This window comes from Moschus berezovskii, chromosome 4 (assembly GCF_049115385.1).
Source record: "Moschus berezovskii isolate FMDL1 chromosome 4, NW_MosBer_1.0, whole genome shotgun sequence".
NCBI classification, from domain to species: Eukaryota; Metazoa; Chordata; class Mammalia; order Artiodactyla; family Moschidae; genus Moschus; species Moschus berezovskii.
In genome coordinates, this window is record NC_142463.1 from 94,765,573 (window position 1) to 94,909,751 (window position 144,179).

The following is a 144,179-nucleotide window of genomic DNA, read 5'->3' on the forward strand; positions in this document are numbered from 1 at the left end:
ACCAGGTTCCTCTGTCTATGGGATTCTTCGGGCAAGCATACTGGAGTGGGTTTCAATGCCCTCCTCCAGGGGATCTTCCTGACCCAGGGATTGAACCTGCTACCTGTCCTCTGCCAATTGTTAACAGAGTGACCTTGGGCAAGTTACTTAACCCCTCTGTGCCTCAGTTTTCTCATCAATAATGTGGGAATACTAATCTTGCTTATATATTAGATAGATGTGAAGCTTATATATACTAACTCATGGAAAGTGTTTTAAACAGAGCCTGCACATGCTAAACAATAAACATTGTTAACTGTTGTATATTCTGTCCTGGGCTGTATATATATATACATTTTAATCTGGGGCTCTGATTAATATCAGGAGTCACTTTCATCATAAAGTCTGGAGAAACAGATGATATGTTAAAGGACAAAGTCAAGATTCAAAAAGATTTCGATAGGCTAAATGAAGTCTTGAAACTGTGAAGATAAAAATTTCAGAGGTAAATGTCTAGATCAGGTCTATGCTTCAAAGAATCATTAAAGTCCAGGATGAGGTAAAGTGACTTAGAAGCCAATTAGTGTATATACACACACACACACACACACACAGATTATACCATAAAATGCTGTGATTGTCCCATTTTTTAAGGAACAAAAGATACAAGAGGTAATGATTCCAGTGTCTTCTGTACTCCACAGACCACATCCAGAGGATTTTATTCCTATCTGAGAGCTCCCTGCCTGCCTGCAAGACATCTTCAAGCAGAAGCCATGTCCACTGGGGCTGCTTGAATGGGGAAGAGCTTCCCAGTTCCACTGGGTATGGGTCAGGTTCAGGAAACTGGGACTGTTTAGCCCAAAGAAAGGCCTGATAACTGTCTTAACATATTTCAGTGTCTGCCGTGGAAAAGAGAGATTTGATTTATCCTTTAAGGCTTCACAGGTCTGATGGTTTGAGTTACAGGGAAGCAGTTTGGGGTTAGTATGTGAGATAGAATTAATTATTAAGAGGTGGCAAGTGCCTGTCATTGGAAGACTCCCCCACCCCCACCCCCACATACATAGAGGAGAGACAGTTCCTCCCCGCCCCCCAACCTAGAGGGCCTGGTGATGGAGGAAATTCCTACACGAGGAGGAATATCTCGCTAGGTGGCCTCTAAGGTCCCTGCTGACTCTGAGAGTTGCCGTTCTGGAAATAGGGTCTGGTGGGTTGGGGAGAATTTTCTGTGAAGAAAAACATGAGTTTCTGTCTGGAGGGAAATGCATGGAGACATGGGGAAGCTTTTCTGTTGGTTCCTGGAAAGATGGCCATAAAAGAGGCCACTGCCTGCCTTTACATCCCAGCCTGCTCGCTGGGAGTCCATGTCTTTTCACATTGTGAAAAATGCCTTGGAGACAAAGCCATTTTTGGAAAAAATAAAAGAGAAGTGAGGCTAGTGTGTGTGCTGTAGAAAGGGATCGCTTGTTGGAGAGTTTGTTTTATTCTTCTGCTGTGGTTGTTTTCTGAATACCCTGCCAGCAGACCTACTGGAGACGGTGTCTATGTTCTCAATTGAAAGTTTCCTAGCGCTATAGGAGCAGATGTTTTGGAAATCTAAACAGGCTGTCTGAAGCTGCTTTTTAAAGTGAAGAACTGTTTTTAAGTAATGTGGCAATCCATTTGAATGGAATATTTTAAAACAGTCCATGTTTGTATAAAGAACAGTTTTAGCTCCATGTCTTGAACATAACATCTTCATGAAGATGATCAGAGCTTCTGCACCATTGAAATTTGGGGCCACAGAGAATTGATTCTACAACAAAGCAGGACTGGCTCACAGCAACCCTTTGTTTCCACCCTGGAGGATTTTTCTCCTGCTTTCTCTTGTTTCTGGGTTTAATTAGGTGTCTATGTTCCTGACCCTGAGTGATAATATAGTTAAACCAAAAATATGGGGCCTAGGTCTTCACCAAGCTTAAAGTTAAAATTGGGAAATAGTTTTAACCCACATGAAGTGGCTTGAGAATAACTGTAAAGCAGTTAACAGATGAGCAGGGATTTCCTTGGTGGTTCAGTGGTTAAGAATCTGCCTTGCAATGCAGGAGACACTGGTTTGATCCCTAGTTGGGGAACTAAAATCCCACATGCCACGGAGCAACTAAGCCTGTGTGCAAAAAATTAGTGCAGTATCGAAAGATCCTTCATGATGCAACCTGAGACCTGAGGCAGTCCGATAAATAAATAAATAAACAAAAACAGATAAGCAGTTCTGACCATGGCCAGGATAGAGGCAGGCCATGTTTCCCACTGCACATACCAGTGCAATGCAATTTTTTTTTTTTTTTTGTAAGACAACTAATATTATGGCAGCTTCTTAGAAAACACAGTTACAGAGAGAGGGGGTTCCAAGTCTGTTACATAAACCTCGAAATGCCATAGCTAACACAACTGCTCCACTTGGCCTCTGTCCTTCAGGAGGCAATTTAGAAGGGAATATCAAGGAGGAACTTGGTATGAACTTGCTGGCAGGAGATCGTGTGTATCTTCTACTTGGCTTTGAGCAGAGATGGAAAGTAAGGATAATTCAGACAAGTGCATTCAATAATCCCAATTCATGCTCTTCAGATGAGCTGATACATACTGTCATTCAAGATTCAATTTTTTGAGTCTCTATCATTTATAGACCTAACATCTGCTAAGTGTGAACTACCTGATTGCAAAAGGGATCTTATTCCTGTGGAGGAGACAGATTTTTGAACCAAAATTCTAATATGCTAGATGTATGGAATTAACCAAGGCATCCCGTTTTCCAAAGGACAAAAGGAATTCTCCAGGACTGCTTTGCTTGTCAGGTGTTCTAAATGGAATCTTAAAAATGTCTATTTTTTTCTGGTACATGGCGATTTTTTTTTTTAAGGACAAAAAGAGGGAGAAAAATGATAGGAAGTGACAGACACTGTTTAGAAAAAAAATCTCTTCTTTTTCCAGTAATAATTACCCATATGAAGGGACTATGTCATTATTTGCCCAATATCCTTAGGAACCTCGCTACTGACAATGCTTTCGACATAGTGAAAATTATGTAATGGTGTGTGTATTGGGGGGGAAATTGGACATTAAAACTCACCCCCTTAACTCTAAAGGCTTCCCTGCTATGTCCACTGCTTAAAAGACAGGGGTTACAGAAAGGAGGTTGGGGTTGCAGAAAGGAGTTTGGGTTTGCATGTATAATCATTACATTTTGTTATTAAAGATCGCAACATTGTGCTGCTTGCTGCTATTGTTCCTTCTCTGTCAGGACTTTTCCCCCATGACTTTCATTCTTCAGAAGGGGTTGGGACCATAGTCCCTGGTTTCAGGGTGGACCCACATCCTTCTCTCAGAGCCTGCTGATTGGTATTCCAGAGGACGCTGTCCCCCTAATGGCTGACTATGTACATCTCGTCCAGTCTTAAACAGGGAGCCCAAGTTACCTGGGTCCTTCCTCCCAAACTTTTTCCTTTAATAATTTATACTTGCTACCTAAATTTCTTTGCACCCAGCCATCTGCCTGCACAATGAAAATTGATTATCAAAGTGAAAAGAGGGCTTTGGGGTGAACAATCCTGATCTGAGACTCTTTGAGTCTTAGTGGCTCATTTGTAAAGTAGACTGAATGAACTTAATGGATGCAATTTAGAAATGGTTGTTGTTGTGTTGTGCTAATCTCTAAGTTGTGTCTGACTCTGCTGCGACCCCATGGATTATAGCCTGCCAGGTTGCTGTGTCCATGGGATTTCCCAGGCAAGCATACTGGAGTGGGTTGCCATTTTCTTCTCCAGGGGATCTTCCAGACTCGGGATCGAACCCATGTCTCTTGCACTGGCAGGCAGATTCTTGGCCACCTCCCCACCACAGAAGCCCTTAGAAATGGTAAAGGGCTATAAAAATATAAGATGCTGCTTATTAATGATCCCAGCAATTCTACCTCTTCTTTCTAGTCTCCAATGCCTACCATCAATATTTCTTAGAACCCTACTTGCCACCTCAGTTTTCCTGATTCATTAACATGCATTCCTTGCTCTTAGAAAGAAAATATATTTGCCACTGCAGCAATCTGATTACAATTGTCTGGTTTCACATTCCTTTAACCCTTTCAATAAACATTTATTAATTTTTGTGTGCCAGGCATTGTGCTGATGAGGTCTGTAAAGATCTATAAGAGGTAGTCCTTAGTCTCAAGGTAATACTATAGAGAATGAAAGATCTGGGTTTGACTCTTGGCTCTGATGTTTACTAACTGGGTGATCTTGGAGAAGACGCATAGTTTTTGAACCTCAGGTTTCTTGTCCAGTGTTGTAAGGAGTAAAGGCAATAACATGCCTGACTGATCCATTTTGTTGGTCTTCTGTAAATGTTGGATGTTGTTTTTATTATGCCAGCTCAGCCACCTCCTGAAATTCCTTCACTGTAAACAGCTAATGCAGGAAAGGAGCCAGTGGCTCCGTCTGTGGCAGACAGGAGGACTGTGTCTGAGAAAAAAGGTGAGCTACCCACTGGGGATGTCATGAAATAACTGAGAAGAATCTGGTGGGCAATACCAGTTCACTCTTGCATTGGGTCCTATTGTGGCTGGTCTGGCTGGGGAAGCACAAATACACTTCAGGGTATGGCCATTATCTGAATCTCCTGAGGATATCGGGCCGCCTGTCTCCCTTTCTTCCCTTGCCACCTCCACCTACATTTACAGTGTATTTCCCATCTTTACATTTTGTCCTTCTGTTTCTGCTGTGAAACAACCGATTCTGCCTGTATCACAGTATAACTTTTACTCTCTAAAATTCTGTTAATTCCTAGAAGACAGGGAATGTTTAACCAGTATTTATGCCTCCTGCAATATTACAGGAGTAAGTGCTCCAAAAGTCTGTCATATATACTTAAACGGAACTTCAGCGAGTCTCCATTGATTGTCTTCTCAAATTTAGTTCCAAACTCAGCTCACAGTAAATCCTCCATGAACATCATCCTTCACTATTCTCCAGGGCTGCTGTAGACAATTTCTCTTCCCTTCCTCTTTTTCTCTGTTCTTCTCATCTCTTCTGAAGATGCTGTTTTCCTCTCTTTACTGCATACTCACTTACTTCACTTTTAATGCTGTGTTCATGTCCTACTTGTGACACCAAATCTTTTCTTATTACCCACCTCACTTGGATTTTTCATTCATTCGTTCATTAATAGGTCATTTAGCACTTTGCTCATTTAGTCTTTATTGTAATACACGCTGTCTTATATTGTTGTCCAGTTGTTGCATGCGTTTGTGATATGATGGACATTAGTCCTGCTCAGCAGGATTTCTGGTTCTCTTCTCGTGGGTCCTACAGTAGGATGGCACTTCCCTAACTCTTGTTAGTCCCACCATGTGACTAGCTTTCGCCAATCCAGTCGAGCAGAAATGGCATGTGTCATTTACAGACAGAAGCTGGAGAGTCAGTGCATGAGTCTCTCTCTTGCTCTTCCTGCTGTTGTAGGGACCCTGACATTCCACGCAGCTGACCTTCTGTCAGCCTGGATCCCTGGGGATGATATGGAGCAGAGTCCCAACTCCATGCTTATGAAAGACATGTACCACACAGGAGAATGTAAGCATTGATTGTTTTAAGTTTCTGGAATTAGTGTAACTAGGTGAGCCTAGCTGACACAAGTGTCTTGTCTCCTGAGCTCAAGGCCTGGGTTTTCACTTGTTTCTACATGTCTCATGAGACCTTAAAGAGCACACATACCAGCCTCTTAGTGTTAACAGTGAACACGTTTTAATCCCATCACAACACCTTTCACTGGAAAGGGATAATTAATGTCTTGTAATCCATTCATTTGAATCTCTTCTATAACTTTTCTGCCTGGTGTCTAGTCTGTTTAAATAATTCCAGTGACAGTAGACTGACTCCATCCAAGGCCATTGAACTCTTGGGGAAAATTATGCCGGAAAGCTCAGCCTTATACGGACTGAAAATCGATCTCAGTGTAGTACCCTGTCCGGGTCTGAACCGCCGCTCAGGGTGTAAGGAAGGCGTGGGCCTGAGTCCTGCGCCTCCCTGTGTCGCTGCAGATCTTACCTGGGAGAATTCACAGCAGTGAGTTCTGGGTCCCAGACTGCATTTTCCTCCCTATTCAGGAACAGCCTCAAAAGCCCCCAGGTCACTTGCAGAACAGCTTTTAAACATATTCCATCACATGAAGGAAGATCTTTTCTTTGGCCGCCCTCAAGTTGCACAACACGTTGGCGGGGGTTGGAGGAAAATTAGGAGAGCTCTGTGATCATGAATTGTGAGGACAAGTAGTCACTTTGTGGGATTCCACTGATATTTCCCTCAGACATGATAAAGCAACCCCAACTGTTGGCCACAAAACCATTCAGAGACGTTCATCTCACCAACCCTGACCTCAGCTGCGTTGTGTCTGGCCACAGACCCTATGCTTTCTCTCGGGAAAGTTCCATGATTAAAGAGCCACGGAAGGGCCCACTTGCAAGGATGCCGCTGGAAGGATCTGAATAGAAACCTGGGGGATAGTGGTTTATTTCCCTGAGATGCGTATCCAGGCTCTGCAGCCATTGGTGGGCTCTGCAGAGGAGCGAGGGGTTACCCGTCCCCTCAGCCCCCAACAAGAGCACTCCTAGCCCTGGAGCTACCCCAGCTTCAGAGGGGTTTAGAAAGTTGAAAGCTCAGCAGAGGAAATAATATCACAAATGAAATGGTTTTGAACCATAACAAAATGAGTTTTCCTTGGAAACGGTTCTGTTTCTTTAAATAAAAAACAAAACCTCTCAGACTGCAGAAAAACACGACCCAGAGACTGAGGCAATTTGGAGAGCTTACGCATGCCTTCCCACCCGGCCCTGGGCCCTTTCTCTCCGTGTGTGGACATTTGTGAGAAGCAACTTATTTGACAACCAGACCATTCCCAGAAGAGCCTGTGAATTTCTAAGGCCAAGAGATTGAGTTTTCTTCAAGAGGATAGAAAGAACGGACTAGAAACATGTGATAAATGCACTCAGTTCCTCCCCCAAACAACTTTTCAGGCAGTCTGCTTTCCAGGCACTGGAGTTCTGAGGAGGAATAAAACTCAGTCCCTATCTTCCAGGTGGGGGAAATACCCATTCAATAAATAACTGTAAAATTTGAGATTGTATATTGTGCTGCCCATTCAATAAATATAAATTTGAGATTGCATATGACATACACATAAAAAATATAAACAACCTAATATGTATAAAACAGCTTTCTAAGGAATAATTAACATTTGTTGAGTGCTGCTGTATGTGAAGAATTCAGTATTTTTTCACTAAAATCCGATGGAGGTAGAGGTACCATCCCTATTCTCTCCTTATAGATGGAGGAATTGAGGCATATAGTGTCTAAGTAGCATGTGCAAGGTCACACAGCAAGTAAGAGGCGACATCATGGTCGGTACCAGATATGTTTCTGTCACCTGTGGATTTATCCTTAGAGTTATGTACACATGCTTTGTGTCATTTACGTTTCCCCACAGACTGGTAGGTGTGATAAACATCCTTGCTTCACTAAATGAAGACATGGAGAAAGAGAGATTAAGTAATGTCTTGTCTGTGGTTTCATCCCGTGCAATCACAGACATTCTTGTGAGTGGCACAGCCAGGGCTTGACCCTGGGTTTCTTTCTAGCTGTGAGCTCTGCAGGACAGTGTTATGCAGCTGGTTAAGACAGACCCAGAGCCAGCTGTAGAAAAGGCTTTCCATATCAATGAACACCCAGCATGGTGGATGGCACTTACTGTCTGTAGGGGTGTGTTGAATAAAATTTAACTTAAGCTCTACATCAACACTCTCATAAATGAAGAAACTGAGGCTCAGAGGGGTAAGTGATTTGGTTGAGTTTGCGTAGCTAGTAAATGCAGTGAACAAACCTGGAATATAAGAAGGTTTTTCCAAGAAGACAAGAGCCTGGTTTTGTAACCGAAGCATGGTAGCATATCATATCTATCAACACAGGCTAAGTTATATTGTGTGTGTGTTTCTATGTATCACCAAATCTCAGTGGCTAAAAGTTTTCATAAAACAAAGGTTTATTTCTTGTTTATCCTTCAACCCTGAAGGTTGATGGGTAATTCACTGAAGCAACTTAGCATGCACGCATGCAACTCTACCTGGCCACTCAGGATCTAGGCAGACAAGGGTTCTGTCCTCTTATGATTTCACCATCTTAACAGAAAGCTTTGGAGTTCACTGTGACATGGGAGGAGAGCACGGATAATTGCACACTGGTGCTTAAATGTTTTCACCAGAACATGAGCCCCATCACTTCCACTAACATCACATTGACTGAAGCAAGCTAGGTGACCTCTCTTAACTTTAAAAGGGGTGAGCTGAGAACTGGGGGGAGCAAAGAACTGGGAATTTTTGTGAGTATTAATGATGTCTTCTTCAGTGGCAAATGGTTAGGTGCTTAGGTTCTGGAGTAGGAGGGTTAGATCTTTGAACTCCATCTAAGACATTTACTGGCTATGTGATCTTGACTTAGCCTTCCTCAACTGTGGATATCTTTTCTGTTAAGTGGGGACAGTAAAAGTAATGTGGTAAGCACTTAGCCCAGGGTCTGGCACCATGTAAGCCCCCAGTAAATCTCAGCTACATCTCTGCGGTCACAACCGCTTGGGACGTATTAGAGTAATATTTGTTTTAAATAGTATGGGCTGAACCTGTTTGCAGGGCAGCAGTGGAGATGCAGGCATAGAGAACAGATTTGTGGACAGAGCAGGGAAGGAGAGGGTGGGGCAAACTGAGAGAATAGCATTGGAACATGTACTCACCATATGCAAAACAGATAGCTGGTGGGATTTTGATGTATGATGCGGGGAGCTCAACCCGGTACTCTGTGACAACCTAGAGGGGTGAGATGGGGTGGGAGGGGGTTTCAAGAGGGCGAGATATATGTGTACCTATGGTTGATGCATGCTGATGTATGGCAGAGACCAATGCAATATTGAAAGCAATTATCCTCCAATTAAAAACAAATTTATTTTAAAAATTAAAAATGAATTCTACAGAGAAAAAAATAGCATAGGCTGGGAGGGAGAGGAGGGAGGGTATGAGGACCACAGGACTGGACACAAATACGTGAGTGAGAAATCGACTGCTGTATTCCAGGCAAGAGGTGATTATGGTCTACAACAGGGCAGTGGTTGCCGGGAGAAAGAGGACAGATCTGAGAAAACCGGAAGCTAAAACGGGCAGAATGAACAGTGGCCCTGAGCTGTATCTTAAGGCTGCTTATATTCTTCCCATGGTCATGAGAAGGAGCAAGCATCATGGCCAAGGCCTAAATGGGGAGAGACTCATAAGAGATGGGAGCAATGATGGGAGCCTGAGGCCACGCCCTGTCTATTCCCACCTTTACCTGGGATAAAGGGGGAATGGGAGACGGAGAAACCCGGAGAGGGTTGGGGGTGGAGATGGTGCCTGAGGGAGTGTCAGACTTCAGCTTAGGCCAGCGGGGAAGAGTACAAAGGAAAGAGGTTTCTGAGGATGCAAAGGGATAAGAGAAAGGCACTGTGCTGGTAGGAACCCAGGATGAATAAGACAATGGCACTAATATTTGCCAGTGGATTGGCTTGGAGCCAGTGCCCTCTAGGAGAGGCTCTAGACTCCTCCTAGGAGAGCCAGAGCCTGCAGGCCTAAGGGCTGAGGGCTGGCAGTGCTGTGACCACAGGATCTTAGCTGATTTCTCCTAGTGCTCCCAGAGTCTTACACACACACACACACACACACACACACACAGAGTCCCTGGTTAGTGTTTGTTAAGTTGGAAGGGAGACCACCTTTACAGAAGAGAGAGGGCCTGAAGAGCCCTCTTCCCAGCCAGACCCGAGACTGTCCTGTCACTAAGGTTAGACAAGGACCTCAGGCAGTCAGTGTCACCAACACCTGAAGCTGGTGTACTTGCGAGTCTATTCTTGTGAAATCCTCTTCAGACATTAAGCACTGTTACTTTCGTCACTATCTTTCAGTAGGACAAGGAATGTCCCTGAGCTGAGGATTCTTTGCACAGCCTCCCTGACATGGAACTGATAGAGTTTCTGTGAATAAAACCTTGCATGTGAGCATGTGGAAGGCTCTGCCTGTCACTGCGCTCCAGGACACCTCTGCCCAGACCCTGCCCACAGGCATGGGTCAGGGGAGGAGAGAGCCAGCAAAAATGAGCATCAGTCAGCCTTGGAGGCAGTGCAGAGACAGCCCAGGCTTTCCACCCAGTGGTGGCCCGATTCCTGTCCACTGGCTCTGCAGATCACATGTGGCCAGTGGTTGCCAGTAGTCCTTTCTGAGTACTGAGTGCTGAGTACACCCTGCAGCACTCGTCTCTTGTGTTGAATGGATAAGGTAAACATAAGGTAAACCACATAACCGCATCTTACAAGATGCTCTGAGCTACCCATCTCCATGCATGGAGAAAGGCCTAGAGCTTTCTGTTTCATTCTTTTCTTGATCCCAACCTCCTACACTGTCTCTGTATTTTCTTGGGACCTGATCTCTTCTTGGATCTTCTCTTCAGGCCTAGGCTTGATGTCAGACTCTTTATCTTGACACTCAAGCATTCTTCTGTGGTCATTGTTTCATACTCATATCCTAGATCTCTGCTCATTTTTGACTCTGGCCGTGCCTTTTTATGATTTAGGCTGGCTCCTTGAACCTCCTCCTTATCTTGATCAGCCTGGCTGTTACCACCTACCTCAGTTCAGTTCAGTTCAGTTCAGTCGCTCAGTTGAGTCCGACTCTTTACGACCCCATGAATCACAGCACGCCAGGCCTTCCTGTCCATCACCAGCTCCCGGAGTTCACTCAAACTCATGTCCACAGAGTCGGTGATGCCATCCAGCCATCTCATTCTCTGTCATCCCCGTCTCCTCCCACCCACCTCTTTTCCAGTGAGTCAACTCGTCGCATGAGGTGGCCAAAGTATTGCAGTTTCAGCTTTAGCATCAGTCCTTCTAATGAACACCCAGAATTGATCTCCTTTAGAATGGACTGGTTGGATCTCCCTGCAGTCCAGGGACTCTCAAGAGTCTTCTCCAGCACCACAGTTCAAAAGCATCAATTCTTCGGCGATCAGCTTTCTTCACAGTCCAACTCTCACATCCATACATGATCACAGGAAAAACCATAGCCTTGACTAGACGGACCTTGGTTGGCAAAGTAATGTCTCTGCTTTTTAATATGCTATCTAGGTTGGTCATAACTTTCCTTCCAAGGAGTAAGCGTCTTTTAATTTCCTGGCTGCAATCACCATCTGCAGTGATTTTGGAGCCCCAAAAAATAAAGTCTGACACTGTTTCCACTGTTTCCCCATCTATTTCCCATGAAATGATGGGACCAGATGCCATGATCTTTGTTTTCTGAATGTTGAGCTTCAAGTCAACCTTTTCACTCTCCTCTTTCACTTTCATCAGGAGGCTTTTGAGTTCCTCTTCACTTTCTGCCATAAGGGTGGTGTCATCTGCATATATGAGGTTATTGATATTTGTCCCAGGAATCTTGATTCCAGCTTGTGCTTCTTCCAGCCCAGCGTTCCTCATGATGTACACTGCATATAAGTTAAATAAGCAGAGTGACAATATACAACCTTGACGTACTCCTTTTCCTATTTGGAACCAGTCTATTGTTCCATGTCCAGTTCTAACTGTTGCTTCCTGACCTGCATACAGGTTTCTCAAGAGGCAGGTCAAGTGGTCTGGTATTCCCATCTCTTTCAGAATGTTCCACAGTTTATTGTGATCCACACAGTCAAAAGCTTTGGCATAATCAATGAAGCAGAAATAGATGTTTTTCTGGAACTCTCTTGCTTTCTCCATGATCCAGCGGATGTTGGCAATTTGATCTCTGGTTCCTCTGCCCTTTCTAAAACCTGCTTGAACATCTGGAATTTCACAGTTCAAATATTGCTGAAGCCAGGCTTGGAGAATTTTGAGCATGACTTTACTAGCGTGTGAGATGAGTGCAATTGTGCGGTAGTTTGAGCATTCTTTGGCATTGCCTTTCTTTGGGATTGGAATGAAGACTGACCTCTTCCAGTCCTGTGGCCACTGCTGAGTTTTCCAAATTTGCTGGCATATTGAGTGCAGCACTTTCACAGCATCATCTTTCAGGATTTGAAATAGCTCAAGTGGAATTCCATCACCTCCACTAGCTTTGTTCGTAGTGATGCTCTCTAAGGCCCACTTGACTTCACATTCCAAGATGTCTGGCTCCAGGTGAGTGATCACACCATCGTGATTATCTTCATCATGAAGATCTTTTTTGTAGAGTTCTTCTGTGTATTCTTGCCACCTCTTCTTAATCTCTTCTGCTTCTGTTAGGTCCAAACCATTTCTGTCCTTTATCGAGCCCATCTTTGCATGAAATGTTCCCTTGATATCTCTAATTTTCTTGAAAAGATCTCTTGTTTTTCCTATTCTGTTGTTTCCCTCTATTTCTTTGCATTGATCGCTGAGGAAGGCTTTCTTATCTCTCCTTGCTATTCTTTGGAACTCTGCATTCAGATGCTTATATCTTTCCTTTTCTCCTTTGCTTTTCGCTTCTCTTCTTTTCACAGCTATTTGTAAGGCCTCCTCAGACAGCCATTTTGCTTTTTTGCATTACTCTTCCATGGGGATGGTCTTGGTCCCTGTCTCCTGTACAATGTCACGAACCTCTGTCCAGAGTTCATCAGGCACTCTATCTATCAGATCTAGTCCCTTAAATCTATTTCTTACTTCCACTGTATAATCATAAGGGATTTGATTGAGGTCATATCTGAATGGTCTAGTGGTTTTCCCTACTTTCTTCAATTTCAGTCTGAATTTGGCAATAAGGAGTTCATGATCTGAGCCACAGTCAGCTCCTGGTCTTGTTTTTGCTATCTGTATACAGTTTCTCCATCTTTGGCTGCAAAGAATATAATCAATCTGATTTCGGTGTTGACCATCTGGTGATGTCCATGTGTAGAGTCTTCTCTTGTGTTGTTGGAAGAGGGTGTTTGCTATGACCAGTGCGTTCTCTTGGTAAAACTCTATTAGCCTTTGCCCTGCTTCATTTCGTGCTCCAAGGCCAAATTTGCCTTGTGTTACTCCAGGTGTTTCTTGACTTCCTACTTTTGCATTCCAGTCCCCTATAATGAAAAGGACATCATTTTTGGGTGTTAGTTCTAAAAGGTCTTGTAGGTCTTCATAAAACTGGTCAACTTCGGCTTCTTCAGCGTTACTGGTTGGGGCATAGGCCTGGATTACTGTAATACTGAATGGTTTGCCTTGGAAATGAACAGAAATCATTCTGTCGTTTTTAAGATTGCATCCAAGTACTGCATTTCCAACTCTTTTGTTGACCATGATGGCTACTCCATTTCTTCTAAGGGATTCCTGCCCACAGTAGTAGATATAATGGTCATCTGAGTTAAATTCACCCATTCCAGTCCATTTTAGTTCACTGATTCCTAGAATGTCGACGTTCACTCTTGTCATCTCCTGTTTGACCACTTCCAATTTGCCTTGACTCTTGGACCTAACATTCCAGGTTCCTATGCAATATTGCTCTTTACAGCATCGGACTTTGCTTCTATCAGCAGTCACATCCACAACTGGGTATTTGTTTTGCTCTGGCTCCATCCCTTCATTCTTTCTGGAGTTATTTCTCCACTGATCTCCAGTAGCATACTGGGCACCTACAGACCTGGAGAATCCCTCATTCAGTATCCTATCATTTTGTGTTTGATACTGTTCATGGGGTTCTCAAGGCAAGTATACTGAAGCGGTTTGCCATTCTCTTCTCCAGTGGACCACATTCTGTCAGACCTCTCCACCATGACCCGTCCGTCTTGGGTGGCCCCATACGGCATGGCTTAGTTTCATTTAGTTAGGGCTGTGGTCCATATGATCAGATCAACTAGTTTTTTGTGATTATAATTTCTGTGTGTCTGCCCTCTAATGCCCCCTTCCAATACCTACCATCTTATTTGGGTTTCTCTTACCTTGGTTGTGGAATATCTCTTCACAGCTGCTCCATCAAAGTGCAGCCGCTGTACCTTACCTTGGAAAGGGGTATCTTCTCAAGGCCGCCCCTCCTGACCTTCAACGTGGAGTAGCTCCTCTCGGCCCTCCTGTGCCCGCATAGCCACAGCCTCTTGGTCGTGGGACAGCTCCTCTCGGCCACCACCCTGACCCTGGGCGTGGGGTAGCTCCTCTTGGCCATGCTTCTGCGCGTGGTCGGTTGCGCCGGCGTCTCTCGCGTCCACACCGCGGGGGGGGGGGGCGGCGTCTCTCGTGTCCGCGCCTGACTCCTTTTCCAGGGGATGGTTACATAGCATCACAGTCCAGTTCTTGAATTACAAATTAATTTCTCCCTGCTCCCTGGCGGAGGTTGAAACTGCATTCATCCTCTTACTAGTAGCTGAGTGCTCAGAGAGTACCACTGTCAGCCCATTTTAGCACAAGTCCAAAGGAAACATCACAAAAAGAGAAGCGAGTGATTATGTCTGTGTCTGTAGCTACCTGTTATTTATTTCTTTGATGTTTCTTGAAGAAACACAGAAGCACTACTTTGCTTTATCTCATTTGGGCTACCTATAAGGTAACTCTGCTCCCTATGGGTAGTAACCTAAATATAATCGGCAGATATTTCTCCCTCTACTTAACACCTGCTAACACCCCATTGGACTAGTGTTCTACAGAAAACATTTTGGGAGAAATGGAGCTCACTCCAGCTGTCTTTCCAGAGATCTTGTGATTGTCAGTAAGGTTTAGATTTTTCTGTCAAAGACATCAACGTAACATCATCTGTAAATCACCAAATGTTTTATATGGACCAACTAGTCATTGATGTCAGATGTGTTAAAATTTTCTTGGTGTCTTCATGATTACAAATTATCCTCCATGTGACTGTCCCAGTGATCTTTCTAAAAGTGAAAATTGGAGCTTTACAGGCTTATCATTGCCTGTGCAACAACATCTAAATTCTGGAGAAGAACGTTCAAAGCTCATCATGAATGACTCCTACCTGCTTTTCCAGTCTTATCTCTCTTCTGGCTCCAATGGACATCATGGACTCTGTCCAAACCACTTTCTTATGGTTACACACTATTCCATTCTTTCCTTTACCTCTGTGCCTTTGCAAATGCTGTTTTTCTCTGCTTGGAGTTTCCATTTGTCCTTGTATTGTTCTCCAGGCCTCAGCTCAGTGCTCCTCCTGTAAAAGCGCCACCCCCCTCTGCTTGCAGCTTGCCTCTGTGGGCAGAGCTAAGAGCTTTGTCTCACCTCACATTACCATTTATCATATTCATATCTAGTCCATTACTTACTCAATAATTGGATCATGCCTGGTTTTTCCACTTGACTGTGAGCAAATACTCTTGTCTTATTCATATGTTTTTGTCTTCACTGTCTAGCACATAGTAAAAAGTTAATATGTGTTTGTTGAAAGAATGAAGATTAAATGAAAGAACAATAAAAGTAGAGGCTGTTACCACTTGGTTACAGATTTGTAGCCAGTGTTAAATAGTACTGGAATGAAAGGAAAATGGGCTTAAAATTGCATGGTCACCAGTTGATTTCTTACCAGTAAGGAAAAACATTGAACAAATGAAAAGCATTGCTGAATGATGTGATCCTTAGGGAATGGTGAAACTTATGTAGAGAAAGATATCAGGGAGGCACCTGATGTTTTCTCATGAAGGACTTTTATTTTTCACCCACATCAAATCTTCTCTAGCACCCACAGTTTCTTCTTCTTCTTGCTTCCTTATGCTTTTCAGTAGGTTCAAAACTCCATGTTAAACAAGAAAATCAAACAAAAACCATCTATTACACTTGAAGTTCTATCTCGAAGATCCATGATAGACCCAATCAGAGTCATTGCACATGATGTATTTTGATTTCCTCAAGGCATTGACAGTGTAGCTCATGAAAGCCTTGCAGACAGGATGGGGAAAGGTGGATTAAGAGTTATCTGACGAGCAAGCTTAAAGAAAACTGGCTGTAGCCTGGACTTAATCTGGAGGCAGGTCTTGGTGACAAGCCAAGCGACTCTTCCATTGCCTCACGTTCCTCCCAGCTCCCTCTCCTGGGTTCTGTTCTAGACACACTGGCCTCTTGTCAACTACCAGGACCTTCTGGGCTCTCCTCCACCAGACCTTTCTCATAGGGCCATTGTCTCTGCCTGGAAGTTTCCTCACTTTTACCCTCACCTGGTTGATCCCACTCATCCCTCACCTCACACATGACTTTCATCTCCCCAGCTAGATCAAGTCCCTCTGTGGGGCTGCTCATGGTTCCACTTACTTCTACTTGTAACTGTCATCACGAATGCAATTTCATTTATATGTGGGCTATCTTGCTTCTTCACTAGACCATAATGTAGTTTTTCTTTTTCCATATCTGATGTTTTCCGCACCATATTCCCTGCTTCTATGCAGTTGTTGGCTTCGGTGAACAACTTTATGAATAAGAAAGTTAAGGTCCAAGTTAAGCAAATGCAGGTGTTTGCATTTGCTTAACTTGCAAGTCTGTGGAAGTCTGCCTGGGGTCCAAAGCTAACAGGAGCCAGCAAATAAACCAGGTGAGGGAATCAGGTCTCAGACCACGAGAGTTTGCAATTGCTTCTTTGGACTAAGGTTTCATTTGTTGGTGTTTCTTTAAAAGCTCCAGATTGGCCTTATCCTCCCTCATAGATAAGAGGATCAGTATGTTGCATTATGAAATTACAATTCATAAAGAACACAAATGATCAGTGATCAGTCGAGTTATTGAGCGTCTCTTATTAGTCTTATGCTCTAACCTCTAGGGGGAGCTCAAGGCTTCCCCCTCCTCTCACAAAATGGAAGGGGTGGGGCTCTTAGTGAGAGGAATAATGCAATTATAAATGGAACTAGACTGAGCAATTGCTGTTTTATTCACCCCTTTCCAGTTTGCTCTTATGTTCTTTTCTTTTTCTTCCCTGCTCTGCTTGTCATCAGATGTGCTTGCTTCAATGAGTTCATGGAAGTTCTACGAAGATCAGAGGTGCTCCTATTCAGGTTGTTGGAGTGGGAGACATTATACGGATTTGGGAGCCAATGTAAAGATCAAGCTTATGCCTGGTGCATTCTTGGTGCCTTTATTCCTTAGGCTGTCATCATAGTGGGAAGCAGCTGGCAGAAGGTATAGCTAACACATCCCTGAGCCAGGTACTGTGATAGGCTCTGAAATTCCATCATGAGTTAGACACAGCTCCTGCCCACAAAGACTTTAAGTCTCACCATTCAGTAAACCACACGTCTGTGTTTAAGCTAAATAATCACTGGCGAAAATGGGAGATGGAGAAGTCCTGGTTTAATAATAGTAAGAAAACAACAAAACAAAACAAAAAAACCCAAGCAGTTATAATTTACCATAAACTCAAAAGGAAAATTTAGAGTGATGTGGCAACTGAAAAAGGTTGTGTAATTTTAGACGCCATTAATAGACATATGCCATGTGGATCAAAGGAGTTAATAGTCCCATTGTAATTAGTGCTGGTCAGTCCACATCTGGAGTATTGTGTTTCTTTCTGGACACCACATTTGAAGAGGAACATGGATAAATTAGAGTGTGTCCAGAGAGGGCTGGCCAGGATGGTAAAGGGGCTGAAAACCCTTTCATACAGAGTTGATTGAAGGACCTGCGAATGTTTAGCCTGGGAAATAAAAGACTTAGGTGGGGGACATAATAGCTATTTTCAAAGATTTGTCATATGGAAAAGAGCATGTGCCAATTCTATGTGTTGTTCCAGAGAACACTTCCTAGGGACAATACTTGGGTGAATGGGTATAAATGTTGGGGAAATATTTTTAGTTAAATATGAGGAGAAACTCCAACAGTGGAATGAGAATCCTCTTTTCTTAGCACTTGACTTTCTTGTCTCCTTTTCTGCCTCTTCTTCTCAAGGTCAGAACTGGTTTACAGGTTCCTGTTTCTTCTCTAAGAGTCTCAAATCTCTGATCCTTTCTGGTCACTCTAATGAAATGAAGTCCTGGAATTCGCTTCTATATGAGTGAAACTAGCTCTTGACAACTGACAGTATGCTAAGCACTCTACAGAGGTGATAATGCTTACTGCAAAGGCACGATGTAGATAAAATTATCAATTATATATAATTGTCTATTTTAGAAGCATAGAAATAGCTTAAACAACTTGCTCAAAGTAAAAAACCTAATGCCACAGACTGAATGGTGTGCCCACAGGGCTACCCTGGAGGTTCAGTCAGTAAATAATCTGTCTGCAATGCAGGAAACCTGGGTTCAATCCCTGGGTTGGGAAGATCCCCTGGAGAAGGAAATGGCAACCCACTCCAGTATTCTTGCCTGGGGAATTCCACAGACAGAAGAGCCTGGTGGGCTACAGTCCATGGGGTCAAAAGAGTAAGATATGACTTAGCAACCAAACCACTGCTAACAACAATCAAAATTTAGATGTTCAAGCCCTAACCCACAATGTGACTGTATTCAGACATGGGGTCTTCAAGGAAGCAATTAAAATTAAATGAGGTCATAAGGGTGGGGCCCTTACGCAACAGGATTAGTCTCCTTATGAGAGCTCTTCCTCACTGTGCTTCTGTCTTTCCCCCATGTGAGGACACAGTGAGAAGGCAGTCATCTATAAGCCAGTAAGAGAGCCCTTGGCTGGAACTCTGGAACTGTGAGAAAATACATTTCTGTTGTTAAAGCCAATCTATGGTTATTTTGTTATAGCAGCCTGAATTGGCTAATACAGCCAGTCAGTGGGAAAACCAGGATTTGAACCCAGGAATTCTGCTTCCATAGCCTACTCTAACCACTCTGCTATGCTTGCCTCTTCCCTGTCAAAATATAAATTCTTAAAAAAATAAATAAAAGAATTTTGGTGGATTAGGCGTTTGGAACAATGTGGACTATTGGAGCAGGGTTGTTGTCTTTGTGTGTTTTTTTTTTTATGAACAAGGGGCAGAGATAAGCATGTAGCTTGTATGGGTGTGTCAAGAGCAGAGATGTTCAGCGTGTTCCCCTGGACTTATCATTATTTGCCGCTGGAGCTGTGCACAGTGGCTTTGTTAAAAGAAAGCAGGACTTAGATCCACTCCATCGCCCAGATGGTCTGCACATGTCACCAGGCTGAGAGCCCTCTTCATTCAGTGGCACAGTCAGGATTCTGATTTAAACATTGCCCTTCTTTTTTTGACACTCTCCCCTCATTCCACTGGGATCTGGGTATTCCATTTTCATTGCATATTTATTGCTTTACATAGGACAAAGCCTTTTATAATGAATAAGAAAATTGAAAAGTCTTTTTCCTCCTAAAAGCCTCTATGACTCACCCAATACACACAAACCACAACCCAATAAAGCCATGATTAAAGTCTATGTAGAATAAACCTCTGAATGAGTAGAGTTTCGAGTTCTGTTACCACAAGTCATCCAAACCCTTTGATGTATGTTGGGCCCTCTTGCTCATAGACCTCTGTCCCTATCATCACTTTCCCCAGCCATGAATCTTAAGCCTGTGTGATTTCTCAGTGGATAAGAGTCTTGTTTAACAGGAGGCACATAGGGATGGCTTCCTGGAACACATGGAGAAAGATCAGGAAAATGCCCCAAGTGAAAGGTAAATCCAGAAGAGAAGAATCAGCAGCAAGCAGATAGCTTTCCCAGCTGTAATCCTTGCCTGTACTGAATCCAGAGGCTGCCAGAATAAGTGAGCAAGACTGATTTAGAGGAAATATTGCCTGCATTTTCATCTTCTGGCTCTAGTTCTGCGTAGAAAATTTTTGTTTAAAAAAACCCCAACAACAATAACCACAGCTCAAACAATCTCTGAAACAAAACATTTTCCAGATAAATTTATATTTATCACCTAGAGCTTCAAATCTCTGGCATCAAATGATGCCAACCAAAGAACTTCATTGAGTTATATAAATATATGATTTCTGATATAAGAATACAACATTCATTTGGTTTTATTGCTTCCATCAAATATTAATTCAGAGAGAACTAGGTGGCCATCTGTTCTGATAAACTTGAAGTCGCTTGAAATCTTCTCAATTGCTTCCAGCAAACTGTCTCTTAGGGCAACTGAAAGCCACACTCTTGTGTGTGTCCAGGATATTTTGCTCAAAATCGTGATATTTTTACTTAATGGATAAAAGATTATAATGGCAGCAACAACTGTTGTAGATACAGAAGGGAACTGACTAAATAGAGAAGAAATTGAACTGGTTGTTATTTTTAAATGACATTCTTCAAATATAACAAAATATAAATAAACTGTATATCACCCTTTAAGGATGAGAGCCAGAGGTGGAAACTCTTCATATGGCTACCAAGGGATCTAGTTTGAGATTTTCAAGAGCTTCAGTGACTCCTGCTGTGGTTTGGCTATGAAATTCATCTACTTGAAGCTGATGGGTGATAAACTCTGAGATGGAAAAGGGCAACTTGTTTTACACATTTAATTGTGACATTTTTCATTTTTACAGCATTGCCAATAGTTATATCAAGTGTTATGTAAACTGTCCTGGGTGCAGTAAAAAACAACCCCTCTGGGAATTTTTAGGACAGTTCACAGTGTCTAAGGCTGATGAAAATGATTTTTCATCTGTCTGTTATCAAGACAAAGAAACTACAGGTCAGAGAGGAGAGGGAGCTATGGTGTTTGCTTGTCACTAACTTTTTTACAACTAGGATGAGCCTGGTGTTGAGTGGCTGGTGTCTTTCTTTCTTTCTGTCTCAACACCAAATACACCTTCGAGGCCTAACACTTGCAACCCTGCCTCCGCCCCTGGTTTCTCTTTGCAATAAGTTTCTGCCTCCTCGAGACTTGGTTGTAGCTCCCATTGCATTCTTCCCAGCATGATGTAAATTGGGTCTGCCCTTTCTGACTTCTCCTTTCTCAAGGGAGGATAACAGCACTGACCTTGTGGGACAGCAACTCAGGAGCATAAGGCAGAGGTTGAATTCCCAGTGACTGGAGCAGAACCAGCACTATTGTACCCAAAACCAATTTGGACTCTGAGAACTAGATATGAGTCTGGTTAGAGTTCCCAAGGGAGAACTGAGGTCTAGACCAAGGAAAGGCCATGTGTGGTCTATGACCTTGCTACTCAAGCATGTGGTCCCCGGAGTAGCCTCATGGACAATATCTAGGGACTTGTTAGAAATTCAGGATCTCAGCCTCCTACCCACTACATGTTGAATTAGATCCCCAGGTGACTCAGGTGAACATTAAAGTTTGAGAAACACTTCCCTGAAAAACTCAGGTCAGGATCAGGGTCAAGGGCATGAGGTCAAGGGTTTAGAACTCTGAGGATGAGATACGAGTGAGATGAAGTCAGGAATGAGCAAGTGGAGGCCAAGGCGAGGGGGCAGGGTGATCGCTGCCAATACCAGGGGGTATTTGATGTGCTATGGGTGTGTGGCTGTAGATATATTTGGACTAAAAGTTGAAAGAAAGATCAAAATTCTGTGTCTAGCCTCCAATTCAGACAGTCCCTGGAGGACAGGGAAGCCCACTTATCCTCTGTCTGCCTATGGCCGAGCATGGCACCTGCATGTCGCTGTGCGGTTGGTCTCTGCTCATCGATTAAGTCCCCTTAGCCTCTCCTGGCAGTTATACAGCATGGTGCTTAAATGGAGGGTTGCCATTGATTCTGTATCTCTGTCAGGGGTTTTCTGATAAGATTAAGACATTTTGGTATATTTTGTAGCAAAAATCACCCGGATAAATCAGAAAGGAAGCAGCATCACATCCCTTGAGAGTCCAGGCAGGGCCCCAGAAGACTCAGGCTCCCACTGGGGTGTTGGCCCATCAATGTGCCATTTCTGCAAAGAGGAGAATGAGGCTGCTGGTTCTTGCTATTATTGTTGAAAAGTTCCTGCCTAGATGCCAAATTTGGAGCCTCATTGCATACCTGGGAATTGTTACTGCCAGCCTCTGCAGAGCCTTTGGAATGAGCTCGGCTTGCAGCAGCCTTCTCCTGGCAAGAGTTAACGCTAAGGTGCAGCTGAAGGAATGTGAAGGCTGGAAAGCCAGCTCGGGGGATTGCTATTGCAATCAGAAGACGGCCCAAGTCCGAGTTCCAAAGCCCTTTGAAGAGATGCCAGCTCGGACACATGTTTCCAATTATCATATGCAATCTCGAGACAGTGTGCAAGTTGCACTTTCATTATGTCAAAGTGAAAGGAATGATGAGGGCGAGATAAAGGGGGAGAGGCCGCCAGGCTAGAGACTGCACCTAGCCGTGGCACCGAGTGTCAGCCAGGGCGTTGAAGCTGGCCTCCCACCCAAGTCCATCCCTGGGGCCAGGGGAGCACGGTGCCTACCCTGAGGGACCCTCTTCTTCCTATTTACTTTGAGCTTCAAGGAAACCAGCTGATCAGGCTGGAGGAAGTCCCATATTCAGAAGCTATTTGACTAGCCCATCGGCATTTGATTGAATACAAAGATTGAGTGGACAGCGGACGGGGACCTTGCATTCACCAGTAGGATTTCACACTGCTATTATCTGAGTTTTCTCATGGTGTGTGTTTACAGGTGAAGCTGGTTCCTTTGCCAGTTTGTACTGGGTTGGCCAATAAGTTCGAGTTTTTCCGTGAGATGAGATGGAAAACCCGAATGAATTCATTGGCTGACCCAATCATTCAGACTGAGGTGAGAGAACAGGGGCAGCTGTACTCTCTCTGTCATCCAGAGCTGGGCAACCTCGCATTTGGGTTTTACCTTGTTTCTAAATCTGGAAGAAGTCCCAGCACAGACGATAATTTCATTCAACTTCTTTTTCTAAACACAGTTCAGAAGCTGTTTCCTTCAGGAAGTCTTCCTGGGTTTACTATTTCCACCTGATTGCTTCTTATCACTGTGGCCATCATTCAGAATCACTGTGGCATCATTGCAGTGATTTGTCTGTTGTTCTGTGATTTTAAGTCAGTGTGTGGGTGCATATAAGTGTGGAATGTACACGTCCTGGCTGCTTCATAGCTCGCAGGGACTCTCTTTCTGAGTGTATCTGTGTGTGCTCCTTCGCGTATCTGTGTATGCTCCTTCGCGTATGATGGTTTGCAGCCCCATGGACTGTCGCCCAGCAGGCTCCTCTGTCCATGGAATTTTCCAGGCAAGAATATTGGAGCAGGTTGCCATTTCCTACTCCTGGGGATCTTCCCAACCTAGGGATCAAATCTTGGACTCTTACATCTCCTGCATTGGCAGGTAGATTCTTTACCGCTAGTGCCATCTGGGAAGCCCCCAGTGTATCTGTATATTGTGTCTTTAAGTGGGCATCTAGGAATATATAGATGTGTGTATCTTTACATATGGTTTATACATAATAACTTACTATGTGCCAAGCACTGGACTAAGTGCCTTTCAACTCAGCAAAGTAGGTGCTATTGTCATCATCCATATTTTCCATATAAGAAAACTGAAGTGTAAAGAATAAAGGTAATTTGTCTGATATCACTCAGCCCAGCTAGTGGTGAGGCCAGGGTTTGACTGTGGTGGTCTGATCATGCTCTTCATTAGACACCAACCTTGGAAAGCTGCTCAGATGATTCCCAGGCAGTGGCTCCTGAAATGACCTTCAGTTCAGACCATTAACCCATTTCCTGCTGATACAGTGCAGACACAGAGAGGGTGGAGATGGTGGTGGTGGTGATAGTGTTGGAGAAAAAGATGGGCATTAACTTCTGTCTTAATTACCTTAAGACAGTGGTGGAGTGCCTGCCACACGCGAGGTTGGGCCAGGTGCTGAGGGAACACAGATGGAGTACTTCCTTCATTTTAAGAAATAGCCCTGGGTTGGGGGGATTCTCCTCAGGCAACTGCTGCAGGAGGACCTTCCCAACTTCATCTTGGATCCGAGGTCCCTGAGTCATTTCCACAAACCCAGGTGAACTTTGAGAAGGTCAGAGCTTTCCAGTTGCAGACCCAAGTGAATTGGAACAAAACAGAGCCCACGTGCTTGACACGTGGAAACTCTCAAAGCCAGTGGTTTATAAACTTGCCAAAGGATGGGGAAGTAAACACATCCCAGATAGCCAGGGAGAAGTTCTCTGGCAGGGATGCATAAAACAGAAAGCACAGCCTTCTGGTGTTCTCCTTAAGGTGGTCTTGGTTTTAGAGCCCATAGACTTGCTTGGAGCTGATCAACATGAACTACTAAATGCCATGCTCATGTAGAACAAGCTCTTAGTAAATGCTGATGATCACTATCAGCATTGCTTGTCACGAAAGGGACCTGTGATACATCCTGCAGAGCTGTCTGTTTATGAACCTCCTTTGCCTTGTTGAAAGCTGTCCACTCCATTCTAACAAACTTTGAGAGTTTCTCTACCAATTCTACTTTTCAACACTAAAATTTATTATACACTTCTTAGGCACACACACACACACATACACACACATGCTCAGTTGTGTCCAATTCTTTGCAACCATATGGACAGTAGACTGACAGGCTCCTCTTTCCATGGGATTTTTCCGGCAAGAACACTGGAGTGGTTTGCATTTCCTCCTCCATGGGATCTTCCCGGCCCAGGGATCTAACCCATGTGTCCTGCATTGCAGGTAGATTCTTTACCGCTGAGCCACCAGAGAAGTATTGTTATCCCCATTTCACAGATGAAAAGTTGAAACTCAGAGAAGTGAAACAACCTGCCTAAGGTCACTAGCCTATGCAGAAGTAACTTACTTGTCTGATTCCAAAGCCCATGCTCTTAACCGTGACACTAGAACCTCTCGAATCTAGGTGGCCTTCCTGAGCCCAGATTCAAGAGGAATCTGAGCTGAAGAACTGCTGTTTTTGCTCTTACCCTTTGGGGCCTGCCTGTGTCACACCTGTATTCCACGATGTCCACTAGCCACATTCCCTTTACCCAATCTATGTATCTGACAACAAACAAATATCCACTGAGTACCAGCATTATTGTCACTCTCCTACAATTAACACAGCAGTTATTAAGTTTAGAACAAATTACTTTGCCTTGCACTTGGATAGAACGTGACTGTTTACTTTCAAATACTTGGTTTGGCTTCATGCTCACAACTCTGGGATATAGGAATGATTATTTTCGTTTCACAGCTGCAGGAACTGAGGTCAAAGAGGAGCTTGCCAAAGTTGCACAGATAGGAATGGGGGAGTTGGGCCTAAAAGCTAGCTCTGCTGACACCAAGCCAGTGTTCCGACCGTCACACTGGCTGCTTCCTCAGCACCAGGGCACCGGGGCTCCCTCAGCTCCAGTGGGGCCTGTGAAAGAGAGACTGAGCTTACCACTGAGGGGGACCCTGTGGTCTCGGTCGTCCACACTTCTACTCAGGTCTGCTGAACAGCTGTGTCCCCATTGTAGGTTTTCTGTTAGGAGGGAATGCAGGTCCAGGGGAGGCTGGTGCTGTGCTTGAGGTGGGGAGCACGAGCCTCACCAGGAGGGCTTGGCCGTGTCAGCCTGTGGACAAGTCAGGGTCTGCGCTCATTTTGGGGGCAGGCGTGCTGGAGGGAACAGGGATCTGGGCTTTTGTGGACCCCAGTTAAGAAGACCTCAGTGAGGCAAGTGAAGCGAAGTTTGCGGGATTTGCAGGTGCTGCGCTTGGGTAGAATATAATGGGCAGTTTTGAGCTGTTTTTTTCAACATATTTAAGTGTCTGGGGCTCTGGTGACCCAGCAAGCCCCTGAGGAGCAGCCTGGGTGGGTCTGGAAGCCAGAGCTCCTCGCTGTGTGGCTGTTGCGGGGGGCGGGTACAAACTATAGAAGCCACCAGGCTCTGGGTTGTTTTTGGACCTTTCTGAGTCTTTTCAGCCAAACTCACATCCCCTCTCATTGTGTGAAAACTTTGGCTCCCACGCTGGGACTCCAGAACTCAGCCTAGAGCAAATGTTGCCTTTGGGGGAGGCCGCAGTGTTAGTGAGAGGGGGCACCTTCTCTTACCCAGCTGTCAGCCTCGGTCTCTCCTCAGCGGTTGGAGGCTGCCTTCCCTCCAGGCAGGCAGCGGGGTCCCAGTCACCCCCAGGGTCCTGCAGGGCTGGTGGTGGCTCTCCAGACTCTCCACAAGGTGCGGCTGCTCACAAACGTAGCCTTGCTTCCCTGTGGACGCTTCCTGAATGCCTCCCTCTCTCCCCACATTCAGGACCCAGGAGGCCTCTCTGGTCCTCAAAGGAAGCCGCCCCCCACCCCTGGAACTGTTTGTCGGCGGGGCCGGGAAGGCCAAGACCACTGGCTTTGGAGCCCAGGAAAAAGCCACAGTCACAGGTCAGCGAGAGGGCTGCCTCCCTGCAGCCTTTATCTGAGCAAGTATCTCAGCACGGAATGTTCTGGTTGGTGTTTCTTGTACATAAATCTTTATTCCAATTGCAGTAGCTTTGATAGGAAAAATAGGGCCCATTTCATTATGCCTTCACCCTAATCAAATGTCTCTCATGCCAAAGCTCCCTATGTTTCTAATTTGCCCTGTTTGGATTGGGTTGAGGATGGCGGGCAGGCAGGGGAACTGGGAGAGTTACAGATGAATGGATACCACCACTTTCTTTTCTTTTTTTTTTAAATCAGAGGGGCAGTTTGGGCCTGTTACAAAAACTAGATCTGCCTTTTACCCTGGGGGGAAGGGGAAGGGTAGGAAAGCAAAATTTTCATCCCTCTGTAAGTGCTCTAAGTGAAAAAATTCTGTGCCTCAGGGGAAAAAACAAAACACAAAACAGACGAAAATGTTGCCGGGGAAAGTGGCACCTTGAGGATGGACAGAGCCCTGCTCCAGGCTGTACCTGGAGTCCCCATCACCTCCAACTATCTTTAAGACTCTCCTGATACAGCCAGTGTGGATGAGCACTGCTGCTGCTGCTGCTGCTAAGTCGCTTCAGTCATGTCTGACTCTGTGCGACCCCATAGATGGCAGCCCACTAGGCTCACCCATCCATGAGATTCTCCAGGCAAGAACACTGGAGTGGGTTGCCATTTCCTTCTCCAATGTGTGAAAGTGAAAAGTGAAGTCACTCAGTCGTGCCTGACTCTTAGTGACCACATGGACTGCAGCCTACCAGGCTCCTCCGTCCATGGGATTTTCTAGGCAAGAGTACTGGAGTGGCTTGCCATTGCCTTCTCCGGGTGGATGAGCACACCCCCAGCTTAAACACACACACACACAAAATCCAAAAAACCAAAACAACCCAGGAAACTCCCCAGGGTGCTGGATTTCTTAGAGGCCCAGGGATCCTGATGCTAGTAAAGATGACACACCTTCCTCCTCTGCTTGTACTCCGCATCATCAGACCCCCCGACCCCCTGTCTTTCTCTTGTCGAGTGTTCTCGTCAGGGAGGAGCAGAGTACTCACTCCTTCTGGCTTGGCCCACCCCTCCTCCACCTCTTACCCCACTGTTTGTATTGGTTCTCACTCATCTTTGTCATCTTCTCTGCGGGTCCCATGATCCTATCCACCTTTGGTCACTTGTGGAAGTCACCCAGGTAGGAGTTAAAACATTCTCTTTGGTCTGGCCCCTGGTTCCTGTAATTCTGGAATGCTGGGGCCACTGGAAGTTGCTGTGGGGCTGTGAATGGGTGGCAGGAGTGTTAGAGGTCGTCATGTTTTCTGGGGGAATGGAGTCTTTCTGCAGGAAGCCACGGGGGATAAATTGAGGGCCAGCCGTTAGAACTAAGGCAATCTTAACATGTAATCAGATCTACTGTGACAGGCCTCCTGAGATTATTTTGTTACAACTCTTTGAGAGAGCTTTTCAGCAAAAAAAAAAAAAAAAAAAGGCAGACCATCCTCTCACAAAAAGAGCCTGCCTCATTAGTCTTTGGTGCAAGTCTCCTCCTATCCATCTAGTGAGTCCTTCCAGGACCCAGCCTGGGCCCCTCTGAGGTGGGAGGTAGCTCTGTGCCCGGCAGGGATCTGCCTTCTGATGAGGCTCTGTGAATTTCCCCAAATGAAGCAATCAAGGCTCAAGAATCTGGGCTGTGGGGCAGGTAATCCCAGGATTAGGTATCTTTGGCTCTGCAATGCAGAACAAAGTTGCAATCCAACAGACGTCCCTTCCTAATCATGCCCGGCTTAGGGTAATATCTGAACCCAGTTAGCTTTCCCTGAAGCGGCACGGCTGGCTGGGAGTGACGGGTGGGTGAGGGTTACAGGTGTGTCTGAGAGAAAGAGTAAGGTGCCCCAGGTGGCGCAGTGGTAAAGCTCTGCCTGCAATCGAGATACACGAGACAGGGTTTCAATCCCTGGGTCGGGAAGATCCCCTCGAGGAAGGCATCGCAACTCTCTGTAGTATTCTTGCCTGGGCAATCCCATGGACAGAGAAGCCTGGTGGGCTACAGTCCATGGGGTCACAGAGAGTCAGATACGACTGAACACACACACACTGAGAGAAAGCCAGGGGGTACTGTGGTCCCTCCTCCCTGCAGCCTCCGAATCAAGACTTGTGGATGGTCACCCTGGGCAGAGTGACTGGAGGGCCGGCACACAAGCTGCTTCCAAAAATTTAATAAATAATGATTTTTTAAAACTGTATAAACTATAAATTACCATGCAGTCCTTATAATTTAAAATAATTTACAGGTTGAGGTAGGGAGGGGCGCAGGAGAGTGTCAAGGGGAGCAGGGAGGGGTTGGGGGCTGCTGCAGGTCAGGCTCTCCGCCCAGTTTTCCTGCTGAGCACACACACGCAGGCCGTGTCGATCCGGATGAACCGCCAGGCGGCCTGCTTGCCGTCCATGGTCAGCGCCTTGACGAAGGTGTGGGTCGTGGTACAATACGAGTTCCAGTGCTTTGCATCGATGCCTCGGCACCCGCTGTCCACGGGGTTGGGGTCCCGGCACTTGGTCTCAAAAAAGTACTGCTTGAATACACTGTTGTTGATGTTCACCTCTCCCAGCACCATCACCTCCTTGCCCTTGATGTCCGTGGCGGTCGTCTTGTCCCCCACCCACACGCTGACGCTGTCGCACACCGAGAACTCCCCCCGGTGAAAGACGGGGTGGGATGACGACCGCTTGCTCCTGTGAGTCCTGTTGAAGGAGGCGGCCCCGCCCGCCTCGAAGTCCAGATCCTGAGTGTCTGTGGCCACAGGTGGGGGTTGGGTGCTGAACAGCACGCGAGGTGAACGCAGTCGCCGCTTTTTAAAAAGTTTGGGGTCCACAGTGATGTTGTGCGTCTGCCCTGCCACCCTGGCGGCTATCGGCCCAGCCGGGGCGCTGTGGGCTCTGCGGAGGACTGTGTCAAGGGAATGCTGAAGTTTAATCCAGTGGGCTTGAGGGATGGCGTGTCCAGCTGGGACATTGCTCTCCGTGTGCGGTGCTGCCTGTATGCCGATCAAAAGAGCTGTGATCAGAGTGTAGAACAACATGGACATTACGCTATGCACCTGGAATGAAACAGAAATGAGGATTATTCCACAGGGCGCTGAGTGTTGGGTGAGGGTGGTTTCTGGGTCCTTTGGAGTTGACCTTCCCAGAGGATGACAAGGAGGCTTCCCCTGGTGGCTAAGGGCAAGGTGACCCTGGAATTTCAAACTGGGACCCTTCTGAGAGTGAAAGGCGATGCTACAGCTGTTACACTAGGATGACAGGCTTAAACAGGGCTGGTTCAGACAACCTGGGTGTCTGGGCACCCCATCTAAAAGGGGTGGGCTTTTCCAGGAAGGGACAGACAGAGTCCCAGAAATTCTGCCCAGTGGTGTGGTATGAACTTGGCAGCACTGCTTCAAGAATCGTTTGAATTCTCCACCTGCCAGTGAGGCAGTCAGCATGGGCGGGTGGTGTGTGTGCAGCAGAATGGCTTGGGGAGGGTGAGTCTGACACCTCTCCCAGTGCTGTGCCCTACCTAATGGTTTGAATCCCCCGGGAAGGCAGTGGGAAAGGCTGCTGGAGATTTGTCTTGAAGCTTCAGCCTTGAACCCACCCTCTGCAGGTGGGAGCACCAGGTCAGTTCTGAGATTTGATGATTGAAAATCCACAAACATGCCAATCCATGTCTGGCAAAAGAAAAAAGTATATAGCTCTGGGACGTCTGAGCCAGTCTAGCTATTCAGCCACTGGTGCCTGCCTGTAAACATGATATTGATAATGTTTTCTCTTTTCATGAGTGATGTTTTTCAGTGAATGCATTCACTTCAAGTTTCTTGTTAGCTTGTGACTTAGGTTAGGATTTATCATCTCCCTTTCATATGCAAGGAAAGTGACCCACAGAAATGAACTAATGGGCCGACAGTTACAAAAACTGGACCAGAAATACAATCTAAACCTGACCCCTTACTAGGCCAGTCTACCCTTCCATCCTTCCTTCCTCCTCCACTTTCTCTTTCATTCTTAAGTGTGTCTTTTCAAAAATTATTTAATCTTAAGTGAGAATAGACCAAATAGCATAAATCATCTGTCACCACTAGCAGTACAGGCCCCTCTTGAGCGCATGCCAGATGGGACTCTGCACTTAACAGTACGGACTTGCCTATCAGTGACCACCCTCAGGGCAACCTGCTATGAAACTAGCTCTGTTCTTGAGCTCACTTTTGGTGAGCTCCTACACACACTTGTAGATGTGTATCAGATGTCACCTCCTCTGGGAAGCTTCCCCAGATCTTCTTGGTAGGGTTAGAGGCACCCCCTAGACAGGGTGTTAAACTTGCAATGCAGTCCCTCCTCATCTCTCTCCCCCAGGTCATTCTGCTCTCTGCCCACTCTTCCAGCCTGGCATGGGTACCATCTCTTCCTTGAGACCTTCTCAGATCACCCAACCAATAGCCATCTCTTCCCATTCTCAACTTCAGAAGTGTGTGTGTGTGTTCTTTTCTACTAAATCAGTGTGATGAAAAGAAATCTGCAGTGGATCTAGAGTTAGGAAAACTCATTTGGATTCCTAGTCCTGCTACTTGTTAGCAGAAGAAAGCCACTTAATCTTTCTGAGCTCTGATTTCCTCAATGATAAAAAGCAAGCAATAAACACTATTTCAGGGCTTTTCTGGTGGCTCAGCAGTAAAGAATCCACCTGCAGTGCAGGAGACATGGGTCCATGGGTTTGATCCCTGGGTCAAGAAGATCCCCAGGAGAAGGAAATGACAACCCACTCCAGTATTCTTGCCTGGAAAAATTCTATGGACAGAGGAGCCTGACAGGCTATACAGTCCATGGGGTCACAAAGAGCTGGACACGACTTACCAACTAAATTACCACAAACACTATTTCACAGGGCTGTTGTTAGGATTAAATAGGTGCTCATACAGCTATTTAATTCTGAGTCATTCCAATGTCCTGTGCTCAAGGACTTTGTTTTCTTCAGTTATATTGCTGTTAATTCATTCTTGGAGCGCACTCCATCCACATCTTCTCATAGCACATAGTTTTACTTCAGTCAGGCTCCTTTTCAAGCCTAATGATTTGAGACTATCTCCCCTCGAGTTGTATGGAAGGTCCTGGAGGGCAGAGCCTGTCTCATCCACCTGCATGGCTAGTGGATGAGATTTAATAGATTTACTTTTTGATGGAAACGTCATGAGAGGCATTGAAAATGAGAAAAATACAATCACAGCGTGTTCCTGCTGAGGGCTCCCAATCTGTTCTCTGTAATTGATTATTGTTAAGCTAATTTTCAACTGTGTAAGTCTTAGAAAAATGATATAAATGTATGTGATTGTCCAGGGTCGGGGGGGGCGGGTGGTTATTGTCTGTTCATGATTGTCTCTGGCTGCTGACCAATTTTGTACAATTTCAGCAAATTCATTTCAATGTTCTTAAGTGTTTACATTTACATGTCTATTCTTTGACTTCTCCTTGGAATTGGTCATAACATCTTACTGGTTCTCTCACCAGTTAATTTAATTGAATAAAAGTTGATACTTGTTCAAGAAAAGACGAACAAACAAAAATATGTTTTTTCTACCCCCTTTTGCTCTAGTGGTTTGTGCTTAACCCTATTACCTCTCCTTGTGTTGTGAATCATGGTTTACTTGTCTGTTTCCCTCAGAGCACTTTGCAAGTGGTGCCATCTGAGTTTACTGGGGCCATGCGCAGTGCCTGGCATGTAGAAGGTCCTCAAACTACAAGGAGAGTGAGTGAGAGAGTCAATGGGGATGTCCGCAGCAGCTCACCATCTGCCTTCTTTCCACCGCGACGCCTGGCTTTTTTTTATGCTGTGCATATGACCACATGTTGCATTCCTAATCTGTTTTAAAGTGATGCATCCTTCTTCTCAGTAATGTGCTTCTCTTCAGCTGCTAGACAGCTCTTTGGTGAGACACCAAGAATAAAACCACCGAATTCTTTTCTCTTTGGTTACTTCAAAAAATGTTTGTGTGTGCTCCAGTTCTCCAGCCAGCCATGCAGAGGAGGCAGTGACACATCTGGCTTTTTGACCGTCACTGGTTCTGCAGGCTAATGGTCTTGCAGATAAATGTCCAGCTGATTAGTCAGTTGGCTGCTAATTCAAGCCTTTGGCTTTTGCTCCCTTTCTTGTTTCATTTCTTTCTGCTTCTCAGAAACATTATCTCTCATCAGGTAGATGAAGGGAGAAGAAATGAAACGGAAATTCATCCCTTCATATCCATATTAGTAACACTTAAGCGTTTGGATAGGGAAATGAAAAGACTACAGTGTAGTCATCAAATGTATTTGATAATAATAAGGGCCATACCGCTCCCTGTTTCCCATTGCCAGAGGCTCCCACCTCATCCTACAGTCTCCCCTTTGCTGAGCTCATCCTCTTCTACAGAGTCAACTGAAATGTCTGTGCAGTTGATGCCCATGCCAGGGTCTCTGGTCCAATTCCTCCTTTGAAAGCCAGTTCTGAACTTCCAGTTTCATGATCGGCAACTCCCCACGGGTGTTGACGTTTTAAAACCAAGCTGTCCAAAACAAGAACTTTCATTCTTATAGTCCCCACTGGGACCACCATCCTCTCTTTTCTCCTCTTTACTCAAAAGCAGCTGCCCCATTTTGGGCCACTTGATGATTTATGAAAGTAGTTTCATAGCTACTATCTCTTGTGAGCCTCTCTTCCCATCCTCCTAAACATGTTTCTCTGCATCTCTATTTTCTATTCCTGGAACCACCATTTGCTTCATATGCCAGCTCCAAGCCTCAGCTCCTCACTGGACTCTGCTTTTTCCTGCCTTTCATCCAGCCCTTTTTGTCTGTTTTAGTGTCATCTTTTGAAACTGTGCTTTTTGTCCTCACCTTTATGTTTCTGGTTCAGGTCATGCAACAGTCTCCCAACTTATGTCCTGGTACCTACCATCCCTGGTTGCTCCATTTAACTCCCTAAAGCACCACTCTGATCACATCACCATGCTCAGAAGATCCAGAAGTGAGCAGTTGTCTAGGGAGCCACTAGGACTGCTCAGCCTGGCAGACAGACCCTGCCTTCCATCTACTCCTTCCACATATTTTGCATTCCTGGCAAACAGAGCTCCTCACAGGATGTGCCGGCTCTGTGCTTCCCCACCACTGCCCTCAGTTCAGACTCTTCTGTGCCAGGCTTTCTCCCCTTTACCCCTCCCCCCCACCAACCAGTGCCTTTTCTGCTCCCCACCTCTGCTGGTCAGAGTCCTTCCTGTTGGCTGTAAGAGTCAACTTAAACGCCATGTCCACTGGGGAGCTTTTCCTGTTTTCAGAGAGACCAACTCTCTTCCTTCTCCATAAAGAAGAAGCACTTCCTTAAAATTCTCTTACAGCATTATATTCTACTCTTATCCTCCCTCCTAAAGGGCAAAGTCCCTGGAGGCAGAAGCGCATCCTGTTCATCCTTTCCTGTGCAGGTGACCTAACCCTCACAAGGAGCTCCACCTCTAGGAGTCTGAGTGTGTGAACAAGTCTCTTCCTTCTGTGTCCCTTCACATCTCCATTTGTTTATGGTATATTTCAACTCTGACACTCTGAGTGTAAGCAATTATAAAGTTTTCTGCCCTGCCTAGAACTCTGCTGGTTCTACGCAACTGACTACACGGAGTTCTTAAAGTCTAACGCTGCTCCTCAACACACTGTCAAGGTAACCCGTGGTTGTGGTGGTGGTTTATTTGGTAAGTCATGCCCAACTCTTCTGCGACCCCATGGACTGTATCCTGCCAGGCTCCTCTGTCCATAAGATTTCCCAGGCAAGAATACTGGAGTGGGTTGGCCATTTCCTTCTATAGGGGATCTTCCCCACCCAGGGATCCAACCTGCACCTCCTGCACTGGAAGGCGGATTCTTGACCATTGGGCCACCTGGGAAGCCCCTAACCTGTCCTCACTGCGGGTATTTGAACACAATGCAGATTTGCATCATGAAGAGATTGCTTCATTGTTTCATTAAGATTTTAAAATGTTGCAAATATATTTCTCATTTGGGCGTTAGAGCAAAAGGAATTTTTTTTTTCTAAATTGACTTACTCATAATAGTATGCCTCAGCAGCAGCAGCATAATCTTCTTAAAAAAATCTTTTGTTTAAAAAATAATGAGTAGATAAGAAAGAAAAGAAAAAAATTAGTACATATTTTGTTCTAGTGGTTTAAAGTACAAGGCACAGTTCACAAAAGAATCTCTCGTTGGTTGATGTGAACCAGGGTGGAGTTTTATTTATTTATTTTTAAAGACAACCTTTGAAGCCTTACTTCTGAGGTGGTGACAGTCCTCACTGGGGTTTCACTAAGCAGAGACCTGTGAGTAGAATGATTGCCTGGGGAAGGTGCCGTTAGGGGCTTGCAGGATGGAACATGTTCTGTTTAATGTGTGAATGTCTGTGTTTGTCCTGCTCCCGTGAGAATGGAAGACAAATGACTAAGAGTGGGGAGACCGCCGGGGGCCTTCTTCCATCTATTCAAGGGCCACCCAGCTTCCTTGCCCTCTCCTGGGCTGGAGGTATATTCTGTGGTTTTCCAGTCATTCACATACTCCAGTAAAAAGAGAAATTTCCTGCACCGCATGAATGATTTCACATAGGTGTTCTCACCTGAATAGGTGGTGAAGCTGCTGGGCAGAGCTAAGTAACTGGTCCATCTCTGTGGCCAGGATGGCCAATGGTGCTGGAAGGCCCGGTGAGCGTGCCTTTGGACATGCCTTGTAGAGGGAGTGAGAGAATTCCTGCCTTGGCTGGAGGAGTGCTGAGAGGGAGCTGTTAGTGAGTCTCAGACTAGCGATTATATTGGTGAACCAGGGTCACGAAATGCTAGCTGGAGAGGAAATCCTTGTGGCTGAGAAAATCCAGCCTCCTTCTCCATCTCATTCGCCACATTAGAGTGTGGGTCAGGAGTCATTTCGTGTTTTACACTTGGCCTCCACTCCAAATGTAAACTGACTGCTGTCTTCAGCTCTAAATACTGGGACACAGTTGGTTGCTGGGGCCTGCGTGGAGTGAGAAAGGAATTCCAGGGCCCCTCAGCTTCCCAGGGAGAAATCCCTGAGGCTGCCGCAGAGAAAGGCACTGACAGTATAAAATCCAGCTCCTCTGCTAGCGTCTCCCAGGCTGAATTTACTATGGGGAAGCATGAACAGGAAGGCACGTCAGAGCTGATCAAGTCCAGAGGTTCAATGCATTAGAATCTGCATTGACTTTAGCCCCTGGAAGGCTTATTAAACTAAAGACTGGAAGGTCCATCCCCAGAGTCTCTGATTCAATAGGTTTGGTGTTGGGCCCGAAAACTTGCATTTCCCAGTTTTTCTTGGGAGAAAAGCTATGACAAACCTAAACAGCATATTAAAAAGCAGAGGTATCACTTTGCCGACAGAGGTCCATATAGTCAAAGCTATGGTTTTTCCAGTATTCACGCATCCAGGTGAGAACTGGGCCATAAGGAAGGCTGAGTGCTGAATAATTGATGCTTATGAATTGTGGTGCTGGAGAAGAATCTTGAGAGTCCCTTGGACACAAAGAGATCAAACCAGTCAATCCTAAAGGAAATTGACCCCGAATATTTATTGGAGGGACTGTTGCTGAAGCTAAAACTCCAATACCTTGGCCACCCGATGCAAGAGCTGACTCATTGGAAAAGACCCTGATGCTGGGGAAGATGATGGGAAGAGGAGAAGGGGGTGGCAGAGGATGAGATGGTTGGATGGTATCAATGATCCAGTGGACATGAGTTTGAGCAAACTCCTGGAGATAGTAAAGGACAAGGAAGCCTGGTGTGCTACAGTTCATGGGGTTGCAAAGAGCTGGACACGACTTAGTGACTTAACAACAACATCCTGTCCAATCCTTGAATCTGAGGAGAGAAATGGACCTCGGAGAGGCACGGTGGCCTGGGGTTCTGCAGCTAGTGAGTGGCAGGCTCTGCATGTGGGCACTTGGCATTGCTCTGCCTCAGCTGTTCTGGAGGCGAGAGGGCTGAGGCTGCACACACACTATAACTGATGGATCCTGGAGCCTCCAACATCAAAATGAAAATTCCGTTCAGCAGGCTGTAAGTTTTACCTTCCTGAAGCCATAAATCCAGATACCAGGGAGTAATTAGATACTTAATTATTTTATCTGGTTTATCAGGTTTTCTTGACATCATGCAGGCTTGATCCAAAAGCACTTAAAATGCCCATAACAGAAGTATGCAGTCAGAAATCACTAGCAGGTGTGGGCACCTGTTGATTTATCGTCTACTTCAGGGCAGAATGGAAACAGAAGCTACTTGTCTGAGTTCTTAGAGACATCTTAAAATGAATGAGGAGAGATCATAATTACATCTAATTAGTTTATTGGGCACAATTGTCTCATTACACAGCACAACAAATCTGGTTGCTGCTGCTGCTAAGTCGCGTCAGTCGTGTCCGACTCTGTGCGACCCCATAGACGGAAGCCCACCAGGCTCCCCTGTCCCTTGGATTCTCCAGGCAAGAACACTGGAGTGGGTTTCCATTTCCTTCTCCAATGCATGAAAGTCAAAAGTGAAAGTGAAGTCACTCAGTCATGTCCAACTCTTAGCGACCCCATGGACTTTAACCCACCAGGTTCCTCCATCCATGGAATTTTCCAGGCAAGAGTACTGGATTGGGGTGCCATTGGCTTCTCCGAACAAATTTGGCAAGTGGGTCTTATTCTTCCCATTTTATACAGAAGGAAACTGAGACACAGTAAGAGTAAATAACTTGACCACAGGCAGAAGACTGGTGGAAGTGAAACTCACCCTTGTTTCCAGACTTGGAGCTCTCCTTACCCTCCACTCCACAGGCAAGGGCATGAAGAGTGATCAGGGACCTTCAGTCTCCTAAGATCACTTGTTCAGACAGATGAAGAGTTGTGTGGAGGGTCTGACTGGTGCTGTCTGTCTATTGGAGGTCCTGTGTTCTGATTCTTTAGACAAGGGTGGCTCAGTCTCTAATCATATCCCTGGAAACTGTGGGACCAGCCTGAAAGCAAGAGTGACATCCTCTCCAGACAGGCTAGGAGGGCCACATGTGGGGCGTCACTAGGAGCTACCCGGGCCCCTTCTGATTGACAGCTGGCACTGAAGTCCCATCCTCAGCCGCAGGCTTGTTTCCAGCTAGCCCAGCATCTCTAGAACTAGGAACCTTGGTGAGGCAGATGCCCTGCGGGTGCTTACCTTAGTGTGGCCAGGACAGAAAGCTGCTCCCTTGGAAAAGCCGTTATTGGGCCCAGACGCTGAGCTGAGCTTGGGTCCAGCATGCCATCCAGCCCCTTGGACTGCACGACCCCGGGCCAGGACTCTGTGGGAGAAGAGAGCTGGCATTAGGTGGGTGCTTCAGTATGTTGTCTAGCAGATGGGTAGCTGTGCCCCAAGCAAGAGGATAAACCTCATTTTCCTGAGTGCTGGAACTCTGCCAGCATCAGAGCCAAAGAAGCCAGAGCTCAGCTACTGAAATTGCCAGGGGCCTGACCTTGCCCAGACTTGGGGTGGCACCCACCTCTCAGTCTAATGCCAGAGCTCTTGGCATCTCCCTGGACACAGTCTATGGTTGATCTTATGCCCTGTGTACGTGCTTCTAGTCCCACATCAGAGTCTGGCTCTAACAGGTCTCTAATCCAGCATCAAAATGGAATCCTTCTGTTCATTATACACACAGATATAGCATACCCAACTCTGGACCAGTATACCTAAGGTAAATTATTCAGAAGATAAAGTCCTGACACTGGAGAACAAGCTGGTGCCTTGATGAAACTCCAGACCAAGTCATGGTGGAAAGCAAGACAACTTAACCACTTGATAGATAACAGAGAGCTCTTACAGAACTAAATCTCAGAGATCAAAGTTTAGCAAAGACACATTTTAGGAATCAGGAGCTAGGGAGCTGGTACAATGAGAGAAAAAGTTCTATTCAGTTTTAGGTTGTAGTTCCTAGAAGCAACAGTAGGTTTCTATTCCCCCTTTACTTTTATGAACCTTGTATACGTAGGCACTTCATTCATTCAACAATATTTCCTGAGCACATATTTCTATCAAATACTGTCCTCGGTGCTAAGGACCCAGCAGTGAGTAAGATCAACAAGGTCTATACTCCATGGAGTTTACAGTCTTATATAAATAAACATAGCATATATATTCTCTACACGCCCTGCAGGTAAGCAGGATATGATGATAGAGGGTGATGGCAGGGTGTAGTGAGGGGCCCCTGAAGACAGGATGCTCAAGTGGAAATGGTCTTCCATCTCTGGAGAAATGATCTTCAAGTATCTGAAAGATGAGAAGGAATGGGGGAGACAGCATTTCAGGCAGAAGGAACAGCAAGTGCAAAGGTCCTGGGGGGGTAGAAACAAGTCAAAGATGCTAAGCATGTAGGAAAGAGACCTAAGAAATGAGTTGGAGAGAGAGGAGAATGTAGTGAGCAACTATGTGTGCAGGGGTGTAGTGAACAACTACAATTTCACCCTATAGGCAATGGGAGGGGAGCAGAAGGCTTTAAGCTGGAGGGTGACATGAGATTTTTTACAAATGAGTGAGTGAACTATTAATGTCTACTGTAGAATTTTATTGTAGGTGGGGATAGCTCCCCCAAAAAAATGTTCCAAAATGACACCTTTGTCTTTCCTATCTAGATTATCTTTTCAACTCCTCAACCCCCCTTTCCCAGCATGCCTTTTCCCAGTGTGGACCCCCTCTGCAGTCTCCCTGCAACACCCACTCTCAGCTTGTACTACCGAAGCAAAGGTCAGTGAAGCCACTATGGCCCCCAAATCCCTGATCATGCAGAGGAGCTGGATGACAAGGTGATAGAAAGAGCCTGGAGTGGTTTTCCTGCTGCTGCAAATTGTGAAATTAAGGACTGGGATGTTATCTTTTCTCTTTCTTACCCACTCTACTTAAAATATCCTTTTTCTTCAGAAGTACCAGAGATAGCTTCCAAACCTCAATTGGGGTTCAGGCCTAGAGATGAACACTTACTCAAACACTAAAAAAAGTTAGATTTTGTAGCAAAGGCCTTGTTCACTCTGAATCAAGGTTGAACTAAGCACAGGAAGGGGAGGACAGCAGGTCCTCCAAGTAGGAGGTGGGCATTCTGGGATCTGGTTCCATTGCTCACAGGAACAGGATCTGATCGATCTGGTCCACAAACCCTTCAACTGGGTGTTTGGCCAAAACTGACTGATCACCAGACTGGAAACTACAGAACTTTGTCCTGGCCCAAGTCGCCAAATATCTTTAGGCATCTCTGATCTTTCTCCACAGATGAGGAACCAATAGGGATGCTAGCTAAGGTCCCTTTCAGCTCTGATCGCCATGATTCTATGGGCTCTAATATTTCCAGCCTGCATCCATATTGAGCATCAAAGGAATGCTTTCCTTTCTGTCCAAACACTGGGACTCATGTATTCCATTGATTAAACTCTAAACTTTCAGGCACTGCACCGGCCACTGTGCTAGGTACTAGGGACACAAAGAAGAATGAGACATAAGCACAGCGTCCAAGAGCAAAGAAGCTAGAGGTGAGGAAAGCAAATTCTTGAACAGCATTTAAAGCACAATGGGCTAAGTATGATAGATAATTCTGACACGATGTGGGAAACAGAGCAGAGGGAAGAATTCATTTTATCTGGCCAAGTCATAGAGGAAGTAACATCTGAGCAGGGTTCTTAAGGATGAACAGGAGTGCATCAGGGAAGAAGGGAAGGAAAGCTATCACAGAGCCCCAGAAGTCCCACATGGCTTAGGAGGGTGGGGTTGGGGAGGGTTAGAAGAGTATTTGGTGGTCTTATATAGCAATAGCAGGAACTCAGGAACTTGCAGAACTCACTGCTGTGGCCTGCCTGTTGACTATACCTTCCAATGTGATACAAAAGCCCCTACTTTAATCTAGGGAACAATCAGGGAAGTAACAGTGACTCTCTCTGAAAACATTCTATATATTCCACTATATGCCAGGGTGGCCTCCAATCTAGCTGGTTTGAAGGGGAGGGATGGTCGATCTAAATCAAACATTCCACAACTCCTAGGCAGAACTGCCTTCTTGGGGGATGGGCTGTAGATCAACCACAATAGCCCCCTTTGCATGCCAGGGTCCCCTGCCAACCACATCGAGATGTCTGATTGCTATATTTGAGACCCTGTCTTGCATCTCCTTTGGTCTTCTCTTGTTCATTGTAGGTACAGGTAGTTTGCTACTGGAGACAACAATTTCCTGCCCAGAATACTGAAATACTAAGTGATTGTCATGGATATTGTTGTCATTGTTTTAGTCTCATGCTAGTGAAGGTTGGGGCTCTAAAATTAAATCTGATTTAAATATTACCAATTTCTAATGCAATGATATTAGGAACAAACAGCCCCAAATGCATATCTATTTTTAAAACCTTGTCTTTTCTCATGCAGTAATCACTTAATCAGAGAGCTTTTTCACTTTTATAAATGCATGGAAATAAATCCCAGCTCATCTCAGGACCATATTCTATTCCTTCTTCAGGGCATGAAGGAATACTACCGTAATCTGGTATTCCTTCTAGACCAGGACAGTGCTGGATCTCAGGTATTCCTTCTAGACCAGGATAATGCGGGGTCTCAGGCTTTAAAGCAGTGTTTCTCAAAGTGAGGTCTACCATAATACTAGCAATATCTCAGAATTTCTTAATATTCTTAGGCTCTACCATAGGCCTAGCCATGCTTCGTGAAACTCAGCAAATCTGAATTTTAATCCCTACTGCTGATACTGATGCATACCTAAGTTTGAGAAGCACTGTTTTGGAGGGTTCCACTCTGGACCCCCTCCAAATGCAATCTCCCCCTGGAGTGAGGGAACCAGGGCTGAGAGAGAGTGACAATTCAAGAGTCAGAGTACTTCTGCAGGCTGCCTGCTTGACCATAACTTTCCATATCACAATTAACATTATGTCTAGAGCATGCCTCAGAACCCAAGATCAATCTGCCTTGAGTCAGCTGGAGCTAAAGCTTCTTCTGAAGACACCCTGAAGTTGAGCATGTTTGTATGACCCTCTCTGTTGACACTTGTCTCAGCCTCCCTTTCACTCTTATAAGATCTCAATGATATTTTGGTCAGTTTTAAAATACAAACTATATTTTGTAAAGCTTCCAAGGTGACCCCAAGGAAAAGTCAGGGCTGCGAATCATGGCTGCACAGGATGAATGGGAAACTTGAAACTGGCTTTGATGAGTTAGCAATGAAGAAAAATGATCAAGAAATGAACATATCTCAGAAAATATAAAGTGCAGGTATGGTCACTCCATAGGCAACAAGAATGTGTGAGCATATAGCTTGCAGACACTTGAGGGGAAGTTGTCCCTGTCTCCCCTTCCCACACTCCATTCCCAGGATTATCTAGGTATAATTGACTTTTGTAAATTTTGAAAGTTTTTGTTTTTTAATTCCACTTAAAATGTTCTTTGGTGTTGGAGCTATGATTATCTTATTATCAAGCCCAAGGACTATTTGTTGACATTTTTAAAACCAAAAATTGGGGGATGCTTGACCAAAAGACTTCTTAAACCACTCATCCCTCACAGGTGCTGGGACCCAATGGCTAGTCCTAAGACCAGCTTCAGTTCAGTTCAGTTCAGTCGCTCAGTCATGTCCGACTCTGCGACCCCATGAATCACAGCACGCCAGGCCTCCCTGTCCATCACCAACTCCTGGAGTTCACTCAAACTCATGTCCATCGAGTCAGTGATGCCATCCAGCCATCTCATTCTCTGTTGTCCCCTTCTCCTCCTGCCCCAATCCTTCCCAGCATCAGAGTCTTTTCCAGTGAGTCAACTCATCGCATGAGGTGGCCAAAGTATTGGACTTTCAGTTTTAGCATCAGTCCTTCCAGTGAACACCCAAGATTGATCTCCTTTAGAATGGACTGGTTGGATCTCCTTGCAGTCCAAGGGACTCTCAAGAGTCTTCTCCAGCACCACAGTTCAAAAGCTTACATCACATCAAAATGCTAGAGTAGATGGCATGAGCTGCAGCCCCCTCCCTCCTGAATTCCACCTGCTGGAGTTCTGTGAGCTGGGAAAACTCACTAGGAAGGTTGGGCAGCAAGAACACGTTGCTGCGGGCATAATAATAACTATTGGTGCTGCTGCTGTGGTTTTCATTGCTGTAACTGTTCCCCTTAATTCTTCCCTCTCTGTTAGTTCTCACTCGGAGCCTATACACAAAGAAAATCTGAAATCTTTTACATTGAAAGCCTCTTTTCCTTAAAAAAAAAAAAAAAAGAAAGTCTCTTTTCCTAATTTTTAGCCTAATCAGACATTTTTTAGAATGGAATATGACTGTGAGGTTTGCTGACTGGGAGCTCTTTCTTTGGGAAAAAAAATTCAGTTTTGGCCGTTTCGAGATGATTTGACGTGTTTTAACTATTTAGTGGTTTTGGCATAACCAATAGGAAAATAGTGCATCTGGCAACAGGACTTAGGAAGATATTCAGGTTCAGCAAAACCGCTATTCTTTTTTTTTTTTTTTTGACTGAACGTTTCAATGCTGACAATTCTGAAGTGTCTTGCCACATTTCTCTAAAAGAGAAATGATCCTATGGCTCTTTTGGAGATTCTCAGATAAATTACAAACTCTTCCTAGCGGTTCCCCAGAGAGGCAGCTCAAGGAAGAAATCATCATGGTGCTGACCTTGAGGTTCAGAATCAATTAGCATTTGCTACAAATGTGTGTAGCCTTCTGGGGTGTGTGGTGGGACACAGTTGTCATGATATTTGCCCGACTGGATCTATGAGCTGTGGATTCACAAACTATGCAATGTCAGTGTCATAGAGAGGTTTTCATAACGTGGGTAATCACAATGACACGAATGTGGTAGAAGGTAAGACATCTAAACCCCCAGCAGCCTTCCATAACAGAGCTGAAGCCAATACATTTTTGCAAGAATGTGCTACTAAATAACAGTCCTTGTAGTAGCCCATAAGCTTAGCAATACTAATGATATATCGATGACCTACATTTGAGTGCCAAAAACAATCCAATAGTTTTTCATACTTTTCTGCAACCCTAAGAAAATATCTCCTCAGTTCCAACTGGCTGATTCTTAAACCACAAGAAAAAGATCCATTTCAGTTCTGTGCTGGGCTTTTCCTGGCTATTGTTTGCATACTTGGGACTAAGAGCAGACAGAAGTATTGGGGAAAAGGGGGAACTCTAGGGTTGGTTGGAATCGAGGTTTACATCCAATAATATCAGTGCCTACCAAGGCCTCCAGCCTACTGTAGATTGAGATGACCACCTGGGATGGAATACATGAATGAAAACAAAATGCTTCCAATGAGAGCCAACTGGGATCCAAGCTTTTTATTCCACTTGCTTTATCAGATTAGATATCCTCAGCTCTTCTTGAGCTGGCCTTTTCCTCTCAGTGTGTGGTACGTTTTCCAAGGAACAGGTCAAGCAGTGTTACAATACATAAGTCTATAATGTAGTTCAGATGTAACTTCAGAAATTAAGACCAGCTAAGCATCCACAGCCCTGAAAAAACCTGGGAAAAATCCTGACTAAACAGACACACAGTGTTCTAGGGCTTAAAAAAAGGCAGGCAATTCATCCTTCCATGAAAGAGGGATAAGGGACAAGCTGTGGGACTTGAATGTAAAAATCCCTGTAGAAGGCCACCCTTACTTGTTGAAGAGTCCATGAGATGTTGCTGTTGCTTAGTTGCTAATTCATGTCTGACTCTTTTGTGACTCCATGAACTGTAGCCTGCCAGGCTCCTCTGTTCATGGGATTTCCCAGGCAAGAATACTGGAATGCGTTGACCATTTCTTTCTCCAGAGGATCTTTCCAACCCAGAAACTGAACCTGCATCTCCTGCATTGGGGGGAGGATTCTTTGCCATTGAGACATCTGGCTATTTCTATTGAGCAGCTGGACTTCAATTTCACTGCAAAAAACTGTTGCACCTCAAACACCCTGCTTCCAAGAAAACATGGATCACAGGCAGCCAGCACATGCTGGGGATACCGAGTCCCAAGGGCACATCAGATGCCATCCCACTCCATACCCCACCGAGGGAATGAGTGACAGCTCCCTCGCTCCTCTGTGCTGACATTTCCTGGCTTGTCTGCTGACTTCACACTTAGAAAATCTGACTCAAGGCATGAAAGAGATAACGCAGCCCAACTTTGCCCAGGCATGCAGCACATGCAAATCCTAGGTAACCCGAGGGTAAGATAAGAGCTGGAAATGAAAAATTTATTTCCATGTATGTGTTTGCCAGGAGGCTTTGGGCTGTTTTAGATACTTCCTGTGTATATCTTTAACAATCCCAGCCCCAACTGGGCACTTATTATACAGATCACATATGCCTGTCGAAATGCCAATGGGCTGGTTAACTGTTGTTTAGTCGCTCAGCTGTGTTCAACTCTTTGCGACCCCATGGGCTGTAGCCTATGAGATTCCTCTGTCCTTGAAATTTTCCAGGCAAGAATACTGGAGTGGGTTGCCATTTCTTTCTCCGAGGGATTTTCCCGACCCGTGTCTCCTGCACTGGTAGGATTCTTTACCATTAAGCCACTAGGGAATTCCTGGCTAACTGTAATGAGGGGCTGACAGGCATTAAAACTCCCTTTTAGGAGTTTCATCCAGCTTCTTCATTTCCTCAGGAGGAAAGATCAGGGGAGATGAAAACCTGCTGTCCCCCGAAAGTCACTTGATTCTCATACAGTTATATTTCACAACATTCTCAGTCTTCTAGTGTTTCTTCTTTTAGGCCTTATTTGACCATGACATCATGAACAAAAGCAAAACCCTGCACTGAGGAAATTTACTCCAGAGCTAACAAGGGACCCACAGAGCGCATCGTCTCCAGGGCCCAGAGCACTGTGGGTAATTAGGAATTCCAAAGATGAAGGCGGACAATTTTCCCTGTTTCATCACTGCGTGCATGCGCGCGCCCAGGCAGACATGCATGCACGCACGCACACAAACACACACACACACACACGACAGAGAGAGAGAGAGAAACCAGGCACTCAGTCACTCAAGAGGCAAGTTTAGATATTTAAGGTTCAAAGCAATAGAAACTATTTATTTTAGAATCTCAATTGTTATTTTACAGAATTATAAGCTGTTAGAGCTGTAAAGAGAGTGACTCTGCACGTCCCTGGATGGCCGAATTAACCAAGGCCCTGATGTCTGGGCCTGGTTATGTTTTAGCCTCACCACTTATCAGCTGTATGACCTTTAGCAAGTGACTTAACCTCTCTTTGCCTCAGTGTCTCCTCTCAAAGGTCAGAATTGAGTTGTTGAGAGGCTTAAAAGAAATAAGCATTTAGCCCAGGGCCTGGCACCTAGCTGGTGCTGCATAAATGGTAGCTTTTATTAATACCATTAAAGATATTCAGCTATAATCTGGCAGTGGGTTACTGGCAGGCTGGGTGCAGAATAGAAAGTGATGCTGGTGCCCTTGTCTGGCTGTCTCTGGCAGGAAGAAATCCTGTTTATGTTACAGTTGTTGTTTATATCCCAATCTTTTTGGAATGGCTGGCCAGGCACATGCTCAGTGGCCCCGTCTGAGCAAGTGCCGGAACACAGTCTGCAGCTGCAGGATGATTATCTGCAATCATTTGCTGACAAAGATGCTGAGTAACGAACTGAGACATTTGTTTTCGAAATGATCCATCTTCTTCAACCTTGTCAAGTCAGAGGAAGGAAGCTACTCCAGCTATGACTAAAACTTGCCAGGCCCTGTAGAGTTCATAGTGTCTTTGCTGATGGTGACTGCTGCCTTACAGGAAAAGTAGATCACAAGAAGAATATCAACACAAAGGTATCTTCATGGTCAAATTTATGCTCACTTATCCAGGGACTGGGGACAGATTTTGGCATCTGCTGGATCTTAGGTTGAGATCTCATTCTTGAGATCTTAGGTGTTTTTCTCTCCATGGGGCTGTCTCAGAGTAGGCCCTTGTGTGTGTGTGTGTTAGTTGCTCAGTCGTGTCTGACTCTCTGTGACCCTGTGGACTGTAGCCTGCCAGGCCCCTTTGTCCAAGCGATTTTCCAGGTAAGAATACTTGGGTGAGTAGCCATTCCCTTCTCCAGGGGATCTTCCCAACCCAGGGATTGAACCCCACGTCTCCTGCATTGCAGGCAGATTCTTTACCATCTGAGCCACCAGGGAAGCCCCAGGCCCTTAAAGAATGTTTTTGGAACAGAATTGAAAATTCTTCCCACAGCTGCACCAGACTATTCAAAGTAAATCATTTTTTAAAATATATTGATTAATAACAAGAGGTCCCAATTTATATTCCTGGATTACTGGGTGAGCACCCCCTGTCATGTTGACAATGTGGTGTTTTATTTAGGAAGGAGAATGCCCCGTGGCTGGGCTGACAGGTGCACTGTTAAGGAACCAACTGTCTTAGCTCTGAGCAAAGCCTCATTCCACCTTCATTACCAACACTAAAAAACACACAGGTGTCGGGCAAAACAAGCTCCTTATTTCCGGCTTGCTTATTTTTCTTGTCCAGAATTTCTTTGGAGAAAGCTATACTCCAGTCCAGCCATTGGTTCCCTTGTGCAATCCACTGGGATGGCAATCACCTCATTGTTTAGTTACAACCCATGAAAAGATGAAAAAAGAAAGAAAAAAGCAGAGCACACACATACAGAATGAGGGTGGAGGCTGCATGATGCTAATGAAAACCATTTGTTAGCATTTCACTGCTTTCTTTGTGAATCAGCTGAGTTCCTGGCACCACGCCTCTGTCTGTGAAAGGGAGCTGCACCTCCAAGGCCTTCCAGGGACTCAAGCCACCATGTCTGGTCTACAGTGTCACCCTTTGTCCCCAGGCAGGTGCTTGATTGGCGGCCCCAGCTCCCTCTGGGCCACAGCCATCAAGCCTGGCTCTGGTCCTCACCTTCTGTCCTGGGGCACCTACCCATCCAGTGTGACTGTGCACGGCCTCGGTGACCTCTAAGCTCTGCCTGAACCAGATGTGGTCCACTTTGCGTACGAAGGGCTCTCCTCTTTACCTGCAGTATCCACCCATCTGTGTCCAGGATTGCAGCCTCAACTTTCTTTTTAATTATTTCTACTTTTCTTTCTCTCCACAGACCTGATTTCCCTATTCCCAGAATAAAAATGGAAACATTTTTAAGGATAAAAACCAAAAATAAATAAAAATGAAAAAAATAAACACCTTTCAATAAGCAAAACTTCCCAAAATTTACAGCCAGTACAACAGTATATGTGCTTCACTGGTGGCTCAGTGGTAAAGAATCCACCTGCCAATGCAGGAGCCAGGAGTTCCATCCCTGGGCCAGGAAGAGCCCCTGAAGAAGGAAACAGCAACCCTCTCCAGGACTCTTGCCTGGGAAATCCTATGGACAGAGGAGACTGGCGGGCTACAGTCCATGAGGTACAAAGAGTCAGACATGACTTATTGACTAAACAACAACAGAACAGCAGTCTGCTTAAGCATCTTTGTTTGGCTTGCATTGTCCCCAAGAAAGGAAGCATCTTGAAATGCATACATTGAAGTTACAGGCAGAACCCAGCACCAAATGCTCTGAGCATTTGTGCTCATGAAGGCCTAGTACCTAAGTGTCCCATGGCTCTCTGCCCACCTTTCAAATAGATCACAGCATTTATACAAGTCAGGTCTCTTATTCAGATCCATAGAGCACAGCAGCAGCATTTTCAGCCATTACCACCACCACTACCTCCACCACCATGAGTGTCACTTCCATCACCATTGCCACCTGCCTCAGCGTCACCACCAGGATCTTCTTCATCTCCATGACCACCGCCATCCAGTCAGCACTGCCATCATCTCCTCAAAACTTCCTCACCACCACCAGCATCACCACTGCCACCAGTTTACCATCACCATTATCACCCCCACTGTCAATACCACCGTCACCACTAAAGGATTAAATAACTTTCTGGAGTCAGGCAGGGAAGTCTGACCAATGTTTCTCAAGGCTTCCTCTTCTGAGCCAGAAGAGGGCCAAGTTGGGGGTCATTTAGTCCCTTGCAAGTAGTTAAGTGAGCTATTTATGTTCCATATAACTCCCACCTGAGTGGTGAAGAGAGCTGGGTCTAGAAATCAATATTCCTGCTTTCCATCTATGTATTCCATCAGACTATTTCCCAGCACCCATTCTGGAAGTTGTTTTCTTCTCTCTCCTGAGTTTTGTTATTGCTGTTAACTTTGTATTTCTAATAATGCTGATGACATTAGTTTAGACCTTGATAAAATTCTCTCAAAATAGGAGGATCTACAACTATCAAGGACACTGTAAATAAACAAATGTACACTTCCAAAGGTAAAGAAGGAATTATGTGCCTTATCTTCCAAAACGAGGCCAGTTCTTCCACTTGCCTGTGCAGTGTTTGAGGATAAGTGCACTACTGTTAGGAGAAGGCAATGGCAACCCACTCCAGTGTTCTTGCCTGGAGAATCCCAGGGACGGAGGAGCCTGGTGGGCTGCCGTCTGTGAGGTTGCACAGAGTCGGACATGACTGAAGCGACTTAGCAGCAGCAGCAGCAGCAGCACGACTGTTGCCGACCACCTTTGAGTTTTTCTATTTGCTCACAGTCTGAAGGCGAGTGGGCTTTGTGCTCAGGCCCCTGCAGGAGAGAGCGTTCTCCCTGACCCTTCCCCTCAGCTTCCAGGAGGCACTCCTGAGGCTGGTGTGACTCTGTGCAGTGACTGGCTCCCACTTGAAAGATGGGGGGGGGAGTTCCCTAGGAGTTAAAGGCCAGCCCGAGGTGACTCTCTCGTGGCCCCTCTGCACCAGCAGGAGAAGGGCCACCAGTGTCCCAGAAGAGGAATGGCTCCCTGGCACTCTTCTTCCTCCAGACATTTGTTTAGACTCCAGAAGTTTGAGTTTAGGCTTATGGGGAAAAGGGTGTCTGGTAGGATAGAAACCCCCACCAAAACCCCTGGGCATCTCCCTTAGGCTGCCTGAGAAGCACCAAAAAGGATGGAATTACCAATGTTTTAGGTGTAAGATTAAATGTAATGTAATACGATGCATTAAAATATAAGTACTTCAGACTTCCCTGATGATCCAGTGGCTAAGACTCTACACTCCCAATGTAGGAGGCCTGGGTTTGATCCCTGTTCAGGGAACTAGATCCTCCATGCCATAACTAAGAGTTTTCATGCTGCAACTGAAGATGCTGCATGCCACAGCTAAGACCCAGCAAAACCATATATGTATGTACTTTGCTAGCATAAACCTTGGTCTAAAAGTGAATACAACTACTACCACTAATAATGTCACATTTATTGTGCATTATGTGCCAGACATTCTACTAACAGCTTTCTAGAGATTACCTTTTAAAGTAGTTATTAACAATCTTCTGAGGTCAATATTATCCCCAGTTTACAGATAAGGAAACTTCCACTTGAAGTAGGGAAGTGCAAGTGTTTAGTGGGTGGCAGGAAGGACAAGAGCACAGGGCTCCCACTCTGTAGTCACTGCTCATCACCCCTCTCCAGATGCTCACAAACCTGATGGTTCAGAGGAGCAACAGCTTTGTCCTCTGGGCTTTGTACTGAGAGTTGGTTCCTGTTTCTGTGATATGGATAATGTATAGGTGGGATCCTGCATATTCTCTGTTCTTGAATTTACCTAATCACTTTTAAAAATTGAATGGGGATCTCCTGATTTATGGAATGCCTTGACTTTGCCAGTTCTCTGTCATGAGACTCTCCTTATTTACTACCTTGAGGGAATCCACAGACACTGAAGTACCCTCCTCACTTAAATACTCTAACCACCAAGAAATAGAGTCTGGATAGACCCATTATTCTGACAGTAATGTGAGCATAGAAGACAGATGCTTAGTATGCTCAGTTGTTACTTACTGAGCAATTTATAGACAAGGGAATGTGTCTATTCCATGTACTCTCATATTTTGTGGATAAGACTTTACTCTTAATTGTGAAACTGTGAAAAAAGCCAAAAAACCACAGCAAGACAGAAACTACTCACTCTGGGCTGGGATGTGATTCTCTGTTGGTTGGCTTTTTGGGTGTGAAGACCAAGCCAGAGCCTGATGGAGCCAAGTGGAGTCTGTTAATATTTCCATTCATGGACATGCAATAGAAAACCATCTCATACGTTTACAGGAAAACATCACATACAGTATCTTTGTTGTGCTTAATCAGAACCAGAGTAAAATTCCAGTCACCAAAAATAGAAACTCACCCTAATGATTTCATTTTTATTCCAAAATATACAGTGTTTTCTCTGCCTGTTCTGTTTGTCACTTTCTAAAACAAGAAATCACCAAGCTATGACTTTGGTTTGAGGGATGGGTGAAAGCGGTAAACACTGAACAGAAAGTCAGAGAGATCGAATGTCAAGGGTCCTTGGTGGATGAGCATCCAGAAGTGGATTCACTTTGTGGATGTTGACTTTAATTTCCCAGAACCATGTAAATTACTCAATCAGGGTTCAATTGTCCAGGCTTCATGCTCTCAGCAGTGAGTACTTCATGTATATAATAGGAGGGAAGCAAAGGCAAAGAAGAGGGTGAGTCACTATCAGTGATTTTTTTTTTTAAAGAACACTTGGTTGTTTTCATTGTTAGCAAATTAAATGGTCATTTCCAAGAAGAATGAGAATCTCATGCTATGAAAAACAGACAGGACACCTAGACAGAAGAGAAGCATTTCCTTCTGATTTGCCACATTGAATTATACTAAATTGAGTAAATGGCTTGCCATTAGGAGTCAGGCTGCTATGTTGCAGCAGATTAATGGTTTTCATTTTAAGTTGTGGAGTGAAAATCTGGCAATTTCTTTGGCCCACCAGTCTACAGCCTTCAGAAACTCCCATTGAAGGAGACTGGCTTGCTGTCTTCTAACTTCTCAAGAATAGTGTGAGCAGAAAGAGTGCAAATCACAAGAAGGCTTTTCACCGGTGAGCAATAGCTGTCACCTACAGGCTGACAGTGACATTCTGGCAGACACACCAGAAGGACACACACTGGCCATGAATTATGTGGCTTGGCCCCATCCCCACTGGGCACCATGGGGCATCTGAGTAATGCTGGCACTGACGATGGCTCTGGCTCCGGTGCTCAATCTGCTGTTTCCAATTAGGGGCCAGCCTGGGGCCGGGGCCAGGTCAGGGACAGAGGGAGAAACGCCTCTCTCATTTCCCATCAGCTTGGAGCTTGAAGAGTGTTTGTGGCACGAATGAATGAGTTCTGAACAGATGGAATCAGACCAGCCCAACACCTGCAGGCACTGGGACAAACTCAGTGAGCTGGGGTTCGCCCTGCCCTTAGGAAATCTGATGTCATCATAGAGGGAAACTGAAGACCTGGAATGAGCACTTGAGAGAGGAGAGTGGGAAGAAGTGCAAGAGCAGAAAAAGAGAGCAGAGAGAGAGAGGGCAGGAAAATGACCCGGTGGGGAGTGGGGGGCAGTGGCCAAAGTCGAAAGAGGTGAAGGGAGTCCCAGAGGGCAAAGGAGCAGTAGCAAGGAGAGGGGAACTGGAGGGAGAAAGAAATGAGAGAAAGACACGCAGACTGAAAGCAGACTTTGAAGATGGCCTTGGCCTCAGCTCCAGTGAGGGGAAAGAAGGAGTCGCACAAATCATAAACAGACATGCTCTTCCTCCTGTGCTGATGAGATGTGATTCCTGGATTTCCCTGGGGAAACAGTCCAAGCAAAGGTAATCGGAGCCACTTATAATTAACAGCTCCTTCCATCAAGAACCCAGATTTCACTGAATTGGCTTCTGGTGACCGTACAAGATAATCCTGATGTTTCAATTAACAGTCTCTGAGAATACAGTTTCTGCTGGAAAAATTCCAACTCTGAGCCCAAACCCAATGATAGCATTGCCTTGGCAGCAAGACATGATGATTTCATTTCACAGGTTAGGGTAAGGCCATATCCCAGGGCACACCATGCCTTGAACACAGAAGTTCCTCATCACAGAGTCGCTGTGCTGGGTGTGCCAGACTGACCCCTTAAAATGAATGTGATTGTGACCTCACCATTATCAGATGCAGAGAAAATGCCTTGGAAGAGAAATTGTGAGTGGAAAGGACAAAAGGACAACCGCAGGGGAATTGGGGCTTCCCCTTGATGGGGAGATCCAGCTGGGGTCAGTTAGAATGTAAACTTTGTTTAATCAAATTCTCATTAATAAACCCCCTAACCACATCCAAACACAGATAAAGGATGATGCACTTGGAATTCACATTGAGCTTGCCTCACTGCTTCACCAGGTGCCATCAGTAAATCTGGGATGCAGGCTTCTGGGGCTGGAGCTGCAGAGAGGTGGTCTTGGGGGTGCGCTCCCACCACTGGACTTGTGCCACTGCCGTTTTCTGATTACTGCGGCCCAGCCAGTCAGTGAAGGAGCTGAGGGCAACCGCAGGCTCTGCCCAAGATCCACCATGCTTCTGTTCCCAGTGTGGCAAATGATAAAGGCAAAACAGGAAGGCGGGGCATCTGGAAACCATCCCATAATAAAAATGACTGGATGAATTAGGAACAAATTTAGGAACACTTTCACAGGGAGGGGAGAAGAACTGTTCTCCATTGTTCCAGGAGACACAACTAGGGGGAATGCACAGAACTGGAAGAGAAGTGGGTCTTACCTTGACATGAGGTTGCCAATGATACCAAGCAAAGGGGAACTACTACCTGCCGCAGTAGAATTCCCTGTCATGGGCCATATTCAATTCAGGCTGAATAAAGATAATAGCCTCTCAGGACTTCCCTGGTGGTCCATGGCTGGGAGTCCGCCTTCCAATACGGGGGACACAGGTTTGATCCCTGGTCTGGGAACTAAGATCCCATATGTCTCAGAGCAACTTTGGAGCCCAAGTACCACAACAAAAGAAGCCTGCACCCCGCGGCAAAGAGCCCACGTCCTGCAACTAAGACCTGATGCAGCCAAAGAGAAAATAAAAAACATTTAAAATATAACAGTCTCTCATTCTGGGGCTTCCTTGGTAGCTCAGACGGTAAAGAATCTGTCTGCAATTCAGGAGACCTAGGTTCAGTCCCTGGACTGGAAGATCCCCTGGAGAAGTTTCTCATCCTAAGAGTATTAATCTTCTGTAAATTATCAACAGTTAGAACAAATAAAAGGAGGGAGAGAGAGAGAAAAGGAAGGAGAGTAGGAAGGAGGGCATGATAGAAGGAAAGGAGAGGAACGGTGTAAATAGTGAGGGTGATTCTTCTTGTAGTCCTACCAAGCTAGCACAGGAGGTGGAGATACAATTCTTCCATCAGTGTCCCTTTCCATCAACCTCTCCACCCAAGAAAGAGCAGTCTGTCCCCACATTGAAGGAAAGTCCAGCTGGTTAAACTTATTGAGAGGCATTGTTAGTCTTCAGCACAGGGCCTTCCTAAGAGGCTTTTGAAGGTAAACTTGGCTTCACTTCCCTGCTGTCTTGTACATTGACTTTAGAACACAGACCTGCTGAAGGGCAGACAGCTGGTCTTAAACAGAAGGTAGATGATGTGGAGGAGGCTGCAGGTGTCCTATTGAGCTCATGGTAGCCATTTCTTTGCATGTTCACAAGACCCCTTGCTATGCTGACGAGAAGTACTCATCTGTCTTAGTTGAGGCCAACAAAGCATGACCTAGGGACTGAATTTGCATTTCCTGCATTGGCAGGCAGATTTTTTTTTTTTTTTACCACTGAGCCACCAGGGAAGCCCTTTATTCTTTACACTTTTCAGGTGGGTTTTCCTGGTGGCTCAGTTGTAAAGAATCCACTTGCATTGCAGGGGGTGCAGTTTCAAGTTGCCAGTTTGGTCCCTGAGTCAGAAAGATCCCTCGAGAAGGAAATGGCAACCCGCTCCAGTATTCTTGCTTGGGAAATCCCATGGACAGAGGAGCTACAGCCTGTGGGGTTGCAAGAGTCGGACATGACTTAGCGACTAAACCACCACCATTTTCTAAATAGTTCTTCAGTGAGCCATGAAGAATTTTTTATAATCAGAATATTGTATTTTAAAACAATTTGACAGTTGTATATGTAAAACTGTGGAAATGTCCATAGAGTTCACCTATTAATCCCAGTTTTGAGATTTTACCCCACAAAAATAATTCTGAGGAAAAATCTATACTTAGGACTTTTCCCCTTAAATTATTTATAATTGCACAATCAAAAGCCAAGTGTCCTCAGTAATGGGACAGGTCATTAGTTACTTGGTGGAAATCTTTTTCTAGAACCTCTGTGAGTCATTAAATATGAAAGCTGTAGAGACAGTAGGAACCTGGAGGAATGCTCATACTGCAGTGTGGGGTGAGGGGTGGGGGAGGCGGTGGCGGAAACAAGTTAGGAAGACTATGTGTGAAATCTTTGCAGCCAAGGGAACTCACATGTGCGCAGGGGCCAGGCCAGGAAGTAAATATCTGAAATACAAACAGTTGGATTCAGTGTTAGAACTTAGGGTGATCTCTTTCCCTTCTCGCTCATTTTCCAAATGAATCGTAATGTCACTGTAATGCCTTTATAATAAAAATAAGGTCCATAAATCTTTCCATATGTTCTTTCTGGAAACTTGTCAGGTTTCAGGTGATACCAGTTTTTGTCTCTCTCAGTGTTCCCCTCAAGGAGCCTAGCCTGGGCTTCTGCACTCTGCAGTGGAGCAGCTGATGTTACTAAGCCACCAGGTTCACTCTATGGCTTTGGGTGTCTGCAGGTGGGGGGCATGCTTAGTCATGAGCAGCCTCTCTGTTTACTCAAGTTATAGTTTTATTGCTTTGATCAGAGAACGAGAAACTGATGAATGGTTCCAGGGCCTATGGACACGCTTTCTATACTTGGAAGATTCTCCTTCATCAATTGTCAACTTAGGTGATTCTGTTCCCCCAAAGCTCACATAAGGTTTGGATATAATGGCAGCTTCTGATTATCTGTTCTATGGAAGGAAAATATTGGAAACAAACCACCAAGCTATTTGTAGTGCATATCTTTTGGTTGTGTTCACCCCAGGCTTTGGGAAAGGGTGTGGGGAGAAAGAGGAATAGGAGGAGTGGGAGGAGGAGGAGGAGAGAACCACTGACATTTGAAACATGCCTGACCCTCTCCAGGAATAATTCTGGGGGCTTGCTAGTGTGTGGTTCACTTACGTGTCCCAGACAGACAAGGGAATGGAGACTCAGAAGTTAGGTAACTTGTCCCAGACCACACAGGCTAGAAAAAAGGAATTATTTAGTTCCAAAGCACAGTAGGCCTTGATTTCCGTGCTCTGTGTACATACAAACAGATAAGCCACAAAATGGAAAAAAAAAAAAAGTCTAGAACTTACTTTAATCACCAGGGGTTCTCCTGTTGTAAATGACTCTCAAGCAAGGGTGATTTTGACCTCCAGCCCCACCCCAGGGGATATTAGGCAACATCTGGAAACATTCTTGGTGTCATAATGGGGTAGGGAGTGGTCACTTGCATCTCAAAGGTAAAGGCCATGAATGCTGCTAAATATCCAATGGTGTTTAGGTCCACCTACCACAATCAAGAATCATCTGGGCCAAAATGTTAATAGTGTTGAGGCTGAGAAACCTTGCCATATCATAATAGAACCCAAAGTAACTTAACCCCACTACATTCACTTCCTTGTTCACTTTTGAAATGAAGTTTCTCTGCTTCTGAACACTTCTCAAATATATAAAGCATCTGAGATGCTGTCTACTTACTGATCATATGATTAGGAACCACTCAGCATACGTAAATCAAATAAACGTGTATAAAATCTAGATGACAATGCCAAGTTCAAATCTGAAATTTATTAAGGGAGTATACAGTGAAATTGCTAGCAAGAAATTAACAGCTCCCCAAGTGTTACCAATTGTGGCTAACCTAATCTGTATTAAATTCTATAATGAACAGCTAAACGTTCTCTTGAGTCTCAGGATTCCCATGTGGAAAATCAGAGACTTGGCTGTTCTCCGATAACAAGGTCAAATCACTAAGTTTTAACACGTAAGCTGTATCTATAAGCAGAGAAAATTGATTTGGTTTTCTATGGCTTGCCCATTTGGAGGGGCAGCACACATTAATTTTGTTACTTCAATAGCATTAAAATAGCCCTGGATAACTAGAGCTAATGAATTATTTAATGCTTTTGTGGTTCACCATAATTTTGCAGGCATAGAATTGTACCAATATTTGAGAAAAACTCTTGGAAACTCTGCAAAACTAAAAAGGACTCAGGGATCATCTAGTTCAGTCTTGAATTCATCAACTAGTTTTCTCTGGATGACCTGCTATATGTCCAATTCCATGCTCAGTATCAGAGAGAATACTGCTGCTGCTGCTGCTGCTGCTAAGTCACTTCAGTTGTGTCCGACTCTGTGTGACCCCACAGACGGAAGCCCACCAGGCTCCCCCATCCCTGGGATTCTCCAGGCAAGAACACTGGAGTGGGTTGCCATTTCCTTCTCCAATGTGTGAAAGTGAAAAGTGAAAGTGAAGTCGTTCAGTCATGTCCGACCCTTAGCGAATACTAGACAAGTATAAAGCACAAGCTTAGCACCAAGTAATAAACAGTATAGGGGAGGAGATGAGACCAGTGAACAGGACATATTTAGTGAATAACAGGTTCTAAACTGCATCGTGCAGACTGTTAGCAATGACAGGGTTCACATGAAATGGTTGATATTTGTCCACATGTTTACCTCTCCTGTTAACACTGACAGTTACTAAGAGTACAGGGACCTTGACACTTTTTTCTTGTGTCTATCTTGATGTCTAGACAGAGTCTGGTCTATAGAAGCCAACAAATTAATGTCCATTTAATAAATGATCTCAATAGGAAGTGGACCTTGAAATCACAGAAATGTCTAAATCAGTGTTTCCTACCCCTTGGGGTGTCAAAAGAGATTTGGTAAAACAAGGGTTCCATGGTCAGATGCATTTGGGAATTGTTGGGTTAGAAACAGTTTTCTTTAATCAGAGCTTTCTATATGCCAGTATGCACTGGGAATCTCTAGAAGGATTCACTTTTTTGAGGTCAAATTTTTTTGATCATGGAAACATTTTTTTTTTTTTTTACTGAAGATTTGGTAACATAAATTTGAATCAATACACTTAGAAATTTGAGAATAAATTATCCAAAGAAAATGGTTTCTTGATCAATGCTTCAAAAACAGTATAATGGAGCCATAAAATTATGATTTGGGGAATCTTGAGAGAGAGGAGAAAAGAAGTCCTGTCCTTCTAAACCATGCTGTGTGAAGGGAAGACCAGAATAATTTTTATGCTGCCCTTGAGGAACTCTTATAAGTGGCCTCTCTGCATCTCTGGTTTACAGAGTCCAGTTTGGGCCTATTATAACGGCTTAAGCCTTGGATGGACATTCTTTAAAAATTTGGATGAGTCTTTTCTTAATATTCCCAGTGGGCTTGTACTTTTATTTTTTTAAATGTCTTTTGCCCTGAACTGCTCAACTGGGCTTGATAAATTCTCAGCAGACTGCTGGCCCCAGAGCCCTAGAAGATCTGGGACAGCTGCTGTTTGTTTTCCTGTAAATCTGCACTTGCTTTGATTTTGGTGGGTTTCCTTACATAGTTTCCAATTATAAGGATCACTTATGGGCACCAGTCTACAAAAAGATAAAAGCAAAAATAACTATTAAGTTTCTTTACCTTAATAAAAGCTTCTTTTATCTAACTTTAATATAGCTTTCAAATGTAGAATTGTTTTCCCTTTTCTAATTAACTTTTGAAACAAGTCTGCCAGATCCCAAAGGGTTTCTTATTAAAAGACAGAGCAGTTTCACAATAATTGATGGTGAACTGGGGAGTTGAGTAACGTTCTATCGCCATTGGGAGAAAACACAAGCAGACAAGTGACACATTCTGTGAGTTATTTCTATTGAAACATTTGAGCCTGAGGATATAGTTGAAGGCAGTGCTAAATCCATTTCTGCAAGTAGCTTTGTGTTTAAGCTAAATTTGTAAAATGATTCCTAGTATATCGTGTCATGTGCTAGCCCAACATATAGCCCGGAATTTTGTACTTGGACTTTCGAAAGGAGCAAGTTATTGGGAATGGGCCTCGTTATAGCTCATCCTCATCTATACCAGGGCCTGGGGGCACGGGTCCTGAGGATGACACTGCAGAAGGACCCCAAGCCATGTGTGGTTTCCAGGTAGCGCAGCGGTAAAGAATCTGCCTGCCATTGCAGGAGGTGCAGGAGACTCGCGTTCAATCCCTGGGTTGGGAAGATCCCCTGGTGGAGGAAATGGCAGCCCACTCCACTATTCTTGCTTGATGAATCCCATGGACAGGGGAGCCTAGCAGGCTACAGTCCATGGGGCTGCAGAATTGGACATGACTTAGTGACTGAGCATACTGCAAACAGATGGATGCAGCTCCTAAGTTGAGGAACACAGCTGTCAGATCCTATAGAAGTGTAGCAGAATGGGACAGGAGCAAAAATCCCGGTGTGTCCAGCTCACCAAGGTTTGCTGCGTGGTGCTGTGGAGGACGTATGGTACACCCTTCCCCCCAAGACAAACCCTTGACCCTGGTGGCTCATGGCCAGTCAGCCCTCTGGTCACACTCGCTTCTGCTGCTTCCCTCGGAGCTTGGCTCGGGAGGCTGGCTCTGCTGTGACTGCACCTCTGTTTTCTCCAGCACACAAAGCTCCGTTTGTGCTACTCCTTCTCCCCAGAGTGGCCGCCTAAATTCTAATAAAATACTGGGACCATCTCTCAGAAACATGAACAAACCATCTGGGCACGGTGCCCCTTATAGATGATATGAACTGGATTTGAGTCACATAATTTGTGGCTAGCAGTTAGCAACTGTTCAGTTTAACTCAACACCCATGCGAGGAGCACCTGTTCTGTGCAGGTGCGCTGTGCTGGGAATTGTAGGAATCACAAAGAGGAACAGGACTGGTCCAGTTGGAGTAATAAGTACACAAACAGCTAATCTGAACCGCAGAATGAAAGCATATTGTCACTTCACTCATTTAGCAAATATACGTTGAGTACCTACTACCTGCCAAGGCCCGATTTAAGATATAGGGAATCAGTAGTGGACAGGGTGCAAAAGTTCCCTGCATTAAGGGATCTTAAATTTAAGGGAGATGGACAGAAAATAAAGGACAAATAGGGACTTCCCTGGGGGTCAAGTGTTTAAGAATCCACCTTCCAATAAAGGGCACATGGCTTAGATCCCTGGTTGGTGACTAAGATCCCACAGGTTGTGGGGCAACTAAGCCTGCAAAAGCCGACTACAGAAGCCCATGCACTGTGACAAACAGCCCATGTGTCACAATGAGACCCAGGGGAGCCAAATTAAAAAAAAATTTAATAAAAAATAAAAAATTAGATGTTTAAAGAAAGAAAGGACAAATAACCAACAAAGTGTCAATTGATGGTAACTGCTGGAAAAAACAAAGATGGTAAGGATTTGGGAATTACAAATTGGGGAAGTGCTACTTTGTAAAAGGAAAGTCCCATGAGGTGATGTTTACAGAGATCTGATGAAGTGAGAGTTGGACTGTGAAGAAAGCTGATTGCCGATGAATTGATGCTCTTGAACTGTGGTGCTGGAGAAGACTCTTGAGAGTCCCTTGGACTGCAAGGAGATCCAACCAGTCCATTCTAAAGGAGATCGATCCTGGGTGTTCATTGGAAGGTCTGATGCTAAAGCTGAAACTCCAATACTTTGGCCACCTCATGAGAAGAGTTGACTCACTGGAAAAGACTCTGATGCTGGGAAGGATTGGGGGCAGGAGGAGAAGGGGACGACAGAGAATGAGAGGGCTGGATGGCATCACTGACTCGATGGACATGAGTTTGAGTGAACTCCAGGAGTTGGTGATGGACAGGGAGGCCTGGCGTGCTGTGATTCATGGGGTCGCAAAGAGTCGGTCACGACTGAGCAACTGAACTGAACTGAACTGAAGAAGTGTGGCAGAGAGCTATGCAGAAATGTGGGAGAAACATTCTAGGCAGAGAGGATGGCCAGTGTGAAGGTCCTGAGGCAGGAACATGTTTGGCTGAAAAGAGTAAACATTCCCCTGCAGCTGGGGCAGACAGACCCCTGGGGAGAGCAGCAGAAGATGAATGTCAGAGGCAATGGAGACAGCCCTTGCAGGACATTCTGAACCATAGTGAGGGCTTCGGACTTTATTTTTAAGGACAGAGGGAGCCCTTACAAAGCTTTGAACAGGAAAGTGACCTGATATGATATATTCTGAAAGGAGCACTCTGACTGAACCTGCAAAAAGCAGACCAAGAGTCGAAGCAGGAAGATCAGTGAGGCAGCTCCTGTGATAATCTGGCAAGAGGTGGGATGATCAAGACTAGCAGTGGGAGGACACTGTCAGAGGGAGGTGTTGAAAGAACAGGGTGAACAGGATTCCCTGATGGACTCTGATGTGGGAGGAGTGAGGAAGAGGAGAATCAAGAATGATTCCAAGGTCTTAGCATCCAGCAGGAGGGAGCTGTAATTCATTGAGCTGGACAACACCAGGGAAGGAGCAGGTTTCAAGGGCAGAATCAAGAGTTTAGGTATGGACGTGGTAAATGGCGATCCCTATCGGATGAGAGTTCGAGTAGGCAGTTGACATCAAAATTTGGAGTTAAGGGGCGAGGTCAAGAACTGTAAATATAGATTTTGGAAATATTGGGATTTGAAAATGTCTCAGATAAGGAGCCTGGAGAGCTAACTCACTGAGGTTTATTATGTGATTCAATTTCTGACCTTCATTCTTCTGTAGATGAAATTAAGTCTTCCTGCCCTGAGACTCCCTTGTCCGCTTTCTGTGCCTTCCCTGGTCAGTCTCTGGAAGCTTCTTGAAATCAGAGACCGTCTTATTTAGCTTCCTATTCTGTATACTGCCCAGCATGCACCTGGCTTGTCAGAGGCTGCAAACCTTTGTTGAGCTGGGCTGAGCAAACCATTTGTCAAATGCCTGCTATACACCCAGGGCTGTGCTGTGTGATATTATCAGTAGTATAGGACACCAATAGGGAGTCAGTATCATTACACAGCAACCAGGAAAGAAAACAAGAGGCCATCTGTGAGACTGAAAGGAGATGCACAAACAGTCGGGAAGTAGTCAGGAACCCAGAGTCTGGTTGGGTCTTTGTTACTCTCTGACATTGGCTAAGTCATCACACATCAAATACCACATTTGTAAAATGATCTGGACCGATTACCTCTAAGAGTCCTTCCAGTCCTAAATTTCTGCCTCACCAAATTATGCACTATTTTTTGGAGTAACTAGGAAGAGATCTAAGACCTGATGGTTGTTGTTTAGTTGCTAAGTTGTGTCCGACTCTCTGGACAGTAGCCTGCCAGGTTCCTCTTTCCATGGGATTTCCCAGGCAAGAATACTGAAATGGGTTGTCATTTCCTTCTCCAGAGGATCTTCCTGACTCAGGGATCTCCTTCACTGGCAGATCAGTCTTTACTACTGAGTCACCAGGGGAGCCCTCCAAGAATGATGAAGGTTAGAAAACTCAAGTTGGGCTCTAGATGTATTTGTCACACTCATGTATCTCAGGTAAGTTCAAAAAAGAAGACACTTGATATATGCTCGTTGCCTACCTATTGTTTTTGCAGAGCTTGGGTGTCGTCTTTAAAAGAAAATGAAATATATTTATATAATGATAGCTATGCTTTATCAAACATCTCATATGTGCCAGGTATTGTTGAAAATACTTTATTTATTTGGCTGTACCAGGTCTTAGTTGCAGCCTGTGAGTCTTTAGTCCCCTCCATTGGGAGAACAGAGTTTTAGCCAGTGGGTCACCAGGGAAGACCTTGCTGGAAATAGTTTACATGGATTATCTCACTTAATGCTCAGAATAGGTATATGAGTAGAGTTGTTTTGTATAGAGGAGGAAACCAAAGCGAAACACACACACACACACACACACACACACAGATAAATCTCAAAAACCAATCAACCAACTCACGCTAACCATGTTTTATTCAGATTATAGAATTTTAACCTAGAAACCTCAAAGAGAGTCAATATAATTTTGATTTAACTTTTACACCTTAGAGCAATTGAAAGAGTTTATTAACTAACTAGCCTTTTAAGACATGTTTCCTAAATGACATTGCATATTAAAAACCAAGATTTCCCCATAACCTCAAGAATTGTTTATAACAAGAGGAATATTTCTTGTAGATTGAGTCTAATTTTCTTGAACAGGCACACACAATTCCAGATATGCCTCCGTGCTTTCTATTCCAATTCCATTACTCAGAGATAACTAATATCAACATTTTGGGTACACCATGTTGACATCATGTTGACAAGGAAGTGTCTTGGGTATTCAAATTTTCATACCAATTTAGTTTCTAGAAGTACTTAATTGTGACACTGGCCTGGCCCCTCGGAGTGTGTGATGGAGAAAGAAGGGGTTTCGTCTTACCCAGCTGGTAAAAATGGAGTGTTGTACAGGGGTGAGGCAATGGAATCATGGCTTCTGTAATTTTCCAAAGTGATGGCACTTGCATGGAGCCACCATCTGTTTGCAGGGCAGCTCTGATGGCTGGGCATCTGATTTCAATAAGCCCAGAGAGTGGCTCCATCCCACAGCGCATTAGCAGGCAGGCACATCTGCTCTGTCTCCACACCCCACAAGCCAGTGGAAAGTTGGTCTCGTGGAGCCTGTGGTCCTGCTTGACAACAGAAGACAGTAGTTGCTGTTGGAGCCTGTCCAATCGTTATGGAGGTCAAGTTTTGACCCAGAGCCTTTCAGAGCTTAGAAGCCTGGCTGGTATTGTTCTTTATCATTAGTTGTGTTGTCTCAATTAGGGAAAAAAAAAAATCTATGAAGTCTGGATGCAGAATTCTCAAGTCTGGAATTCCTCCCACATATGGAAAAAAAGACTCACTCAAGGAAACAATGCCACTGTGTTTGTCACCCACATACTTTGGGATCTGACCACAGAGAATAATTTGCACTTTATCCAAGCTCTCTTCACCTGGGGCTGATCAAGAGCTTCCACCAAGCAGAGCCACAGTCTGGGGACTGCAGTCAGGGGACCCCTGTCCAGTGACTTATGTGGCAGCAGAGTCAGTACTCGGTGCTCGCTATCTTACTGGTAACCCACCCCTGCACTGGCAGGAGTCCTGTGACACTGAAATGTTTGGGTAATTCTTGGCATTAAGCCATTTTATTTAACAATATTTAGACAATGCAAGTAATAACATAAACTAGTTAATTGTTTTGATGTTAATAAGGAAAACACCCCTTGATCTTCAGACCATGTGGGTTTCAGTAGAGTAAACAGATAGTCCGTGCTGCTCCAAGAGATGCTAAGCGGGCAACATGAGTCTTCACCCTCTCAAAGGCTGCCTCTCCCCTGGCCCCTGGTACACAACTTTCCCCTTCTCTGGGCTTCCCATCCTCTCTCTGACCTCTCTTCTATTACCCAAGGGGGCTTCCCACGGGCAGGTTGCACCCTGATCATGTGGAGCCTTTGGGTGAATTAGTGGAAGATAAGCTCCCACTCACCACCTCAGCTGGATGCCCGATACAGCAGCGGTCCCCAACCTCCAGGATCTAATGCCTGATGATCTGAGGTGGAGCTGATGTAATAATAATAGAAATAAAGTACACAATAAATGCAATGCACTTGAACCATCCCCAAACTTTTAAAAACTTCACCAAATCATATATACCGTATATATACATACCATCCTCACTAAGTCCATCGAAAAATTGTCTTCCACGAAACTACTTCCTGGTGCCCAAAAGGTTGGAGACCACTGTGGTACAGGACACAACCTGCATGCCTGCAGTCCCTCTGCTGATGGGTGCATAGGACTCCTCTCTGGACTTCCTCACTGACTCACGAGAGCTGGGCCAGGACCCTGGAATTACTGCACATTGCCAGAAGGGTCAGTAGGTACCCTTGGCCTCCAGGGCAGTGGCAGAAGATGGATGGGGAGGGGATGGAGCTCCTCTGCATGGCAGCCAGGAGCTGTCTTCACATCTACCTGCCTCTTGTCTGCATCGCTGTGGGCAGCTCACCCTGTGCCAGCCTCCTTTGGCACATCTTCCTTGACCTCTAGCCACCCTCTCTCCTTCACCCTCTCCTCCATGCTCTAAATACAGAGCACCCAGATAGCAACTGCTCCAGCATCACCATGTCTTTGCCACCCTGGTGGTTCACCTGCTGGTCTGCCAGCCTCATCCCATTTGGAGAGCCTCCATTTCTCAGCACAGCCCCTGCCACCCTGCGTGTGCAGTTTGCTAATCAGATAATCAAATTCAAGACTGGGTGCCAGTAATGCTGCCCTGATCACTTTGGGTTTTACTTTTAAGGGAAGCCTACTGGAGACTCACAGTCCACTAAGCACTGATGCCCACAATGGGCTATGGGCAGATAATGTTGAATGGCTTGCATATTCATGCCTGGCTTTGGGTAGAATCCTAGCCAGACTCGTTGGTGTCACCCAGCTTTTACATCTGACTAGACGTTAAGCTAGTAAAATGGTTGAGTTTCCACAGCACAAAGGGTGCCTTCTCCAACATGAGCCAAGTGTGATCATCACAGGCTCCCATCCAGAAGCTGGGAGATGATCAGAGGGAATCAAGTAGAATGTCCAGCTTCTTTTCCCAACCAGACCCTATGGCCAGCATTTTCCTTCAAGACTCCCCATCTCACAGCCCTGCTCAACCTACTCCTCTGTACCTGCACCACCATCCACAGCCACTGTTTGTTCCCCTGTATTCTGTATGCACAGCAGACACCACACACACACACACACACGGATGCACACATGCCTCGGGAACAAAGGTACTTCCACGGCAAAACTTCCCCTCTGTGATGTCCACCTGCCTTCCTGCCAGTCTTTGTTAAGAACTCAAAACTCACCTTTTCTTTTGGCAAATCCCTTTAGAAAACTGGGAGGACATTGGAGGGTACAAGGATGGGAGAACTGATTGACTTTTAAAAACTTCACCAAATCATTGACCTGCACTCACTTGGTGTTTCCTGTACCTAGAAGCAGACTGGGGAAAACAGTAGTGGTGCCATCTCCTAACCTCATGCCCTCGGCTGGTTCTTGTGCCCCCAGCAGCCCGAGTTATATTAAGGAAGAACAATGTCAGCCTAGTAGCCTTAGCCAGGCTCCAAATTCCTGAGGGGTCACAGCCTGATTGAGATCTGCCTGCCAAGTGTCTCATACAGCACTGGGCAGGCGTGGGTGGTTGATAAATATCATTAGATGGCAAGGGGGTGACGAAGACCACAAGAACGGTCTCTTTCTTAGAAGCCAGATGGCCCAGGGTCTGATATAAACAGCCCCAAGGCCTAAGTCACTCGTTGACAGTGCCCTTCTGGGAACAGACTCTTGGTAGAGACTCTGCAGGCAGGGGACAGGCATTTGGCTTAAAGGGCAGGGTTTGTGCTGCCCACAGCAGGAAGCAGGTGGAATGTAGAACCATCTTGGTAAAGATGGTTCTCCAAAAGAAAGGGACCTTGATTCGTAGCATCTTCTGCTTTCTGGGGTGTAAATACTCCCACCACAGCCAATAGCAAGATACTAGCGTGGCTTCACTGGGCGTGAAGTTGGGAAGAGAAGTTTGTGGTGGAGCAGGTGCGAGTCTACTTGAGTCCAACTCCAGCTCACCACTATCAAATATATGCTTCCTGGATGAGGCAGGGAGACTTCCCTTCATCTTGGGAACATCCCTCCTTCTCTGTCTCCTGCCTGCCTTTCAGATCTCAGATGAATCATGCCTTTCTCCAGGAACCCCCTCTGCCTTCCTAGGACACCCCTCTATGATGGCACATGGATCTTTCACATGAGAACTCAGAGTGGAAACTGCTCATTCCCTTCTGTTTCTTGCCACTGTCTTCCTGCCTGGTCTGTAGCCCTAGGAGGGAGGAACTTTGTACAGTTTCCGTCCACCTTGGATCACAGGTGCCTCACACAGCTCCTAGCACAAAGTTGGTGCTTATGAAACAGCTGATGAAAGAGTGAGAAAAAGAAATGAGCTAAGACCTGAGCTGGACTTGCCTGCTAACCTTGATTTTAGATAAGGCACTTCACCTGCTAGCTTTCTGGCTTTTTTTCCTTTTCTTTTAAAAAATGTGTATCTATATATAAAGACTGTGCGATTTTGCATGATTCTTTCAGTGCTAGGAGTTTATGGATATTTGAGTCAGAAACGTAGTGCAGTTTTTGAATGTTTGCAGCTGCTTCAGCAATGTCTCCACTTTTGTGTGTGGGGGTGTGTGTGTGGGGGTGGTTATAAGTGCCTGTGCATGTGTGTCTGTGTGTCTTTGTGTGTGTGTATGTGTGTGTATGTGCGTGTGTGTATGTGGTGTGAAGGGTAGACAGGGGCAGATGGAAGCCTGAGGAAAGGGAGAAGAAAATCTCAAAGTAAAATGTTTCCATTTCCTTTTCATACCCAAGGCCACTGGGTCATAGAAGAATCCATATGACAACCAGCCCTGTGGTATTAGATTCATCCCAGTGATTCTTTTTCCCAAAGGCTGAAGGCTTCCGTGGAATTAAAACAAAGTAAGAACTTCCAATCAGTTCCTAAGTCCCTTGTAGGCAGGTCCAAGTCTTAAACATCCTTATATCCTGCTAAAGCCCTGAACAGTGCAGAGAGAACCCAGTGACACCTGCTGAATAGTTAGCTTTAAGCAGACCTCACCTTAGCAGTAAGAGTTAGTCCTAATCACCAGGTTTGTTGGGACCAAAATGCTCCTCCATTTTTATAGGTTTGCCCAGGAACACATGGGCAGAAACATCCTCAGGACATTTTATAAATTTTGGTAGCTTTAATCATAAATGAGGCAGCTTAAAATTTATTTCCCCTTGAGTCCAAGAAAGCTAAAGGACCCTTGTCTCTGGGATTTCTTTTCTGTCCCAGTCTAGCACTTTCTGGAAAGAAGAATGGCAAAAGCTAAATTCTGGGCCCTGGACTTCCCTGGTGGCTCACCAATAAAGAATCCTCCTGTCAGCACAGGAGACATGGATTTGATCCCTCATCCAGGAAGATCCCACATACTGTGGAGCAACTAAGCTCATGCGCCCCAACTACTGAGTCTGTGCTCTAGAGCCTGGGAGCTGCAACTACTGAGCCCACGTGCCACAACTGCTGAAACCCTTATGCCTAAAGCCCACGCTCCACAATAAAAGAAGCCACCTCCATGAGAAGCCCGCACACCACAACTATAGAGGAGCCCCTACCTGCTGAAAGTAGAGAAAAGCCTATGCAGCAACAAAGACCCAGCACAGTCACAAGTAAATAAATAGATAAATAAAATTATTTTTTAAAAGCTCTGGGCCCTTTTCCTGATTGCTGCAGAAATTCATTTCAAGGGCCACGGGCCCCTTGCTTTTGTGACCATCCCAGAGATGAACGGTGAGAGCCAGGTGGCACCACCTCCAAAGCCCTTGTAAGAGAGGAAAGGAGCTGCTCCCTCTCCATGCATACATGGCATCACCTTTCCTCATGATGAAGCCACGTGGTGGCAGGGAGGAGAAGATCCCAGAAATCTGTGGGAGTGACTTTCAGCTGGCTGTAAATGGCCTGTGACAGGGACAGACCCTTGCACATGGGCGAAGGCTGCTGCTGCTGCTGCTAAGTCACTTCAGTCGTGTCCAACGCTGTGTGACCCCATAGATATAAGGCCACCAGGCTCCCCCATCCCTGGGATTCTCCAGGCAAGAACCCTGGAGTAGGTTGCCATTTCCTTCTCCATGGGCGAAGGCTGCTCCAGCCTAAATCCTGGAATAGTGCTTAGGTTGCACGTGTCTATAAGCTTGATCTGAATGAAGAGTTGAGAGAGGACCTGGCATGTGAAAGACAGGCTGTGATGACAAAAACCGGGACAACAAGAAGGGCAAACCTTTTGAGCCTCAAGGGCATGGTGCTATGTTAACCGTCTATAAGCATTATTGTATTTAATCATCGCCGCAGCTTTATTACTCCCATTTGATAGATGGCTTAACTGAGGCTTACCTCCACAACTGAACAGTAGCCACAGTGACACCACGATGTTGAACTTCTGCCTTCCTCAGCTAGGGATTTTCTCCCAGTGTTTTAAACTCCATCCCCTTCTCCTCTCACTTGACAAAGACCTGAAGCTTCAAAATATTTCCATGAGTCATTGACTGAAGTCTGAAATTTTACTTTCCAAGATTTTAATAACATAATGTGAGTAGTTGCCGTTTATTGAACAGCTTTTAGGTGCCAAGTACTGTGCTAACTGGTACATATACGCTTTCATTTAGCTACTGCTTTATAAAGGAGGTATTGTTATTATTCCAATTTTACAGTTCAGGAAACTGAGAATCAAAGAGAGTTTTTGTAATGTATGTGAAGTCACACAATCAGCAGGAAAGATGGGCCAGGGCTCTCCTTTGGCTTGCTCTGTTGTCTGTGGGTGGTTCACTGCTTTCTGACCAAGGGAATTTGATGGCCGCTGAGAGCATCTGCCCCTGAGATAAGCATCCATCTGAGTCTTTGTCAGCCATGTATCTCGAGCGTGAGTGAAGGGTCAGAGATCACCTTTTGATGGAGTAGAAGTTTGAGAGCATCATACCTCTGTATACCAAGGAGACCTAATGATGGAAGGGAGCTCCAGTGATAAGTTGACAGAAAGGTTGTGTGGCCAAAAAGTCAAAGTTGAGTGTCAGCCGCTCTCTGAAGAAGCAGGGGAGAGATGGTCAGCTCAGGGGTGTTTTAGGACTTCTGAGGCTGTGTGACAGACAAGCTCGTCACCTTAGCTCCACGAGGCACATGGGACCCAGGAGGCGATGAGACTTCGTCTGCGGGAAATCTGTATTTCTATGGACTGAGTCAGGGCTAAATTCAACATTAGGGCAATGCAACACATCTGAATTTCATCACCATTAAATCACTCTTTAGACCTTGTAAATGTTCCTAATGATATTTTTGGTAGGTTGGAGTAAGCTGTCTACATCTGAGGTGTATTACTTTAAACCTACATTAATAGACTCATAAAATAAGGTGTTGGCTGGCTAATCCCCTGTAGTCATACCCTCAGAAGTATCCAGGCAGCAGAATGAACCAGAGTTATGAGTAAGTGTCCTGAGGTAGCCCCGAGGGCACAGACCCTGATCATACGTGTCACTCGGAGGAGACGTTAGGATGAATGGAGCTGTGTACCTGGGACCAAGCATTCCCCTCCTCAAAGGCTCCATAATCGACAAACTCTGGACTCCTGAGACCCTGGAAAAACAATCCACAATCTGAACCCACTCCTCTCAAGAACTGGACATTAACATCCTTATTGTGAGGCATCATGGGGAGGCCAACCTGGGGCAAGGGGCACCCACTCATCACCTGGATGTGCTGCACATAGATTGTCCATCATCACGTATGGCATTGTGGGGTTTGCTTTTTTTAATTGGAGCACAGGAACAATGTTTGGCAATGGGTCAGAATGTTGGAAATTAAGACTATCCTGGAGCCACGATTTTCGTAGTTATCTCATGTAGTCTCAGCTGGATACTACGAGGGGCAGTACATTGTGTATTCAGGGCCCAGTCTCTGCCTGCGAAATCTGATTCCACCCTTTACTGGCCTTTCTTGCTTCTCAGGCCCAGCTCAACAGTTGCCTCACTTGGCTCCTGGAAAACTGATAGCAGAAGAACTTCCAGTTTCTTCTCCAGAAACTATTAATACAATCACCCCTTTGGGATGAGCTACTTAGAGACTTTCCCCTGAAGATGACCTCTCTTCCCCTTTCCCCCGCCCCCACCGCCTCCCTCGCTCGATACTGACCTCTGTTCCTGATCTGAACCAACTTGAGCCTAGATTTCTGCTTCCTGCTCCTGCCTTTCTCCCATTTGCCTCTCTTTTCTGGCTCCTCTCTTCAATCATACATCTAAGACCCCTGAGCTCTCCAACTTTGCTCTCTATCCTATTGAATATTAAAGTCCACGGCTGGCTCTAATCTATAAGAGGTGCTCCCAGGTATATTCATGCTTCAGAGGAGGCCAAGCTTCCAGTGCCCTGCTCCATTTTGGGCCAGCTTAGCTGAACAGGTGGGGACTCCACAAACTTGCAAAACAGCCCTCCAGGAAGCCTTCCCTCACAAGCCAGATCCCACGGATGGTCTCCTTTCCTAACCTTCTGTAGTGATCACTGTCTGTGCCACACACATCAACCGTTCATTCATTCACTCAACGAAGACTTCTTGAGCGCCTATGTGTGATGAAGTCCTTGATGAACACAACAAAGTCCCTGTCCCCGTCCTCACATTCCTGTGGAGGCGTTGAATAAAAAACAAACAAACAAACAAACAACACAAATAATAAAACTAAGTAGTATGACATAAATAGAGCAGGGTAAGGCGAGACAGTCTACCGTGGCAGGGTTTGGTTGAGTGGGGATAGATGTATTAAGTTATAGTGCTCAAGAGATGTAACACCCAAGCAGACCTAAATGATGATCAAAAGTTAACTATGTGAAGAAGATCTGTGGGTAGAAGTGTTCCAAATAGAAGAAACAGCAGGTGCAAAAGCCCAAGACAGTATCAAGAATGACGTGTTAAAGACACAACAAGAAGTTCCACGAGGCTGCCACACAGCAGGCAATTGGAGGAGTGACACAGGATACTGGAGGGAGGGTCAGGCTCCAGATCACACACGTGCATTCTCCATTTCACCGTTCTGACATTTGGAGCCAAATAACTCTTTGTTGTTGGGTGCTGTCCTGTGCATTGTAGTATGTTTAGCTGTACCCCTGGACTCTGCCAGCTCAATGCTGGTATCAGCCCCCTACTCTCTCTACATGTGACAGTCATGTGTTTGCCATTTTTGATGTTTCCAAGTGTCCACTGGGTTAAGAACCACTGAAATAAGGCCATGGCAAGAGTATGGATGTTATTCTGTGTGTAACTGGAGGGTTAAGAGCTAGGAAATTAGGTGACGTGATTTACACCTTTAAAAGGGCACTCTGCTGTTAGGTTGAAAGGTTGTAGGGAACAAGAGTGGAGGCAGGGAATCCAGGAGGAAGTCTCTGTAGTAATCTGGCTACGAGATGGTAATTTGGACTAAGAGGCAGTAGTGGGATGCGAGAAGTGCCCAGGTTCAGTATTTAGTTTGAAACCAAGAAGACTTGCTGGTGGATTGAAGAGAAAAGGTGATGAGCTACTATGTGTAACATAGATAACTAATGAGCATGTCTACCTGGTGCTCTGTGGTTACCTAAACGGGAGGAAATCCAAAGAAGAGGGGATAAATGTGTACGTGTGGATGACTCACTTTGCTGTGCAGGAGAAACTGACACAGCAGTGTAAAGCAACCATACTCCAATTTAAAAAAGCACTAGGCTGTTTGGGGGCTTCCCTGGTGGCTCAGGCAGTAAAGAATCTGCCTGCAATGTGGGAGACCTGAGTTTGATCCCTGGATTGGGGAGATTCCCTGGAAAAGGGAACAGCTACCCACTACAATATTCTGGCCTGGAGAATTTCACGGACAGAAGAACCTGGCAGGCTACAGTCTATGGGTTGCAAAGAGTTGGACAAAACTGAGAGACTTTCACTTTCAGGTTGCTTGGCTAAATAGGCCAAGAACTATAGAGAATATCATACTAGTAGGCTTAAGAGTAAGCTTCTGCAAGGGAGAAACCGTACACTGTTTCTAGTTGTGTCCCTATAAACTAGCAGAAAGAACATTGTAGAAGGTTTATTGAATTAATAAACATGAATAAGTGAGTGAGAAAAAATAAAGGTGATGAGGAAGGTCTAACCAAGGATAATTTCCTGATTTGGGGTCTGAGCAGCTGGGAATAATGACATGATTGTCTAAAATAGGGAAGACTAAAATTAGACTTGGAAAAGAGTAGTTCAGGGGTCAATAACTCCAAATCTGAGATGTCCATTAGATGTCCAAGTAGACATGACAGTAGAACCTGAGAGCCTGGAGCCCGGGGGAGAGGACCAGATTGGAAATAGACATCCAGAAGTTGTAGAACCTATTTAATGCCTGGAGAGGCTGAGATAGACTATCTCGGAAGAGAGGAATACAGAGAAGAAAGAACCCTGGGCTGAGCTCCAGGCAGTCCTATATTTAGAGGTCAGGAGAAGCAAAAGCTGGCAGAGGAGACAGAGGGGCCATTAAGAGAGCTGCACGTCCTGGAAGCATCCTGCAACCACATCTGCCTTGGACTGTCCTCAGCCAGGTCACCAGCTAAGCAGAGAGCCCCTCGGGTACTCATCCAAGATCAGTGCCAAGGACCACTACAAAGCCAAGTTTTGGACAAGCCAAGGACTTAGCAGGAGTCACGTTGTTTAATCCTTATGCTAAGAAGTAAGTGCTACTAGCCCCATTTCACAGCTGAGGAAACTAGAAATTGGAGAGCTGCAGGAACTTGCCCTGGTCACATGTGTTTTCAGCCCCACTTCTGGGCCTGCAGCTTTGGAGAGTCTGATTCCACACTGACGCTCTTTCCATGGTGTCCTTGGCCTCCGCCTCGCAGGGGCCCGCTCAGTGCCTGGCACAGGCCTCTGTTCCCACCATGGCAGGAGCAGCTTGTTTCTTCCCAGGATTATGTGAAGTGCTTTCACATCTGCCACTGCATTTGAGACAGGCAGGCGGGAGCTGGGATGGCACACACAGAGCAAGTGACGGTCAAGGTCCCTCACCTAACTCAGGGTAGAGCCAACACTGGTACCTGGAGTCTCAAAGTCCTTTTCCAGGGTTCTCACATCTCACCTCTTACACCGACAGTCAAGGTATCTCCCCAGCTGGCAACTGTATTCAAGGCAGAAGGTCGTTCCAGTATCCAGGGGCAAACTTATTATTCTCATTTTACAGATTAAGAAACAGAGCCTCAGAGAGGCTCTGTGATTTGTTCAAGTCACACAGGTAAGAAGAAGCTGACCCAAAAATAAATGCCCATTCTCCTAGCTCTCAGTATGACAGAGCTGAAATAAATAATCTATATCTGACAACCATTTTTCTTTCTTACATAACAACTTTCGCAATCCATAAAAGAAATAAGCTTCAGACAGTTTCTAGAATTTTCAAGAGCATGAGTGTTGCCAGTCATAATTCTGGTTTATAATCATTAAAGAAGTGAAAATGAGTAGAATGTGGATATTCTGTGTACTGTGCCAACTTAAAATTACTTTTGTTATGCTTAATCATAAAGGTGATTTTAAAATAACCTACAACAAATAATATTTGTTGCTTTATTAAGCCCTCTAATTTCTGACACATCCCACTCTTTTTTTAGAAAAATTCAAAACAATACTTAAAAGTTTCACTCCCAGAATATTTTCTTTCTTTTCTAAGATACAGAGATGCTGACACATCGGTGTGAAATCTGGAGTCAGGTTTTGGTGTCTGACCTCCTCGAAAAAGAAAATGAAAACATTTTTGAGTGTTCACACTTTCCCCGCAAAAGGACAAATGCAATACCCTTGAACCCAGATGAAAAGAAAGGTAATTCATTTCATGCATAAGAAACATTCTTGGTGGTGTGTCATGTTCTGGGACAATTGATTCCATTTGTCATTGCAAGTTTCAGAAAGGGTGGAAATATGCTTTTTTTCCTCCCCTTTGGGGCACAGAAAATGTAAGTCAGCCTCTGCTTTTTCCTAAAAGAAAAAAAAAAAAACTACAACAACAACAACTCAGGTGCAACAGTGATGGATTTAAACAGCCTCTTAGCTGCTTTGTTTACAATCCAGTCAAGATCCCGATGCTTCGCTCAATATAACCCACCTGCTTAAGGAGCAAGGGGCTGTATATGATGCGACAAATGTCTCTCTTCTGCTATAAATGTTATTATTTTTTTAAAGATTTTTTGATGTGGACCATTTTTGAAGTCTTTATTGAATTTGCTACCATATTGTTTTTGTTTTCTCTTTTGGTTCTTTGGCCGCGAGGCATGTGGGATCTCAGCTTCCCAACCAGGGATGGAAAATGCAGCCCCTGCATTAGAAGGCGAAGTCTTAACCACTGGACTGCCAGGGAAGTCCCTATAAATGTTCTTTAACATGTGCAACTGGCCTGATGGCATGAATTTTACAGGGCATGGTGGGATGAGTTGTGGTAAAGAAGACTCTTAGAGAGATGAAAATTACAACACGCCCACTGACTCCCCGTAAGCCCCGCTGCCCTGCAACGTCAAATAGAGATGTCTTAACTGCCTAGAAACAACTGCCTAGAAAGGAGCATTAAATCTTTGGTCTGGACAGGAATTCAGCATTTGAGGAGATGTCACTAATAATCCTCTTTGAATCTGAGTGGTGAAAATGGGGCCCCGGTGGGGGTGGGGAGTTGCATTTTACAGAGAGAGCACTGGAATGAGCCCCAGGGGAGCACGGGAAACAGGAGGGAGAAGGTGAAGCTTCCGCCTGAACAAAGAGGCAGCAGTTTGTCATCGCTGATCTGTCCTCAGGGGACTGCATTAGCCAGGCTCTCAAGAAAATTGGGACCTGTCACCTTTGTGGCCCCTGGTATGGGTCATTCTTCCATGTACCCTCAGCTGCAGAGGGGAGGTCTAGGGTCAGTGACAGACTGTGGGCCAGGTTGAGGGCTGGAGTCAGGATTAGGGTTTGGCTTACCTGAAGCCGTCAGCTCCAAGGCCCACACTAGGAGCCTGTAAGCTGTTGATAGCAGGAGAGAAACTGAAATCCTCTGCACTGGGGCAGCCTGGACCCTCGCTCACAAGAAAATGTTAGGCTCCCTGCTCTGGGCAGGGACTTCTTAAGAATTTGACAATGTCAACATTTTAATAGTATCTTAGCCCTGTTGTCCTTATAAAAATATACTGAGAAGGAAAGGATGTGATTTGTGGGAACAGAAGCTCCTTCCAGAGTCACTGTACCACCACATTAAGACCAAAGAATTTGTCCCGGTCACAAGGCCAGGGAGGGCTGTGATGCTGTGATACCCTGCTGATGTTCTCAGTGACAGGGAGGGGGATGTCTTGGGCCCTTGGGACAACTACTGTCATGATGATGTCCAGGGAACAGAATCACAGAAAGATGCCTCTGCCAACATTAAACAGAAGAAAGAGGGTAGAAAGGTAGGGATACAGACAACATACCATGCTATTGTTTCTTTGCTAGGCTAGCCAGAGATCTCAGGGACAAAAACATTTAGGGAGGTCATCATTCTAATGAGGTTGAGTAGTCTGAAAGAAGAAGATAAAGAAGGAGTAGGCAGGGGGGAAAGGAGAAGACCATTGATGACAGTGGCTCTTGCTTACTGAGGTCTCCTTGACGGCAGACCCAGTACCAAGCACTTCATACATCTCTGTCATTTAATCTACACAATAGCCCTATGAGGAGGCAATTAGTCTGACCTTGCAAATGAGGAAACTGATGCCTAGAGAACTTAAATTCCCTAAGATCATACAGCTAGGAATCACAGAGCTGGGACTTAACCCCAAGCTTGTCTGGCTTCAGAGCGATGCCCTTTTCTAAACCATGCTGTTGTCTGTGCCAAGAGCTTTTCAACTTTTTTAACCATGACTCATAGTGAAAAAATACATTTTCCGTCATGATCCAGTTTGCACACATATTGTGTAAACATATATACAATTAAAAGAAAGTTTCACACATATTTCCCTTTGTTCCATGCAATGCATGTTGCTTTTTAAAAATTTTACTCTTTCTTAAAAAAAAGTTGTACCACTTAATTGATTTCTCATCTCCCTAATAGGTCCCAACCTGTAGTTTGAAAACCATTTTCCCTTACTTGAGTCTATGACAGTGGGTTTGAAATTTTTTCAACTTCTTGCTTGATCCCTTTGGATGCTGGGCTGTATCGCTGCTTCTGAAGCAAGCTGCTAATCATGTACCCTGGACCATCCCTCTGGTGAGGGGACATCATTAATCAAATATTTCAGAAATTACAAATATCCGACAAAGCCGTTCGCTTGGAAAAGAGTCAGTCCAGGAAACCATCCAGAAAACATAATCGCTGATCTCAGGCACCGACTAGTAATATTTTAAGCAATTGATGCATGCTTTCGCAAAAGAAACTATTTTCTCTGCTTTCAGAACTTACAGGACACATCTGCTCTGATGGGACCATGCACAGTCACCATCTAACAATAACTGCCCAAGGAAAAGAACAGTGCAAGGGTCTGTGAAGACTGTCACTCCATCAGCAAGAGTAGTGTTGTCTTTCTCAGTTGTGGGTGAGTACACCTAGGATCTGAAATTTGATTGCTTTGCAGTGGAGTGCATATGTTTCCACCCTGGTTTAGAATTTGGGGTAATTTTGTTTCAGCAGCTAGGGGCAGGGACAGGGTTGATCCAATCAGATTTCGATCGTGGAAAGTAAGGTCCTGATCAGGTGGCTTCAGCACAAGTCAGCCCTGAGGAGCCGCGGACTCAGTGACTTCACTCCAAACAATGTGCATGCTAATTGAGAAAACATGTTCCTGTGATGGCCTCATGCAAAAATCCAGATTTACAAAATTTTTTTTTTTTATTCCTAAGAATTCCTTGAATATTTGCCATGCATGTCTATACAGCCTCCCAGAGTACTTTTCCTTCTTATGGAGTAGAGTTCTGTTTTTCTGCTGTTGGCCCAGGTCAGGTTTTTAAAGTGTGGGATTCTGATAGAGCAAGTGGGAACACAGTCTCGGGCCTTGGAGGGAAGCAGGAAGAGGGCAGGAGGGGAGAAAACTAGCCTACAAATGCTGTCCTCTGGGGACAGGAAAAGCAATTGAAGCCCAAGTCCTCGGAAAGCCACTGTTCACAAAGCTCAGTGTATAGCCCTTCTTCAAGTTTCTGGTCCTTCATGCCCTCTGGACTGGCTAAACCCCACCTGCCCAGCATTAGGACAGAACTCAGGCTCACTGGGCACTGCCAGTGTTCCAGGCTCTGGACTAAGTAAGGGCTTTCCAGCCCTCCTCCCTCTCACCCTCATGACTGTCCCCTGAGATTCGCATTGTGAGTCCCTTTTACAGATGAGGAAACTGAGGCTTACAGTCATTATGTGGTTATAGAGTCAATAAGAGACAGAGACCGTGTCTGAAGCTGGTTCTGTTTTATGCCAGGGCTGCTTTCATACAATCCTACCTGCCTGCAGGACATTCCCTTCCTCTAGGAAGCCTTCCTAGAGCACACTGGTCATTCAGGACTATCTGAGAGTCAACGGGAACTTCTTCAGCTAGTTTCCATTTCGATACTATTCTCAATTTCTCCAAGTGTGTCTATCTGGATAATAAGATGAAACTGCAGGCAGGTTTTGTTGATCTGCATGGATGCTTTGAAAAGTGAAGGATCTATACACTCAAGCACAAAGTTTGAATTCTTGGAAGAGTTGGAAGATCTGGCCATATTGGATCTACAAACATGCAAAGCAACAGATTGTCTGTCCTCTTCTGATGGGGCATACCCTCTCTAGTTCTCTGCAGCCCCTACCAGCCTAAGTCTTACCTCATTTATATTATCTGATGAGCCTCTGAAGTCATTTAGATTTTGATTTGAGAGCAAGCTCCTTGGGCAGAATTTATATTTATATGACTCTCCACAGGGCCCAGGCCCCTGGTTAGCATATTAATCAAGATGCTCACTGGGAGAAGGCAGATCCATCCATGGCCTGATGTTGCCTTCCCAGGGTGGGGATTGTTCCCCCTTTAACCACAGGTTAATGTGCTATTTAGCAACAGCTGCCCAGCCACTGACCCTTGGGGTGGGAGAGCATGAATGCCCGGCTGACACAGAAAATTTCACTTCCTCCTCTTCCTTCTCTTGTGAACTTGATAAGACACATAAAATCCTAAGGAAATGAGTCGTTGGAGGGAGGAGAAGTTGTTATGTGGGGTAAGGAACCAAAACATTCTTAAAGTTGCCAGTACAAATGGCCATTCTCAAGAAATGCCTTATTTAGAGAGCATTACATAACATCTCTGAGAAGTTTGCCTCTGAAAGAAAATCGCAGGAGAATATCTCTGAGTTTCCTTTCACTTTGATATTATGAGGCAAGGTAGTTCAGAAGATGAAATGTTTGGTTAAAATTCTCTCCCAATGAGAATGTTAATTACAGAAAGTCAAAATGAAGGTGGGTAAATTCCTAGAGAAAATTCGATGCTTCCAGAAAGATTTCTTCTCCCAGGGTAGCAAAGCTTTCCACATACAGAGGCATAAAAAAATGCAAAGATGATGTTGCTCAATCTGAAGCGAAAAGCACACCTCCGATCAGTACCACTGCGGGAGAGAATGACAGAAAAGAACTCGTGTTTGTTGAGCGCTTGCTCCACTGGGTGCCAGGCCTGTGCCGGTGTCCCACCAATATCACCCCGCTTGAGGTGCCCAGCCCAGCAGAGCAGGTCCTCCTGTTGCCCCGGTTTCACAGAGCAGGAACACCAGGTACAAGACGCACTCTTGCATCTCTGCTTTCCTGGTGCTCATCTCCCTCCTCCCTGCTTACTTAGGCCAGCAGCCTTCAGGAGCATGACTGCTCTTCCTTTGAAATCACAGTCCAAAGGGAGTCTGCCTCTCTCAGCAGCTCCCATACAGCATGGGGGCTCAACACCTGGTTATTGACAAGGATGAGATGGCACCCTAGCATGCTAACCTCCAAGCCAGGTCTGTGCTGTGCTGTGCTTAGGCACTCAGTCATGTCTGACTCTTTGAGACCCCAATGACTGTAGCCTGCCACGCTCCTCTGCCCATGGGGATTCTCCAGGCAAGAATACTAGCGCTTCTCCAGAGGATCTTCCCAAGCCTGGTCTGCTTGGGTGCAAACACGGGATGGCGTTTCACTAGACTGGACAAGTGAGAAATGCAAGTCACTTTAACCCCGCGTCAGATCCACAGTGACTAGGGGCTTAGACAGTACCTCCCTCTCTGGACCGGGGCTGAGCTCTCATGGTTTCCAGCAGGCAGCCCTCCCTGGGCTCACTTGGGAATGTGTGTGGTGTTCAGACAGATGATATATTCCACCAACCTGGCTACCGAGGGGACAGCCAAAGGAAATGGGAAAAGCAGCCCATCTGTGTACCAAGTAGCACATACTTTGTGGTTACTGGGAGCCTATTCTGTAGCAGTGGATTTTAACTGCCCTCAGTGTGAAACAGCTTCTGGGGTAAGCTTGGGCTGTTCATCCTCACTGACTTCAGAGCCAGATCATTCCACTTTCAGAGCTCTCCACCTGTAGAGGCCACTGCAGGCAGTGCCAAAACCTCTCCATCTGCTTACCCCAGTGGGGAATTTTCAGGGAAACCCTGACTGTCTGACTGACTAATACTACTACTAATAAAAAGATTTTCCACGTGTGAAAGAGGTTGGCCAAACTTGGGCAATTCAAAAAGCATTGTTGCTAGTCCTACTGACAGATTGCATCACCAGAACAGTCTCAGTCTCATCTGGGAATCTCCTTACATCGCTGATGTCCTTTTTTTTTTTTTCCTCATTAGGAATCAACTACAAACCCTGCCAGTTCTACTACTTTGGTAGCTTTCTCTCTTCAACTTGGGGGTGTTGTTGTTTAGTTGCAAAGTCATGTCCAACTCTTTCATAACCCCATGGACTGTAGCCCACCAGGTTCCTCTGTCCATGGGATTTACCAGGACAAGAATACTGGAATGGGTTGCCATTCCCTACTCCAGGGGTTTGGGAGTGGGTAGCAAGCAATAAAATCCTCCAAAGAAATTATTCATTTTAGCCCTTTACACTATGAATAACCCAAATGGCCCTACTTTTGGTCATCCAGTGATACCTTGTGGCAGAGGTAAGGATAAGTGAGAATAAACCCAGTGCTATATGCACCATCCCTCCAGGGTACATTGCTAGCCTCCTTTTTCAATTAAATGTCACATTATTGATTCCCATTTACTCTCACAGCTTGGGCACGGTTGTAGTAATTTGATATCAATATGTGCCCACGTTGTATTAAGTGCTGTCAGTGCTGGGGAGGGCTCTGCTTCCTCGTTCTCTCATTCAGAGAAGGGGCCTCCTGGTGCTACAGTGTGATCCATTTAGTAAAGGAGAGAGGGATTTCCTCCCAGTGCTGTGGACACCCGGGGCAGGCAGTCTGCCGGTATTTTTAATAGCATATGGCAGAGAAGGAAGCTGCCATGCTCTAATACCACCGGTCCCTTCCCCCCAACTCTTTCTGGTTTTCTTTTCATGTGGGCCATTTGTAGTCACACTCCACTGACAAAAGCAAAGGATGGTGCCCCACAGGACCACAGCATTGAGTTTCCTGAAGCCTGATACACTGGCTCTTGGAAGATGAAGCCCAGGGCTGGATCTCTGAAGCCCCAATTCAGTGATTAAGTAGAAGATGGCCCGACCATAAGGCCTGAAAGAAAGGTCCTTATTGGTAATTGCCAAGGGAGTTCTCAACCGGAAGCAGTATTACCCTTTTAATAAGCATTTAGCCTTCCATGGGGGAGAGGGGATTTGGGGTTGTCACCATTTCTGTCATTTTGGTTGGTGGGGCAAGAATACTCAACTTCCAGCATTGCAGAAATAAGTCACCCTTAATAAAGAATCTTCTCCAAACGCCAACAGCCCCATTGAGAAACACTGTTAATACACTACTCTTCTCCCACAGATTGGGAAAGTGAAGGCTGCAAAGTTTAGTGACTCGCTCAAGATTACAAAGCTATTTTCCCTTCTGTCTTACAACTCAAAAACTACCACAAGAAGTTTACCCAAAATACAAGAGAGAAATATTAAGAGATCATTTCAGTATAATTTCTCTTGAGGCAAACAACCTCTAGGAATTCCTTCAAAACATGTAAGGTGATCCATAGAAGAGTAATGAAAAAATCATAAAGCATAAGATATCTTTTTTTATTATGTGATTTCACTGTTCTGGTCTTGGCTAAATTTTGTGGCTCAAGGTCTATCATCTCGGCTTAAATAGGACAATTCCACCCCTATGCATAACCAGCCAAAAGGTCAATGACCACAAAGACTCAGCTTCTCCAGCTGCATTTCTGCCTCAGGGCCATCTCGATTTTGCTACTATTTGGAGACTGGATGTTAACCATCTCCCCACGGTCAGGAAGCAAGGTCCCTGGCAATAGGTTGGGGAAGGGTCTTTTCCTCTTACTTTACCTGCCAGAGGCCACAGAATGCTGTTCTGTGAAACTGGCCCATCACAGAGTTGATTTCTCAGGATTGGCTGAGCCTAAGAGCTGACAGTTTAGCTGATGATTTGCAAGTTCAGAGGTGCCAGTCAAAGAAAGAGAAACCCTCTGGGAACATGGGTTGTTTTCTCAGAGATATCCAGACTTTATATGAGTCCTCAGCAAGCCTTCCACCGCCTGCTGAGGGCAGAGCGTCATTTTTCTGTGGCTCCAGTGCAGTTGCCACTGAAATAAGGCCCTCCATGAATGCACAGCCGAAGTGCTCAGCACTCATTTAAAAGGAAAGTTGTGTGATTTTCTCATCAGTTTAATCTCAGCAATGATGAGAAACTTCCCTCAGGCTCCAGCCCTGCCCTGCCATGCCCTACCCTCCCTGCTGATGTCGGCAGCTGGGGCCCCCTTCCTGGACACTGCACAGATTTTTCTCTGGAAGAGGACAGTGTGAAGCTTCATTCCCTGCTCCTTCTGCCCCTCCAGGTTTAGGAGATCTGTGGTGGGAAGTAGGAGAAGGTGAGAACCCCACTCATGGACAAAGGTTAAGGATATGGGAAGTCCCCAGTACTAGGATGGCTGCCCCGAGTGGAGCCAGTTTTCCAATTCTCTAGTGGGGCTGCGGAGCTTTAGGGTGAGGTGGCTGTCCAGGGATGGCGTGGCACTATCAGCTGCTACAAAATCCTCTGAGATACTCCTACAGTCCTATCAATACGTGTGTCCCCAGTCCCCGAGACCTTGGTTCCCCATTTCCCTTGGTGCCTCCTAACATTTTTCCCCTCAAGGTTGCCCCTTTTCCCATCTGCACAAAAACACTGGCAAAAGCCTGGGGAGGATTTTGGTGGCAAGTGATGTTAATGTGATGTTAATCCCAACCCCCTTCAAGGACCAGAGTCTGAGGGACAATCATTTCTTCTCTGAGTCAACACCGTCAGGGCCAGCCTCAGACCCCAGACCACTCTCACTCACCCCCAAACCCCCGTCCTCAGTTACCTCAATGTCCGGGAACACTGACCGTGGTGGATTGACATTCGGGTTGCCCAGGCTGACCTATGACTTCTCCTCAAAAGAGACCCTTCCAGACCTAATGGAGTCTTTCTTCAGTGGGTCTTCAGAAGGGGAAAGTTTCAGACATTGGATAGGAAACTGTAAACACTGCGCAAGAAGAGCTGGCAGGGCCCAACGGCTGTTGTCCTTCTGCACTATGTTGAGAAGGAGAAACAGTCCCCTCCAGCAGACTGAAGTGACAGCTTCAAGAGTCTGAAGACCCTGGAGGGAAGATATGGGTGGGCCTGCCACTGCCCTTTCTGAATTTAAGAATGCAGTTGGCCATGCATGTGTGGGGAAGGGGGGGTTGGCACTGCAGTGGGTGCGCCCAGAGGATGGAGCCAGAACAATTAATCAAGTGCCTTTTCTCCAGGATTTCCTTTGGCCTCAGATGACAGAGGGGGCAGAGATACCCAGGAGAGTCCTATTTTGGTTTCCAGCTGGGAACGTGCACTAAGTTTTCCTTAATACCCATAGCACCCAAAGGCTTTGCAGTAATACATTTTAATGCATGAAACACCCATAAATTATCCGACAAACTGTTACAACTTCCAACCTGGAACAACTTGGAAAAACCAGCCTAGCAAGCACGCTCCTTTTTAATCTCTCAAGTCACTAGAGAAGAGAAAGTTCAAGCAGAAAACACCTTCCATGAGAATCTCAGAAATTTTTTTTTTTTTTTTAGAAAGCAAAAGGAGAGTTGTAATCAGAGTGAAGCTGCTTGTTTATGATTGCTCAAAGATGCCGCTCCTTGACCCCAAGTCCTGTCTTTCCCTCCTCCGGGTCTTTGCCGCCTGGACCTAAGGCGCTGCCCGCCCCACCCCTTCATGCCAACTTCTACACCTGGCAGCAGACAGCTGGAGGTGAGGCGTGTGACCCATGTAGCAGGACCTTCCATGGAGGTCCCTAGATCAGCAGGCTTCCTCTATCAACCCCTGGGGCCATCACTCAGGACTCCCAGCCCTCCTGCGACCTGCAGAGGAGCCCAGAGACCCTGGCTCCACTCGCCGTACCAGGTCGAGAGCCCCCTGCCCGGCTCGTCCCCATACCTGGGAGCGGCATCCCGGGGGCAGCGTAGCACACGAGAGAGTGGGCGCACACCGCAGCCGGGGCTCGCCGCGCATTCGCCCTCCGCGGTGCAGACCACCACTCTTACTGCCCGGGAGCGCTCACAGCCCTCGCATCCCTCTCGCCCGGCTCCTTTGCGCGCTGTCCCCCTCGAGCTAGTTTCTGGCACCGCGGTGCCGCGACTGCAGGCGCCAGGGTTGCCTCCCGGACTTCCGACCATCCATCGGGAGATCGGGAACTCCACGACCTGATAGAGCGCAGCTCCCCGCGACTCGCCCGCCAGCAGAGGCTCCCGCGCTCCCGCACCCACTCGGGACGCTCCTCTCCCCGCCGCACTTCAGCCCGCGGGACCCCGGGGGCGGTGGTGCCCGGAGGTCTCGCCAGACCGCGACCCCTGCATACTCTACCCCGGGAGCCTAGCCAAGCCGGCCCGCGCCGTGCCCGCGCTGCACCCCTCTCGGGCTGAGCTCGGGGCAGCCTGACTCACCGCTGCGCTCCCCTCCGGCTCCCAGCGCTCTCTGCTGCGCCGGAGCGCCGAGCTGCTCAACACAGGCTTCTTGAATTCTTAGCCCCTCCTCCCTGAGTCACCCACTCCAAGTCCTTTCCCCCACTCCAACCCTCCCCGGCCCCAGCCCCGCACCTGCTCTGGCCAGGCGGAGGTGCCCGCCAGCGGGGGCTCCTGGGGACCGGAGAGGTTGGTCGATCTTGCCCCGGGAAGGCTGACTGGACCCGGCCCGGGAGGGGTTCAACCCGCCAGAGGTCAAAAGGAAGCGCACGCTGTTGGAGGGGCCGCGTGCAGAACCCGGCTGGCTGGGGATTTTCTGAGACACCAGGCCGGGGTACTGGTTGCCGACACCCACGGGCCGACAGGCTCGGGGTGGGTGGATTTGCCCGGCTGACCACGCACCCCCTACCTCCCCAGCTTTTCTCCAGCATTGCCTGCAGCCAGCGCCTGGAGCCCAGCGGGAGTGTACGTCGGATGTCACCTTCCCTGCCCTAGGCTTCTGCTCCTCCTGCTCCTGGCAGCCAAAAGAGACAAGTCCAGAGACCCCTTTCTCCCGGGACGCCTCCTTTCACTCTGGGAGAAAAAGAGCACCCAGGGGAGCTCTGCAAGATGAAGGTGCAGAGGCTTCTCTGACACGAGGGAGGGCTGTGGCCCTGAGAATCGTATCCCCCCAGAAGACCCTGGGCACGAGGGCAAGTCCTCTGTAGAGAAAAGGGGCAGAGCACTTAGGCATCAGGACCTAGAATCAGAGCCTTCACTCAAGGCCCTGACTCAGGAAACTTCCTTCCTGGAGTCCCTGATCCTTCTGAAGTTGTAGGCATGTTTGTCTGTGTGTGATGCCTGCATTTTTCTGGATAGAGGGTGCGCAGCTTTCATCCATGTTGCAAGAGTTCTGTGACTCTAAACTGACCTAGGAAGACAGCCTTCCACCCGACCCCAAGCCTTACCCAAATTCTTCTTTTCCTCCACCATCTGTACTTTCTGTGGGATTTCTTGGGTTCTGTGGAGTCAGAGTTTGACGGGGGAAGCATGTCTGACCCATGGCCCATACTGGCAAAGCAGAAATACCCTCAAAGTCAGATTTCCACTAAATATGCATCATTAATTGTAATAGTGTTCTGGGGGATTCATATGTCTTTGGAAATTCATTCCACCAACCCCTCTGGTGTTGAGCTTGTAGATGTGTTTCTTCAGTTTCCTTGAGCAAATTGAATGTTGAACCCCTACTCTGTACCTGATACCATAAGGGAGGAAGGCATGTGAGGGGAGAGACAGAGTCAGTCAATGTGAAGGTCACCCACAGGTGCCAGCCTTAGTGAGGCATAGGGATTCCTGCTCTAAGTACAGAGGTGGCCCTTGTTTCCCCAGTGGAGGGCACTTGAACAAGGTGAGGCTCTGCTTTGGCACTTGACACAGATTGATCTGAGGTTACCACTTCTTTCTGTTTTTGTCTTTGCCCCCATACCTAAGTTTACCCATTTACCTGAGAAGGATGAGGTAGGAAGAAAGCCTCAGACTTGGAAGGGAGCTTCAGCTTTGGTATGATCTCGTTATTTCCCAGCAAAGGCTTATCCACTTGAATTGTTCAGATACAAACTGGTGGAGGAACACACCTAGGAGGTGAGTGTAAGTGACCAGAGCCACCATGAATGGCCTTTTCTGTAGATGTGGCATCAGCGTAGGGTGATCCATTAGGTAATGTATCAGTCAGTTAAACAAAGGAATTTCCAGACAATAGGATAAATTCATTCATCAACCATGCCATGTATAAACTTGTTTGAAAGCACCAGCCCTAAGCCTTACATAATCGCTGCCCAAGAATTCGGGGATGAAGTTGAAATTTTTAGAATAACAGAGTATTTGGTTGTTGAATGCAGACCTTTTGTATGTGTCCTTGTGTTATCACCCAGAAGGATAAAAGGCTTTGGAGCACTTGTGGTTCTTTTTTATGTAGAATGTAAGAGGGAGATTTAAAAGTGATGTAAACAGGATACAAGCCTGGATACCCCATCCCCCAAATTGTTGATCATATTCTGATGGCACATGTTGGTTTAATAAGCACTCCTTTCCATCCTTGAATGTCCCTGAGTTTTAAGGATCTTGAGTAAATTATAACTTGTAAATAACAAACACACATTCCAGAGATTGATCACTGAGCACCTACCATGTGCCAGGCTCTTCCCAGGTAGCTCAGTGGTAAAAAATTTGCCTACCAAATAGGAGATTCAGGTTCAATCCCTGAGTCAGGATGATACCCTGGAGGAGGAAATGGCAACACACTCTGGTATTCTTGCCTGGGAAATCCCATGGACAGAGGAGACTGGCAGACTGCAGTCCCTGGGGGTCACAAAAGAGTCAGACACAATTTAGTGGCTAAACAACAACTATGTGTGAGTCTGTGAGATGACCACGGTACCTGATCAAAGAGCTCGTGTTCTTGTGGGGGCTGGTTATTAGATCCTGGCTGTGCTCATCACCGTCTCTCCTGGTCCTAGCACCAGGCCTGGCACATAGTAGGTGTTCAGTGAATGCTTTCTGAAGCCCACAATGCTCATAGCCATTCGCGGCTGTCAGCGCATCCACACTACATTGGTTCCCAACAGATTCCAGGTCAGGCCGTCCTTGGCACACGGACACATAACCAGATGTCTCTTCTCTTGCTTCTTCCACTTTCATGAGGATCCAAACAGAAACACTTCCTCTTGGCCACTGAGACGAGGACCTTGAAGCCTGGACCAGCTACATTTATAGGAATGCAAACAGCTGAGAGGGCAGCAGGCAAAAGGAATGGTGCAGACAAGCAGAGGATAAGAATGTTTTCTGTACTAGATTTTCTCGAAAGCTTTTTATCCAGGGTATCAAAATAACCAGCAGCTGATGCGTTTGCTGCCTTGGAGGACAGATTGTGGCGTGTGCAGTAATTGTTGTTATTTCTGAGGATGCAGAAGCTTTCAGCCATTGAGTGCCTTGTCAACAGCAACACTCAGCCTAGCACAAAACTCCTGTCTCTCCCTTGCTTCATTCCAGAAGGCCAGGACCAAGTGTACCTGCTATTTAAAACACCAGAAGGCTCAGCAGCGATCTATCAGCACTGATGGAATCACCGGATCTGCTTGTAGTAAGTGTGAAACAGAAATATTGTCCCAATTGCTGGAGGAAGTGATAGCTTCAGTTCAAAGTTGTTTTTTTTTTTTTCTTCCTGCTGATAAGAGTGCAGAAACGCTACAGAAGAGGAAACATCTTATAATCCTGAGTGAGGTGACAGTTACAGAATCACGGAGATGATCGCTCCAGCCGCCTCGTTTATGCAGGAGGAGGACACGTTTCAGGACCAGGGTGCAGACCAAGTACAAACAACCAGGCGCAGGACCAGAGCTCAGTCCCTTGACTTCTAGGCAGCTCTTCTTGATATCACACTTTCTGGCTGAGGAGAAGACCTCCCGACCCTGGGTGGAGCGGGGAGGCTCATAAAGGAGCAGAGAACATTGCGGCTGGGGGGGCTCCCCTATCTCCTCTGGAGGACTATGTCTACCTCTTCTTTGATATCTCCTTTCTTCCTCTCCGATCTCTTCACTTTCTCCATCTCCAAGGTCTCTTCCCTTTTGCTTGTGAGCACTCACTTGCCTTTTCTCTTTTAAAGAAACAACTGGCCCTTCTGCAGCAGAATCACTGGATTTCTCAACTTCCTTTTACTACCAAATTCCTCAGCAAAGTCATTGACACTCACCATTTCCTTGGCTCCCCTTAACTCCCTGCAGTCTGGTTCCCATCTTCTTCCCTTTCCCTTCCCCCTACTGAACTGATATTGTCTTCTTCAAGGTCACAGTTGCATTAACCACCCCGCCACCAATATCATGATGGCAGTGTTTATTGAACGCATCCTTGTTTCAGGACCCAGGCCCCATCAGTAGCCGTCATCCATTTGTAGATAAGGAAGCTGAAGACCTAGGAGGTAATTCTCTTGCTCTGCCTAAGTCAGTGGCTGAGCAGAGATGTGACCCAAGCCTGTGGTGCTCTTGCTGTTAAACACCATGCCTCTTCCTCCTTTTGGCCAGGTTCAGCAGACTATGCCAGTCCTTGGCTTCTTCTCCAATGACCTCCGGCATCTAACATTTTCTTTTCCAGGCTCTTGTGACTGCATCCTGGCTTGCCATCTAGCTCTCTGATTTCTCTGTCTGCCTTCGAAATGCAACTTGCCTCCCAAGGCTTAGTCCATGACTTTACTTTCTTTCCCAGGCTCATTCTTGCAGGAGTCCCCTCCTGGTTTTATGATTCTACCCCCTGCTTCAACTCTGACCTCTCACGCGTGCCCCTCAGTCACTGACATTGAACATCCCTATGTGCCAGGTGCTCCCTGGGTTCTTGTTTTAGACCACATATACTGACACCGGCAAGGGCTCTGCTGTCATGCCCTCCCCCCCCCCCCGCCCCGCCGTCCCCCTCAGCATGTCCACCCAAAGTCTTTGTTCTTAACTCAAGCTGCAGCAACCCTGCGGATTCCATCCTTGGAACCACTCAGAAAGCCTAGCTGGGCTCAGAGCAGTTCAGCTCTTCTCCATTGGGGGCACCGCAGCCCAGGAAAGCCACCAGCTTGCAACTAGGAAGATTTCATTGCTCTAAGGTGGCGTGACCTTGGAAGAAAGATCTATCCTCTTTGAGACATAAGTATAATAACTTGTAGTTCTAGAGTTAAATATATTAAATAAGTAATTTCTGAAAACCTACGATGGGCCAGTCCTGTTTTAGGGGCCAGAGATTAAGCAAGTAAACAAAATAGCCTCTAGTTGTGTGGAACGTAAATGCTAATAAGTTGCTTCACCCACTTTTGTTGTTGCTATTTCGTCGTGTCTAAGTTGTGTCTGACTCTTTGAGACAGCAGGGACTGCAGCCCCCCAGGCTCCTCTGTCCATGAAATTTCCCAGGCAAGAATGCTTGAGTGGGTTGCCATTTCCTTCTCCAGGGGATCTTCTCAGTCCAAGGATCAAACCCATGTCTCCTGCATTGGCAGGCGGATTCTTTACCACTGAGCCACTAGGGAAGCCCTTATTAAATAGTAATTTAATATACATTATAGTCCAGGCTCATAAAAATAAAATTGTGACATGGTTGAGCCTGATTTGGAAAGGAGCGTGAGACAGACACAGAAATCAGCCACGATGAAACAGGCAGTGGTCTCTTTAGGTGCAGTTTGAGCAAGTCTCCTAGGGGACTGGAGTCTCCCCTCTGCTCTCCTGATGCAAACCGCTGTGAGACTCCAACTTCCCAGAATGGTCCAGCTCTGTCCCCAGAAGGGCTTTTAATGACCTGATGGCCACCACACAGACCACCCAGATCTCATCCTGGTGGGTGTTGTGTTCAGACCCCTCTGAGGCTCTCCCGCTCCCCACACACGAGGGTGAGTCCTCAGTTCTCCTCAGGAGCCCCCACACCCTACTGCTGCCCTGGAGTCTACAGCCAGGTCTTCAGCCTTCAGCGCCCACCAGCCTGGATGTCAGACATTTCTGTTGGGATCACTGCAGAGATACTCTGGGGTAGCGCCCCCCGCCAAAGTCTGTCTGTAGAGCGTTACAGTGCTCTTTCCTGCCACGTGGTGCCATGTTGACAGTTAGGATCTGTGATGCCAGGGCACAGGCCGGGGCCTCACGCCTTCTTTGTGATGCTCCTGTGGAGGAGTCTGGGCTGGGTGGCTCTGTCACCTCAGTGGCCCAACTCAGGGCGCTTATTACAGTCCTGTTCTGGGGCAGGATCTGTGTTAGGGACAAGAAAACAGAGGTCAAGGAGAAGTGTTTCCTGCCACATAGAAACTTGCTGTCCTGCGGGAAAGCAGATGTGTAAACTGATAAGATACGGCGCAGGGAAGGTATGGAAGCTCTGGGAATGAAGCATTTGACCCACTAGGAGCTTCAGAGTCTCTTCATTATCATCCATTGCACTAACATAAATTCTCTGGTCCCTAAAGCCCTGTGTCATCCGGCCTCTCATGCCTCTTCATCTCCCCCTCCTGCAGCTTCCTTTTCTTTCCTACAGCTCCAGCCTTGGTGAACTTTTTTCCGTTCATTTAACAAGCTGTACTGGCATCTCTGGGCCCCACATTCCTTTTTCAGTGCTTCAGAAACCATCACTCCCCCAGTTCCATCTTGCCCCTTTCTATTCCTTTGAGACTCACCTCTTGGAATCGTAGATGATACTTCTAATGGGGTGCTTTCCTTGACTCCCTAAGCAAAGACTGAGTGCCCTTCCTAGGTACTTCTGAGGCACTCTGTATGGCATATGACAAATGCTTAAATATATGTAAATGAGCTTAGCTGAGCCATGAGTAAGAGCTAGGGAAGAATGTTGGGAAACACCTCATTTCAGACAGAGGGGAAAACTTGAACCAAGGGTTTGCGGGAACAGTGTGGTACCTCCAGGACACTGCAGCCAGTTCAGAATTAATGGGGCACAAAATGGCAGGAGATGAAGCCGGAGGAGTCACAGGTGAGGTCAAGGAGGGTGTGGATCACCTGGGGGGCATAGTCATTCTCAAGCAAAATGGTCATCCCTCAACGTCATCTCTCACGAGGAGGGGAGGAGCTAGGGTATTCATCCTCCAACCCCATTCGCAGTTGTTTGAAGGCTATTTGGGGAGAGGGGAGAATAGTCCCCCGCCACTAGTAGTCTGCCTCTTGTTCTCATCTGAACGTGCTTCTGCAGCCAGAGAAAGCCCCCAGGTGCTTGCAGAAGAAAGGCATGCACCTGGATGGCGAGATCTGAGGCACTGGGGGTGCCTTGGGGGGTACCCGACGTATGTGCAGCACACACCGTGTTAACCTGACGCTCCGATGTCTTCCACTCTCTCCTCCCAGTTTGCTCCACTCGGAGGGAAACATAAAGTTCACATGCAAGTGAACAAGGAGAATGATGGCCTAAGCTGCTGCTAGGAGCTAAGTGTAGAGAGGAGACACATTCAAAATAAATGTAAAAGTAAGGTCGCCAGGACGTGGGAGTGTTTGGATGAGGGGATAAGGGAGGAAAGGGGTCTCCTGGATGTCCCCTGGCTTCCCGATTTGCCTGACCAAATAAATGTTTGTGTCAACTATAGAGATGGTGTCAATTTTGGAGCCTGTGGGCGAGCTAGGAAGCTGAGATCTTCAGTTTAGGATTTTTTTGGGGCAACCTGTGGAACATTTAGGGGCATATGTACAACACAGAAGTCTGGAGGTCAGGAAAGATGTCAGGAAAGTGGCCGTCACTGCACACTACATGCAGGCTGAAGGGAGCCAGAGGCCTTATTTCAAAGTCTCTACTGAGGACTCCCCACCCCCAATGCCACACTCTCATTTCTCTGCTGTTTTGGCACCAGAACAAACCTGGGGCATCTCCCAGAGGCCTGAACCCAGGGAAGTAGGCCACATGCCCCAGTATTCTCTGGTTCTCTCCTCCCCTTTTCTGTAATGCTCATCCTGCCCTTTGGGGTAGGCCCAAGAAGAAGGGAGAATGAGGACCCTGGCCGGTGGTCACCTGCCTGGCCTGTCTTTCCCCTGCCCTCTCTCCTCTGCAGGCCTGGAGGCCAAAGTTTCATCCCTTCCTTCCCTCGGCCAGCCTCCTCTCAGGTCACACCCTGAGCTCTCCCCACCTTAGGCCTTGAGTGAAACTCTGTGATCACGAGCTCCAAATCTGCTTTTGATGTTTTAATGGAGCTTAAGGAATTCAGAAAGCTCCCCCACCCCTCCGTTTCCATTCTGAGAATGCTTGGCTTTCAAAACCATTGTCTTGTTGTGGACTCAAAAATCCTGTTCTGGATGGAAAGCTGAATATTGGCTTTTTCTTTCTGTTTGCATCCTGGCTGCAACAATCCCAAAGGTCTCCTATGAAAACCACTTGCCTCTGGAAGAACAGGGAGAAGTCGAATACTGGGAGTGCAGAAGAAAGTATATGTGCCCATTCTTGTTACATTCACATAATAGGCAGTTGTCTACCATCCCCACTAAACTATAAAATCTTAGGAACTGTCAGAGCCTAGTACTCCTCATAACACCTAGAGTATAATAGATCCTCAACAAATGCACCTTTTTGTTGTTCAGTCACTAAGTCATGTGACTTAGTGATTCTTTGTGACCCCATAGACTACTGCACACCAGGCCTCCCTGTCCCTCACCATCTCCTGGAGTTTGCCCAAGTTCATGTCCATTGAATCAGTGATGCCATCCAACCATCTCCTCCTCGGCCACCCTCTTCTACTTTTGCTTTCAGTTTTTCCCTGCATCAGGGTCTTTTCCAATGAGTCGGCTCTTCGCTTCAGGTGGCCTAAGTATTGGAGTAATCCATTGCACCTTACTGACTAGTATTTTGGAAAATCCTTAAAGAAAACAATACTTAAGCATTTAAAATCATTTTTGTCGGTCTGGTAGAAGCTAAGAAAACTGTAGAGCACTCAGGTGTGCTGGCTCATTTAAGAGTTTAATTCCACCATAACCCTGGTCACGCTCCCTTAGCCCACTCAGTCCCAGGCAGTATTCCTGCTAAGTGAGTGGCAGTGTGGGAGTGACAGGGAGCTCCTGTTGTGATGCTGAGATGCAGCAGGTGGGAACACATATCACCCTTGCTGGTAGCACCTTTATGACAAGAGTCTTGGTGGCAGCAGGACTTCATGTTTGCCAGACTGTGACCTGGCAAAACCTGCCTCCCTTTGGGGAACCAGCAATCACCCTTCGGCGTCCATTTCTACTCTCAGGAAATGGCCTGGGGCAGTCACCAGCCCTGAGCTGAAATGGACTAAAATCCATTGGTTCTCTCAGGGGAATCTGCATTCTAGTGGGCAACAGAGCTGGCTCAGAACATGGCAGAGCTAACTTGTAAATTGGGTGAAGGGGATGCTTGAGGGAACCCAGGATCTGGGGTGGGGGGAGCTGAAATAATTTCATATTTGTTCATGGAGATGTTGTATAGGCATCCATGGGTCATGCTTCTCTGGGCCTTTGCACATGCTCTTTCCTCTTCCTGGGACATTTTCCTGCTCTGAGTCACCTTCACTAAGCTGACCCTGCCTTGTCTCCGAGGCCTCAGCGCAGACGTGACGTGGAGGCAGCCTGACTCCCCAAGTCTGGTGTAGGGTCCTTCTCTGTGGCCGCCTCACCCCCTCTGACTGGGGCTCTGCAGCATGTGCACTGGATTATAAAGGCCTGTCTGCCTGTCAGTCTCCCTTCTTTCTCTCCCAACAAGCTTCTCTCAAGAGTAGCAGGGGCCATGCCATCCTCAGTACCTAACACTCTGCCTGCACACAGTAGGCACTCCATTTTTTATTGTTGTTTAGCTGCTTGTTTACTGCATGCTCCTCAGTTCTTCAGTTGCCTTTCCATGGATGTAAGTGGAACATGCATCATCACAGTTTCTTTATTAGCTTATACTTTTCCTAAGGAGAAGCGCACACACACAGACGCCTGGGCTTCAGAACCCGAAAGATCTGGGTTCACAATTCCAGTTCCTTCACTTGTAACTTAAGACTCACGTGTATGCTAAGCCACTTCAGGGGTGTCAGACTCTTTGCGACCCTGTGGACCGTAGCCCTCCAGGCTCCTCTGACCATGGGATTCTCTAGGCAAGGATGCTGGAGTAGGTTGCCATGCCTTCCTCCAGGGGATCTTCCCGATCCAGGGATCAACCCATTTCTCTTCTGTCTCCTGCGCTGGCAGGCCTGTTCTTTACCACTAGCGCCACCTGGGAGGCCCTGTAGGACCTATGCAAAGACACACGAGGAGCTCTGTTAGGTGGGTGCTCAACGCAGACTTGGGTGCACCCGCCCTCCTCCGCACCTGCATGCACACACACTCCATGCAGACGCATGCCCCACACTCCTCCTACCTGCCCTGGCTGAGCGGGATGGATTGTAACAGTACATGGGAGGCCTGGGGGAGGTTTGAGTGACCATCACAAAGTTAGAGAAAGAGGGGCTGCCAGATACTAGAGGACAAGAGGCCGGCTGCAGACCGGAACATTTCTTCTCCAGGGTTCCTGCTTCCCCGGGCAGCGGAACGTCCTCAGACTGTCTTTCTTCCCTCATTCTGCCAGCCTGCAGGGCTCTTTTTTCTTTTTTTCCAGGATGGAGATTCATTTATTGGCATTCTAATTTTAAAAGTTCTCCATGTGCAGAGCTGACTTTGATCTTCAGCAGGAGTTTATTTCTTCCTATTAGCATCACATTATACCATCTCTGACAGATTAATCACAGCTATTGTTGTACTGTTTATTCTACACACTGGTTAATTTTACTTTCAAAATGTTATTTTAAATAAGAAGGAAGTGCAGGAGGGGAAGGCGTTTTCCTGACAGACAGGCTTCTGCAGCCCTACTGAGCAGGTATACGTCCTGCTGCCTGCCAGGCCGTGTTTCCAGGAGTTCAAGTCCCAGCCTCAGGGAGAAAGTCAGTCCTGGGTTTACAGGATGTCATGGGAGGAGTGGGAAGACCCTAGCTGAAGCTGAGATAGATAGTTCTCTAAGAAATCTTCTTCTTTGTCTGTTTGGGAAAGTAGCTTGTGTTTGTGTTATATAGCATAAAGCATGTGATTGATATTTGATAGAAGACTGTATTGGCATGAGGCTTGGGCCTGTGACCTTCAAAATTCCTTTATTTTAGATGGCATCCAGGCTACCTCACTTACTACCGTTGTGACTTTGGGCAGGTTACTTAACCTCTCTGATCATCAGACTCCTCAGAGAAAGAGGGGGAAGATCTGGTGTGTGCCGGGGAACACTGGGAGGTTTTAAACAAGACAATGGAGGGAAAGCACTTGGATGTTCGCTGGCACAGGATGGGTGCTCAGTGAAGGGAATCATTGTTTGATTCTGCAGACGCATTTCCTTCTACCCAGATGAAGCTGGGGTGACAAAGCAGGGAGACGCGGAGTGCGCCAACTTGACCATTGTTCAGAGAGCCCACCCTGGTTTGGAAAGAGTAATTTTGAAACCACAGAATCCAGAAACACATTGCAACCTCACCATTTAGCCGCAAGTTCTGGACCCAGAGCCAGATACCAAGCCGGTTTGGAGCAGCAAGTTCATTTTTTTTTTTTTTAAAAAAAGAAAAGCATTTTGTGGTGAGGGGAAAAATGCTTGCCCAAGAGGCCCGAGAAGAAAAGATCTTATGTGTGATGTCGTCCCTCTGGATTGAGATAAAATAAGGAGCTACTTTGCTACCAAGTTCTTAGGATGAGCAAAGAGCTGGTTTAAACTCTGCCTCTGATGCGTACTTTGGTCCAGGTAAATCTTCCTTAAGCCACCTAATGTCAATACCAGTATCATACTGTCAGGCCTGATTGTGTGGTTAAGGTGATGAGAAGTCTTCCTGAACCCCCTTGGAAATTACTCTGTTGTCACAGAGGAATGGCAGTTGCTGAAGTTCTCTTAGCCTTGTGATGGAACCTAGGATCCATCAAGGCCTGGAACAAAAAGTGGCAGAAGTCGGGGGAAAAAGAAAACCATTAAAATCTCTATAGGGTAAAGCCATCATTCCCATTTGGAATTCTATATGAGTTCCCATCAGAATCGAGTTCAAGGGGTTATGTTGGAATCTTGTCATTTCAAACAGCAAGCCTTCTGAGATCAGGTATTCAGCTTTTTTTTTTTTTTTTAATTTCTGCATCATTGGCAGATCTGAGTACACACCGTACCAAATTGAATTTGGTAAAATTATTCCGAGAAACGGGCCACTGTTTGGGATCATTCATTATTGAGAAATCTTTATTGTGATGGGACTTAAATACTGTTCTTTAATAACAGCTGGGGTCTGTTGAGGGGGAATAAAGGTATAAATGGGGGTAAAAACTGAAGACAGCACATATGGCATTGTCATTAGTGGAATTTAGAAAGTGGTTAATATATGAAATAGGCCATGTGTCCAGGAGCAGCGCACAATGTCACATTGTTCCAAGTGTGGCTTTAGTCATCTTTCCAAACTTCTTGCATGTGTGCAGGGAAAGACAAAATTGGTTTGCTTGGAAGAAAGGGAAGTTTACCCAGGACATCAAGTGCAGTGTTTGTAGATCGCTCAACAGAAGAATGAGGCACAAATTCTGCCTTTTTATGGGGACATTTCTTTTCCAATGAAAGCAAAATCATTGGAAACACTGTCTTAGTGAGCCTTATTTTTATAGGCTTTGATATACTTTTCAGCACTTTTGTATAATACAGATATTCATTTAAACTTCAGAAGGAAAAGTTAACATGATTTCAGTTTATTCTACACATTTTTTCAATACTGGGACCTGATAAACATTACAAGCTGTCCCTTGACTGCCAGTGGCTCTGAGAGTTGCTATTTGGCCTCTGAAGCTGTGAATCTCTTTTGCCATGTTTTTCTTTTTGGGTTATCCTTTACTTTCTTCTGAGAAGCAGAGATTCTGGTCCTAACCTGCTTGTTGACTCTCACCACTCTGCCCCACATGGGAAATGGCCGATTTCACTAACTACCTAAAAAGGTGGTTTGACTTCCTTAGACCCTGGACTGGGTCTAAGACAGAAGTCACCAAAAATGGCCATAGTCCAAGATTTGCCGAAGTCAGAGAAGAGTTTCGGTGGTAACAGTTTCAAATAGCTGTTTTAAAAGGTACAACTAATAATAAAAATCTAATAAAAATTATAGTCAGGCATTTTGCAGATTTAAAGCCTGACATAAAAATGCAGCATCAAATGATTCTAGTTAGCGTGCCAGGATGCAATAATGTGCCAGGATACCAAGAGGAGTGTTGGCGCTGTCTGTTTTTAGCTGTGCCCGACCCAGGGGGAGCCGTGCAAAGAATGCTTTGTAGGAAGAGTGGCACAAAGCTGGCAGGGCAGGAAAACATCAAACAAGACAGAGAGAAGAAGGGACTTGAACGTGCTCAATGCTTGCTAACTGTCAGGCACACACACAGGCAGAGTTGAACAGGATGTGTTCTTTTCAGTTCCTTTTAATACTCTTTCTTCTCAGGTATGGGCTTTGCCTCAGGACCTGTGAAGTCAAGGTTAATGTAACGGAAAGATTCTCAAACTTGAAGGGGAATGCTCTTGAGTCCTGCTCAGGACTGGTCCACACAGAATAGTGAAGGAGTCACTGGCTCTCCTCCCTGCATCTCTCCAAAGTGCATGCGCAGCCAGAAGCCCCCTAAGCAGCCTGGACAAGAGGCAGGGGAGAAAGCAATGAGCTATGTATGAGTCAGGAGTCCTTCTCTTTGGGTCTCGGCTGGATTCTAATTTTCTACATGACCTTGGGCAAGCTCATTTACCTCTTTGGACCTCTGTTTTTTTCAAATGAAATAAGAGGCTTGGACTAGATGATCTCAAGAGTGTCTCTGAGTTGCTAAAATAAATCAGTCCACATTAAAGAAACTTTCTAGTGGATATTTTCATTTTGAAATAAACTGCCTGGAAAGGGCAATGCTTATCCAAGAAGAATGACTCTTTAATAGTGAAATTTCAGGCATCTGCCTGCCGAAAGAAAAATAGAGTTCTTTTTTGAAACGTGTGTGTGTTACGTGAAGGGGTTGGTTTGGAGAGTTGAGAGCTTTTTTTAGTCCTTCTAGTTGACCATACCATAAACTTTGGGGTCATCTTCGACTTTCTTTCTCTCCGCTAGTATCCAATTCATTAGCAAATTCTGATGGTTCAATTGCATGTATATAGAATCTGATCACTTTTCATTATTTCCAATATTACTGATGATTGATTGACCATCATCTGCATCTCTCATTTGGAGATACAATACTCCCTTAACTACTTTCTCTGCTTCCAACCTGTCTCTGAATATCAGCTGCTGCCAGACTGATCCTGCCAGAACAGGTCTTCCCACTTGGAATCTGTACTCGTCAGTTTGGGCTAGAATATGCTGAGGTAATAAACAACACCAAAGTCTGAGTGGCTTAACTCAAGAAAGCTTACTTCTTATTCAAAGTTTCTATCTGAAAGTGACCACATCACCTCTGCTCCCATTCTGCTGACTGAGCAAGGCACATGGCCACACACACAGCTTCAGAGGGACAAGGAAGAGTAATCCTATCCTGAGGTCAGAAGGGGACAGACGGGAAATATATGTCAGAAAGCATTATGGCTCCCGACCTTCCCAGGTGGCACTAGTGGTAAAGAATCCATCTTCCAATACAGGAGATGCAAGAGACCCAGGTTTGATGCCTGGGTTGGGAAAATCCCCTGGCAAGCCAGTCCAGTAGTCTTGCCTGGAAAATTCCATGGACAGGAGCCTGGTGGGCTACAGTCCATGGGATCTCAGAGTTGGACATGACTGAATGACTGACTGATTGATAATGGCTTCCACAACTCCCATCACTCAGAAAACATCCCAGGTCCCCGTCATGCCTTTATCAGCCCTGTGTGGTGTGATTTCCCAACCCCTTACCTCTGTCTCAGGTCCTTCAGTTTCCTTCTCCCTTCACTGCAGCTGCTGCACACTCCAGGCAGGCTCCCTGTGACGTCGTGACTTATAAAAGGAAATATATATTTGGGCCTTGACCCATTTCTGGTACAAAATCTGTAAAACTCTTGGAATTGCCTGTGATGGAAGCCATAAAGGTGTCTCTTGTTTTGTTAGAGATGACTTTTGTACCCCACCTAAGGATGGAAGGTGGTTACCAGGAGAGTCAATCTCATGATTGGAGGGTTGGGACCTGCAATCCCACCCCTGACTTCTGCAGAGGGGAGAGAAGCTGGTGGTTGAATCAACTGTCAACGGCCAGGGATTTAATCAGTCATGTCTATATAATGAAGCCTCCATGAAAACCCACAAGGATGGGCTCAGAGAACTTCTGGTTGTGAACACATGGGGTTCAGGGGAGTGGTACCCTAGGAGAAGGCATGGAAGCTTGGCAACCTTTCTTTACACCTTGCCGTGTGCATCTCTTCCAACTGGCTGTTCCTGAGTTACAGGCTTTTATAATAAACCAATAATCCAGGAACTAAAAATGTTTCTCAGGGTTTTGTGAGTTGCTTTAGCAAATTAATCAAACCCAGTGAAGGAATCATTGGAATCTCCTGTCTATAGGTCAGAAGAAGCATAGGAGACAAGCTGGGTTTATGAATGGGGTCTGAGGTTGTCAGGGAGAGGAGTCTTGTAGAAGTGAACCTTTAGCCTATGGATTCTGTGGCTGTCTCTGCAGGGTCAGTATCAGGTTTGGGTTGAATTTTACGAGCCTGAGCTGGTGTCAGGGAATCGCTAGGTGGTGTGGAAAGCCCTCATCCTCCCATGCTGAAATTGGGTGCAGAATCTTTACTCCCCGTCATGGCCTTTGCACTCGCTACCTGCTCCTCAGAATGTTCTCCCCACCACCAGATGTCTGTATAACTCACTTCCTCACTTCCTTCAAGTCTTTGCTAGTGTCCCTTCATAATGAGGATTTTCCGGACCCCTATAATTAAAACCGCAAACCACTCTCTCCCACACATACCCCCTAGCACTTCCTATCCTGCTTCCCTGTTTTTTCTTTCCTACTGAACTTAATCACCTCCTGTGATGACGTGTAACTGACATTTATTTTGTGGAGTGTGATCACTGAAAGCATGGACTCTGTTCAAATCCATTCCTCTACTTCCTGGTTGCTGATCTTGGGGAGGTTACGTGGCCTCTCTGTGCCTCTGTGTGTTTCTTGTCTGTAAATGGTACTTAGCAATAGTGCCTACTTCATAGGTGGGCAGGCTGCCCTGGTGGCTGTTTATCTGATGAAGGAGACGTGGGTTCAATTCCTGGGTTGCGAAGATCCCCTGGGGAAGGAAATGGCAATCCACTCCAGTTTTCTTGCCTGGGAAATTCCATGGAGAGAGGAGATTGGTGGGCTACAGTCCACGGGGTTGCAAAGAGTCGGACACAACTTGGTGACTAAAACAACAAACAGCATAGAGTGGCGAAAAGGAAATAAAGCACTGAGATCAGTGACTGGCACACAGAAGAGGGTTTGTTATTCTTATTTGTCTCACTTGCTGCCTGAGGCTGTCGGCTCCACTGGGTAGTGATTTTTGTCCTTTTTCAGCCCTGGCCCCAGAGCAGCACTGGGTAACAAGAGGCCCAGCACAAACACTGGTTGCATGAGTGAGTGAGTGACTATTCAAACAAGTGGAGCATTGGGCAAGCTGGCCAGCTCTCTGGCCCCTAAGTCCTGAGGCCTTGGCATGAGGAGGCCTGCAGAGGGTCCAGCACCCCCTGCCAGGCCAGATTGCACAGGCTCGGGGTCCTTGAAACCCTTGCCTCCACCCCTGCTCAGGACTTCCCTGAATGTAATAGTGTGTGATGGATGGCTGGGTTCATTTTATTGGAATTATCCTGATGTGTTATGGTGGGGTTAATGGCAACTTCCTCCGGAGGCTTATGCCATACCCAAGTCTGCTGCACCCAGAGCCCCTGCCCCTGCGGCAGTCCACTGCTGACCTGTGCCTCCACAGGAGAGACTCCAACAGAGCTCTGTCTCAGTCTCTGTGGGGTGTCTGGGTCCTGGTACACACAAGGTTTGTTTGAACCCCCTGAGCGTCTCTGGCAGGAATGGGGTTTGATTCTAAACTCAAATTCGCCCCTTCTACCATCTTGCTGGGGCTTCTCTTTTGCCTTTGGACATGGTGTATCTCCTCAAAGTTGCTCCAGCGCCTACCGTCTTGCCAGGGCTTCTCCTTTGCCCCGGATGTGGGATATCTCCTCACAGCCACTTCAGTGCTGCGCAGTCAGAGCCGGACATCCTGGAATATGAAGTCAAGTGGGCCTTAGGAAGCATCACTACACATAAAGCTAGTGGAAGTGATGGAGTTCCGGTTGAGCTATTTCAAATCCTAAAAGATGCTGCTGCTAAAGTGCTGCACTCAATATGGCAGCAAATTTGGAAAACTCAGCAGTGGCCTCAGGACTGGAAAGGGTCAGTCTTCATTCCAATCCCAAAGAAAGGCAATGCCAAAGAATGCTCAAACTACCACACAATTGCACTCATCTCACACACTAGTAAAGTAATGCTCAAAATTCTCCAAGGCAGGCTTCAACAGTACATGAACCATGAAATTCCAGATGTTCAAGCTGGATTTAGAAAAGACAGAGGAACCAGAGATCAAATTGCCAACATTCTTTGGATCATTGAAAAAGCAAGAGAGTTCCAGAAAAACATCTACTTCTGCTTTATTGACTACTCCAAAGCCTTTGACTGTGTGGATCACAACAAACTGTGGAAAATTCTGAAAGAGATGGGAATACCAGACCACCTGACCTGCCTCTTGAGATATCTGTATGCAGGTCAGGAAGCAACAGTTAGAACTGGACATGCAACAACAGACAGGTTCCAAATCAGGAAAGGAGTCCATCAAGGCTGTATATTGTCACCCTGCTTATTTAACTTACATGCAGAGTACATCATGAGAAATGCTGGGCTGGATGAAGCACAAGCTGGAATCAAGTTTGCTGGGAGAAATATCAATAACCTCAGATATGCAGATGATGCCACCCTTATGGCAGAAACTGAAGAAGAACTAAAAAGTCTCTTGATGAAAGTGAAAGAGGAGAGTGAAAAAGTTGGCTTAAAGCTTAACATTCAGAAAACTAAGATCATGGCATCCAGTCCCATCACTTCATGGCAAATAGATGGAGAAACAGTGGAAACAGTGGCAGACTTTATTTTTTGGGGCTCCAAAATCACTGCAGATGCTGATTGCAGCCAATAAATTAAAAGACTCTTACTCCTTGGAAGGAAAGTTATGACCAACCTAGACAGCATATTAAAAAGCAGAGACATTTCTTTGCCAACAAAGGTCCGTCTAGTCAAGGTTTTTCCAGTAGTCATGTATGGATGTGAGAGTTGGACTATAAAGAGAGAAGAGCTCCAAACAATTGATACTTTTGAACTGTGGTGCTGGAGAAGACTCTCGAGAGTCCCTTTGACTGCAAGAAGATCCAACCAGTTCGTCCTAAAGGAAAGCAGTCCAGAATATTCATTGGCAGGACTGATGCTGAAGCTGAAACTCCAATACTTTGGCCACCTGATGCGAAGAACTGACTCATTTGAAAAGACCCTGATGCTGGGAAAGATTGAAGGTGGGAGGAGCAGGGGACGACAGAGGATGAGATGGTTGGATGGCATCACCGACTCAATGGACGTGAGTTTGAGTGAACCCCGGGAGTTGGTGATGGACAGGGAGGCCTGGCGTGCTGTAGTCCATGGGGTCGCAAAGTGTTGGACACGACTGAGCAACTGAACTGAACTGAACCTGATGCTCTTTGAATCTGAGTCTAAAAATGGACCCCAGAGTGCAGAAGAAGACTGAGCTGCCCTATAAAGGCAAACACTTCTCTGGCCATCAGCCTCAACTGTGGCCTTGAACCCTGCATTCTGCTCCCATGGTGCAGGTCATGCCTGCCCCTCGGCAAACTGGCCACTTGCCATCATGTTGGTTTGTCTCTGGTGTGTTGCTATGGGGACCTCTGAAGAAAGCCCAGCAGCCATCACTAGTCCAGTTACACAAATAGAAGTTTAATATAAGGTTGTTCAGTGAATGACCCACAAAATTCGGAAATGCATTGAGTAGAAGTCAAACTTTTCAGCTCCTCTCCAGTATGTGGCAGGGAATTTTGATCCCCCGAAGTGTGGGAAATTACAGAGAAACCTATCAGAACCTCCTTCTTCCCTTATAATTGGACAAATTAACTTAACAACACAAACTCAAAATATCTTAATAAGGATCATCTGGATCCCTGGGACGTGGCAGCGTTCTGCAGTCCAGCATATCAGGTGGGTCAGCTGCCTGCGGGTATTCAGGGCAAAGTCAGCAATTTCCTGATCTGTCCCATCTTGGATGCACCGGAGCTTGCTGCGGTGGGACTGGCTTAGAATTACAAAGCAAAGTGTAGATACTGAGAGAAAATTCTTGGCTGTGAGGATATGTGAGGGTGGTTTATGTTCTTAAATATGTTACATATGGCAGTCTTTGAGGAGTGTAGTAGTGAGGGGAGGCCCAGGGGGAGTATCAGGTACCACCATCATTCTTCATTCTGGGCTCCATTCTGTTTGCCAGCATCTGATTCTGAGTGAAGTCGATGAGGCGGGGGTGGTGGTGGCGGCAGGGGAATCTCCTTCTTGTTTGCCGCTGTGACTACTCACTACTTGCAACCTCCAGTTCCCAAGGGCACAAAGTCAGTGGGATGGAGTGTGTCCATGGTTGACGGGAGCTAAGAAGGGAGACTCACACAGTGCCTTCCTTTTACACCTTGGACTCTACCACGGGGAAATGATGCTGAATGTGTTTGCTCAGATGGGTATATGGTTGTGTTTTACTTGCTGGGTAACCCCTTACCCTATACCATGCCTGTTTTGACTCCTCCTGTGGGGAAAACAGAGAGAGATGTGCTGTGAATTGTTTGGGGGCTTGGCCCTGGCAACAAGTGTGAAGCTTACCTGTCCTCATACTTCTCTATTCCCTTCCCAACCCTTTTGTTTCTCAAAAGATTGCAGGACATAGGCAAGTTCCTTATTTTGTTTTGGGGGATTTTTTTTTTTTCATTTTTATGTATTTATTTGGCTGTGTTGAGTCTTAGTTATGGCGTGTGGGCTTGATTACCCTACAGCATGTGAAGTCTTAGTTCCTGGACTCGGGATCAGACCTGCATCCCCTGCAATGGATGGTGGATTTTAAACCATTGGACCACCAGGGAAGTCCCCCTTATTTTGTTTTAAAATGTCAGTTTCCTCCTCTGTAAAAGGGCGTTAGTAATACCTGTCCATACAGTTGCTGGGAGGATTCAGTGAGATAATTCCCGTAACGCATGTCTGACGTCACCAATACCACCTCTCCGGAAAGGCTCTGGCATCTCTAAGGTGCATGTTCATAGATTTAAGCTAGCATCTCCCAGATGTTTGCCTTTGAACTTGAAGAACTGAGCAGTGTGACTTGTGAAAAGAGCTTTGGCACCCTGAGAGCACTTGGGGGAGATGCTTCTGGGAATGAGGTTCAAGTGCCCCTAGAAACACACAAGGGAGAGGATTACCTATTATTTCCAGAAAAGATGCTCTCTGCTTCCTTCCTGAGAGGGTGAAATAGGACCAACAAGCACTTGTAAGTCCTTTGCAATCTGCCCCTCTCCCGTCTTTTATGATGGAAAAGAGTCTCTTATTATTTAAAGGCAGAAATTATGTCCTCCTTGCCCTAGCTGCCCTAATTTGAGATATTTATGTCATGATCGTATTCATACATCCTAATGTTTTCAGCTGGAAGAGAATGTTCTAAAAGATTACCATGAGTGCCCCTGTCTGAAGGAAACCTCTGAGTTCCCAGCCTGTTGAAGAGAAAATTCCTAATAAGCACAACTTTAGTTCTAGTACTAATTGAATATCAGCTTTTATCAACAACTCAAATAAAATCTCCACATCAACAAATCAGAATAATTCACGCACAATATATGCCTACTTGGGCATCTGTCCTGATGGCCTCCCCCGTGGGGTGGAAGCTGCCAATGAGAACCGTTTAACTTAGCTGGAACGTCATGCTAATTGGTAGCATGGAGATGCACAGAGGCCTGACCCTTGATCTGATGGCAACCATATTGAAACAAAGTTTTGTTTGTTGGCTTCAGGACCATTGGCTCTTGGAGTCTTTCTGCTGTCAAATCTCTGCAGGGCTATTTGTTTTATGGAATTTGTTGTTCAGGGAGAAACATAGTCTGGGGAAATGAATTTAAAGAGATTACTCTTGCCTGGAAAATCCCATGGATGGAGGAGCCTGGTACGCTGCGGTCCGTGGGGTCGCTGAGGGTCGGACACGACTGAGCGACTTCACTTTCACTTTTCACTTTCACACATTGGAGAAGGAAATGGCAGCCCACTCCAGTGTTCTTACCTGGAGAATCCCAGGGACAGGGGAGCCTGGTGGACTGCCGTCTGTGGGGTCGCACAGAATCGGACACAACTGAAGTGACTTAGCAGTCTTATAAGGATGGACTCATATGGAAAAACATTGTTGGGAAAAGTTTTGTTGTTGTTTTGTTTTTTAGGATTCTTCTGTAGTTACTGCTATAGATTTTCAAGTCAGGGCTGTGTGTACGGTCATGCTCACACACATTTAATGATGCTACTGAGGCCTCACTTTACAAAAGGCCAATGGGCCACAACCTAAACTTATAGAGAAATTAAAGGAGTGTTGCTGTTTTTTTCACAGATGCATTTCACAGTGCTCCTTTAAATGTCCCCATATTGGAAAATACAATTCACTGGCCTCAAATTCAGTTTAATACACACTAAAAGGAATAAGCACATGGTGAAAAGTGAGGCACATCTGTAATGATTTAATTAGACAAATTTTGATAAACCAACCCTATTATCAAACCCCATGAACCGAGTTTCAGAACTTAAGACACAGACAGTATGAATTTTCATCCTAACAAACTCTACCGTTTAACTTATTATTTGGGATAAAACATTTCACAGCTTAATAGTAAACTCAGTGTGCAAGGTTACTGAGACACAGCACAGCGGCTTATTTGTGGGCATTCATCTGTTCCCTTGATGAATCACTCTTTTCCTGGTCCTGGGGGGTTTGATTTTGAGGTCGAACCTGGCTTCCACCCAGGCTCCACTAACGTGCTGTGCTCTTTGTGTCTCAGCCCCCACACTCCCACCGCATTTTGTGTTCTTTGGGTGGGGCTAGGCCCACAGAATCAGAGCCAAGCACACGGCCAAGGCCAAAGGCAGTCAGCATGTCACATTCTCTGGCCACAGAGATTGGTTCAGGAATAGGCGTGTTTCCCTATCAGAGACAATGAGATGTAATGGGATCTTGCTGGGATTTCTGGAATAGAAGGAGATGCCTCCATCTAGGCTGCCCTTCCAGCTTGAATCTGGCAGGCAATGTAGCTTCACTGGGGCATAAGCTTTTCTGAGAATGTAGCCTTGAGAGAGTAAGGGGAGCTCAGATACTGGGTGAGAGAAACAAGATTCTAATGACCAGCTCTGAACTCTGGTAGCCAGCCATACCTAAAGCCATACCTGTGTCTTCGCCAGCTCAGGCTGCAATAACAAATACCGTAAACCAGGTGGGTTAAACAACAGAGTTTTGTTTCTCACAGTTTTGAAGACTAGGAGTCCAAGGTCAGGGTGCCAATTTGATCAGGTGCTGGTGAAAGCTCTCTTCCGGGCTTGCATATGGCTGCCTTCTTGCTGAATCCTCACATTGCAGGGAGAGAAAGAGAAGGAGAGAGAGTGAAGGCTCTCTGATCTCTTATAAAGGCACTGCTCTCATCCCTAGGACCCCACCCTCATGACCTCATCTAAACCTAATTAGCCCCAAAGGCCCTACCTCCAAATACCATTACAATGAGGGCTAGGGTTTCAACATATGAATTTGGGGAGAACACAAATATTAAGTCTGTAACAGCCAGCCTCTAGACTTGTAAGTTGTGTGGACCTATAAATTAACAGTTTGCTTTAGACTAACTTAGGCTAGGTTCTTAGTCACTTGCAGCTGGGCCTTCACTGATAAAGAAATACATCTTGGAGACAGACATATTCAAGCCTCACCCATTAAGAGTTTCCATTTGCTCCAGGATTAAAGCTACTTCTTTCTCCTCCACCCCACTTTCCTTCTCCTCCTCCCAAGCCCAGATGTGCCCCATATTGGAACATCCTGTATCAGAGTTTTGGGTCCTAAGTTGCTTTGTATACCTGCTTCCTGGCCGAAAGTTAACACGACTAATTACTCTGATAGAAAGGCTATGAGAAGATTCAGGCTAAGCTCTGTTTTCATTTTCTGCCAGGTTTTCCTCTCTGTGACTTCCATGATAAATCTTCATATACTTTGAGTTTGTTTTGAGCCATAAATGGTTCCATAGATCTAGTCTCATAAAGATTACATTACCTGCTATTTTTCAGAGTGTCTAGAATAAAAACAATTGGGCCACCAGAGAGCTATTTGATAATCTAGAATATAGTAGTGGACAACCGTGTTTCTGGCCAAAACATTCCAACTTGCAGGGTTGTTTATATAGATTGGTCAATAGTTAAAACAGGGGCCAATGCACAAGTGGCTGCTTCCACTGCAGTACTGGAGTCTTTGGCAGTCATTGTCAGTCTTATTTTTAGGATGGATGGGGAACCTGAGAGATATCTAATCATTTTCTAAAAATAAAATATGGCAAGGGGTGGAAAAGTTGGAGTTTGAAGTCAGGTAGACCTGGGTTCGAATCCTAACTCCACTGTGGAACCTCAACAAATCACTTAACTTCTCTTAGTTTCTTCATCTGGAAATTGGGAATAATCATAATACTTCCCCCATGGAGCTGCTATGGGGATTTTTAAAGTTCCTAAAACACAGCCTGACAGATAAACACACAATAATTTTCTCCTTCCTTCCCTCCACCATAATGGAACAAACAATGAACCAAAAATCAGGAAATCCTAGTTCAAGCCCTGGCTCTATTCCCAATCACTATGACACTGTGGTAGCAGAAATGATATCATTATTGCTATTTTACAGGTAAGGAAAATAAGGTTTAGAGACTTGGACAAAGCCAAAAGGTAGTAAATGGAATTGGGGATTGAATCCAGCTTGAAAATCAAGGCAGATTCCATCTATCCATCCATCTGTCCACCCTCTCATCTATCCATCCATCCATCTACCCATCCAACCATCCATCCATTCATCCATTTATTAAACAAATATTTAGTTAAGTATCTACCCTGCACCAGGCAACATATCATGCTTATGTTACAACAGAGAACAAAATAGTCCCTGCCTTCAAGGAATCTAATGGTGTGTGGAATCCAGTCATTTCCTTTCTGCCTCATAGGGTAGTTTTGAAACTCACACAAGAGAAGAGATGTGAAAGTGATTTGTTAAGTATAAAGCACAGTAAAATGTAAAATATTATTATTCTGTGTTAAAACATATTGCCTATACAATAAGGTTTCCCCTAATGATGATTTGAAATTGAGAAAATACCTAACAGGTGAAAGTGAAAGTCTCTCAGTTGTGTCCAACTCTTTGTGGCCCCAGGAAGTATATAGTCCATGGAATTCTCCAGGCCAGAATACTGGATGGGTAGCCTTTCCCTTCTTCAGAGGATCTTTCCAACCCAGGGATTGAACACAGGCCTCCCACATTGCAGGCAGATTTTTTACCAGCTGAGCCACAAGGGAAGCCCAACAGTCAGGTGAAGGGGGTTAGGAAAGTTGAAAGATCTTAGTTCAAGCCCTCAAGCTCTGAAAAAAGACCTCAGGGCTGAACCCAGGTGTGGCCCTAGGCAAACTATACAGAGGTCCCCGCATCTGAGTCTCAGCGCTTGAGGGAATATTCTGGGGTGTGCTTCTCCTACAGCATCTGCCTTAAGTCTGGCGGCAGCAGAGTCTGGGATCTGACTCTCTCTTTGCCACCTGACCTTCACACGGATGCTTTCTTTAGACTATCTGCTGTTTCTTGCTTCTGGCATCTGCCTGGGCCCTGCATCTGACATCCCTTTGGCTCTCCTCTCGTGCCCGTCCCTGGCACCCAGATCCAAGGACGGACTCACTGGCACTCTGGTTGTCCTGTAAGGCAGTTTCAATGTTAGGAACATTAGGAAGGAAACCCAATTGTAGAAAATCATATTTTTAAAAAAGTACCTTCCATTTGGGCACTATTCATTCATCAGCATCTGATTGACTGCCACTGGAGGAGATCCTGGACTTTAGGACACCTGCCTTGTGTGGTGACTTACGAACACTGGGCTCTCAGTGAGTCTCAAAGGAATGACTGGGAATAATTTGGGGGATGAGAGAAGCACAGGGCATAGCCTCTATCGGTCAGGGTGGGATCCTGGGGTCACTTGGTTTTGTTGTCAAGCTCATGCCCTGTCGGTCCTGAGATGGGGGGACATTCCATCTGTCAGGTTTCCTGTTGCTGACAGGTGTCTCCTCAAGGTCCCTATGCCTGTGTGTGTGCTAAATCCCTTCAGTCATGGCCAACTCTTGCGAAGCTATGGACTGTAGCCCACCAGACTCCTTTGTCCATGGGATATCCCAGGCAAGAATACTGGAGTGAGTTGCCATTTCCTTCTCCAAGGGATCTTCCCAACCCAGGGATTGAACCTGTGTCTCCTGTGGCTCCTGCGTTGCAGGCAGATTCTTTACTGCTAAGTCACCAGGGAAGCCCCAAGGCTCTCATGCTCTCCTCAAAGAGGACTGGGTACCCTCTCATGAGCATCTCCTTGAAAGGAAGGAGACTGGGCTGGCATGAAACCTGGCTGCTCTCTGAGGCGGGGGATCCAGATCCTGGGGTCTGTGTGCGGCCTTTCTCCTTTCCCTCAAGCTCCTTGAAAGTGGAGTCTGGCGAGGGCCATGTGGCCCTTCCTCATGTCCAGCACACAATATCGCCACCTGCAGAGCACACCAGCCCATCCTACAGGCCTGCCTCCAAGGGGCTCTTCCAAGTTGGTGAAAAATCCTATCATCCTAGGGTCCCAGGTAAAGGGCGACTCCTTGTGTTCCCCAAAAGTCCTCAACTAGAACCCGTGCTGCCTTTTAATATATGGCTGGGAAAAAGAAAAATGAACGTTCCCAGTATTTTCCCATCCCCATTCCCTTTTCTACCAAGAAGACCTTAAATGAAGAGGGCAGGGGAGCTTCATACCAGAGGCAAGTTTGCAGTGAGAATCTCTGAGTCTATTTTCGTCCAGAACCATCTGGACACAAATCAAGAATCTAATTTTTCCCACTACTTTCTCTTTTTTCCCCCCTTTGTACTTTAGCTGACTCTGAGAGCACAGAGTCTGAAACCAAGTCTGGACCACAGAATTCCACTAAAACTTAAAGAATAAACAGAAAGAAAATGTCACAGAGTTCCATGGATGATTGCCCCCACCTACAGTGCCCATGGCAGCCGGGGCCCCTCCAAGGACATTCTAGTACAGCGGCAAGGAGCGGGTGAGAAGGGCACTGGCTGGCCCCTTCTGGTGGTGCCTTGCACCTGAGGCTGTGGCTGAAGGGTGCTGTGAGCTCATGTCCCTTAAAGGGGGAATATCAGTCCAGCCACGTGATCGCCATTAGCCAACCCTCACTGAGTGCTCACTGCCTGCCAGCAGGGTGAGTCCAGCCTGCTCACTCGCTGCGGGAGCCTAGCTGAGCTGCAGTACACAGTGACAGAGACCTCAATGGAGGCCTCAAATAGCATCCAGTTCCTTCTATGGCCTCGAGTATTTCCCCTTCTCCCCCTGGTTGAAGCCCAGGCCAGTCACACACCTTGAGGTGTCAGCACAGTAGATTTCCTTAACATTCAATTGGGTTGGCCAAAAAGTTTGATTGCTTTTTGCCCATGAGATGTTATGGAAAATCCCAAATGAACTTTTTGGCCAAACCAATAGAGGGGGAGGGTTTCATACCAGCAAGGTTTGGGTGGAGCGGCAGATTTTTCCTTAAAGTTGTTTGTGCCAGACAACTTTGGCTTAACAAGGAAGTACCTGAAGTTCTAGGCTGGACCTCTTGTATAACAATAACCATTGACTCTGGGGTCTGAATATCAGGAAATTGGCTTTATGCTCTGTCGGTTCATCTAGCGGAACCAGATAGGTGAGAGCGGGGGCTTTGTCTTTGTGTCTGAGGGAGGCGGTTGTTGGGAAAACAGCAAGGACGGACACAGTCTGGTCCACCAGTCCTACTCTCCTTGCTGGATGTCATCTTGCTTGTGCTCCTGCCTGGGGTGGGACACTGCTTCTGCTACCCTGGGGCTCCTGGTACGCCCAGTCCATTGGGCTGTCTTGGGCAGGACACTTGCTTCCGCCAGAGTGAAACATATTAGGGAGCTCCTCATTGGATGAAGCCTCTGGGAAGAGGCAAGGAGCCAGCTGGCCGCTTGATGGGCCTCTGGTTGCCAGCAGGACAGATGTATCAAGTCAGGTTTATAGGAGAAGTTTTCCCAGACTGCTATGTCCAAACTTCTGTCCATCCTGCTGTAACCTCTGTGGTCAGATGGATGAAAACCAGACCAGTCCGGCTTTGGACCAGAGCTATACAGATAAGAACTCAAAGAAGAAACTAAAGGAGTGTACTTTTTCCACTTGAGCAGAAAAACCAGGGACTGTAGGAACTGGGAGTGGCTACTGCATGAGATTTGAGGTGACAAGATAACAAGTGGATATGGGGACACTTGCTCAGAGGAGCGCCACCAGAATGTTCCATGCCATCCTAGACCTGAAACCTTCTGGATATAGAAATGACCATAAAAAGAAACCAGGCGGATTCCCATGCAGAAAAAGTGACCTCTCCTCTGAATTCCATGCTTGGAAAAATACTTATTTAGAGGAAGGCAAAAAAAAGTCTACACACAGCAAAACCTGGCTCTTAGATGGTTCAGCCTAAGAACATGGCAGAAGCTGAGCCTGGAGAATAAGCCTGCAGAGTGCACAGTGCTGGGTGGGTTGTTCTGTCTTCTGAGTTCCTTGGCCTTGAAAGTGTGATACTGAGACCATGGATGTGAAGAAATCTATCTTATTCCAACCAGTTGTATTGAAAAGTGTGTTGAGTCATGGTGGGTCCACTCCTCTATGCTTGAGGCAGCCTGGTGGGTTCTTTGGAACCAAAGTGACCTTGGGGTCTCCACCCAGCTATGGTCTGCACCACGAATGGCAAATGAGGGGAGCAGGAGATGGCTTGCTCACAGAGCAGTCATCAGTGGAGAAAATTGCTCTAAAAAACAAAGGTTATTAGATCAGGCAAATGTAACAGAGTGGACTCTAGAGGTTCGTATAATAGAAAGGTAGTATTGATGTGATATTTAAACTCTAGGATTTTATATTATATGAACAGCTTCTATAAATGGTCTTAAACTCGAAGAAACCTATCGGTAAGAATATTAAGAAATTACATGTGTGTTTTGTTTTCCCTTTATTATTTTCTTTCCTCTAGTTTGCTAGCTTTCCAATTTATGTTTAAAAGGCAGTTAGATTTCTGATTAAGATAAAAGAAACTTTTCTTTACAAAGCTTTTAAACTTTTTTTTAAATTTTGAAATTATTTTAAACTTAGAGAAAAAGTTGCAAAAATAGTGGAGAGTTTTCTTCCTCTAGCATCCCCTACTCTTATACCTTATATAATAATCATACATTGATATAAGCTAAGATATGAACATAGGCACAGTACAATGAACCAAACTACAGACTTCATCCCACACTAGTACCTTTTCTGGTTCAGCATCAAATCCAAGCTCCCATATTGCATTTAATTATCATGACTCCTTCAGTCAGTCAGTCAGTGCAGTCACTCGGTCGTGTCCGACTCTTTGCGACCCCATGACTCAGCACGCCAGGCCTCCCTGTCCATCACCAACTCCCAGAGTTCACTCAAACTCATGTCCATCCTTAGGTTCCTCTAATCTGGAACCTCTAATAAGTCTTTCCTTGACTTAATATACTTTTTAAAACTTCTTGAGATAACTATAGATTCACGTACAGTTGTAAGAAATGTTAACAATACAGAGAGATCCCTGTACACATGACTTGATTTCCCTCAGTAGTAGCACTTTGCATAATTAGAGCACAAAAACATGACCAGGAAATTGACATTGTACAATCCGTGGACTTTATTCAGGTTTCATCAGTTTTACATGGACTTGTGTATATCTGTGTGTATATATATGCATGTATGTTTAATTCTATTCAATTTTATCACAGGTGGTTTTGTGTGGCTGCCATCAAAAACCGTTCCGTCATAAGGATCCTTATGGTACCCAAGGAGGGAGCTGCCTTTACTCCCTTCCTTTCCCACCCCCTAACCCCTAGCAAACATGAATCTGTTCTCTATATCTATAGTTTTGTCATTTCAAGAATGCCGTATAAATAGACTCTTATAGTATGTGACCTCTCAAAATTGCTTTTTTTCACTCAGCAAAATTCCCTTGAGGTCCATCGAAGTTGTTTCATTTATCAATTGTTTGTTCATTTTCCTTACTGTGTGTTCCATTGTACAATGTCCCCTGGTTTATTTAAGCGTTCGTCCATTGAAGGACATTTGAACAACCTCAACTCTTTCAAAGTCTATTGGCCAGGTTTATGCAGAATGTCTCTTCATTTGTGTTGGTCTGATGTCTTCTCATGATTAGACCGTGGTAGGCATTTTTGGCATGAATATCTTAAGAATGATGTAAACTTCTGGGTTCATCATATCAGGAAGTACATGAAGTCAATATATCTCATTACTGGTTATTGTAACCTTGATCAATGGGTTAAGAGGTGTCTACCACATTTTTCTGCCTCAAAATTTTTGTATTTTTCTTTGTAATTAACACATATCTTGGTAGAGATAGCTCTCCTTAAAAGAACTTTAGTAAGTATGGAGAGTGCATTCCCAGCTTTCTTTGTTTAACTTATTCTGCAAGTCTATACCTAAACTCCTTGAACACATGGCTCAAAGCAGAGCCAGAGCTTGTCATGAGGTGGCAGTGATGGAGAAGGCATTATCTGAAGAGGAAACCAAACATGTTTCTTAGGCATGTTTTACCATGGCAAATCCAGATAGGAAAAGCCTAACTAGGAATGCTGACACTCTGGGTGAGGACACACTTTTTGGTCGTTTTTACGTGCAGGGCTTGGCAGCAGCCTGGATGGCAGAGAATTTGTCCCTGTGTAAGTGAAAGAGGCTAAAAGTGTGCAATGGTGGCCCTATTCAGATTGCAGACAGGAACAGTGGTGAGTTACCTGCCTAACCAGGGACCCATTTGCTTCTCCTTGTCTTGTTATACTGGAGGAGGGGTGCCCATTACCTAAGGCCAGCCTCCCTCCGTGAGGTCGCAAAGAGTCGGACACAACTGAAGCGCCTTAGCGCGCACACACACATGAAGGGCTGATAAAGGAGTAAAATATTTTTACTTGCACAGAAGGAGACTCCATCAAGATGGCAAAAACACCTTTTCACTGTGAGGAATTGCTTATGAAACATTGTGATTATGTTCCATTGAGAAAAGGCGGAGTGAATATGTTATTATTATTATTATTTTGAATATGTTAGGTTTAGTATTTGAGTATGTGCTAGTTTAGGACGCCAAGAATTGCAGACAGCTTTATAATGCTCTGTACAACTTGACCATACAAATGCTTTAATGGTGAATCTTAAATATAAATATCTCATATTAGATAAGGCCATCAAGCCAGCGCTGATGAAACCTGATTCTGATGTAATAGCCACGGTGGACACAGCCTCGTGAAAAGTAAGCCTGTTTCTCATCAAAGGAGCTGATGAGGAGCCCTAGAAGATGCCAGAACCTGGTCTCAGCCCAGGTTACTGCAGTTGATGCTACATTCATTCTGTTTAAATGATGCACCAAGACCCAATCCCGTTCCTTTGGTTCTCCCCGAATAAGAGCTTTGGCAAAGACACACAAGCATCTGAATTGCAGTCCAAAGGATCCATTAGCACCTCATTTGTCACCCATCCCTAAGGACCATGATAACATCCTGTCTTGGGATCAGGGTTGGAAGAGTAAGGAAATAGGCAGTTGGAGCTATTTCCTTCTTTGTCTATTGACCCAAGAAAGATATTGCTTTTCCTTTTTATTAATGTTCTGACTTTAAGAATTGCCTACTTTGGTTGGGTTGTGTGGATGGGTTAGAGACACTAAGAAGATACTATCTTTATTTTCTTTGAATAAATTAGGAGCCATATTCAAATTTAATGTCTTCCACTATGAAGGATGAAATTGACAAAAGCTAGCCATGTGGTTTTTGCCACAGTTTTAGGAATGCCCCAGCAATCAGATTCTGGCAGTTAGCGCAGGACGCTCTCCACAAGTTCGGGAGTCCCTATCTTAGTTCTTCATATCGTATAGGGCTTTATACTGTTTTAACAATTTGTATGGTCTGAAAACTATGAGTGCTTTTATATCCTTCTTGTTTCACCCTCCTTTTCCCACTCAACTTGGCTGGGTACTCAGCAATTTCTGTCTTTAAAACTTTTAATAATTGCTCTACTTATCAATTTTATCATCTTTGCATCCCAAAGAGGCTTAGATTGGCTTCCCAGAGGTTCCAGTGAAGGGTGTATTGTTGAAACTGCTTGCTGGGTAAAAGGATTTTAATGACTATGATTTAATTTAGATGTTTCCTGTTTTCAAACTTTGCTTCACGAACTCTCTTTGCTTCACAAATTTAACATGACTTTTCCTGATCCTCTCATGATGTTGAAAACACACATTTTACCGTAACTGGTAAGGTTATTCTGTTTTGCTTACTTGTTTCCCAGCATGTGCAGATCTGGAGAAATGCCATACAACTTCAAAGATGACACCATCATTACCATATTCAAGGTGAAACAAGAAAGCTGATGACAGTAAATGTTATAGTAGTTTCACTCTCTATTTCTCACAAAATCTTTGCCTAACTCTTCTTAGATAAACTATTGAATGTGGGCTTCACACAGATCTGAGCTCAAATCCTGGCCACTCTACTTAAAAGCTCTGAGACCTTGGGGAGTTTTTTAAGCCCTCTGCCTTAGTCAAGATTGGCTAAGCTATGCTGTGGTAACAAACAATCTCAGCATTTCAATCAATGGCTTCAAACAAGAAAGCTTTAATTCTTGCTCAAGCGAAGACTGACACAGGTCTGACAACTCTCCAGCACAGCTGTTCTGCTCAGGATGGCTCAACACTAACTCTCCACATCCACGCCGGTTTCCATGATGACCATGACAGAGGAAAGACTGGTGGTGAGTTAAGCATCAGGAATGAAGTGTTCCTATCCAGCAGTGACTCACATCACTGCTGTTGGTGCTTCACTGACCAAAGTGGATGTGGCCACAACTAATATCGGCATGGCAGAGAACAGCTACTCACATGTGTCCAGAAAGAGAGTAGAATTGGATACTGGTGAACAATAGTGATGCCATGTTCTCTGACTCTCATTTTTCTCCCCAGTAAAATGGGGGTAATACTTACCACAGTGTCTTATAAGTCAGTAAGATAATGCATACAAAATGCTTAGCATTCAAACTGCAAAGACTCAATAACTGGTAGCTTTTAATATATACATTTTGGGAAACAGAATGAAAGAATTTCACTCTATTTTGCATGAAGGGAAAAAAAGTTTAGTTAATTAATTAATTTTATAAATTTAATAAAAGAGCTCTACAAAATATTTCCAATACAAGCACCACCATGTGTAATGGCTCTTTGAGCCACTTGAGTTCAGGATATAATCTTTGCAGTATGCAAAGAGAAGAGTGTGAAGACATACATCAAGATACTTGCATTAGTTACCCCTAATTGTAAAGTCATGAGTAATTTAGTTCACTTTTTAATAAATTCTGATTTTTCTAAACTTTCCACCATGAACACATATCACATTTTTATAGTCTATTATGATATAGATACTGTTATTATCCCATTTTACAGTTAGAGAAATAAGGGCCCAGAGAGATTAAGTAATTTGGCCAAATAATAAATGGCAAGGATTTGCACATGAATCAGAAAATCATAAATATTCTTTTTAAGAGTATAACATATTAATGACCTTGACATTAAGTGCACAGTATGTGCCAGGCATTGTATTAGACCGTGGAGGACACCAAGTTGAGAAAAATACAGCCTCAAGGACCCTACCATTTTGTAGGGGAGGTAAGCCACATATACAGACACAAGAATTGTATAAAGAGCAAGTCAGTAAATTAGAGACAATTGTTCAAGGGCAGGAACACGGTCTTTTCTTATTCAGGATCTGGCATAGAATCACTGCTTGATACGTATTTGCTGAATGAGTAAATGAATAAGTAGAATTTCAGAGCATCTGGTTTTACTGATGAGAACACGAGGGTCTAGAGAGGTTACTCGGCATATTGGAGTCATGCAGCTATTTAGTGGGTGATACTGAGACTGATTGTCAGCCTCTTGCTTTCTTCTCCAGACAGCTGTACCAACTTGTCCAGAGGAGTGACTAACTCTGGGATGGGGCAGACTGAGCCAAATTCTGCTTTGCCATGTCAGAGTTAGTGGTGTTGCCCTGATTCATTCTGCATCATCTGACCCTGGAATATCTCTCATCGAGGCCACCCAGGACCTCCACGTTGCTTCATCCTGTGGGTACTTCTCTGTCTTCAGGTTACATGAACTTTCAACAAACTTCAACAGAGTTGACTACTTCCTCCTTGAAATACTTTCTCCTCCAGAGTTCTCGGACAGCACAATGACCCATTTCTCTCTTGATCACTTTGTCTGATCTCCTTTGCTGAATTCTCTTTATCTAGCTGGCCACTAAGTTTCTCAGGGGTTAATCTTTTCCCTGTTAATATACTCTGTCTATGTAATCCCCACCAGTCTCATGGTTCAACTGCTATCTGATGCAGGTGACAGGCAAATTTATGTCTCCATCCCCAGTCTTTCTCCTTAGTTCCAGATCTCTATGTCTCTTGACATTTTCACCTGGATACCTATTCTGTATCTCAAAGTAATTTCCTGAACTCAAATCCATTTTTTCCTCTATTCTTCCACAGCTCAATAAGTGGCAATAGAAACCTCCCAGTTGGTCAAGATTACCTAGGAATTATTTTGAATGTTCCCTTCTCTGAACTGTCACATCTAATCTACCAGTAAGTTCTACTACCTTCTCTTTCCAAAATATGTCTCAAATATATCTGCTTCTTTTATTTCCACTGCCCTCATCCTAATTCTTGCTTGGACAACTTCAATAACTCTTAACTGGCTACCTGCTTCTATTTTTGTTCCTATTCTAACTCATTCTCCACATAACAATGCGAATGATACTTTTAAAATGTAAATCAGATCTTGTTCCATTTCATTTAGAATAAGATCCAACTCCTTACATGGAAAATCTGGCATTTGCCAACCTCTCTGGCTTTGCACACTCCTCCCTCCCCAGTTCCTGTCTCTAGTCACCCTGAACTCCTTCCTGCTGAAGTTCCTTTTTCAAATGCTCTTCTTTCATTGGAACATTCTTCTAGTGGTGTGCTGGAAAGGGCTTCCACAGGCTTGCCAGAGTCAAAAGTGTCCCTTTTCTCCCTGCTCTGCATTTAGTGATGTCATGTTGGTATCTGGAAACTGGTGGTGGTGTATTTACACTATGAAAAACCGCAAAACTACAAATCAGAGCTTCTTCTTCTTTTTTTTTTTAGAGCTTTCTTTCCTTTTCTTCTTTTTCTGATAACCAATTAATCAGAACACCACTGCCCTTCCCCAGCTCCAGGATTTAACTTGAATGTTACCTTTTAAAAAACTTTTTATTTTGTATTAGGGTATAGCTGATGCTGAGGCTGAAACTCCAATACTTTGGCCACCTCATGCGAAGAGTTGACTCACTGAAAAAGACCCTGATGCTGGGAGGGATTGGGGGCAGGATGAGAAAGGGACGACAGAGAATGAGATGGCTGGATGGCATCACCGACTCGATGGAGGTGAGTTTGAGTGAACTCCGGGAGTTGGCGATGGACAGGGAGGTCTGGCGTGCTGTGATTCATGGGGTCGCAAAGAGTTGGACACGACTGAGCGACTGAACTGAACAGAACTGATAGCCGATTAACAATGTTGTGATTGTTTCAGGTGAACAGCAAAGGGACTCAGCTATACATATACATGTATCCATTCACCCTCAAACTCCCTTCCCATCCAGGCTGCCACATAACATCAAATGTTACTTAAGTGATGGTTTTCTGACCACTCTTATCCAAATAGTCTTCTCTTCTGTCTCCTAGTCTGTAAATAGTATTATCACCCTGCCAACTTCATTCATAACACTTAACCTATCAACGTGGCCCATATTGGTTGACTCAATTGTCTCCCCCACTAAAATGTTAGCTTTGGTAAAGTGGGAAAATATCTGGTGTATTTTTTGCTCTATCCTCGAATGGTAGTACCTGGCACATAGGTACTTGATGAATACACGTTGAATCCTGAATAATAAGCTCCTGTCTTGCATCCACCAATCATCTTCACACTGATCCTGGTGTGCTTCCTCTGGATATCCTCTCAACTGCTCCACTCAAGCTCCTTATTTAACCCTCTCAGAAGTTGTCATCATTGCCTATGTCACAGAAAATATGGAGCTCATCATTTGTGGCCCCTCACCTACCAGTTCGGAGAAGGCAATGGCACCCCACTCCAGTACTCTTGCCTGGAAAATCCCATGGATGGAGGAGCCTGGTGGGCTGCAGTCCATGGGGTCGCGAAGAGTCGAGTCGGACACAACTGAGCAACTTCACTCTCACTTTTCACTTTCATACATTGGAGAAGGAAATGGCAACCCACTGCAGTGTTCTTGCCTGGAGAATCCCAGGGATGGGGGAGCCTGGTGGGCTTCCGTCTGTGGGGTCACACAGAGTCGGACACGACTGAAGCGACTTAGCAGCAGCAGCAGCAGCACCTACCAGTTGCTATTCACACCATGTTCTTCCTTTCTTCCTTCCCACACTAGGAAATGGTCTCCACATTTATTAGCCACCTACTGGGCAAAGGTAGGTTCCATCCGTTCCGTTCAGTCGCTCAGTCGTGTCCGACTCTTTGCGACCCTGTGGACTGTAGCCTACCAGGCTTCTCCATCCATGGGATTCTCCAGGCAAGAATACTGGAGTGGGTTACCATTTCCTTCTCCAGGGGATCTTCCATACTTCCCTTGTAATCAAGAATAGGTCAGACTGGTGAGGAACAGGGGGCTTCCCAGGTGGCACTAGTGGTAAAGAACCTACCTGTGAGAGACTCAGGTTTGACCCCGTGAGTCGGGAAGATTCCCCTGGAGGAGGGCATGGCAACCCACTCCAGTATTCTTGCCTGGAGAATCCCACAGACAGAGGAGCCTGGTGGGCTATAGTCCATAGTGGTGCAAAGAGTCTGACATGACTGAAGTGACTAAGCACACACACATACAAACATGAGGAAACTGATTCTTTTGTTGTATTCCATTTTGTCACTCTTCATTTATTCGCTAATTTAACCAGTATCTATTTTATACCCCATTAAAGTATGAACCTTCAAGATGTGAGCATGTGTTTGCATGTCCAGTCACGTGAGTTGGTTCATGTATCTGGCTTACATTGTCACTTATGTGCATCCTCTACAAGTGGCTATGCTTTTGGGTACTTTATCGTACAGTACTATATAGAGAACAGTCATACAGTGTCTTTATCTCAAGCCGAGGATGTCCGGAAATGAGCATAAGAGCAGCGATGATGTAGCTGGTACTACCGTGCTTTTCAAGGTACTGTACTGTAAGATTAAAAGTGTTTCCTTTATATTTGTGTGTTTTTTAATGTATCATTTGTGTGAAAAGTATTATAAACCTATTGTGGTACAGTACTATATAACCAATTGTGTTAGTTGGGTACCTAGTCTAACTTTGTTGGGCTTAAGAACAAATTGGATTTACAAATTGGATTCCATGGTTGGAATGGAAGTTGCTCACATCTAGGGGACTTACTCTACCTTCCAGGCTCCACTAGTAAGTATAGTTTGCTGCTGAAGCCATAGAAGGACATCTCATCCACTCTTGATTGGGTTATTAAATTATATGTCAAGAAAGTGTTGTTTAGACATAGAATAGTTTGAGTAAGGCATTTAACAAGTTTCTCATATCTTTTGAACAAAGCAGAAATTAGACCAGTGGTAGCTGGTTGAAGGATCAGGGTGTTAATTAATGAACTGATACAAACTTGGGAAGGGGAAAGAGTTTTTAATGTCTTGTCAAGGTGTTCCATATTGAGACCTATACTAAGCAATGTTTTCATTAAAAGCTTAAATAAAGGTACAGATTATACGTTCGGTAGGTTTTCAACTGAAAATAAGCTTGAAGAGAAAACTATGCTTGTTGACAGAATTAATAAAAACAAAATGAAAAAAACAAAAAAACCTCCAGTATAATGAAAAGAAAAAAAAAACAAGATGAGATTTAAATGCAAAATCCTACATTTTAGTTCCAAAAGTCAAATGGACAAATACTAAATCTATAAATAGATATGACTTACATTTTATGGAAAAAAAACCTTTGAAGTATAAGGCAAGAATTGGCAAGTCAGTAGTAAGGCCATATTACAGGAAGGAAGAGGAAAGGGGTACATGTAGATTCCTCTGTATCTGTCCATAACTCCTCAGGCCACATGAGGAGTTTTAACACATAAGTGATAATATACAATATTTGTCTTTCTCATCTTCCATATTTTACTCTCTGGACTAGATATCCTCTAGGTCCATCTATGCTGTTGCAAATGGCAGAATTTAATTCTTTTTATGGCTGAATAATATTCTATCATGTATATGTGTGTGCCACATTTCCTTTATCCGTTTGTCTGTTGGTGAACATTGTTCGTCTATATCTTGCCTATGATAAATAATGCTGCTGGGAACATTGGGGTGCTTGTATCTTTTCAAAGTAGTGTTTCCATTTTTTTTTTTCAGATATATACCCTGGAGTGGAATTGCTGGATCATATGGTAGTTCTCTTTTTAGTTTTTTGAGGCACTTCCATGCTATTTTCCATAGTGGCTGCACCAATGTACATTCCCACCAACAGTGTACAAGAGTTCTATTTTCTGCATATGCTTGCATTTATTATTGGTAGACTTTTAAAAAATAATTTTCTGTATTTAATTATTTTTGGCTGTGCTGGGTCTTTGTTGCTGTGCGGACTTTTTCTCTATGTGCAGTGAGTGGGATCTACTCTCTAGCTGTGGTGCTTGGGCCTCTCATTGCAGTGGCTTCTCTTGTGAAGCACAGGCTCTAGGGCATGCTGGCTTCAGTAATGTCACATGTGGGCTCAGTAGTTCAGGCTCCTGGGCTCAATAGTTGTGGTGCATGGCCTTAGTTTCTCCAAGGCATGTGGGATCTTCCTGAATCAGGGATTGAACCTGTGTCTCCTGCATTGGCAGGTGGATTCTTTACCACTGAGCCACCAGGAGAGTCCTATTTCTAAAATTCTGTTGATAGCCATTCTGACAGATGTGAGGTGATATAATATCGCATTGTAGCTTTGATCTGCATTTATCTAATAATTAGTGATGTTGCATATCTTTTCATGTGCCTGTTGGCCATTTGTCTTCTTTGGAAAAATGTCTATTCAATTCTTCTGTTCGTTTTTAAATGGTTGTTTGTTTTGTTGATGTTGAGTTGTATGAGCTGTTTATATGTGTTGGATATTAACCTCTTATCAGTCATATCATTTGCAAATAATTTTTCCCATTCTGTAGGTTGCCTTTTCATTTTGTTGATGATTTCCTTTGCTGTGCAAAAGCTTTTAAGTTTAATTAGCTCCTGTTCAATTACATTTCCTTTTGTTTCCTTTGCCTTTAGAGGCAACACAATATATTGCTATGATTTATGTCAAAGTGCATTCTGCCCATGTTCTTTTCTAAGTGTTACGGTTTCAGATCTTACATTTATGTTTTTAGCCCATTTTGAGTTTATTTTTGTATATGATGTGAGGAAATAATATACGTTAATGATTTTACATGTAGCTGTCTAGTTTTCCTGATATATAAAATATTGAATCATTAAGATATATGTATTCAGGTACTAACATAATAATGTAAATCAACTCTACTTCATTTAAAAAGAGGACTACTCAAAAGAACAAAGTTGACAAATTGATATTTGAGAGTCAGTTGTCAAGATAGTAGGAAACTACTGAAGGAAATGAGAAATTTTCATTTGAAGAAGACAAAAGAGGAGATGTAAGAATTGTCTTCTGAAAACTTCCCTGTAAGTATTTTGTTTGGGTCTAAAAGGCACTAAAGAGCCTCTTGATGAAAGTGAAAGAGGAGAGTGAAAAAGTTGGCTTAAAGCTCAACATTCGGAAAACTAAGATCATGGCATCCAGTCCCATCACTTCATGGGAAATAGATGGGGAAACAGTGGAAACAGTGGCTGACTTTATTTTGGGGGGCTCCAAAATCACTGCAGATGGTGATTGCAGCCATGAAATTAAAAGTTGCTTACTCCTTGGAAGGAAAATTATGACCAACCTAGACAGCATATTAAAAAGCAGAGACATTACTTTGTCAACAAAGGTCCGTCTAGTCAAGGCTATGGTTTTTCCAGTGGTCATGTATGGATGTGAGAATTGGACTGTGAAGAAAGCTGAGCACCAAAGAATTGATGCTTTTGAACTGTGGTGTTGGAGAAGACTCTTGAGAGTCCCTTGGACTGCAAGGAGATCCAACCAGTCCATCCTAAAGAAGATCAGGTGTGCCTGCGTGTCCATTGGAAGGGCTGATGTTGAAGCTGAAACTCCAATACTTTGGCCATCTGATGCGAAGAGCTGACTCATTTGAAAAGACCCTGATGCTGGGAAAGATTGAGGGCAGGAGGAGAAGGTCATGACAGAAGATGAGATGGTTGGATGGCATCACCAACTCAATGAACATGAGTTTGGGTGAACTCCAGGAGTTGGTGATGGACAGGGAGGCCTGGCGTGCTGCGGTTCATGGGGTTGCAAAGAGTCGGACACGACTGAGTGACTGAACTGAACTGAAAGGGCACTATAAATAACAGGAAGTTCGAGGAAAGAATATTTTGACTTAGGAATAATTTTTTAATACTTAGAAATGAATGACAATGAAATGCGCTTTCTATACAGCTGAATGTCTTATCTCTGAAAGTTATGAGGCCAGAGCATAGTGGGTACCTGCTTCATTTGGGTAGTTGGGCTAAATAGTATCTAAATATCTTTCTAACTCCATGTATCTTTCACTTTTTGGGGAGGATTTGAGATGGAGAGGGAGAGTCACAAATAACATAGCCTGCAAAACAGCGAAGAACAGACTTTGTGTACTTGTACCTTGGAAGATACATGTTCTTTGCCCAATTAGCAGTCACTATCAGCAGTGTTATCTTTAAATGCAAAGCACATGACATGGATAAAATGTGTACAAATACATTTCTACCCAAGCACTCAATCAATAAAATAAATTACAGTGGATTAAAGTACCTAAGTATATATTTATATGTTTAAATAAGAGACCAGTTCAATTTTAGCTCAAGAACACTTTTATAACCCACCGTGAAAGATGGGGTGATTTTTTAAAAAATTGTTTGGTTTTTGTGGAGAGAAAAAGGAAATTAAATATACACAGCACTATTTAAACAACATTAAGGCTATGATCCAAGAAAACAAAAGGCAGAAAATTCAGAGCAGGGGTGTAATGTGTTATCCTTCATTCCAGCTGCCTTGTCCCTTCATAGTGACAACTGAAAAGAAAATTGAAACACCATGGAGGCACAGTTTTAAAATATATTTACTTAAGAGAAAACATGACAAAGATCTTTTGTCCTATTTATGTGAGAAAAGGTTAAACACTGACTCATCAGAATGTCCTTAAAACATTTACTGGCTCAGAAAACATTTGGTAATTCCTGTTTTATATGTAAATCAGCTTTGTGATTCAGAGGTGGGTTTTCAAGCAATTAAGTGAATCTGTTACACTTCTCTTTGAATTCTAAGGGATCGTGTAAAAATAAAAAGTATCTGTATCTAGTCCTATTGAAAGTGGCCACAAAGATGGAGCAGAAGCTTCAAGAGAAATCAAAGATATAAAACACTAAACAACAATGCTTTCCTTTTTTTCTTTTTTCTCTTTCAACAGCAGAGGAGATGCCCGAGGTGTGGATGCGCTCACTTGCTGTCCACAGGGGAATGGTGTTTCCACTGTGGTACTGACATCAGTTCAGGGTCTCGCTGTTACTAATATGTCCTAATCTCCCCAACTTGCTTGACTGAAGGGATAGGAGAACATGATTTTAGAAGCTATAGTCAGAAATAACAGGGGCGAATAAGAATACAGTGAGGTTAAAAGTGAAAGTAGTTCAGTCGTGTCTGACTCTGAGACATGACTCTTTGAGACCATGGAGAATACAGTTGGGAAAATACTCCAGGTCAGAATACTGGAGTGGGTAGCCTTTCCCTTCTCCAGGGGATCTTCCCAACCCAGGGACTGAACGCAGGTTTCCTGCATTGTGGGCAGATTCTTTACTAGCTGAGCCACCAGGGAAGCCCAAGAATACTGGGGTGGATAGCCTACCCCTTCTCAGGAGGATCTTCTCAATGCAGGAATTGAACCAGGGTCTCCTACATTGCAGGTGGATTTTTTTTTTTTTTTTTTTACCAGGTGAGCTATTAGAGAAGCCCACAATGAGCTTGAAAGCAAATCGAAAATCCTGCAACCTACGTGGAGACAAGGCTCAAACCAAAGACAAAAAAAGAACCCCTGTGCACCTGGAAAGAAACACACACTGAGTTGTCCAGTCATAAGAATGGATTTGCCTTGGTGGGTCCTGGGCTTTCATATGATTCCTCCAGCCTCCTTGGCATGGAGTTCAAAGAAGCTCACAGTTCATCCCAACTTCACTTCTGTTCCCAGTTTTACCAAGGATGTCTTTCCATCCCTGACCACTCAGCTCCAATCGTTCATCTTCAGGGCCCAGCTCAGATACTGAAAACCTTCTCCACCTTTTCTCCATAAAACAGGCAGCACACTGTTCTCCTGTTACTTGATTCCCTGCTGTCTGCACATGGTAAATTTTAGGCTCCTGAAGGATAAGAAGCTTGTGTTTTCCATTGTTTATTTATTCTTACCATATTGTGTATGTTTTCATATCTTCAATAATCAGGAGAGTGCCTGGTACATAGGTGTGACCATATATTTTACATTTTTATTGGAGAGTAACTGTTTCACAATGTTGTGTTGGTTTTTGCTGTACAACAAAGTGAATCAGCTATATGTATACATATATCCTCTTCCTCTTGGACCTCCTTCTGTCCTGCCCCATCCCACCCATCTAGGTCATCCCAGAGTACCAAGCTGAGCTCCCTATACTACACAGCAGGCTCCCACTAGCTATCTATTTTACATATGGTAGTGTATATATGTCGCTCCACTTTAAATGAATAAATGAATGATACTGATAAAAGAAACACTTAATTACAAACAAAAGAGCAATATTATGTTAAGCGATTTTAAAAAGTAATTTATTTTAATTGGAGGCTAATTAGTTTACAATATTGTGGTGGGTTTTGCCATACATTGACATGAATTAGCCACAGGTTTTTGTTTTAAACCATCCAGTCAAGTTTGTTAAGACAATGCTTTCTGGATTTTATTTTTTCAAGTATTAGTATGTCCACTGAAAAAGAAAAACTCTTGGGAGGACTTGGGATATCTCAATGACATTGCAGTGCCATGGGGAAGCATTCTGAAAGCAGCACCAGACCATGGACTCAGAGGTACATGTCCAGGTGCAAACCCAAGGATGCTCTCCAGCTGCAGGATAGAGGCAAACTTGAGCAGTCAGCATCTCAGGACTGCCTCTGCTGTAGAGAGTAGCCTTGCCCAAGGTTGCATCCTTCTTGAGACAACCCTGAATCAGTGACTGGATGAGGTAGGGATACAAAAATCATGGCCATTCTGGCTCAATGTGGGCCACTCTGCTGGCAACGCTCACCCCAGGGAGCCCCACTGGGTTTGCCAGGATTTTGTTGGGTCGACACTATGGTTTCACTGGTCCCTTCGCCCAATCCTGCTTTCTCACCCTTTCTTTTATAGATATCACCCCAAATTCTATCTTAGCAACTGCTTGCAGAAAATACAGCTTGCAACACACAGAAAGACTCCCAAGTGTTTTTTTCCTTATTGGCCAAGAAAGGGTTAATTCAGGGACTCTTGATTTAGGCTGAAAGGCTTTAATCATTCGTGTGGCAAAACCACACAGGCTTATATTGCAAAAGGTCATGTTGGGATGAAAAATATAGGTATTGTATCATTGTGCAACACAGTCACATAGAAGTAAGGGTTAAAACAGCATTCCATGCAAGAGGCAAGACAAGTCCATAATTTACAGCTCATGTTTGGGGATCAGTCACACCTGCTGACCACTGGAGTGACTTTGGACATGTCACTTAAACTCTCTGGGGCACAGTTCCCTCATGTGTAAAAATGGGAAGCTGTAGAATTCACCCCAGATGTTTATTTTGAAGGTTGAATGGGATAATGCATCTAAAGGGTTTATCACACTGCCAGGCCTAATGTAAGCCCTCACTGAAGAGCTGTTACAGCTGCTGTTGCTGCTGCCACTATGTAGGGTCGCCACCTGTCTGCCCCTCTAAGCACAAGGACCTTCACTCCTATTGTCACCTTGTGGGGCTGCCTAGTTGTTTACAATCACATCATCCTCAGCAGTTCCATCATCCCCCAAAGTTCCCTTACTCCCCTTTACAATCAACTCCCTCCTCCACCATTAGCTTCTAGAAACATTTACCTGATTTCTGTCACTTTCATGACAGAAATCTAGAATCCGTGTAAGTCTAGAATGCAGATAGAAGACTATATCAGGTGGAATCTACTGTGTCAGACTTTTGTGTTCAGCAAAACGTTTCTGAGATTCGTCTATGCCACTGGAGGTCTCAGCAGTTTGTTTCCTTCTATTGCTGAGTGGTATTCCATTGTATGGATCCACCACAATCTGTTTATTCACTCACCAGTGGTGGACTTTTAGGCTATTTCCATCTTTTGGCAGTTATGATAATGCTGTTATAAATATTTGCCTATTAGCCATTGTGTGAACATGTTTTCATTTCTCTTGTGAAGATACCTAGGACTGGAAGTGCTGGGTTATATGGTAAGTGGTATTTAATGTCATAGGAAACTGTCAAATGTTTCCCAAAGAGGCTGTACCGTTTTGTATACCTATCAGCATTTTATGAGAGTTCCAGCTGCTCTACAAACCTGTCAACACTTGGTACTGTCAGATATTTTTAGTTTATTTCATCTGAAAAAATGTAGCCATTTTGATGAGTATCTATATAGCTATACTTCATTTTGGTTTTAATTTCTCTGATGACTAATGATGTTGAGACTCTTTTTATGGGCTTTCATTTGGCATTTACTTATCTACTTTGGTAAGGTGATTGTTGAAATCTTTTGCTAAATTTCACTGGGTTGTTTTTCTTTTATTGAGTTGTAAACTTTCTTTATAGGCTTCCCTGGTGGTTCAGTGGTAACAAAAACAGCAACAATTTCTTTGTATATTCCAAAACAAGTTATTATATATATGTTTTACAGGTATTTTCTCTCAGACTGTGGCTTGTTTTTCATTTTCTTAACAATTTGTTTGAAAAGCAAACATTTTATTTTGATGATGCTCATTAAGTGATCCAAAAGAACTTTGGTTCACCCAGGGTCACAAAGATTTTCTCTTGTGTTTTCTTACAGATGGTGTCATAATTTTAGCTCTTATGTTTAGGTAGATAATCCATTTAAAGGCAATGTTTTATATAGTGAAAGATTCATTTCTTTCTGTAAGGATGTGATTGTTGCAGCACACTTTATTCAATAGTGTATTTTTTCCCATTGAATTACATTGGCACTGCTGTTGCTAGTCAGTTGACCCATTTGTATGAGATCAGTGGTTCTCAAGTGAGGGTCATTTTGCCCATCCAGGGGACATGTAAGAATGACTAGTGATGGCATCATTTGTCACAAATTTAGGGTACTGCTGGCATCTAGTGGGTAAAGACCAGGGGTGCTGCTGTTCATTCTGAAAAGGCCAAGTGTCCCAACAAGGAATTACACAGATCAAATATGCCTCATTCTTGATGTACCTTCTTTTTCTACTTCCTGATCAATCTGGGTACAGCAAAGTGACCAACTGTGCCAGTTCATTCAAACCTGAATGGATCCTGAAATCTGGAACATTCAGCATTAACACTGCGGAAGTCCCAGGCGAATACACTTCAGGCTTATCAATTTTATTGATGTATGCAGAGAACCAGCGATTGGCTTCATAGCTTTTTCTTTATTTGTCCATTTTAAACTTTTTGGTTTCCTTACATCTTTATTATTTCTGCTTTCAATTTACTTCAAGTTTAATTTACTTTTATTTTTCTTGCTTCTTAAGGCAGAAGTTTAGATAATTCATTTAAGAACTTTTTACTCATATAATCATTTAATGCTATAAATTTCCCTCTAAGCATTGTTTTAGCCTCATCCCATGAATTTTATGTTGTGTTTTCATTTTTATTTCAGTTCAAAATATTTTCTAATTTCCCTTGTGATTTCTTTTATGACCCATGGTGTATTTTTAACTGTGTGGTTTAATTTCCCAATATTTGGGGATTTCCCAGCTAACTTTCTGTTATTAATTCTGGTTTGTTTCTGCTACAGTGAAAGAATATTCTTTGTATGATTTCAAGCCTCTTGAATTTATTGAGACCTATTTTAGGGCCCAGAGTATGATATAGGTGAATGTTTTATGTTCACTTAAAAATGCTTATTCTACTCTAGTTGGGTGGTGTGTTCTATAAACATAAATTAAGATGGTTTGTCTACCTGTTATATGATTACTGAGGAATATTAAAACCTGTAACTATACTCATAATCTATCTCTACTTTCAGTTTTATCCATTTTTATTTAATTAGTTAAAAATCTTTGTTATTAGATATGCATAGGTTTAATATTGTCTGTCTTCTTTTTCTGGATTGATTTTTAATAAAAATTGTATGCTTAAGATGTACAACTTGATGATTTGATAAACATATACAGTTGACCCTTGAACAATTCAGATGTTGGGGGAGCCAACCCCAAGCAGTCAAAAAATCCAAGTACTACTTTCATTGCTTCAAAAACAAAGGAACTGGGCTTCACTGGTGGGTCAGTGGTTAAAAAAAAAAAAAAATCTCCCTACCAATAAAGGAAACACAGGTTCGATCTCTGCTCTGGGAAGATCCCACATGCCACAGAGTAACTAAGCTCATGCTCCACAATTACTGAGCCCATGCTCTAGAGCCTGGAAGCCACAACTACTCAGCCCACACACTCTAGATCCCGAGCACCGCAATGAGAGAGTAGCCCCCACTTGCCACAACTCAGCACAGCCAAAAATAAATAAATAAGTAAAGTTTAAAAAAAGAGTAAACAAAGGAATTGATAAATGATGTAACCAAGGGCAGGAAGATGAAACAGTTTGGATAGAATTAGGACTCAAACCCTTGTTCTTTTGATTCCACAATGTTGTGAGCTCTAATTGAACACAAAATTTCCCCCATACTTAGTTAATTTAAAAATCTAGAAAATGAAAATCTAGATACTATGTTTATTGAAAAAAATCTGTGTATAGATGGACTGCTGCTGCTAAGTCACTTCAGTCGTGTCCGACTCTGTGTGACCCCATAGACGGAAGCTCACCAGGCTCCCCCGTCCCTGGGATTCTCCAGTCAAGAACACTGGAGTGGGTTGCCATTTCCTTCTCCAATAGATGGACTACACAGTTCAAATCTATATTGTTGAAGAGGTAGCTGTACATAGTGAAATGATTGCTATTGTCAGTATGTCTCCTTGATAAATCGAAACTATTATCTTAATAAAATGTCCATCTTTATACTTGATATTATTTCTTTTCCTGAATCACATTTCTTATACTATTAAGTCTACTTCAACTTTCTTTTGTTTGATGTTTGCAGAATATATTTTTCCTTTCAGTGTCTCTATATGTCAAGTGAGTATTTGTAGGTAACATATATCTGGAATCAGTTGTGGCTTTTGTTTTGTTTTTTGTTTGGGGTCTTTTTTTAACCAAATCTTATGATGTCTGAATTTTATTTATTTATTATTATTTTTTAAATATCTATTTATTTGGTTGGACAATGTCTCCCAGCACATAGGATTTTTAGTTGTGGCATATAGACTCTTAGTTGTGGCATATGAGATCTAGTTTCCTGACCAAATATGGAAACTAGGCCCCCTGTATTGAGTGCAGAGTCTTAGCCACTGGACCACCATGGAACTCCCTCTGCATTTTAATTGGAGTGCTTTGACCATAACATTTAATTACTTAAGTTAAACATTTAAGTAAACATTAAATGTTTTACCTGTTAAACATTTAATTCAGTTCAGTCACTCAGTCATGTCTGACTCTTTGCGACCCCATGAATCAAAGCACGCCAGGCCTCCTGTCTATCACCAACTCCTGGAGTTCAAAATCATGTTCATCAAGTCGGTGATGCCATCCAGCCATCTCATTCTCTGTCATCCCCTTCTCCTCCTGCCTCCAATCCCTCCCAGCATCAGAGTTTTTCCAGTGAAGTTAAATACCACTTTGATATTGTTTTTCTATTTTGTCTACCAATTCTTTATTCTTTTTTTCTTACTTTTAAAAAAATTAATCAAGTAATTTTACTAATTCAAATGTGCGTCCTCTATTGGCTTATTAGCTGTACTTCTTAGTTTCGTTATTTTCGTGGGTACTCTTTTGTTTACAATAAGCATCTTTGACTTTTCACGGTCCACCTTTAGATAGCACTGTCCCTCCTCACTGACATTGTAAAGATCTCACCATCATTAACTTCCCTTCCCCTCTTTTCCTTTATGCTATGTTGTCATCTCTTTCTTCATTATCTTGTAAATGCTCAAGTCCTAATGAGAACCAGCTCATCGGAAAAGACCCTGATACTGGGAGACTGAAAGCAAAAGGAGAAGGGGGTGGCAGAGAATGAGATGGTTTGATAGCTCCACCAATTCAATAAACATGAATCTGAGCAAACTGAGACAGTGAAGGACAGGGTAGCCTAGTGACTGAACAATAGCAACAACATGATTAACTTTACTTTAAGCTATCTAATTATCTTTCTAAAAGATTTTTTAATCAAAAAATTATTTTTGTATTCTGATGATTGTTAGTCCTAAGTCAAGATTCAAATTCCTATCATTGGTTTTATCTTATCTGAAGAACTTTAAACATTTTTGATTATAATATGGCATGATAATCTGATAACATCTGATAACATTTCAGAGATTTTTAGCATTATTTCATGCTCAGTTTTGAAAGATATTTTTGCTGAATGTAGGATTCTAGATTGAATTTTTTGGTATTGATTTTTTATTATGGTAAAATGAGCATAATATATAAGTGTATATTACCATCTTAATTTATATTTTTAAAGTGTATAGTTCAGTGGCATTACATACTTAAATTTTTAAGTCCATTGTATTCTGTCCTACTTGCTTTGATGATAAGTCTACCATCATTCAAATATTGGTTTCTCTGTATAATAACTTATTCCCCTCTGGCTTGTTTTAGTATTTTCTCTTTATCTCTGGTTCTCAGCAATCTGATTATTACATACCATAGTGTGATTTCTTTATGTTCATTCTGCTTGAGATTTGTTGGGTTTCTTAATCTGTAGACTCACACTTCTCATAAAATTTGGAAAAACAATGGTCATTATTTCTTTAAATATATAATCTGCTTTCTCTTTTCTCTTCTTTTGGGACTCCATTTGTAAACCGAATATATATTAGAACGTTGATATTGTCCCATGGATCACTGAATCTCATTCTTTTTCTCATTCTTTTTTTCTCTGCACTTTGTTTTTGATAGTATCTATTGTTATGTGTTCAACTTCAGTATTTTATCTTCTCAGTGTCAACCAATTTATTTTCATTTCAGTTATTGTATTTTTTACTTAAATTTTTCTGAGTCTTTATCTTCTCCTCATCACGATGATGTTTTCTTTTACATTCTTGAGCAGAAGAAGTGTTGGTCTGCTTGAGATGCTGTATCAGAATACCCCAGATTTGGTGGCTTAAACAACAGAAATTTATTTCTCACCGCTCTGGAAGTTGGCAAGTCCAAGATGCTTGTCAATTTGGTACCTGGTTAGAACTCTCTTCTTGGCTTGCAGATAGCAATCTTCTCACTGTGTCCTCACATGGGTAGAGGAGAGAGTGAGAAAAACAGAGAGAAAGATAGAAAGACAGAGACAGAGAAAGCACTGGTGTCTCTTCCTATAAGGACACTAATCGCATTTTATCAGGGCCCCAACCTCATGACCTCATTTAATCTTAATTAACTTCTTATAGGCCCTATCTCTAAGTACAGTTACATTGGGGATTAGGACTTAACATATGGATGTTGAGGGGTGACACAATTCAGTCAGTTACAAATTCAGAAGCGTATTTATAATAGTTTAAATATCTTTGCTGCTAATTTCATCAGTACTGTTTTTCTCTTCAGTTCAGTTCAGTTCAGTCGCTCAGTCGTGTCTGAGTCTTTGTGACCCCATGAATCACAGCACTCCAGGCCTCCCTGTCTATCACCAACTCCAGGAGTTCACTCAAACTCATGTCCATCGAGTCAGTGATGCCATCCAGCCATCTCATTCTCTGTCGTCCCCTTCTCCTCCCGCCCCCAATCCCTCCCAGAATCAGAGTCTTTTCCAGTGAGTCAACTCGTCGCATGAGGTGGCCAAAGTATTGGAGTTTCAGCTTTAGCATCAGTCCTTCCAATGAACACCCAGGATTGATCTCCTCTAGAATGGACTGGTTGGATCTCCTTGCGGTACAAGGGACTCTCAAGAGTCTTCTCCAGCACCACAGTTCAAAAGCATCAGTTCTTCAGTGAACAGCTTTCTTCACAGTCCAACTCTCACATCCATACATGACCACTGGAAAAACCACAGCCTTGACTAGACGGACCTTTGTTGGCAAAGTAATGTCTCTGCTTTTTAATATGGTATCTAGGACTGAGGTTGGTCATAACTTTCCTTCCAAGGAGTAAACGTCTTTTAATTTCATGGCTGCAATCAGCATCTGCAGTGATTTTGGAGCCCAAAAAATGAAGTCTGACACTGTTTCCACTGTTTCCCCATCTATTTCCCATGAAGTAATGGGACCAAATGCCATGATCTTTGTCTTCTGAATGTTGAACTTCAAGCCAACTTTTTCACTCTCCTCTTTCACTTTCATCAAGAGGCTTTTTAGTTCCTTTTCACTTTCTGCCATAAGGGTGGTGTCATCTGCATATCTGAGGTTATTGATATTTCTCCTGGCATTCTTGATTCCAGCTTATGCTTCTTCCAGCCCAGCGTTCCTCATGATTACTTTTATCAGCAGGCAATTAAGGTATTGCAGGTTAGTTTGAGCTTTTTGCAGTTTGTTTTTAAACTCTTTTAAGGCAGGACTGGAGTTGTCTTCATTTCAGGCTAGTTTAGTCCTAATTGTAAGTTTGGATCTTTCTGGAGACTGTATTTTATGTCCCATGTATTACATAAAGATTTCTCCATTTTGTCCAAAGAGAATTGTTACAATTCCCAGCCCTGTGAGAGCTCTTGAAATCATTGTATAATTTTGAATAATTGCTCTTGTCTCAGATGTTGTTCATGCTAAACTTCACTGATTTTACTCTACAGGTATACAGATTGGTATTCAATTCTTCTTCAGATTTCTGGAGCTCTTCCTTGGAGTCACTCACTTCTCTTATATATTCTATCCTTGAAATTCTTGCTGCTTCAGTTTTCCAGAACTCTGATAGTTGTCTTTTCAAAAACAAGATTGGGGGGGTGGGAGGCACAAACTGTGGGCTGTAAGATAGGCTCTAGAAGGTATTACACAACATGGGGAATATAGCCAATATTTTGCAGTAACTGTAAAGGGAAAACAACCTTTAAAAACTGTATAAAAGCAAAAATAATTTTAAATAAAAGATAATACAATTATACATTTAAAAGAAAAACAAAATTGGTGGAGTCTTTTGGGGTTTCTCCTTCCGTACCCCAGTCTTGGAATTACCCCCAGACAGAAAGTGTTCAGTTCAGTCGCTCAGTCGTGTCCAACTCTCCGCGACCCCATGAATCACAGCACACCAGGCCTCCCTGTCCATCACCAACTCCAGGAGTTCACTCAAACTCATGTCCACAGAGTCGGTGACGCCATCCAGCCATCTCATTCTCTGTCGACCCCTTCTCCTCCCGCCCCCAACCTTTCCCAGCATCAGAGTCTTTTCCAGTGAGTCAACTCATCACATGAGGTGGCCAAAGTATTGCAGTTTCAGCTTTAGCATCAGTCCTTCCAATGAACACCCAGGATTGATCTCCCTTAGAATGGACTGGTTGGATCTCCTTGCGGTACAAGGGACTCTCAAGAGTCTTCTCCAGCACCACAGTTCAAAAGCATCAATTCTTCGGCGATCGGCTTTCTTCAAACATGTGACAGTCCAACTCTCACATCCATACATGACCACGGGAAAAACCATAGCCTTGACTAGACGGACCTTTGTTGGCAAAGTAATGTCTCTGCTTTTTAATATACTATCAAGGTTGGTCATAACTTTCCTTCCAAGAAGTAAGCGTCTTTTAATTTCATGGCTGCAATCAGCATCTGCAGTGATTTTGGAGCCCAAAAAAACAAAGTCTGACACTGTTTCCACTGTTTCCCCATCTATTTCCCATGAGGTGATGGGACCAGATGCCATGATCTTTGTTTTCTGAATGTTGAGCTTCAAGCCAACCTTTTCACTCTCCTCTTTCACTTTCATCAAGAGACTTTTGAGTTCCTCTTCACTTTCTGCCATAAGGGTGGTGTCATCTGCATATCTGAGGTTATTGATATTTCTCCCAGCAATCTTGATTCCAGCTTGTGCTTCTTCCAGAAAGCGTAGGCATTGGTAAACCTCACCTCATTTGTTTCCTTTTTCTCACTGACTGCCCTCTTGTGCTATCATCCAGTGTCTAAAAATAGTTGTCTCCTATATGTTTTTCCGATTTTTAGATTGGGTCCCATGGGAATATAATTCTAGATCACCTTATTTCTTCATCATTGGAAGCGGGAGTTCACATCTGAAAGATTTCATTGGTTTTATTTTTTCTTGTTTGGATTTGAAATCATATGTTGAAAAATAATTAAGAATAGTGGAATCAAAAGTCTGGAACGAGAACCTTTTTACATTTTACAGTACAATTAAGCCCTATGTACATACAACAATCTACAGATGTTATATTACAGGGTCTAAAAATTCATGTCTAGTTCCCTCCCCTCTTGAAACTGTTTAATCCTCTGTGTCAGTGGTACAGATATTCTGTGTTCCAGTTCTATTTGAATCTATTCTTCCAGGTTCTCTTGATATTTTCTTGTAGATGTCAAAAGGTGTTCTTTTCTTATTCCATGTTGATCTTTGATCTTTGATGAACTATCATTTTCTTGTACAAAGTCCCAACTTTCAGGCACTCTTTTGGTAATCTGCTGCTGTATAGCAAAACCACCTCAAACTTCATGGCCAAAAGCGGCTTTTTTCAAAGCCCATGGATTCTGTAGATCAGAAATTCAGATGGAATGCTGCAAGGATAGCTTGTTTCTGCTCTCTTATCTGGGACCTTGACTGGGGTTGACTCTAACACCTGCAAAATAGGATCATTTGGAATCATTTTTACTCAGATAACTGATGCCTGTGGATTTGGTGCTTGGGCTCAGCTGGAGCTGTTAGACCCCCACATGGTCTCTCCAGGTGGCTTAGGATCCTTAGATCATAGACCTGGCTTCTAAGAGAGACCAACCTGAGAGGAAGCATCCAGAGTGAGTGTTCTAAAAGTCAAAAGCTGAAGATGAAAACGTTTAATTTAGTCTCAAAATTCATACAGTGTTATTTCCACCGCATTCTCTTATTTAACCTAGATTCAAGGAAAGGGAAATTAATTTCCACCTCTCAGTAGAGTGACAAATAGGAAATGACAAGGTCATATTAAAGATGAGCGTGTGAATGGTAGATATTGTTGTGGTTCTCTTTGGGAAATACAACTGGCCACAGTTCTCCATCTTATATCCTTCCTACTAGCAACATACTCACCTTTCCCTGAATACCTTGAACTCCCATCTCATTACAGCATGAGACTTGGGCTCAAGCTCCAATGTTGTATCATCTAAATCATGTCCATATGCAATTTGAAGACTTATGAGCTAAAGAGATAAGTTCTCTCCTCCCATCCCACACCTGACATATAACGGTGTGATGGGCATTGAATGACTGCAATTGATACTGCTGTTCAAAAAGGTGAAGCCAGAGCAGTCACTGGTCTATGGCAGTTCTGAAAGGTTTCAGGGAATATGTTGCCAGCCCTTTGATTAGGGCTGTCTTGCTCTCTGGGTGTTGTACTCCACGATTCTAGGCTTCACCCTTTCAGTGATCTCTACATTTCCCTGAGAAAAGTCCATACTTGCAAGAGTAGTTTTACCAAGCTGTTTCCTGCCCATAGAAATTATGGACATATAATTTTATTTTATATGTCTTTATTTTACATTGTCTTTAATCCTTTAGGGCCAACCTAGTGTAAAGTTTTAATTTATTGAGTTTCTCAGGTACCAATTTATAATTCACTTCATTATACAAAAGCTGTAGCTTCAAATCTCAAAATCATTCTTCCCTGAGTTCTCCATGAAGTTGCTGAGGGGCAGAAATTTGATCATTCCTAGATGCTTTCTTATGCATCCAAAAGAGGATCTCGGAGGTATACACCTGAGATATTGAAAAAGGCTATTTTTCTAAATCTGTTAGACACTGTCTACAACATATCTAAACTCTTAGCAAAGGGTTTTACACTTATAAACTTGGCTTCAACTTTACCCTGAGCTCATGTTTTTCTGATCTCTGCCTCAAGGCCATTTCTAACTTTGGGAAAATTTTGTTGGTGGGAAATTGTTCTCAGACCTTTATATTTTTGCCAAGGTCTACTTGAAAACTTCATAATTCCTATTTTTGATCATCTCCATCAGTACCCTATGCTATATAGCTAGAAGTATCCAGGTGAATTCCTCAACTTTCTGCTCAGATATAGTTTTAAGGAAATTATCTTGTCCATTATGTCCATTTCCAACCTCCCATATTTTCACAGAAGACAGCATCGCAAAAATTTATACCACTGCGTACCATGAGTCCCCCTTTAGTCCAGCTGTCAGTAACAACTTGTCACTTTTCTTTAGGCTGTTACCATAGCCTCCTTGAGCCTATTGGACTTCTGTCTGCTATTCTGTCTCCAGACTGATGCCACATAGGTTAGAATTTATTACAATAGTATCCACTTTCAGCACCAAATTTTGTATTACTTAACATTTGAGCAAAGAAGGTAAAATTACGGAGTGATCTAGAATATGTGATTTTTATAGGAATCTTAGCTTATGTAAAATGACATTGCTAGATAGGTTTTTCTCCCTCAACTTCTGCAAGTCACCTCCAACTTCTGAATAGCAAACCCCAAAATGACTTCATCGTTTGGCGCCCTTGCCTGGGTCAGCCATCCACGGCACTGTGCTTCCAGCTTATCTGTGTGAAACTTTGTGGCATCCTTCACAGCAAGTTGCTGCCAGAGAGTTCTTTCTCACTGTTGCCTCAGTGACCTTGCCAGGTGTTGACCACAAATTTCCTCACCTCTTTCAGTTGGTGGCCAATGGCTGACTCCTGGTTCTAGATTTGCCTGCTACGTTGGTCTTGATGTTTCATACTGACTCTTTGTTTCTGGCCGGACTCTCACCCCAGTATCAGCCTTTAGCTCCCTTTCCAGTCTAACTTCCCAAGACCTACACAGCATTAGGGCCTCAGACTTCTCACACTGGAGTGGATACTGGAGAGTGGGCTGATTTCTTGGAAGTTCAGGAATAATGAGAGGGAAAAGTAATTTTCTGATTGGAATTCTAACTAAAAACCAACTATTCCATCTACTTTACAGTAGGAAGTGGTCAATATGCTGGTTCTTATACTTTTCTAAGGGCTTCCCAGGTGGCTCAGTGGTAAAGCATCTGCCTACCAATGCAGAAGATGCAGGTTCAATCCCTGGATTGGGAAAATCCCCTGGAGAAGGAAATAGTAACCCACTTCAGTATTCTTGCCTGGAGAATCCCATGGACAAATGAGCCTGGCAGGCTACAGTCCATGGGGTGGCAAGGAACTGGACATGACCTAGCGACTGGCATACACACATACATTTCTAAGTTTGCCTTGTAGTGGTAGTAACTCAGAGACATCCCTGTCTGAGGATTTAATTGCTGTGGCTGAAACTGCAATAGCACTGATATGCTACTTATTTAGCATTTTCTATTAATTTAATAGTAGAAATAATAATTACCATCTATTGAGACAAACACTCTGCTAAGCACTTTGTGTATATTGTCTCATTTAATCCTTATAATAATCAAGAAGCTAAGAAATATCTTCATTTTACAGACACCACAAGATAAATGTGTTCAATAATTTTCTGAAGACCAGATATATAATAAGTATGGGAACCAGTATTTGATTTTAGGTCTATCCAAGGTCCCTGTTCTTAACTCTATGCCATCTGTCCAAAACATGCAGGCCAAGAACCAAAGCATGGGGGCTGAGTCCTAATTTCCGAGGCAGATGAGAACATGCACTTAAGCTCTGGCCTTAAACTACTAGGTCGGTAAAGACCCTTATGACCTGGAGCCCCACAGATCCCTGGGCTCTGAAGCTATACCTGACACCAAAATGTGTCACTACCACCTTATCCAGATGAACAATGTAAAATATGTGGCAAGCTTTTTATAATTCTAATATTCTATTTCTTTAGACTGATTTTTTTTCCCTAAAACTGGTGGCTCAGAGGTTAAAGCGTCTGCCTCCAATGCGGGAGACCCGGGTTCGATCCCTGGGTTGGGAAGATCCCCTGGAGAAGGAAATGGTAACCCACTCCAGTATTCTTGCCTGGAGAATCCCATGGACGGAGAAGCCTGGCAGGCTACAGTCCACGGGGTCGCAGAGAGTCGGACACGACTGAGCGACGGAATGGAATGGAACGGAAAAGTCTGAATGGGTAAGATGTTGCTATAAAACAAAACTTTAGAAATCAATGTTAGAAATGGTTAAAGGATTGGAAGGATCATTGCATTTACTCATGGGATAAATCTGAGACTTTCCATAGTAAGTTCCCATGAGAGTTTTAAGGTTTAATTCAGAAAGGATCCCATCATGCTAAATGCCAGGCTGGATGAAGCACAAGCTGGAATCAAGATTGCTGGGAGAAATATCAATAACCTTAGATATGCAGATGACACCACCCTTATGCAGAAAGCAAAGAAGAACTAAAGAGCTTGTTGATGAAAATAAAAGAGGAGAGTGAAAAAGTTGGCTTAAAACTCACCATTCAGAAAACTAAGATCTTGGAATCTGGTCCCATCACTTCATGGCAAATAGATGGGGAAACAATGGAAAGAGTGACAGACTGTATTTTGGGGGGCTCCAAAATCACTGCAGATGGTGACTGTAGCCGTGAAATTAAAAGACGCATAGATGAAAATCTATGACCAACCTAGACAGCATATTGAAGAGCAGAGATATTATTTTATCAACAAAGGTCTTTCTAGTCAAAACTATAGTTTTTCCAGTAGTCATATATGGATGCGAGAAAACTGAGCACCGAAGAATTGATGCTTTTGAACTGTGGTGTTGGACTCTTGAGAGTCCCTTGGATGGCAAGGAGATCCAAGCAGTCAATCCTAAAGGAAATCAGTCCTGAATATTCATTGGAAGGACTGATGCTGAAGCTGAAACTGAAACTCCAATCCTTTGGCCACCTGATGTGAAGAACTGACTCATTGGAAAAGACCCTGCTGCTGAGAAAGATCGAAGGCAGGAGGAGAAGGGGACGATAGAGGATGAGATAGTTGGATGGCATCACTGACTTGATGGACATGAATTTGAGTAAGCTCCAGGAGTTGGTGATGGACAGGGAAGCCTGGTGTGCTGCAGTCCAAGGAATCGCAAAGAGTTGGACATGACTGAGCAAGTGAACTGAACTAAACTGAAGCTTTAGGATTTACTTATATTCAGGAGTTCAAGGGAGACATGTTCTCACATGCCATGTAGAGGGATTGATCACCACTGAAAGTTCCCACATTATGTATGTAAAAGACTGTACTCTATAACATCTTTTAGACTGGCATAGACACAATAGCTTAACTCTCTTAATCATTTCTTTGAGACAGAGTTTGTTTAAAATATAATGGACTCATTTCTTACATTGGTTTTAGGTTCTAAGTTCTTGACTATTTAATATTGCATTGGAGAGGCTAATCAATGTAATTAGATGAGAGAAAAAGCAATTGAAGCATAAGAATTAGAAAGAAAGAAATAAAACTATCTTTATTTTTAGGAAACATAATTATTGAAAACCCTAAAAAATCGATGTAGAAAGTATTAAAATAATAAAAGAATTTAATAGAGTAGCAAGTTATAAAACTAACATAAACTCAATAGCTTTTATATTACATATATAAATAAAAAACAATTTGAGGTATAATGGAAGAGGAGAATCCATTTATGATAACAAATAAAAAAATAAAATATTTAGGCAGAAAATTAACAAGGAATGTCATAAAACTATAAAACTCTTCTTAACGATACAAAGGTAGACCTGAACAAATGCAAATATTCCATGTTCTTATATAGAAAGACTCAATTTTATAAAGATGTTAATTCTCTCTAATTTTTATGTATAATGCAATCCCAATAAAATGCTCTCAGGTTATTTTTTAGACCTAGACAATTTGGTTAGAAAATTCAGTTGAAGAACAAATAAATAAGAATAGATAGGATAACCCTGAAAAAGATAATTCAGTTAGACTGGACATTAAAACACTATAAAACCTTTAAAATAGATTTATGTTAGTGTGTGAGTAGACAGACTAATAAAACAAAAGAAAAACTAAATAGATCCTATTGTTTATGAATGTTTGGTATACAATAAAAACATCATCTCAAATCAGCAGAGAGAAAGATCAATATTTTTTAAGTGGTATTAGGATACTTGACGGAGAAGGCAATGGCAAGCCACTCCAGTACTCTTGCCTAGAAAATCCCATGGATGGAGGAGCCTGGTAGGCTGCAGTCCGTGGGGTCGCTAACGGTCGGACACGACTGAGCGACTTCACTTTCACTTTTCACTTTCACACATTGGAGAAGGAAATGGCAACCCACTCCAGTGTTCTTGCCTGGAGAATCCCAGGGACGGGGGAGCCTGGTGGGCTTCTGTCTATGGGGTCATACAGAGTTGGAAATGACTGAAGTGACTTAGCAGCAGCAGCAGCAGCAGAGGATACACACACAGTTCATACACATACATATATTAATACATACACATTTATATTTATATTTAAAATTTTAAATATTAGAGTGTTACTATGGTATTATATATGAATTGGAGGTATCTCTATAAAATCATGATTTTTCTAGCTCACCAAAAAGACTTAGAAGCAGTGAGCAAAGCAATATCATTGAGCCCCTCTAGGACCCAAATTTTGCTTAGAAGCATGATTTCACACTAAAAGTAATCAGGCTTCTTAGAGAAAAGGCTGATTCCAGATCTGGGGGTGGAATGCACAAGATAAGCCTGAAGCATCTTGTCATACTAAAGTCAAAAATAGCCATCAGCAACCACTGGGATCATGTCAAAAGGGCAGAGGGCCAATTGAACAGTCTCTCTTTGGGTAGAAAGGGAACAATTTGAGCATCAGTAAGGAAAATGACCGCTATGGAATGAAATGCTTCAAATATATTTAAATCCATGGGTTCATTTTTTAATTGATTGCTTCTGAAGAATATTAGAGAATGAAAACAAATAAAGCAATTAAATGTTTATTATTGATTCCTAAACAAACTGTAGCTTAGGATAAAAAAAAAAAATTAGATGAAGAAAAATCTGCCTTTTAGAAGTATTGCATTTAATACATGAAGAAGGTACTACCACAAGTCCATTCGGTAGGTCTACCTCTCCATTCCTTCCGTGAAAATAGGTTCATCAGTGTTATTTACTGGAATTAGATTTTCACCAATTTGCAAAACCTAATGAAATAATGGATCTACATGGCTATCATCAATGGCTGCTAAGATCATAAAAAAGAGACATTTTGCACCTCCTGATAGAAACACACAATTCCTCCTGTGAAGTGGTTTTGAAAACAAAAAAAGAAAAAAACCAAATCTGAATCTAATTACACCTCCAGATCTAACTACCAATTTAAAGGATACATAGGGAATAAAGTAACATGTTAAAGAACACCATGAGGATGCAATGAGCAAAATCCAGACTGCAGGAAAGTACAAGTTAAACAATATAGTTTCTACAACAAAAAAACAACAAGGTAAAATTTTTTTAAAAAGCAGTGGAGAAAGATTCTACAGATTAAAAGAAATTTGCTGCTGCAGCGGCTCAGTTACATATGACCCCGTGGACTTTAGCCTGCCAGGTTCCTCTGTCCATGTGATTTTCCCAGCAAAGATACTGGAACTAATTGAAAGGTATGGACTTTATTCAGATCCCAATTAAAGCCTCAAACCCATATATATATGTGTGTGTATGTATGTATGTACGTATAGACATTCAAGTATATTTGATAATATGAAGGAATTGTTAGGTTTCTTTGTATGATGATGGTTTGTGATGATGTTTGAAAAGAAATCTTTGTCTTGGAGATACTAAACTATACAGAGGAAAATTTTCAAAGATACCATAAAATCAGAGTGTAAAGTAAAAATCTCTTCTAGACAAAAACTATCCTTTTATAGACAAAGGAAAAAAACCCTTAAAATCTCCATAAAGTACAGAACAGAGTCCGCCATCTTTAAATAAATCTAACAGTTTTCCCTTGGCTGTTGGAACATATGAATGTTTCTTTGTGCCAGATGAAATAGATGGCATATATTTAAGACCTAAACATTATTTTAAAATGTGTATCAATAAATTCTAAAGCCATAAGTAGTGCTGAGAGTACATAGTTGAAATTATAAAAGCACAATGTGCAGCTGTGTGATTCTACCATGATCAATGTTAAACAAATTGCCCTACTATGGGACATGGCGGTGTAAAATTCTTAATAGGGCTAGTCGAAGCACTCATTGTGAGAGGAGTGTTAAGTAAGAGAGATTCTGGCACTTGAACCACAGGACTTAGGGAAGTGGATAGTCAATGTCAGAGGCAACATTTGACATCCAGGATGGATAGCAAAAACAGGTCTCAGCTCAGACCACCCTGACAGGAAGAAGTCTTCCACTCATTCATTCACTCACTTAAAAAAAAAACCAACAAAAAACTTTTATTGAATACTAGGCTGCAGTCCGTGGGGTTGCTAAGGGTCGGACACGACTGAGCGACTTCACTTTCCCTTTTCACTTTCACACATTGGAGAAGGAAATGGCAACCCACTCCAGTGTTCTTGCCTGGAGAATCCCAAGGACGGGGGAGCCTGGTGGGCTTCCATCTATGGTGTCACACAGAGTCGGACATGACCGAAGTGACTTAGTAGCAGCAGCAGCAGCAGTCTAGACACTGTCTTAGATGCTGCTGCTGCTGCTAAGTTGCTTCAGTTGTATTCGACTGTGCGACCCCATAGACGGCAGCCCACCAGACTCCGCCATCCCTGAAATTCTCCAGGCAAGAACTCTGGAGTGGGTTGCCATTTCCTTCTCCAATGCATGAAAGTGAAAAGTGAAAGTGAAGTCACTCAGTTGTGTTGGACTTTTCTTGGCCCCATGGACTGCAGCCTACCAGGCTCCTCCATCCATGGGATTTTCCAGGCAAGAGTACT

General features: G+C 44.4%; 1 protein-coding gene across 1 annotated transcript; it reads right to left on the reverse strand.

The window, feature by feature from the left end:
• Positions 1-28,443: 28,443 nt before the first annotated feature.
• Positions 28,444-83,957, reverse strand: NGF (nerve growth factor). The gene is made up of 3 exons (XM_088834893.1): positions 83,893-83,957; positions 37,462-37,585; positions 28,444-29,325 (listed from the first exon to the last, which is right to left on the reverse strand). The coding sequence occupies exon 3, from the start codon at positions 29,311-29,313 to the stop codon at positions 28,588-28,590; it is 726 nt and encodes a 241-aa protein (XP_088691019.1). The 5' UTR covers positions 29,314-29,325; positions 37,462-37,585; positions 83,893-83,957; the 3' UTR covers positions 28,444-28,587.
• Positions 83,958-144,179: the final 60,222 nt, after the last annotated feature.

What these genes read in the sequence shown, in the direction of transcription:
- NGF (XM_088834893.1), bottom strand. Translation starts at nt 29,313, where the DNA reads ATGTCCATGTTGTTCTACACTCTGATCACAGCTCTTTTGATCGGCATA.